The sequence below is a fragment of the Papio anubis genome, chromosome 4 (assembly GCF_008728515.1).
Source record: "Papio anubis isolate 15944 chromosome 4, Panubis1.0, whole genome shotgun sequence".
In the NCBI taxonomy this organism is placed as follows: Eukaryota; Metazoa; Chordata; class Mammalia; order Primates; family Cercopithecidae; genus Papio; species Papio anubis.
In genome coordinates, this window is record NC_044979.1 from 99,479,326 (window position 1) to 99,621,689 (window position 142,364).

The 142,364-nt window shown below is 41.8% G+C and overlaps 1 protein-coding gene and 2 long non-coding RNA genes across 4 annotated transcripts; 2 read left to right on the forward strand and 1 right to left on the reverse strand.

Annotated features, from left to right (window-relative positions):
- Positions 1-2,458: 2,458 nt before the first annotated feature.
- Positions 2,459-13,630, reverse strand: LOC108585033. The gene is made up of 4 exons (XR_001900825.3): positions 13,558-13,630; positions 8,029-8,089; positions 7,718-7,804; positions 2,459-3,976 (listed from the first exon to the last, which is right to left on the reverse strand). It is a non-coding gene; the product is annotated as an uncharacterized LOC108585033 (long non-coding RNA).
- An 11,348-nt stretch (positions 13,631-24,978) lies between these two features.
- Positions 24,979-115,146, forward strand: LOC101005808 (beta-chimaerin). Of its 2 annotated transcripts, XM_017956822.3 has the most exons (8): positions 24,979-25,649; positions 79,193-79,270; positions 95,139-95,223; positions 100,229-100,402; positions 105,537-105,614; positions 108,023-108,160; positions 110,090-110,195; positions 113,367-115,146. In XM_017956822.3, the coding sequence occupies exons 1-8, from the start codon at positions 25,464-25,466 to the stop codon at positions 113,536-113,538; spliced, it is 1,017 nt and encodes a 338-aa protein (XP_017812311.2). In that variant the 5' UTR covers positions 24,979-25,463; the 3' UTR covers positions 113,539-115,146. The 2 variants fall into 2 exon arrangements, with proteins under 2 accessions (XP_017812311.2, XP_021790918.1); XM_021935226.2 differs by lacking the exons at positions 24,979-25,649; positions 79,193-79,270 and adding an exon at positions 78,818-79,135.
- LOC116274678 lies at positions 45,016-49,450 on the forward strand. Its single transcript, XR_004183458.1, has 2 exons — positions 45,016-48,826; positions 49,156-49,450. It is a non-coding gene; the product is annotated as an uncharacterized LOC116274678 (long non-coding RNA).
- Positions 115,147-142,364: the final 27,218 nt, after the last annotated feature.

The window sequence follows — 142,364 nt, forward strand, 5'->3', positions numbered from 1 at the left end:
ATAGATTAGATTGTAGGGATGCTGGCAATGGCTCCAGCAGGGAGTTTAGCACACCTTATTGCTTCCCTTCTGTTGCACCAACTAGGGCGGAAGGCATGGGGTGCTCTGCTGGAGGTGGTAAAGATGTGATAATAAAGGGGCATCAGGACGAGGGGCAGGGCATCCCTTGCAGAGTAATTGCCAGGTATAGAGGAGAGCTGGTTCCCATTAAGTTAAGTTTATAAGTAACATAGTTATAAATCAGGCATTATCCTCTGACTTTTACAAATGAGAAGGATACTGACAATGACCTTAGTGATTTCTAGGATCAAACGACTCCATGTGATGGCCTGGGGTTAAGCCCCACCTCTGCCTCGTTCCAGGCATCTAAACTCAAGCAGGAACCGCCATCTCTTCAAGTGTCAGTTGCCTTTGCGGTAAAACAGGCATAACCGTTACACCATCTCAAAGGGTCTATATGATCATTAGGGGAAAAAAAAATCACATCAAGTGCTTAGCCCTGTGCCTGGGCTACACTAAGTATTCAAAAAACGTTAGCTGCTGTTATTATCATTCCACACTGTGCTTATTTCTAACGTGGTTGTAATCCCTCATTCTGTCATGGGCAGGTTTGGAAACCAGACCTTAAACTACAGGCTCTTCCACGACGGGAAACACTTTGTGGGCGAGAAGAGGTTTGAGTCGATTCACGATCTGGTGACAGATGGCTTGATAACATTGTACATAGAAACAAAAGCTGCCGAGTACATTTCAAAAATGACAACTAACCCCATCTACGAACACATTGGATATGCCACCCTACTCAGAGAAAAAGTATCCAGAAAGCTGAGCAAGTCTAAAAACGAACCAAGAAAAACAAACGTCACACACGAAGAACACACGGCGGTGGACAAGGTGAGCTATGTGTGATGGAAACAGCCCTTCTCGTTTTAGTCCATGCCGAGTCAACAGGCGGGTTAACTGTAGGTGCGATTTGCTGGAATGTTGGAGGAGAACCACCCTCACCCAAAGAAGTCTAGAATGTTAGTGCCAAAGGGACCTTAGAAATCTAGTTCAGGCCGGGCGCGGCGGCTCACGCCTGTAATCCCAGCACTTTGGGAGGCCGAGACGGGGAGATCACGAGGTCAGGAGATCGAGACCACCCGGCTAACACGGTGAAACCCCATCTCTACTAAAAATACAAAAAATTAGCGGGGCGCGGTGGCGGGTGCCTGTAGTCCCAGCTACTCGGGAGGCTGAGGCAGGAGAATAGCGTGAACTCGGGAGGCAGAGCTTGCAGTGAACGAGATCGCGCCACTGCACTCCAACCTGGGCGTCAGAGCGAGACTCCGTCTCAAAAATAAATAAATAAATAAAAAATCTTCTAGCCCAGGCCCCTCATTTTACAGGTGAAGCCCAGAAATGTTTGATGATTTGTTCAAATTCATACAGTCAGACCTAGGACTTCTACCAAGTCATTTGTGGGTTTATTTGGAGTTTGAAAGAAAAAAAAAACCAAAAACCTCCATTAGCGTGTTATGATGAAACACGGTTTCAGTTGCCATTTGAGGTGTCACTGGCTCCATCTGTAGTTCCACCCAGCCTGCCAAATATGTGATACTTGTATTTGCTTCTCTTAGGACTGGGTGACTGCCCATGATCCACAGGTCAGGTCTCTTGAAGGTGGTCTTACTTAGATAACAGGTTTCACTGACAGATATGGGAGCATTTCACTGACAGATATGGGAACGTGGCTATCTCTAGGAAGCTTAGAAAGACAGGCTGTCCTTTGCCCCAGACAAAGTTATTATGCCTCACTAAGGATTTAAAAAACTCCTAAGTGGGCACATAGTGCAGGCGGGGGTGGATTGTGGCAGGAGGTGGCCGGGGAGATCTGATTTTCCTCTCCAGTAAGTTACTGTGTGTTTGAAAGGCACCACCAGAGTTTGCTAGCAGATTTTTTGGGATGTGCCCCTTGAGGGACCATCTGCTTTGCCTGGTCCTATCCGTTTCCTACTGAAGGAAAGTGATAGCCAGCCACGCCAGTCAGCCCCTGCAGAGTCGGTGCTGAGCCTGGCTTCTCAGGCACACTAGGGCTGGGACAGATAGAAATAAGCCGATGAGAGGTACAGCCCTGCCACACTGCTCCTTCCAGTGGTCGCTAATCCTAGTTAAACCGGAACGGGCCTCCTGTCGTCGAGTGTCAATGGGAAGCAAAGGAGCCTCGAGCTGACGGACTTGGGACTGGCATTGGCAGAGGGGCTTCATCAGAAAGCCCTGAGAGGGAGGAAGGCAGGGTGGCACCGTGGTCCCGTTGGCGCAGACAGGGATGATCTCAGTTGATTTGCTGATTGAGCTTCAGATCCTAGGAGAACCTTCCACAGAATCACATCAATGCAGCAGCTGGGCCCATGAAAATATAATTTGCCATTTTCTTTTTATAACCCAGTGTCTCCAAAGCACCTGTTTATTATTTTCCAAATAATTGCTTTGGGAAATTGTGGGGTTTCTGATTGTTTACATGTTAACAAAAGAGAGAGAGGACTTGAGTCCCAACTTTCAGTTTGTTCCGGTCCAGACAAAAGCCATTCCTTAGTCTGTTTGCAAAATCTCTTCCAAAGTAATTTAGAATAGAAGATATGAAAGCCGACCTTCCCAGCCATGACAAATCAGAAGATGAATTGTAAAATAAAACTCTGAAGCAGTGTTTATATTTCTGAATCAGAGAGCAAAGCCACGAAAAAGGCAATCTGTTACAAACTGCAGGATGCACACTCGAACATCTCAAGGAAAAGGAGAGCAGGAGGAGTGTCTCTTCTGTATTAGGGCTGAGTTGAGATCCTGGATATTGAAAGTGATATTTCTAGATTCTTGTCCTCCCCCGAGAGGGAAGTTTGGTCAACAGAAACTGATATTTCTGGACAATATTCCTATCAGGAAACTTGTAACTCAAAATATGCCCTCTTGTGCAGATATTTTTGTATTTATTTGTCAAAAATAAATGGTGGAGGAAATTAGTAATCCAATTAATAATCACTTTGAATGAGGCACCCAGTATACATTTACCTTCCTGGGAAATGGTAAATCAAGAAGATATTGCAGGAAGACACCCACACTCCCTGAGCAGTTTGATGGACAGGTGTCAGTGGTGTGGATTTTCTTGGACACTAATGATGTGATATTTGGTTGTCCCAGGGGACACTGTGGACACTGGGCCTGGTCACTTGCTGGGGGCTACTCATTTTGTTAGTAGGTTTGTTAAGTTAGTTGGAACAAATCCATCTGTTTCTCTCTGCCCTGTGTTGACAAGTGGAATTATTAAAAGTCTCAGCCTTGCCAGAGATTCTGTTTCCCTTAAGGGCAGGTCAGTGGCCCGTTGCCATGGAGTCAGTGACTAGAAAAGAGGGACTGGAAACTTGAATGGCTTCACTGAGAAGAGTGGGTGGGGGGAGGGTACCTGTTTGCTGTGGTAAGGACACGTCTTGAAGGTTTTAATGAGTGAAACGAGCAGGTTTCCTAATATTTCTCAATTCCAGACACACCAGCATTTCAGTTTCCAAAGTACTTAAATTTCGTTTTCTCGTTTGTTTTATTGATCATTTCCAAATGAATCCAGAGAGATGATGTTACCTGTGTATCCAAGAATACTAACACAGTGTTAGTTGGCAAAAAGAGATTACCTACTCCATCAGATTTGAATGGCTTCCAGATTTCTCTCCAATCACGATTGTTAGCAGTAAACTTGATTTTAATAACTGTAGATGAGATGGAGAGGAAGGGAGGAAGCCAGAAAAAAAAAAGTTGTGATGGTTAGCCAATAGTGATCCGTCTTCCCACTGATTTTTTATTTGGCTGAATTTAAAAACATTATGATGTATGTGGGCCACCATTCCGGTGCATTTAATTAAAATGGTCACATCCAGTGTCATTTCTTCTATGAAACGCATTTCAGAACTTATTCCATAGACGGATTATCTACTGACCTTCACATACAGCACTGTAAGCAACAAAGGAATAACAGGAGATTTAACATGAGCTCAGACATTTAGTGTTAAACACATTTCATGTATGTGAACTAATTTCCCGTTTCATCCCTCAGAACCACTTTGCCAGGTCCATAGGGCAGGAATCACCCTCCCTATTTTGTTGAAAGGCTCACAGTGGCAGGGTGAGGAATCAGACCCAGGTTTCCTGATTCCAGGCTCAAAGCTTCTTAAATCAACTGAGCAGATGTGCCTCGTTCTGTGCTTACTGCCCTTAGTGCTTTGAGCGAACACCCTTGGTTTTGGCCATCCTGAGGCAAGTGATGCTAAAAGTCACTCAATATTTACATGATCTGTTTCTGAAAACAGATCATGCAAACCGAAAACTGCTATTACGAGCTATAATAACTAGTATTTTCTTATAAAGTATACCCTACAAATCCAATACATATGACAAGTGTTTTTGATAATACATTTTTATTCAATAAATATGGTTTGTCATATTAAATTGCATCTATGTTTTAGTGGGGAAAAAATCATCCATGCCCTCGATATAATAAAAGCACGTTAAGAATATGTTATACCAGTTTATTCATTTCACTATTTGTTATAGCAGCAAAAATTAGAAAATGACCTTAATGTCCATCAATTTGAGACTGCTTAAATGAATTATGGTACATCCGTGTTAAGGAATATCACATTACCCCAGGAAAAGAATGAGAACCCTCATATGGGCTGATATGGAACGGGCACCTGGAATTGTTATATAGAAAAGGGCCTGGCAGTGTGGTGTGTACCATATGGTATTATTTGAGTAAACTAGTAGAAAAAAATATTTTTATTGATTTTTATTTTAAAACTTTATTTCATTTTTTAAAGACAAGATCTCGCTTTATTGCCCAGGCTAGTCTCAAACTCGTGGGCTCAAGCGATCCTCCCATCTCAGCCTCCTAAGTAACTGGGATTACAGGTATGAGCCACCGCATCCAGCCAAAAAAAGCGTTTGTGTATATTTTTTTCGTGCAAAGTCATAAATATCCCTTGAAGGGTGCAAGAGCCAGTATCACTGGTTGCCTTTGAAGGAGGGAAGTCCTCTTGCTTTCTTAGGGCAGGCACCGAAGCTCTCTTTGGTTTCTACTTTCTTCCTGCCAAACCAAAGAGAGTTACGTTTTCTGGACTGAAGGCCTTCCAACGTTACCGGGCTGTCCTCCTTTACAGACGAACTGTTTCAGCAGAGAACCTCTCCCCTCTCCTCTCCCACTCACATTTTTGTTTGTTTGTTTGGTTGGTTTTTCCTTCTAAATTATTTTCTTCCTTTCCAGCTGCCCATCTTTATATCCAAGCTGGTCCTTTCATTGGTTATTTCACTGTTTCCACCATGTGATCTGCTACCCTGTCCCGGTATCTTTGCCTAGGAATGATTCCCTACAATGTGCTTGAACAGAGGCCATGGCCAGGCCAAGGAGTGAATGTCCAGCCCTCGCTTACCAGCAGAAGTCTTCATACAAGGTTGAGCCTGTCCTGAGTGGTTCTCCCCAGTGCCATGCTCGCATCTCACGGCTGGTGGGGACTCCGTGCTCTTCAGAGTGTTATTGTTGTTGCTGTAATTCTGGAAAAGCTCTTATTTGCTTTTTCTACACGACAGAGTTCAAATTCCTCACAGGATATTTGCAGCCTGTCTAAGCCTGGGCCCGTTGGAGAAGCATAGCCTGAGACTGGGGTTTGGTACAGATGGGGAATTTGGAAAGGCATCCCAGGGGGAGGAGGAGAAGCCGGGCAGGTAAATAGAGGAGGAGAGAGGCTGGTATATGCACGCTGTGGAGCTGGTCACCTTCTCAGGAGCCGGGTAGAACTGCTCCTAAGAGGCATTGAAGTGGAAGTGTTTATGGCATCACCTCCTGTCCCCTCTTGGTTGAGGGGTGCCTGTGAGCCGTTACATTCTCCCCAGTTCCAGGCCAGGCATGCTGGAGAGCTAGGTGGGTGCCACGGGCATCCCTGGCAGCCTGTGGAGTCCAGTGCAGCTGTCCTTTTCTACTATTGAATAGAACCTGCCACACTCAGCCTCCCGTCTCCTCCCTGCTCTGGCGTGCTGCACACCACCTTTATGAGAGTTCAGCACCCTGTGTCCAACGTCATTGTTTTCATCAGTGGTTCTCAAAGCATGACCCTCAGGAACCAGCAGCATCAACATCACTTGAGAGGCTGGTTAGAAATGCACGTTCCCAGGAGCCACTGTGAGGGGGACTCTGGGGTGGCCCCCGCCAATGTGTGTTTTAAGCCTCAGGCAGTTCTGATTCCCACCTGCATTTAAAAATCTATGGTTTCTATGTCTGTCTCTTTCCCCAGAGGTAGATCAGTGGAAGGCAGAGGCTACTTCTCAGCCTACTTCCTAATTCTAATGCCTCGCACCTCACTCGGTGAAACGAGCACTGATTGAATGAAAAATGGATGGGTAACTTTTAAAATGTAACACATTGCCCCAAGTTCACGCTAAGGATCAGTGTATCTCAAATTCACCAAGAGGGTGCCTCAGCATCTCCCGCACCTTCTCTCAGCACATGCTCCTTCCTTTACTGGGCTAAGATCTGGCCACCAACTCTTGTAGCATCAGGAGCAGCGGGAGTCTGAAGGAGCAGGGGAATCGTGGAGACCATGTCGTGCAACCCTTCTGTTTTGCAGGACAGGAAACTGAGGCACCCGGCTCAATAGCATAGAAAGTATTTCAGTGACACCGAGGAGGCTTGGATAGAAAAGGATGCTTTTTAGCAGCTATCTTAGAGTTAAGATTGTTGAGGCCTTTTTTTGGATGGGATCCACAACTGTGCCATTGTGGAGGGGGTCTTGGTCCTAGGGGTTGGAGAGGCTTGGTCACTTGATTCAGGACAGTAGATTCAAACATGATGTTGCCCATTGTGCTTCACCAAGCAGAGGTGTGTATTCATTTGCCAGAGAAAGAGCCTGAATTGTTAATGCAGAAAGCGTTGTGGAGCTGGAAAAGATCGCTTGCGTTACAGGGTCTAAAGAACCTATAGATTTTCTCTGCAGGAGGTTCTTTGGAAATAACATGTAACTGATACACCCAGTCTTTTCTCAAAAGTCAAGGGTAAATGAAGATGAGCATAACTTAGCTATTATAGTAGGTGACAGGTACCGTGATGATGCTGACCAGCCAACTTCCTGCCCTTCCACTCACAGTTATAAAATGGGGAGGGATAGGATGCAGTGAGAATGGATTTAACTTAGATTACATCCGCTCATGAAACTGGGTTTTACCAAGCACTGATTTAAGCCAGAATTCCCTAATGATTTGGGATTTATCACTCAGTCTGAGCAATTGCTGATTTGGTTGGCTTGGTGGTTCTCAAACTGGCTGAAGGTTGGACTCACTCTGGGAGCTTTTAAAAAAATACCCATGGCCAGGCTTGGTGGCTCATGCCTGTAATCCCAGCACTTTGGGTGGCCGAGGCCGGCGGATCACTTGAGGTCAGCAGTTCAAGACCAGCCTGGCCAACATGGTGAAACCCCATCTCTACTAAAAATACAAAAAAAAATTAGCCAGGCACTGTGGCACATGCCTGAATCCCAGCTACTCTGCAGGCTGAGGCAGGAGAATCACCCAAACTTAGAAGGTGGAGGTTGCAGTGAGCCCAGATCACACCACTGCACTCCAGCCTGGACGACAGAGTGAGACTATGTCTCAAAAAAAATAAATAACATTAAAAATATATATTAAAAATGCCCATGTTTGGCCCCACCTGGCTATGGAATCAAAGTCTTCACTGGTGAAAGCACCTGTCTTTTTTTGGCTCCCCAGGTGATTGTCAGATGCAGGGCTTGAGAACCTGGGTTAGATGGAAGGGGAGACAACAGAGTAAAGGTGATCAGACATTTTGGAGCATTTTCTTTCAAGGACACCTGTCCCACTTTTTCCCATGCCTCTTATATTCCTGAGGCTCTTTTATGTTGTAAATTAGACCCTAGCCTTCTTTCTCTACTTTTACACAACTCATGAAAAGTCCTCTAGGAAAACATTCTTCACACAGTTAACTCTGGTGGTTACGGTTACCTGTGCTGGTTCAGGGTTTGGCTTTGCTCCCTTTTCATGGCTCCTTTCCCGAGATTATTGCCTGAAATATAAATGATGGGAAACAATTAACTGAAGTAGGATCAAAGAATTTAATGAAGGGGCAAGGAAAAGTTAGCCTGTCTCTTAGGAGTCCGGTAGTGGTTTCTTTGGGTGGATATTAGAAAGAATCTCTTTTTACCAGTTCCTCAATATCGGTGTTTTCAAAGAGGAACAGAAGAGGAAAGTCATCCTAATACATTCAGCGTGTGGAGGGATATGATGGGCCAAACGCCAAACCCTCCTTACTTGTCCCCATCCAAAATCTCTCTAGGAAACAGCTAATTTAGAGACGCAGCCCCCGAGACAGTATTTGCTATGCAAATAGTCCCATCTTGTGGCTGAAAGGAGAGTTACATGCTGATGACACAAAGGACCAAACCTAACGTGCTGAAAATGTCCAAGAACAAATTTTTCAGCAATGAACCCACTGAGTCATCCCACTTCCCTCAAGTTTTATAGCACAGATAAGGCTGCACAATGGCTTGGGGGTGTCTTCCTGTAGCCTGTGCTCCTTCTCTGCATAAGCATGTGGGCAGCTCTGTGGGCCTAGGACTTGTAAAAATCATCCCAGGAATCTAATTCTAGTCCAGAAGTGCTCAAACTTCTCGGCCTCAGAACCCCTTTGTAAAGTTACTGAGGACCCCAAAGAGCTTCTGTTTATGTGGGTTAAATCTTGATATTTACTGTATTAGAAAGTAAAATAGAAAAATAAAAACAATTATTAATTCTTTCAACATGATAGTAATAAACAAATGGTAATAGATGTGTTAGTATGAATAACATTTTCATGAAAAATGACAGTTTTCCAAATAAAAAAGTGATGAGAATATTGGCATTGTTTTTACGTTTTTGTAACTCTCTTTAATGTCTGCCTTAAAAGAAGACAGCTGGCTTCTCACATCTGCTCCTGTATTCAACCTGGGATATATTGTTTTGTTTGAAGTATAGGAAGAAGCTCTGACCTCACACAGATGTGTAGATGGGAAAAAGAGGAAGGTTCTTATAGCCTTTTCAGGTAAATGTGGGCTTTGAAATATATACTAGGCAACAATTCAACAAGTGGTCGTTTCTTAAAGGTTAGTTGCAATGTCAATCACAGAAGGCAATTAATGTAATAAAATCAGTTTTGGCATTATGTATTCTCTGAAGGGATCTTGGGGATCCCTAAACATTGGTGGGCCACAGTTTGATGAAGAACCCAGTTTTTCAAGATGTTTATGTTTTTACATCTCCAGAGAGGTGTTTGAGAGGAATCATCCCACCACTTTTATCACCTTTGACTGCAGGAGGTAAATGACGCTGTCACCTGGGGCTGCTGTCCACCTATGGGGACTGTACAGGCTATGATGAGGAGGCATTCTTCTGGACCTGACCCACCGAGCGCCTGCCCTGAGCCCAACCTCAGAGCTCTTCCCAGTGGCTCTCACTAGGCGGTGGGGGGACAACAGGCTGAGTCTATATGAGTTTTAATTTTAGGGATCTCTCTGGGGTTGTTGAATGTTTTGAATTTTATCGAGGCTTTTTAATCATGGGACTTTCAAATAATTTATTCTGGAAGATAATTTTTATAATGTTTAAGTCAGGGTAGTCTCTTGTTTATATTTTAGTTTGGCCTAATTGTAGGAACAGTGTTGGTAGATGTAGGGTGATTACTTTTATTTTTAAGGTGAAATTGATGGGCTGTTTCTGTCTTTTTAGTAATTATATGGTGGTTTTTGGCTGTGAATAAAATATTAATGTTTGTGTATTAGTCTAGGTGGGATGATATGTTAAAAAGATAAAAGATAATATGTATTTGCGGTTCTCTTGATTAAAGGTTTTTTTTTTTTTAATTAAATAGATTTGAGGTGAGAAATTGAGAGTATATTTACTTATGTCTGTGGGTCATCTATTGGCACTTAGTTTTTTAGTTGGTAAGTGTTGAAGTAGAGACTCTTGTTTGAGGAATCTTAGCCCCTCACCTAAATTGGGTATTTTGTTGAGTATGGGATGTTGAGATTATACTTGACTTTTGACTTTTTTAATTTGTTTTTTTTTTTTTTTTAATTAGGGGAGTTTGTCTCTTTTGTATTTTTGTTTTTGAAGAAACTGGAGGGAAAAAGCTATAGGAGTTGATGAAAAAGTTGAAGGACAGAGTTATTATTTTAGACCTTTGTAAGGGGAGAAAAAGTTGAAAGTAGTGAGACAAAGTAAAAGTTGAAATTTTGATTTATAAATTTGAGAAGTTTTTAAAGAATGCCACATATAATGCTCTAGTTATTTAAAATATTATCTAAAACTTTAAAAACACAGGCTTTCCTCCTCAATTCCCTAAATCTCCTCTCTTACTCCCTAGCCACCTTAAAAATTCCCCATTTCTAGTTTTTATTAAAACAAATTTTTAAAATCTGCCTTCCTACCTTCTCACTTTAATCAAACCAAATAAACCTTTCTCTATCTCCAAACACCTGTGTATCACTATTTAACATCAACTACACACCAAGTACACAAGCCTAAATTTAGACTTCAACACAAGCCTAGGGCCTGTGTCATTGGGAAACAGTTTTGCAGGTGTGGTTCTGATATGTACGGCGAATGAGGAGCCGCCGACTGGGTCTCATTCTCTTCCCTGTACAGAGGAAATACCAAAGCTCAAAGCTACATTGAACCAGGAGGGTTGGAAGGAGGACACACAATTTTAGCAGAGCCCATTATTTTCCTTCTTTGGCCTCATACTGGGTGTCACCCACTTTCTTACCTCTCCTGGGCTTCTCCAGCTGCCATCTTTGTTTCTATTTCATCAGGATGTGGCAGTCTCCCCACTCCACCCCCACAGTGAGTAGCTGTCATTTTTGCCACCCAGAGCCACCTTAGTTTAGGAGCTTCTGGTGGAGTCACATCTGCCCACTAATCCCAGAGGTGGATTTCTGATTCAAGGCCACGCGGAAGGACCCCATGTACCTGGCTAGAGTGGTTGGTTCAAGGGTGGCCATGTGGTCAAGTCAGAGCCAGGGGAACACAACAGACTTTTACTGTGAGTTCCAGGAACCAGGCCTTTCACCCTCTTTCTGCTTGGCTCAATTAGACAAGAAGTAGAGCCTGGGCTGCTGAATCCTTCCCACCACCCCATAGAGCCTGAGAATGGAGCCTAGAAAAAGTAGAGCCTGGAGATGGGGAGAGAGAAGCTGAGTCCTGAGGCCAGATCTGAGCCTCTCGCAGAGCTGCCCTTCGGCCTGCCTCTGTCTCTGGATGTTCCAGTTCGGCTGGCAGCTCATTCCTGCCTTGCCTTTGAGCTTGGGTAAGTGGATGTTGGTGCTGCATTTAAGTTGGCAGCTGCCATCATCCCCAGAAGAACTAGAACACACCCGTCAGCTCCCCGCCACCCTCTGCTGTCCTTCATTCCCACTCACCTTACTTGTCACCATTATCGAGAAAGCTTAGCTATTCAAGTTCAGGTTCATTTTAATTTTAATCCAATAATCCACACTACCCTTCTTTAAAATGGTGGTGTTAAATCAGAAAAGGGGGACCTCTAGTGTTTACTGAAATGGGTAGGAATGTAGCATCTTGGTTACCGGGCAGACATGGGAAATAACCCAGAAGCCACTGCTGGAATACAGCTGTCATCCTTTACCTCCTGGCTCCAAAACATATATATATATGTAGACCTCTTATAGTTAAATGCATTCAGTAAGATTAAGGCACTCTGCTAAAGAGTCTTTTTTTAAATTTATTTTTATTTTTTTATTTTTTATTTTTTTATTTGAGACGGAGTCTCCCTCTGTCACCAGGCTGGAGTGCAGTGGCACGATCTTGGCTCACTGCAACCTTCACCTCCAGGGTTCAAGTGATTCTGCCTCAGCCTCCCAAGTGGCTGAGACTACAAGCTCACACCACCACACCCAGCTAATTTTTGTATTTTTAGTAGAGACGGAGTTTCACCATGTTGGCCAGAATGGTATCAATCTCTTGACCTCGTGATTCGCCCTCCTCAGCTTCCTGAAGTGCTGGGATTACAGGTGTGAGCCACTGTGCCCAGCCACTAAAGAGTCTTAATGAACTCTGGTAAACCAGATTCTTAGCAAGTTGTGATATTTCCAGGAAACTTTTTTAACAGAATAGGATGAAACATGGCCCCTTTTGCGGCATTGGATGTGGCCACGAGAGCCCTCTGTTGGAAGGGGGACCTCTCAGATCATTGGTACAACAGATGAAGAGTTGGGAACCTGCAGACTCTGAAAAAGGAAAGGTCAAACTTCCACTTGTAGTCTCTCAGAATTAAAGGCTTGGCCTATAAGAATTTGTAGGGGTGGGTGGGTGAGGTCCTGGATCAATTGTGGGAAGAGGAAGGATTTTGTTCCCTGAATCATTCCCATTGTCGTTAATGGAAATGAAAGTGTCAGGGCTACATCGGTTTGTTTTCATGGCCTCTGGACCAGGTTGCAGAACTGGCATTACTCAGTTTTCAATAAAAAAATGTCTGGCCGGGTCTTATGATGATAGTTTATAAATGTCCCTGTTGGTTTTCTCTCTCCTTATACACAATCACTTTGAAGTTTCCGCAAAGTTAATATTTCACTTTGTTCCTAAGTCCCCATTTATGAACTTAATGAAGTCCAAGTATCAGAAGAGAAAGTTAAAGTTTACACATGCAACTTTGATTGTTCTCAAGTGACTCAGTGGTTTAAAAAATTATTTAAAAAGTCAAATCACTGTCGTTTGCAAGAGACACTTTAATACCCAAGTTGAGGATAAGAAGTAAGACACAGAACTATGGGCTATGCATGTCCCAACACACCTTTAACAGAGTAAAAGCAGTTATATTTTACCACAGTACATATAAATTCCATGTAAAACAATTCATGATATAAGGGACTTTTATTATGTTTAATCCCAAATGATTTTAGGAGAGTTACAATTATTCCCCTCAGAAAGTCTAAGCATATCATTGTTTTTAATCTATCATAAACTACATTATTTCATTCTGCTTCGTGACAACCCTTAACTTTATCGATCCTCCTCTTCCAACAAAGAAACAAGAAACCCGGGGCTTAGGAAAGCCAGGCGACCTTCCCAGGGTCATAGAACTTGTGACTTGCAGGTCATTTCACGAACACCCAGTTGCTAGAAGGTGGCTTGTCTGACTTTGAACAGGCTGTACTTTCCACTGAACCACATTGACAAAGTGAGCAGATTTGCTGTGTGTCTAATTTTAAAGCTTCTAAACAAAGCGTTATATTAGGAATTATTTTCCTCTTCCCAATATCGGTACTCAGTGCCCCTGCGCTTGACTCTAATCATCTTCTGCTCTGGGCTGATTTGTTCTTATAAAGAAATAGGTGTGGCTGAGGGAATTCCTCAAGAAGAGACGTGTTCGTTACACACATGCCTGCCTCTGTGATTTCTAAGAGAACAGTCTCTGTGTGCATTTTTAGCCTTGAGCTATATGAATTTGAAAAGGATTGAGCAATACTGTAAAGCTCTGTTTACCTTTACTGTATCTCAAGGCGATGAGTCTGAAATGCGACTCTTCAGACACAAGCATGCGTCTCACTTCTTCCAATCATGATGGAGCCCGTTGGGATGAGAGGAAACTGAGGCTGATGTTACCCTCCTGAAGGTTAGGAAGTCATGCCTGACCCAGCTCTCTCTCAGCGTAGCTTTGAAACACCACTGAACTCTGGGATTGTAAAATGATATACATGGAGATTTTAATGCATTGGATTTTTTTTTCCACTCCGGTAAGTTCAGTGTAAAGTCAACCTGCTCACAAGGAAAGGAAGAAGCGCTAGCACGCATAGGGTATCGACCACATACCAGGTGCTATAGGAGTGGCTTTCAGTTGGTCACCTCCTTCCATCCTCACAACAGCTCTGAGAGTTGGGAATTGGAGCGGTGGAAGTAACTTCTTCATGACCACCAGTGGGCAGGGGAGCTGAAACCCTGCCGCCAGCTGTCCTGGCTTGAAGGAAAGCCTCTTCAAGAGCTCCTGGTCACCTGAGATTGACCAGCCTCTCGACCCCAGTGTGGCATGCAAGGCCTTTTCTGACCCTGTTCTCATCACCCTGTCACCCAACACACATGCACACATCGCTTCACCTCGGCTGGTCCCTCTCTCTAGCTGTGTCCAAGAGACTGGCAAAGCAGAGCAATTCAAGTTTTCTGAGCCCAACAGCCAGTGTAATGCCTCTCAGGCTTTACACAGCATCTTCCAGTTCTTTGCAGTGTCCCTCCCCCTCGTCTCCCCCAGGCTCCTGTCCTGACTTGGGGAACTCCTGCCGTGCTTTGTGGGCCAATCCCAGGCATGTCCTTCCCTGCAGTCTTCCCTAACCTACACAAGCCTGCCTTGGTTATACCTTCAGTTGGCTGCCTCTCTGTAGCTTAGATACAGTTCTCATTGCACTGAGCACACCCCACGGGTGGGTTCATTCATTAATTCATTCATGCTTAACTATTAATAATTAATAATAATTAAATATTCATTGAGCCCCTAATCTGTGCCAAACACAGTGCTGGCCAATTGCACTTACAACGATAAGAAAGAAGTAGACTCTTTCCCCTTGGGCTTGCTAAGGCACAGAACATGAACACGGAGCAAGAGGTCCACCTGACTGGCACTTGGGGAGTCAGACATCAAAGAATGAAGCCATAGAAGAAAGCCGATGCTGGAGATGGAGAATGTGTTAAACCGAGAGCTTCATTCTGGAGAGGCTCATGTGGGGAGTTCCCACCTTGGTTTTCTGTGCTGGTACATTTCTCTTTCTTTTTGTTCTATGCTATTTTGGGTGGAGTTTCTGTTTCCTGTAGCCAGAAGAGCCCTAATGGAGTCCTAAAAAAAACGAAAACAGAAACAAAAACAAAACAGGCCATGCCTGGCAGAGAAGGCCCTTTTAAGGAAGGGGGCAGTTGGAGCAGTTGGGCCAGCCTCGGGGCACGGTTGGTAGAGGGGAAGGCTCCAGGGAGGGAGACGGCCAAGTTGGAGAGGGGAGGCTGGAGATGGGCGGACTTGGGAAGGGCCACACAAAGTAGTCTCTAAAGCGTGGACCTTATGCCCAAATGGCTTAAGGAGCTGCCTGCAGTGTGATTTTTAGAAGGATACATTGGTGGCAGGGTAGAGGATGAGCTGGAGACAGAGACTGGGGCTCTGGGACATCAGTGCAGTAACATTGAGGCATCTGCATTTTTGCTTTCAAAACCCGTTGCTGTAGGCAAATTTTTTAAAGCCCGCCTTTTCCATTTTTAAATGATGACACTATTACCAAAGCTAATTGTTGTTTTAGACTTGTAAATTTTGAAGGCCTAAGTTAGTTAAATTGTTTTTTATAAGTTTTGCCGGGTTTGGGGAGAAGAGTGGGAGGAAGCAGAAAACCCATTATTCCAGCCGGGTGGATAAATGGGCCCCACAGAGCTGCGTTAACCTACAGGGCTTCTGTGTTCAAGACATGACCTTCTATTCTGCAAAGCCCTCTGCCATTTTCCTTAAACATACACTTGGAGTAAGTGTTTGATGAATGAATTAATGTGTTTGCATTCTTTCTTCATTCTGCCTCCTACCTGCAAAGACAGAACTGTCATATATGCCTTTCTTAGAAAAGCTGTGGACTTTAAATATTATCTGCGTTGAATTTGATCATAAAACAAAAAATACTCATTAACCTGAACTTCACAATCTTAACCTTTAGTACCTATGAAAAAGGCATCTACTAATTAAATAGTTTAAAGGGTATTGCAATGGAAATGTTATTAAGAGAGCAAAGGTTTTCTTCCAACTCAGAGTGTACACTTTCAAAGGGGGTGAAAAAGGGCCGTAGTGTTGAGGCTGCTAATCATGTTGGCTCTAGTCCAGTAGTTCTCAAATTTTAGCATACCTGAGAATCCTGTAGAAGATTTGTTAGTACACAGAATTCCAGGCCCTCTCCCATCATTTCTAGTACAGTAGGTGTGACCAGCGGCCCTGCTTCCCAGGAGATGCTGATGTTGCTGGTCCAGGAACCACAGTTTGAAACCGCTGGTCCGGGCAGTAGAGTAGCACAGTTAAGTATATAAGGCAACTGGAGAACTAAGGCTAAATGACAGTGATTAATTAGATGTAATCTGTAATCATATACATGTGTATATATGCGTGTATATGTATATTTCCAGCATTTTTATACTGACTATCCTAGAATATAAGCAAACTGCACCTTAGGCGTTTTCTAAATAGTGATTGCTTTGATGCTGTTTCCTCCCATTGTGGAACTGCTCGCTGGCCCCTGCAGGCATCTCCCCTGCAGAGGAGGTGCTGCACAGTGGTTAGAGCGTGGGCTTCAGGGCCAGTGGCTGTGTGGCCTGAGCCCTCCTAAGCCTCCTTCCCTTCCTTTGCATGCCGCGGGGTAGCATCTCACCTGCACTTTCTTCGGAACACCAGCTACCTCTGTAGTGCGTCCTCTCCTGTGCGCTCACCTGCCAGGGCCCCAGCTGCTCGGGGTCCCAGGCTGTGCCTCACTCATTTCTGTGACCTCGCAGGACTTGCCGCAGCAAATGGGCTTTTGTATTTCCAAGGCACTTCATCAATGTTTATTGAGAAAAGGAAGGAAGAAAAGAGGAAAAGGAAAAAAGAGAGAGGAATGAAGGAAGGAATTTTCCCAGGTTGCTCATTGTCTTTGTGACATTTTTCACTGTAACTTTTTTTTCCCTTTTTTTTGAGACGGAGTCTCGCTCTGTCACCCAGGCTGGAGTGCAGTGGCGCGATCTCAGCTCACAGCAAGCTCCGCCTCCCAGGTTCACGCCATTCTCCTGCCTCAGCCTCCCGAGTAGCTGGGACTACAGGGGCCCACCACCATGCCCGGCTAATTTTTTGTATTTTTAGTAGAGATGGGGTTTCACTGTGTTAGCCAAAAGTAGGGAAAGATCCATTAGGTAGAAAACCTAGAAGTCATTTAGGTTGAACCATATGCAACTGTTGATACCTGATAGTTTTTGATTTGCAAAAATAAGGCAATTTCATGTGGTTCAAACTAATATCTATTTAATATGAAGGTATATGAATCCTGGTAAGAACAACACAATTTGCAAGTTTTAGAATACAGTCCACTAGGAGTGGATACTAAGCTTGCAGTTTATATGCTCTAGAAGACCCTCTTTTTAAAAAAATAAGGCAAAAATACTAGTAAGGTATTCTAGATGGGGCCACAGAAAGGCCCCTGCCTGAGAGAACCTTGGAACTTGAGCATGTGCTTCAGAACTTCATAGTGAAGACACGTGCCAGGGGCCTGGCTTGAAGATGGCAGCTCTTAGGACAAAGCACGTGTGAGGCTGGAGAGCTGCTTCTGCAGAGTCTGTAGGAGAACAGCACACCCACTTGGCAGAAAACTCAGGTGCCAGAAATCCATACAGTCCACTGAGCCAAGTGGAGAGATGAAGGATTGCTGGAGCACCTCGCTGGTTTTGAACAGTGCTGTTTCCAAGACAAAATGAGCCTCCAGGTCGGACAGACTTCAGAGGCAGACAGTTTGTCCTTTCATGGAAGTTCTCACGTTCATATGTTTCATGCATTTTCCCTCAGATGGGATGTGTTGGAGTGGAAGTGGAGCTAACTAAGTAAATGTAAGCCATGCCAGGCGAACACCCAAGGAGGGAGCAGGAACAGAAGCTGCGGAAGCCTCTCAAGGAAGCATGGGGAGGGGGTGGGATGCCAAACATGGAGTCCTTGGCTTTTTCAGAAAAATTGCTGAGGGGTTTGCAGGAGAGTTGTGAGATCCAGAAATTACTATTTGACTGGGGAGTGGTAGGTGCCTTTATTGGGATGCTTTAAAGAAGTCCTAATTCCATAGTTAGCTGAGCCCAGCAAACACAAGCTCATATTTTGGGAGTGGATGTCCAGAAAATGAATTCTTTTTTTTTTTTTTTTTTTAATCTGGAAGCATGGCTTATCTGATTGCCCTCTGGGCTTAGCGACAGCATGCACCCCTTTGAGTGTTGTGTCCTGGGCCACAGCCTAGCTGCTACTTCCCTCAGTTTCCTTCTGTCCAGGGGCTAAGCTCACTAAGGTTCATTGGTGGAAGGTGGAAAGACCAGGACTCGTGGTCTCCTCCCTCGATTTTGGAACACCAGACCTGCCAGGATGGTGCTTTTTTCCTTGGCGTGCCTAATTTAAGTGTTTAAAATGCAAGTATTTTTAAACAAACTTGACAACCACAGGATGTGCAGATTAGCACTCTATGTATATGGTAGCTCTGCCAGTGTAGCCTCCTGCTTGGCGAAACTCAGCAACATGAATATTCATTAATAAGCCCATGAGAGGGACTCCAATGAACTGAAATTCTGGATTTTGAAGGGCCAGTCTGGATGACTTTCAGCGTACCAGTATGCAGTGGGCACAAGGTGGCAGTTCTTTTTATAAATTTTCTGAGAACTGACAACTGTTAGGCCAGTCTTGGGTGTGCCTGTATATAAAATTTCTAGCGAACTCAGAGTCGGCTTTCTGGGGTAGACACCTCAAGGCTTTGTTTAATTGTTAGTTAGATAGTTAGAAATAATCACCACCAATTTTCACTCAGCACAGTGTTCTGAATCTACTACCAGATTAAAACTCTGTCTAGAGGTATTGGGAATACTGGATATTCACATGCAAAAGAATGAATTTGGACTCTTACTTTACACCAAATACAAACACTAACATTAAATTTATTAACTACCTAAACATAAGACCTAAAATTATAAAACTCCTAGAGGAAAATATAGGGGAAAGTTTCATGACATTGGGGCTGGCAGTGATTTCTTGGACGTGACACCAAGAGCACAGGCAACAAAAGAAAATATAGACAAACAGGATAATACCAAACTTAAAGTTTTCTATGTGTCAAAGGATGCAATCAATGAAGTGAAAAGGCAACCTATGGAATGGGACAAAATATTGCAAATCATATATCTAATAAGGGCTTAATATCCATAATGTATTTTTAAAAACTCCTACAACTCAACAACAACAACAACAGAAGTAAATAACCCAATTTAAAAATGGACAAAGGACTTGACTGGACATTTGTCCAAAGATGATACCCAAATGGCCAGCAAGCATATGAAAAGATGCTCTACATCATTAATCATTAAGGAAATGCAAACGAAAACCACAGGGAAATATTATCTCACAGCAGCCGGGTGCGGTGGCTCAGGCCTGTAATCTCAGCACTTTGAGAGGCCAGGAGTTCCAGACCAGCCTGGCCAACATGGCGAAACCCCATCTCTACTAAAAATACAAAAATTATTCGGGCATGGTGACACACACCTGTAATCCCAGCTACTCGTGAGGCTGAGGCAGAAGAATCGCTTGAACCTGGGAGGCGGAGGTTGCAGTGAGCCAAGATCATGCCACTGCATTCCAGTCTGGGGTGACAGAGTAAGATTCCTTCTCAAAAAAAAAAAAATTATCTCACACCTATTAGGATAGCTACCATTAAAAAAAGAGAAAGTAACAAGTGTTGGTGTGGATGTGGAGAAATTGGAAGCCTTGTGCACTGCTGCTGAGAATGTAAAATGGTGCAGCTGCTATGGAAAACAATATGGCAGTTCTTCAAATAAACAAAAATAGAATCACCATATGATCTAACAATTCCACTTCTGGGTATATAGCCAAAAGAATTGAAAGCAGGATCTCGAAGAGAAGTTTGTATACCTATGTTCATAGCAGTATTATTCCAATAGCCAAGAGGTAGAAGCAACTCAAGTGTCTATGGATGGATGAATGAATAAAGAAAATGTGGTATAGGCATGCAGTGGAACATACTTTAGCTTTCAAAAGGAAGGAAACCCTGTCCCGTGCTGTAACTTGCATGAACTTTGAGGACATTATGCTAAGTGAAATATGTCAGTCACAAAAGGACAAATACTGTCTTAATATGAGATATGTAAAGCAGTCAAATTCACAGCAACAGAATGTGAAAGCAGAATGGTTGTTAGGGGCTGAAGGGAGAAGGAAATGGGGAATTGTGGTTCAACAAGTTTTAGTTTTGCAAGATGAAAAAGTTCTGGAGATCGGTTGTACAACAATGTGAATATGCTTAACACTACTGAACTGCACACTTAAAACACTTAAGATGATAAATTTTAGATTATATCGGGTTTTTTCTTTTCTTTTCTTTTCTTTTTTTTGAGATGGAGTTTTGTTCTTTTGCCCAGGCTGAAGTACAGTGGCATTATCTTGGCTCACTGCAACCCCCAGGTTCCAGCAATTCTTCTGCCTCAGCCTCCTGAGTAGCTAGGATTATAGGCACCCACCACCTAATTTTTGTATTTTTGGTAGAGACGGGATTTCGCCACATTGGCCAGGCTGATCTTGAACCCCTGACCTCAGGTGATCCACCCGGCTCGGACTCACAAAGTGCTAGGATTACAGGCGTGAGCCACCACACCCGGCTATATGGGTTTTTCAACCACAATTAAATTTGGAAAGAAAAACTCTAATCTAGAGAAGCAGATGGTACTAACACCTTTCCTTTATTTTTTAAATTTTGTATTATACTTTAAGTTCTAGGGTACATGTGCACAACGTGCAGGTTTGTTACATATGTATACATGTGCCATGTTGATGTGCTGCACCCAGTAACTCGTCATTTACATTAGGTATATCTGCTAATGCTAATGCTATCCCTCCCCTCTTCCCCCACCCCACGACAGGCCCTGATGTGTGATGTTCCCCTTCCTGTGACCAAGCGTTCTCATTGTTCAATTCCCACCTATGAGTGAGAACGTGCGGTGTTTGGTTTTCTGTTCTTGTGATAGTTTGCTGAGAATGATGGTTTCCAGCTTCATCCATGTCCCTACAAAGGACGTGAACTCATCCTTTTTTATGGCTGCATAGTATTCCATGGTGTATATGTGCCACATTTTCTTAATCCAGTCTGTCATTGATGGACATTTGGGTTGGTTCCAAGTCTTTGCTATTGTGAATAGTGCCGCAATAAACATACGTGTGCATATGTCTTTATAGCAGCATGATTTATAATCCTTTGGGTATATACCCAGTAATGGGATCACTGGGTCAAATGGTATTTCCAGTTCTAGATCCTTGAGGAATTGCCACACTGTCTTCCACAATGGTTGAACTAGTTTACAGTCCCACCAACAGTGTAAAAGTGTTCCTATTTCTCCACATCCTCTCCAGCACCTGTTGTTTCCTGACTTTTTAATGATGGCCATTCTAACTGGTGTGAGATGGTATCTCATTGTGGTTTTGATTTGCATTTCTCAGATGGCCAGTGATGATGAGCATTTTTTCATGTGTCTGTTGGCTGCATAAATGTCTTCTTTTGAGAAGTATCTGTTCATATCCTTGGTACCAACACCTTTCTTGTACTTTCACTGAAGGTCAACTCAAGTTCATTTCTCCTGCCCAGCACCAGAGGTTGATCTGAAGCCAGCCTGTCTGAGAGTCCACAACAGAGTCTGCCCTGCTGGGACTGTTCAGATCTTCAGCCTATCCAAGGACAGACTCCCCAGATTAAAAATTACCCCCCATTTCCTGCCTTTGGGCTGCTTTAATGCATCTCAGAAGTGTCCTCAGGGAAACAGCTCTGGAAGGAAGTAAAAGTCAGGGCAGAGCTGGTAAAAAGTTCTGTGCATAGAGGCAGGTGAGGCTACTAGCTAAAAATGATTGGGTTTCAAGTAGTCTTGCACCTGCTGCCCTAACCACACATAAGAGAAGTCACTGCTGGGACAACCAAAGCTCCTTGATGCCTGCACCTCCTCCTGCTTTATTTCTTCATCTCCAAAGGGATTCATCCAATGACTTCTTTTGGCAGGAACATTCTAGCTCAGAGAAGGCTAGCTGAAAATTAAGAATAGCTGCTTGAGGAGAAAGTGGGAGAAAGGCTCATAAACGTCTGAGATAGAATGTATGTAAATGTCCATGAAGGCAGCCACATGCCTGTGAATGTAAGTCACATGGGAAGGTGCTGGCCAATGGTTTGTGTGAAAGCACCCCCGTCCTTGCCATGGCCACATTAAAAAGCTATTTGAACACCAACCCATATGTATTGTGATCTTCTCTTTCAGAGGGGAAGATTCAAGGGACTTGAGGAAAGCAGACAGCGTTTTCTACTGAAATGCTGTCAGGCAAGCTACGCACAGAACTTCCAGACACATATTTGGTGACTGTTAACATGGAAATCACTGAATATGGGTATATTTTTATGCCACATAAGGACATAAAATTCCCCCACTATAATAGAAACATGTGTAGAGTTCTCCCTTGAAATATCTGTACTCGGTTTAAATTAGCAAGTATACATGGTCAGAATTCACGTATTTGTGTTAGTTTTCCAAGTGAGGATTTTTTTAAAATGACTTTCTCTTCAGGGTCACATGTGTTACTTTTAAGGATGATTTTAGCACTTTTTATTATAATGGATCCTTTTTAAAAGAATGATGGAAGGTTGGGCGTGGAAGCTCTTTCAGCCTGAGCTTTAAGCAGCCCTTTGAGTGGCCTGATACATATGAAATACACATAGGTGCAGCAGCGGGCACCGCCAGGTGTGCTGTCAATTACAGCCACTGGTATACTACTAATTGTTAAGGTAGTTCCAGAATCATGGTTAAAAAATGAAGTCTCTGACTCTGATGTTTCCTGCATGATCAAGGTCAAATTTTAGTCATTTTTCAGATCTAATAGATGGCCTCTCTCCCTGACTGCTCTCTGAGCAAAGTAGCCGCAGCTGAGATTTTCCTTCACAAATTAAATATATGTATATAGTCAGAGAAACCGTTGCTGATGTTTTCAAAAAAGGAGTATTTACTTAGAAAAGCAAAACAACTTAGTAAACTGCTTGCTTTACATAAATAAACTCTTTGGAATCATGTGGTATTTCCATGAGATGTCAGGGCTGATACCTGCAGTCAGATAAATTTGCATCTTACAAAGCTAACCAGGCTTCTTTTTCACAGGACTTCTCAGTGGGCTCGCATACCCCAGAAATCTCCCAAAGGGGCTAAAGGCTGAGTGGTTCCCGCTTTTGTCTGCCCATGGAAAGCTTTCAATGCTGGACGTCTCTCAAACTAATGTTCTGAAGAGCACACTTTGGGAGAAGTGAGGCAAATGCAAATGAAAAATAGAGAAAAAGCTTCCATGTTATGGGTGTGCTTCGTAATTTACACCGTTACAGCTCCTTTTTACACACTTGACTTGTTAATTCTGCTTCCTTCTTCAGGCTGCTTTTGATGTTGGTCTGTTCGTACCAAACCTTGCCTATCAAAGCGTTATATGAATTGCTGTAGAAAATATTTCAGCTGAATTAAGAACACCAAGGAAATGCTTTCAATTCCCATATTCATAGAATGTTAGCACCCGGGGTGGAGAAAAGAAGGAAATGACGGGGACATTTATTTCATGCTTATGTCCCAGCCCAGTGATGGCCAGACTTGTCTCCCCTGACAGTCAGTGGCTGCTGGAATGCACTGCCGCTGCGCCCCGCAGGACTGAGGAGCTCATTCCCCCAGCTGCTGGGCAGGCTGCGGGCAGAAGCCCCCAGCTGAAGGAAGCTGTGTTGTCCAAAGCCCACATCCAATGACTGTGTAACCTGAGGGTATAAAAGCTCAGCTTCTTTGCGGCAATTTGGGACAAGTCTGAAGGACCAGCCACACTTCAGAATGCCTTGGGGTCAGCTGGGGTTTTTGTTGAGACTGCCTTGCCACACCCACCCCTGCCCAGTCCTGCTTCCTGTGCATGCTACTGGCCTCAGAGTCTGCTTCCTAGAAAACCTGGCCAGCAACAGTTCTCCGGGAAGGACGAAATCTCAGGCTAAAACTGAAAGTGGAAAGTAGCCACTTTATTTGCCTTTTAATTCATTTTAATTTCCATCTCAAGCTTCCATTCTGCCTAATGGCAATATCATAGTCTTTGTCAATTTAGAGTAAATTCAGCCAGTGCAGGGATTCCCTCTCCCCACTTCCCCCTGGGCTTACATCTCCTTTCCATGGGACTTCAGGAATTGTCACCTCTCTCTGCCGGCATCCATTGAGACATCCCATATCCTGGCCACAGGCTGGTTTGTGGTCCGTGCCTCACTTGTAGCTGCATCCTTTTTGGCTCAAATGTCAGGTCTTACCTGGCGGCTACCTCTCAGCCCCACGTCCTTGCCACTCATAGCTGCGTGGAAAGGACCATTCTTCTGCCTCCCACTCATGGCGGGCTACCTGGGGACAACATGAGGTTGCCTAATTTGCCACTATAGAAATTGTTTGTTTATAGGGCAGAAAACCCACTGTAGTAGAGGTCCATTGTTTAGCACTGAAGTATTGTTCAAAGTAAGTGATTTACAGTTGTCTAGAATGTCCTGAAGAAGAAGTTATTTTTTGGTGTCTCTGGGTGAAATAAAGGCCGTCAGACATGTTCTTCTGCAGAAATAGGTTTTAAATTAGTTCCGTGCAACCTCCCACATTGCTTTAACATATCTTTTTTGAGTACCTTCCATTTATGGGTTTGTTCAAGATGCTGGGGACATAGAGAAATACACAGGGAACACCCTTGATCTCCCTAGTTTATATATATAGATAGGAATTTGGTCTCTGTAGAACCAGGACATCTTCAGCAGTGATTTCAGTATGAGGGCCACAAACAAGATGGCATTTGCTTTCATTTCCCCCGTTGGAGTTAGGTGACATCCCACTTTCAGTGGCCTCCCCCGAGGGAACATCAGCACTACCTTCTGCTCAGTCAATTGTCACAACCGTTGACTCTCTGAATAGTCAGCAGCTTAGACTTTCTCCATGAATTGGCAATGCACAGGCCACATCTGGCTGGCAGACATGTTTTGACTGGTTTGTACGTTGTTTTTAAAAATATTTTTAATTTTAGAGATTTTACAACATTTGGATTTCTAGTTTCTCTTTAAAAAAAAAAAAAAAAAAAAAATCTGGTAGGCCAAAGTTCACAGCCTCATATGGCAACCAGTTTTTAACCAAAGTAAGTGCTGCCTCGTCCACCCTGCTGCCTTCAGATGGGGCAGGTGCTTTGCAGTTCAGCACAGTCTGGTCAGACACCCACCCTCCCTCACCTCCTTTACCCTCTGGGCCCTGGAGGCCCGTTCCTGGAGGATTTTGTCTTTATATTGATCAAGGCTGACAGAGCTGCATCCTGGGGCCTGTGGATTCTGGCCCCACCTACTATAGTATTTACCTGACCGAGCTTCGGCTTGGTGCTTTGCACCTACATCAAGATATTTGACAAGCAGTGGATGTAGGTGACTCACACACTGTTGATTGTGATGTGGACTGTTTCACACCCTTAACAACCATCTCTATGACAGCCATTGGTGTTGACTGAGAGATCTCACTCATTCACTTTCCCTCTAGCAATGATAGGATGTAAGACCCAGCCCCTCTGCGGTTGGGTGAGGCCATATGGCACTTCAGACCAGTAAAGTATGAAAGGAGATGATGTACGTTTCCAGATGAGCGCATTGTCTGCCTGTGCAAGACGCCCAGAGCTGTCTTCTCCTCCCACTACCACAAACAGCAGCATTCAAGTTGGTGGCTGCTGCCAGCTGAGTCCCAGAGGGAGGAGACACGGAGCAGACCCCCAGCTAAGGAACAGAGGATGTGGAGCACGAGTGAGATATAGATCTTGGTAGATATAAGTAACTCAGGTTTTGGGATCTTTTGACCCTGCAGCATGCCCTAGCCTGTACTGAGTAATACAGTCCATAAAAGAGACTTCTCCAAGAGTCGTGGGAAAAATTCCTCTCAGAAACTGGTTTCCACTTATCTTATGGATCCTAAGAATCTTCTTTAGCTTCTAGGAACTTTAGACCTAACTGTAGCAGAAGTGGGATATTTGGGTAGGTGTTCTGACTTTTCCCTTGGTGTAATCTTATTTTTTCTACTTCTTATATTGTAAGAAGGCTATGTTTTTTTAAAGGAAGAGCAATACTGTATATAAAAGTTAATTATTATATTGATATAATGTACTTTCAAATACATGTATATGTCTCCCTTGAAATAAATTAATTTGTACTGATATAAAACAATTAAACCCCTGAGAATCTATTGCACATATCTTACAGGGTATGTGCATGAATGTGGTGTTTAGCTCTTGGGACTTATCAGAACTTCTTTATAAGAGTGGACTGTGGGTCGGGCGTGGTAGCTCATGCCTGTAATTCCAGCACTTTGGGAGGCCAAGGTGGATGGATCACGAGGTCAGGAGTTCAAGACCAGTCTGGCCAACATGGTGAAACCTGGTCTCTACTAAAAATACAAAAATTAGCTGGGCATGGTGAGGCATGCCTGTAATCCCAGCTACTCAGGAGGCTGAAGCAGAAGAATTGCTTGAGCCGGGGAGGTGGAGGCTGCAGTGAGCCGAGGTCCTGCCGCTGCACTCCAGCCTGGGCAACAGTGAGACTATGTCTCAAAAAAAAAAAAAAAAAAAAAAAAGAGTGGACTGCAAGAGAGGTTAATGGATTGTAGGACATTGGGATTTTTGCATCAAAAATGTTGCCTTCAGAAATATCTTACCTTTTCTATGGTTAATAATAATAAACACTTACGGACTACTAGGTTAAAGTTGCCAGTGGTAAAGTGGAAGTATTTATAAGGAAATGTGTGGTTTGAGTTTCTTTTATATATTTATTTTTGTTGGTATAGGAGAACTTGCTGGTATTTAGGGTTATTTGCCATTAGTTGCTTGAAGTAGTGACAACTGCCCCTAGATTCCTTCCATGATCTTTAACCCTAGCAAAGGCATTCTTGCTTAAGCAAATGACATGAGACATATCCAGTCTCTCTGGAGTTACCTTCACTACTAGTTTTCTATTGCTGTGTAACAAATCACCATAAACTTCACAGGTTAAAACAACACTCAGATATTCACTCAGTTCTGTAGGTCAGAAGTCCAGCAGACTCAACCAGGTTCTCCACTCAGAGTATCACAAGGCCCAGTTAGGCATGGACCAGGCAGACTCTTATCTGAGGGCTCTGGGGAGGAATGCACTTCCAATCTCATTCAAGTTATTGGCTGGATTCAGTTCCTTGAGTTTGTAGATCTGAGCTCCTTACTTCCTTGCTGGCTGTCTGCTGGGGACTGGCCTTTGCTCCCAGTGGCTCCCGTCTTTCTTCTCACATGGTCCCTCCGTCATCACGTCCATCCGCCAGTGTCAAGTCTTTTTCACACTCTGAATCTCTCTGACGTCTCCTTCTGCCCACAGCTGGAGAAAACTCTCTGCTTTTAAAGGGATTCATGATTATCCAGCTGGGTGCAGTGGCTCATGCCTATAATCCCAGCACTTTGGGAGGCCGAGGTGGGTAGATCACTTGAGGTCAGGATTGGAGACCAGCCTGGCCAACATGGGGAAGCCCTGTCTCTACTAAAAATACAAAAATTAGTTGGGTATGGTGCACATGCAATAATCCCAGTTACTTGGGAGGCTGAGGCACAAGAATCTCTTGAACCTGGGAGGCAGAGGTTGCAGTGAGCTGAAATCGTGCCACTGTACTGCTAGCCTGGGCAATAGAGTAAGACTCTGTCTTAAACTACATAAATAATGAAGGATTCATGATTATCCACCCAGATCACCTCCCTGTCTTTAGGTCGAATGATTACATCTGCAGAATTCTTTTTACCATATAACATAATCATGTAACATAATGTCATGTGGCATAATCAGGGGAGTAACCTTAGGTGGCCAAATCAGTCATAGGGAGCATCTGAAATTCTGCCTACCACATCTCCGTCCACTCTACTACCTCGATTTCATAGTCTTTGGTAACTGCGTTTCTCCCGTTTATCCCCTACTAACTCCCATCCAAACTGGTTGCAACTCATGTATTTGTTGAGCAAGCGAGCTATTAGTGCAAGTGTATATTTTTTATTCTTTTTTATTAAGATGGAGTCTCACTCTGTCACCAGGCTGGAGTGCAGTGGTGCGATCTTGGCTCACTGAAACCACAGCCTCCTGGGTTCAAGCGATTCTCCTGCCTCAGCCTCCTGAGTAACTGGGACTACAGGCACGCACCACCATGCCCAGATAATTTTTGTATTTTTAGTAGAGATAGGATTTCACCATGTTGACCAGGATGGTCTCGATCTCTTGACCTCATGATCCACCCTCCTTGGCCTCCCAAAGTACTGGGATTACAGGCGTGAATCTCCACACCCGGCCATTTTTTATTCATGTTTATGTGACATGTTTGGAATAGGTGGTGCAAGATGGTGATGAGAAATATTTGGGTAAGGTTATAGGCAGCATGACAAAGTAATTGGGAGCACTTGGGAGCACAAACTCTGGAGCTAGCTAGACTCGTTTACTAGTTGTATGACTTTGGATAATTCACTTAATCTCTCTCTGCCTCAGTCTCCTCATCTCTAAAATGGGAACTATAGTAGCAACAACTTGGCAGGATTGTAGAGAGGAGTGAATGAGTTAGTAGAGTGCTTAAACAGACCTGGCACAGGGTTACCACCACATGAGTAAGCGTTTTAATTAGAATAATGCCAGATGCTATAACACACATTCCCAAATCTTAGTGGCTTAATGCAGTCAAAGGTCATTTCCCACTTGCATCATGGTCCAGTAGGGATGTTTCTGGTTGGGTTGCATTGTTTGTGGTCATTTAGGAACCCAGACTCCTAACATCATATGGCTCTCTCTCTAAATCACTGGCTCGCAAAGTAGACCCAAGAACCCTGGGTTCCCTGGGACCATTTCAAATTCAGACCGTTTCTACAAGGCTCTCCTTTTCCAACTGTGTCTCTGCAGAAGCCTAGTTTTTGTTTTTTTTTTTTTTTTTCTTATTCTTCAACCAACACAACATAACAAGTGAAATATAGAACCAGATGTGAGAATCCAACTGTCTTCTATCAAGTTAGATAACAAAGAGATTTGCAAAAATGTGACATAATGCTACTTTTGTCATTTTTTTGTTTGAGCCAATATGGTTAATTTTTATTTAAAAACTACTTATATTAGCGTGTAGGGCCTATAAAATTTATATTTTTATGTTTCTAATGTATTAATATTCTGAAGTTTTCTTGGTAAGTATAAACAGACGCAACCCACAGAAGCAAAAGCTTTTTGGGGCCCTAAATAAAGAATATAAAAAGGTTCTGAGACCAGAGTTGGAGACACAATGATGTAAATCCTGAGAGGCTGTTCCGGTCAGCTGGAAAATGAGTCTCGCTGGGCCACGTCAGGGAGGTTTCTATGGGCCAGTTCTGGAAGTAGCACATCATTTCCACTTGCATTTTCATTGAGTGGGGACTGTAACTGGCTACTGCTCAAGAGAAAGCAGAAATGGGTGGGTCACCACCTCCCAATCTTTACCATAGTTGACTGTTTTCAAGGGTTTATTGCCTCTTGCCCTATGCATATCACAAGTATCTTGTTTAGCGTTCTCCAAGAGCAATAATATGTGGTTACATATACTCAGACCACTTCAGAAAATTCTAGAATGAGCCTAGTTTTTGCCCCAGTCGTTTGGAAGTTGGCAGACACTTATCTGAAATAGCTATGCATTTAACCAAATAAGTAAAAGAAGAGATATCAGTCTTTTTAGAATCAGGTGGTATTGTAGTAAGAGTGAAATAGTCTAAAAGCATTTCTGATCTGCTTTGAAACTAACAGTAAGAGATGGCGGGAGCTAAATTTAGAGGCTCTTTTGTTTGTGTTGTTTTTGGTTCATTTTGATATCTGATACCAATTATATACAATCTACTTTATAAGTTGAGAAATTGATGACCTTTGACAAGCAACATCACAGGTTGCCCATCTTACACTTTTTGGAACAAAGCATGAGTTACATACACACACATACGCACACCCATACTTCAAGGTTCAGTTCCCTGGAATATGTGTTCAAGGTTCAGTTCCCTGGAAAACGTGATTGAGTTTTATACTAAAGCTTTGAGAGCAGGACTTGAGTGGGTCCTAGTACAGACTTAGACAGAATTGTAAGGTAGAAATTTGATTTTTATATTCATTGTGACTAGATTAATTTTAGATGTTTACATTACATATACATTTGGAAATGTATCTAACAATATGGTGTACTTTTGTGCTATATATGGACTTTATTATATATAGGAACCCTTGTGTAATTAGCATATAACTATTTAAGCTTCATAGCTATATCTTTGCTTTCATATGCTGTTTGTGTTATAATTAATTGGCAGTATAAGACCTCTGTGAAGAATATAAGCACACTCTTCCAAGGAGAAAAGGTAAATCCACTTTAGGATGCTCCCCTTTAGGAAGTCATTTCTATTGTACTTAGAAGAAACAGGCTTTGCATAGGATATATTGCTTAATATTTTCTTAGAGTTTAAAGGTAGCAAATCTTTGTTGAATAACAGAGTCCAGCTAAAAGATTTAAACCATGCAGGGCATTTGTTGTTTCCTGAAGAGAAAGGCCAAGAGACATGGTGGTTTCAGGATGTGTTGGAGCTGATGGTTTTGTCATAGACCCAGGCTCTTTTCACTGCCCCTCTGCCAGCCCCACTACATGGCCTGCCCCCTTGATTTGGTCAACAAGTGCACAGAAAGATTGCTGTTCCATCACAGGTGTTAAAAGCTTTAGACAAATTAAATTTAACGGAGTTTAGTTGAGCAAAGAGTGATTCTAGAATCAGGCAGCCCGTAGAACCAGAATAGGTTCTGAGTGACTCGGAGCTGCCACGTGGTCAGATAACATTTATGGACAACAGAAAGAAAGTGATGCCCAGAAAATGGAAGTGAAGTGCAGAAACAGCTGGATTGGTGATAGCGGGGCTGGTTACAGCTCGGCCGTGGCCTTTTTTGAGCCTGCTTTAAACAACTGGCCACCTTTGGTTGGCTGAAGCTCAGCTACAAGAGTGGTTTACACATCAAAAAGTCTGTTTACGCATCAGAGTAGATTACCATTCAGTGTGTGTGGAGATGAGACACGTTTAGGCCAAACTTAAAATATGTATGCAGGCAGCTTTAGGCCAAGCTTAACTTAACAGAGGCATCATGTAACAATGTCCTAAGCAGAGGGTAAGAAAGGTGATAGCAAAAAAAAAAAAAAAAAAAAAAAAAGGGACTTCTCCATCCCTCCCTTTATAGGAGAAAGCCTCTTCCCAGCTGACTTTCCCTCACTGCTCTGTCCCATGCCCTCCTGTAGGCCAATCATGGACAAAGTGAACAAGGAGCCATAATTGGCTTGGACTGTCCTTAGTCAATTCCTGGGATCCTTGCATGTTGCTGCCTAAGCCTAGTCAGGGACCTGCTGGCAAGTAAGAAAGGGAGAGTAGCTAGGGGGCAGAGAATCTGCCCCCAAGCCTAACCAGTAAGCATACCTGGTATAGGGAACACCCACGACTCATAGAATATGATCAAAGTGCAACTGTCCAATTAAAATCCTTACATTTAGGGAAGTTTTGCCCCTGCTCCTCGGATAAATGCTCTGTCATGCCCCCTGACTTTTCTAGCCACTTGTAGCTAATAGAAGGCCCTACCATCACTTTCAATCTCAAAACGCAGGCGTATTTTGGCAATTCAGAATTCCTAGTCCTGAATAATACTAGAAAATCCAAACTGGATTATAGAGTTAAATCTCTCCTCCCTCAGCCACAGCTAACTTAGGGAGGGTGCCGGCTGCCTGGCAAGGGATGAGATCAGCTTCTTCCCTCATACTTCGTTCACCCTTGTTCCTTAGCTCACTGCCCATAGGGTAGGGATGCAAAGATCAGGGAGAGTTCTTCCTTGACTGATACCATCCCAAGAAGGCTTCACACTTACTGGGCATGGTGGGCACATTTGTGGGTTCTTAGGTTGTTCCACTAGACCCCTCTGACTGCAGTTCTTGCAACAGAAGAAATACATAGGTGGCGATATAGCTTCTTCTAAACTGTCTGCTAAACCGGACAGTGAAAGTGGGAGTGAATGGGGTAGGGGTAGTCATGATTTCACCAGGCCAACAGTCATGAACTGAGACCATTCAACACTTGTATTGAGCAATCAGGGAGGAGGGCCACAGGGCCACCTTAGCAATGCACAGTGGCCACCCTCCCGTCAGCCCCTGCTTTTCCAACAAAGAACTCTTTTTTCAAGTCCCTTGACCTTCCAGATGGTCCTGATTTTGAGAAATGCTGTTAGGTGGAAATGCTGTTGCTTTCCAGATAGGGCCCTCTCATCTCATCCTGCAGGCTGACAGCCTTGGGATCGCACCCTAAGATGGCTCAGGTGGTCTCAACTTCAGTTAAGTGCCCTCCATTTCTGCAGGATTTAGGGTTTAGGGACTCACAGCTGAGTTGATCAAAAGAATCTCCTTATGAATCCCTTCCTAGTGTTCAACCACCTTCCCTGTTTTTTTTCACTGCCAGTATGAGTATGGGGTCTAAGTTGTGAACCAGTTTTCTGTGGTTCCTTTGATACCCTGCCTTTCCATGGTGTGTCTCACTGTGAAATTCCATAGCTATTCCTAGGGTGAAACATTCAGTCATAACTTCCTCACCCGGAAGCATGAATGATATGTCTTGCTATAATACGGTGATGTCCCAATAGACTATTGGCATTCTTCAGGTCTCCAAGTTCCCTCAAGGGATAGCCCAAGGCTAATACCTTTTCTAGTCTAGTCTAGTATTGTTTGCTATTCTCTTCCTGCTGTCAGCTATGAACTCTACCCACTGCTCTCTCCCCATAATTTGTCTCCAAGTTTGCTGATCCGGGTAACCCAGAAAGAAATGGAGCTTTTCAAGGTTGGCCAATTAAAAGATCCTAACTCAGAAATCTACATTGTACTTGCCTACTAAGCCATAAATACAATGGGAGTGTGGGTATGGGCTGGAAGGAATCAACATCATTAGTAAATACATATGGAAAATGTGATTGATTTAGCTGTACCTGGCAGACCCGTATTTCATAGTTTTAGACTGAAGAACAGAGGACAACAGATGTGAAATCATTTTATAATGATCCCTGGATTATTTTGGACTAGCTGTGCATCACGGGTAATCCTGGTTTATCTCTCGTTGTTGTTTTGTTCATCGTTAGGGTATTTTCAGCAGCTGTCCCTGGCCTTTTGGAATATAATTATGTTTTTCTCTGGACCTATAATTTGTCTGCTGCAACCAGAAGAAAAATGTTTGTGTGGAACTAGAGCTGACAACTGGGAGGCTGTAGCTACGGCATTCCTCTGTTGGCGACAGCTCTGTAACTCCTAGTGTATAAAAAGACATTCCAGAAAATGGTTACCAAAAGGATTTCTTGTGTGGATATAGTTTTTCCATCAGAGGGATCAGCTCTTACTGGCAGGAGTGCTTTATTTAGGGCTATTTCTTTCATTCGGTGTTTAAGTCAGCCAACACTTATCATGTCCCTATAATGCAAAATGCACAGTGCTACATGCTGTGGGGGGAGATATTTTTTTTGTTACACTTTGGCAAAAAGTGATGTGTACACAAAGAAATAGAATACAAAGTCATAGTTGCTTTATGTTCTATTGTGATAAGGTCTGGAAACCCAAGAAGGGCATTTAGGGTCAAGGAAAGTCTTGTGAGTGAAATGGGATTTGAAAAATGTGTACAACTGGAAAGTACTGGGCTGAAGGGAGTTGGCAAGAACCAAGGTCACGGAGGTAGGAAGTACCAGTGTATTTTCCTTGTCTTGACCATAAGTGATTATTTATATTACAGTGACTATTTAATGGATACAGATTTTTTAGAGTGAAATGAGATATACAGGAATAAACCAGAAGGGTCGTGGACAAACCTGGTTGTAGAGTTGCCTGATCTAGAAAGAACAACAGATTTTTTTTTTTTTTTTCTTCTCAATTCTGGAGGCAGGAAGTCAGAAGTCAAGGTATTTTCTGGGCTATGCTGTCTCTGAAGGCTCTAGGGGAGGATCTTCTCTGGCCTCTTCCTAGTTTCCGGTGGTTGCCAGCAGTCCTTGACTACCTCATTTCGATCTCTGCCTCCATTGTCACATGGCATTTTCTTTGCGGGTCTCTGTGTACAAATTCCTCTTTCCCTATAAGGAATCCTGTCATTGGATTAGGGCCTATCTTAATCCAGTATGACCTCATCTTAACTTTATTACATCTGTCAAGACCCTATTTCCAAACAAGGCCATAGTCACGGGTACTGGGGTTGAATATATCTTTTGGAGGAGGTCACCACAGGTCTAAAGACATAGTCCTTTCCCTCAGAAACTTGTCATGTACAGTATTTGCAAAAGATATTAACAGGCCAGGCACAGTGGCTCATGCCTGTAATCCTAGCAATTTGGAAGGCCAAGGCAGGCAGATTGCTTGAGGACAGGAGTTTGAGACCAGCCTGGGCAACATGGCAAAACCCCATCTCTACAAAAAGTACAAAAAATTAGCCAGGCATGATGGCATTCCCCTGTAGTTCCAGCTCCTCGGGAACTGAGTTAGGAGGATAGCTTAAGCCTGGAAAGTCAAGGCTTCAGTAAGCCAAGATTGTACCACTGCACTCCAGCCTGGGCAACAGAGCGAGACCCTGTCTCAAAAAACAAAAACAAACAAAAACCAACCAGATCATAGTGAGAGAATGAAAAATAGAAGCCAGTAAACATATCCATCTGTTCATCAATTATTTTTTAAGGGCCAAATGAGAGAAACCAAAAGTGAATGGTTTAGGAGAGGAGAGTGATTTCCAAAGCGTGGGCTCTGGACCAGAGACCAACAGCTTCTCATCCCCTGGGAACTGTTGGAAATGCAAATGCTTGGGTCCCAGCTCAGACTTTCTGAGTCAGATACTGTGGGAGTCACATGTCGCTTAGTAACAGGGATACATTCTGAGAAGTGTGTCATCAGGTAATTTTGTCATCGTGCAAACACCATAGAATGTACTTACACAAACTGGGTGTAGAGCCCACTGCATACCTTGGCTTTGTGGTATGGCCTAGTGCTCCTAGGCTACAAACCTCTGCAGCATGGTACTGTACTGAATTCTGGGGGCAACTGTAACACAATAGTGAGTATTGTGTATCAAATATATCTAGACACAGACAAGGTACAGTTAAAATTATAATATCATAATCTTATGGGACCACCATGGTATATGGGGTCTGTCATTGACCAAAGTCATTATGCAGTACATGACTACATTTTACTAAGCCCTCTGGTTAACTCTGATACAGGCCATAGGTTAAGAACCACCAGTCTGAGAATTCAGACAAAGCACTTTTCTTCAAGCTGGAGTGGATAAAACTTCCAGCAGCAGCCAAATAAGTCATTAAGCTGAGAAAAAAAAATTATTCATGCCTCTCTAAGTGCTGTTGGAGGAGCCTTCTTTTTTTTATTTTTTTTTATTTTTTCATGTTTTGGATCATGAGGAGGGGTGAAAGTTGGATTCTAGGATATAATCAGCCCAGAATTTTAACTAAGGTATGGAATGAAGCAGGCTTCTCTCACTAGATTTTGCTTGCCCTAAAGATGCAACATCTGCCCTGTAAACACAAATGCAGCATGCAGCATGCATGGCAAGCCCTGGAGTGATGCTTCAAGTTGGAGACCATAGAATAATAGAGAGGCACACCCCAAACCTTTGCATTCCCTCCAGCCCTGGGAATCTCCTGAAAGGGCATATTCTGATTGGGTAGGACTGGGCTGGGGTTCAAGATTCTGCATCTCTCAGCAGCTCCCAGAGATGCTGGGCTGCTGGTCCAGAGACCACACTTTGACCATTAAGACTAGGCAGCATGTCAAGGACCCCAGTACCTATCCACATTTTTAAAAGCAGGTAAATTGGCTTTTATATACCTATGCTTATATTTGAATATTTTGTTTGAATATTGACTTTATGCTTCAATACTGATTATTTGAATATTATGCTTGAATATTGATGGGAAAAATGCTGCCAACATATAGGTGCTCAATAAGCCTTTGTTAAGGTATAGTTTTGACCTTGGAGTTTCATTACAGTCCCTGTTGTCCCCAGCATGGCTATGTGAAAGGCACCCTGACCCTGGACTAAAGAGAGGCAGCCGTGCCTTCTGATTCTTAATGGCATTTGGTCTCATGCACTTGCAAGGATTGTGCCTGGTGACACCCCCAAAAAAGTATTTGAATTCTCCAAAGAGAGACTATAGACTACACCATTTGTCCCCTAAATTATTAACCAATCATGTGAATATAAACCAACAAATTTCTAATACTTCTGATTCTCTCTTAATTGGGATGATATTTGAATAAATAACTTCCAGTGTACATTCAGTGAAATAGGTTCCTAAGTATTGGGCTCACAGCACACACATTCATGGAATTCCCAGAGTCTTAAACTTTTATATTCCAATCAATCCTAACCTTTTTTTTTAAGCTACACTTTAATATTGGGTTATTGCTTCTTATTGAAATTAATAATAATGATAACAAAATGTACTCTTTGATCTTACTGTTATATAATATGCTCACTGAATAATAAGTAGAGGATACAGATAAGCAAAAAAGATGATAATAAAGGTTTCTGAAATCCACCAGAGATACTATTTCCTGCTAATGTCTACATCTGTGTAAATATATATTTGTTGTATCCTTAAATTTTAAATTTTTCTATATTTTATTGCCATATTCTTACAAGTCATTTAAATATTACATCTTCATTGTACACAAATTAGACAATAAAGTTTTAAGAAAACATTTGTTGAGCATCTGTACCTGACCTAGTAGAGATTTCCAAGGCCATATGCTGGTGCATATCTTCCCAGCATTTAAGATATCTAAAACCATAATAGGCCAAAAACCTTAAGAATCCAAAAGCGGCTTCTTCCTGCTAAGAGGCTTAGCATAATTTCTCTCCTAGGTAGATAACTCTTTGCTTAGGGGGAAAAAATACCTATATAGATTATTTAGAAAGAAAAACCTTCCGAGCTTAGTCTTAAAAAGAAAGGAATAAAATAAAAAGCATTATATCATTTATGTTTAAGTTAAGTATACAAATATACATACATGGAGCCCAGAGGGGTCAGAGCAAGAGGCTAGAGCTTCGTTGGGGAGTCAAGGTCAATGAAAATGGCTGAAGAGCTTTAAGAACACGGGTGTCTAACATATAATTTTGAGTGGATTGCTAGATGATGCTTTAACGAAGCTGTCCCTCCTGGTCTCACCTCACCCTTATCTCTTAGTCTAGTAAAATCTGCAACATATGTAGATTTGAGAGTGGAACATATGGGAATAATGGTGATGTCTGTCTTGGATACTGGTGGGCAGAAAAGGAACAGTCAATGAAGGGGTAAGACACAGAGCAGCATGCAACGCTAGCCAAAGCAGGAAGCAGTTCCCAAGGAGGCATACCCCACACCAGCCCCCAACGCCCAGAAGTCGCTAGAGAACCATTTACATTTTTTACCTATTGAAATAAACACTATGCAGATTCAAGAGATTCATGCCATTCTACTTAAATCTTAACCGTAAAGTAACCCTAGAATCTTATTATTTGACAACTCAAAGGTGTTTTTTTTTTTTTAAGCAATTTGTTCTGAACATATAACCTTTAACAAAATCACCAAATAACCTTTAACAAAATCATTTTTAATGGCTGCGTGGCAATTCATTGGATGAATGCACTGGAACTAATTTAACTACCTCTATGGTTAGATGTTTAAGTTCATTCTTTTTTTTTTTTCCATATTAGAAACAACTCTGCAATGAACATCCTTGTGGCTAAATCTTTGCAAATGTTCAACTATTTCCTTAGATTAAATTTCAGTTGCCTATTTTACACATTTGTACTCATATTAAGATGGACAGCCAATATAACTTTACCTACTTTGTACTGTTTGGGGAACCTCTTTCCTCTGCTCTTATGCCATGAGATCATGTGATTTTTGTCCTGTGTCATTTTGTTTTCAGGAAATATCCCTTCATATTTTGTATCTCCCTTTGGAACATTCTGTTTTAGATAGCCATTACTGGCTGATTAAACAACCTTTGTTGAGAGTAATATTAGAAACAGACAGTTGTACGTTGTAGAAACAATTGTTTAGAACTATTCACAATATTATTTTGAATTCCTCTTCAAATGTTGGAGATGCACAGATACTGTTTTCCTATTATCTTAGTTTGACTGATTCACTGACTGGTCTATTACTAGAGATGCCTATTTACCTCATATCTATCAGAGGGCTAATGAATGTGACATTTGCCTCATTAACCTATTATTCATTCTACAAAACCTACTGTTTCTTGAGAGTCTGCTGCATACCAGGCCAATTAAGGAGGTTTTGCCTGTACTGGTTTTCAGTGGACAAAAAGGAGAATTCCCTAGTTGTATAGAAACTAAACAGTCTTGTGTCATGATGTTGTCATCATGAATATTTACACATATGTGAGTGCCATTGGAATAGAAAACCAGAAGCCAAACTGGACATGTAGTGACAGGGACTTAATCTTTTTCAGCCTGGTCTTCTGGGTACTTAGGATGGAACTTTGCCTGGTATATAACAGCCATTCAGTAAAATTGTTGAACTGAATTTAACTGGCTTCTTCCTGTTCCTTACTCTGCCACGTTCATTCTCACCTTAGAATGACTTTGCATGTTTGGTGTTCTCTGCCTGGGGTCTTCTTCCCCCCGAGATCTTTCCATTCTTGCTTTTTCTTGTCCTTCAGGTGTTGGCTCCAGTGTTGCCCCTCTAAGAAGGTCTTCCTCAGCTGACCATCCTCACCCAGGCCCTCTTCATCCACATCCCCCATATGACTCTCTGCTGTCTGACATCATCATCCTCAGTGATTTGCTTGCTGGTTTATGTCCTGCTTCTGCTCAGTAGATGAGTGAGGTTCCTGTGTCTCTTATTCACAGCTTTGGGCCTATGGTCCGGAATGGTTCTTGGGATATAATCAGAAATATTTCTTGATTGAATAAATGACTTAAGTATAATGTAAAACAACCACTGCGGATGTTGAATTAAAGCCACACTAACAGTAACTCACATTTGTCTAGCACCTTATAAAGTATTTCCGTGCACATTATCTCATTAGGTTCTCACAACTCTGTGGAGGGTGTTGTTATTATCTCCATTTTACAGACAGGCAAACTGAGGCTCGTGGAGGTTAATTAACTGGTTCAAGTTCCACCTAGTAAGAGAAGGAGCTGGGACTTGAACCAGGCTTGAAGTCTGACTGTAAACCACATACTAGTGACAAGAAATCATTCTGTCAGAACTATCTTTTAAAGAAACAAGACTCCTAGTACAGTATGTTTAGAAATAAAAATTTATGTACACATTGAACACAACTCCAAATTCTGAAAAACAACAAAATCTAGCCAGGTTCATCCCCTTCACTGATTATAGGATGGTAGTTTATCTGCATTAAATATGCTCTTTTGTGGCTAAAATGTAGTGTATACCTAAGACAACCTCACAAACATAACATTTATAGGATACAAAATGTTTGTGCAATTCAGTCTTTAGCCAATGGCAAAAGTAAAAGTAACAGTAATCAATGAAAATAATACAGATTAGAGGGCTTGAATGCACACTGCTTGTCGTCACTATACAACAACAATTAAAGAGTGCACAGAGGCTGGGCATGGTAGCTCACAGCTGTAATCTTAGCACTTTGGGAGGCCGAGGCGGGTGGATCACCTGAGATCAGGGGTTCGAGACCAGCCTGACCAACATGGCGAAACCCCATCTCAACTAAAAATACAAAAATTAGCCACGCATGGTGGCACATGCCTGTAATCCCAGCTACTCGGGAGGCAGGAGAATCTCTTGAACCCAGGAGGCAGAAGTTGCTGTAAGCTGAGATCATGCCACTGCACTCCAGACTGGATAACACAGTGAGACTCTGTCTCAAAAAAAAAAAAAAATGCACAGAGAGGAAAAGGAGTTTGAGAAAATGCAGTGCAAAGGACTGCTAATCTGCTTTCAAGGTGTGTGATATCCAAACCCGTCATCAAAATCAAGAAAAAACCCATACCTCTATGGCCAATTGATTTTTTGGTAGAAGTTTTTATTTTATATTTCTCCATTTTTTTGACTTGAAAGATACTAGAACTTATTTTTTTTGTTTTTTATTATTTATTGACAAATTATAGTTGTATATATTTATGAGGTACAAAGTGATGTTATGATTTTTTAATACAATGTGAAATGATTAGATCAAGCTAATTAACCTATCCATCACCTAATATTTGACATTTTCTGTGATGAGAACATTTGAGATTTACCCTCTTAGCATGGGGAGGTGATACTCAAAGGATAAAAAGCCTCAGTTAAATAGAAGAAATAAGTTTGATTTTTTTGTTGAGATCCATGTCCAGTTGATTTTTGACAAGTATGCCAAGAGCATTCAATGGGAGAAAGAATGAATAATCTCTCAATTACATAGTGCTGGGACAACTGGAGATCCTCAAACCAAAGAATTGATTTGGGCTACCTCACACCATCTACATGAACTAACTCAAAATGGATCAGCAACCTAATATTAGAGTGAAGACCTTAAAAGAAAACATTTCTTTGAAGAAAACAAATGGCAAGTTTTCATCACCTTGGATGTGCAATGAATTCTTAAATATGATGCCAAAACCATGAGCAAGAAAGAAACATAGAAAATTGAATCTGATCAAAATCAAAACTTTTGTACATCAAAGGATATTGTCAGAAAGTGAACAGAGAACCTACAGAATGGAATAAGATACTTGAAAGTCATATATCTGATAAGGCTCTTACAAGTCAACAACCAAGAGACAATCTAATGAAAAAATAGGCAAGAAACTTCAATCGATATTTTTCCAAAGAAAATATACAAATGGCCAACAAGCACATGAAAACATGTCCAACATTATTAGTCATTAGGGAAATGCAATCAAAACCGCATTGATATTACCTCACACACCCTAGGATGGCTATAATTTTTTTTTAAAAAAGGAAAATAACAAGTATTGGTGAGGATGTGGAGAAATCAGAACCTTCATACATTGCTGGTGGAAGTGTAAATTGGTACAGCCTCTGTGGAAAACAGTCTAGCAGTTCTTTTTAAAGTTAAAAGTAGAATTACCATGTAACTCATAAATTCCACATCTCGGTATAAGACAGGTACTGAAACAACACTTGTATACAAATGTTCATAACAGAACAAGCCGTGGTAGCCAAAAGATAGAAACCTGCCAAATGTCCATCAACACATGCTTGGATAAACAAACAGTGGTATATACATACAATTGAATATTGTTTGGTTATAAAAAGGAATGAAATTCTGATACATACTGCAACATGGATGAACCTTGAATTGTATACTTTAAAATGGTTCATTTGATGTTATGGGAATTTCATCTCAAATTTAAAAATCTGGAAAGAAAGGAAAGAAATGACTCAGAAGCAACAGGAAGGTATTAGTTGTAACTCCTCATCAAGTCAGATTCTTATGACTCAGATGGGTGCATCTCAGGTTACAGTGGCCTAAAAGCTATAGTGGTGTATGTGGGAGGGAGGGTAGACACGTGCCAAGCAAATAGGATTAGACTGCTCTGTGCAGGGTTGATTGAGCTCAACCTGATCTGTATGGACACCAGGGCTTTTTTTCAAAGGTGGATTGGCTCTATTTGTTGTTGCTATCTCTGCTTAGTGTTATTTGAAGGGCTCTTTCAGTTCCAGACTGTATAAATAACAACAGAATCGTCTGTTGATAACTGAACCATCCCACTCTGAGGGTTCAGAGTATATACTTCTAATTCCCACCACCCACAGCCAGGTTTCAGTGTGCACACAGCCTGACATAGTGGATTTCTGTCACTAAACCATTTCATTTTCCCACATGCAAGAGTGTCATATGCATATATTGTGTCTGTGTTCTCATGTCAATTTATACTGGGCATGTATCCACACCCATTCTCCTAACTAGTGCTAAAGTAAACAGTATTGTCACTGATACTGCATACGTACGAGGTCATTTTAAAACAGCCATTTTTTTTTTTAGCAATTAGGACCTGAAAGCTGCCTAGGTTTTTCCTTATTTATTCCATTTCTTATGATTCTCTCCACTTAATCCCCATCGCTTTCAATTTCATTGAATTTCTAACTGAAATAGAACTGAATGAGAGCAGAGGTCATCTTGCCCATTTGGATGTATAAGTTGAGAAGTACTGAAGTTGGTCAACAACCGACCACGTATATGACAGCATAGCCTAGGTACATAGTAGACTCTGCCATCTAGGTTCATGTAAGTACACTAGGTTTGTGTAAGTACATCTGATGATGTTCGCACAATGACAATCACCTAATGATACATTTCTCAGAAGGTATCTCTGTCATTAAGCAATACATGACTATATATGTGTGGGTGTGTATATATACACACGCACACACATCTATCATCATAGGTTCTACTTTCTCTGTTTACAGACAACCTCAATGTCTCAGTGCCTTACATGATAATAAAGATTTATATCACATGTTTTTCATGGGTTGGCTGCATCTCTTTTTTGTGTTATCATCATTGCAGGACCTAGGCCGAAGGAGCAGCCCTTATCTGAGACGTGCTGGCCTCAGGAAAGAGGAGAGGGTGAGAAAGATGGCAGGGGTGTGAGACAAAGGCTCTCCCTGCTCCCACTCAGTACTGGCTAATGTCCCCTCCACTCACATTTTATTGCCCAAAGCAGGTCATATGGTCAAACCTAATAAGAACTGGACAAGAACTGGTTAGAACAAGAGTTCAGGAAAAGGCAGGAAATACTTGAGAAAGTGTCTACCATTATATTATGGTTCCCACATAAGGCTTCTCCAAGTTTTGCTTTATCTGAGATACTTACCCATAGTCTTTGCTTATAGAACAACTTTCCAAGCTTCCAGTAGTTTAGAATTGTGAAAGAAATCACCATTATACATTTTATTTATGCCGATGGAAAAAGTAATACAGTCTTTGAAACTTGAGTCCCTGTAACAAACAAATAAATGGATTAACAATGTAAATATTTGAAGTCTATATATGCATACCTTTTTTATATTTCAGAATAAATTCTGTTTAACCCTTTGTAACTAACACTGGTAAATGATATTTCCCACTCATTTCAGTTATCTATGGCTGCATAACAAATTACCCCAAAATGTAGTGACTTTAAACATCAAGAAGCATTTACTGATGATTCTGCATGTTGGCCAGGGCTTTCAGAGATGGCTCATCTCTGTTTCACATGGTTTTGTCTGGGGCATTTCAGCTGGGCCGGAGAAATCATCAGTGACCTCACTCACCTACTTGGCATCTGAGCTATTGTAGCTGGAATGGCTGGAGGCTGGCTGGGCCTGCCTCCCTTCAGAGTCTCTCATCCTCAGTGCCTCATTCTCACTCTCCATGTGACTTCTCTTTCCAGCAGCAGTTCAGCTTCTCTACAAAGTGGCTCAAGGCCTCTGCAGACCTAAGCTCTGAAGTTTTATAGCATATTTTCTGCCATATCTTTTTGCCTAATGCGAATCACAGGACTGGTCCAGATTCAAAGGCAAAGGAACTAGATTCCACCTCTCAATGGGAGGAGTGGCTTGCATAACCAGAGATGGGAGGAATTTTTAGTAGCCATCTATGCAGACAACATACCACACTACTCTTGGACAGTTTGCCAACCCTCAACCTTGGACCAGATAGGATATGTGGCACCAGATCTGCCTTGTCCATTTTGGGGGTTGTTAGTTTCTAGCAGGCATTCAATGGTTTGGATACCTCTGACGACAGTTTGGGAGGATTATGAGGAAGGGGAAGAATCTTGAATAGAAGAGAAGAGAGGTTTATTCTGGATCCGAAGCCTAGATAGAGATCTGAGCAGAATGAAGAGATAGAGACATAGGCTACCCAAAACTGTCTCCCATTTTAGTCTGTTGTTCTCAGCTGGTATGTTTGGTTATTCTCCACGCTTTCTTATGGAGCAGAAAGTTAGTGTCGATTCTAGAGAAATCCCACCAGTACATGCAAGTAGACTAGTGTGGAGCCCAGACCCACAGAATAAGTAAGAGTCCCAGGTAGATTCTCATTGGGAACACTGAGAACCCCTACCTCCTAGCCAGACTTAAGGGAACAAATGCCCCAAACAGGCCTATGTCATCCCAAACTCATGTCTTCTGTTAACGGAGGGAGGCTCTGAACTCAGTTAATACATTTTCATTGCCAGACTCTGGGAAATCATGAAATGAATTCATCTGGCCACCAAAAATGTGTTGGTACATGTAGATTTTTTTATTACCATCATTTGCATAAGTTATGCAAAATCTAGCTCTGTATTATGTCCTTAAAGCATAATGGTAATCTTAATTAGCTGTAACCAATTAAGCAGTAAATGATTAGCATAATAAATCCTGTACTGTTGTGAGAGAGGTCAGTAAAACCAGTCTGCAAAAGGACTTTTTTTTTTTAAGTTAGATGTTTAACCCATTATTGTTTTTGCTGCCATTTGTAATCTCTGCTATAGTCAACCCAGGTTTGCTTTTTGTTGGGGGTTCCTGTTTTTTTGTTTCTTGCTACCAAACAGTAAATATTTATTCAGTCCTAAGGAGCTAGAGTAAATTTGATGAAATTCTATAGCATTTTCTAACAAATTAAATAAATCGATCATCAAATGGGTGAGATCAGATTCAGTTTAGTCATCATGGTAGTACCAAAGGCAAAGACATTTAGGTCTCCAAGTACAGAATTCCAAGTTTGCAAGGACCCCCAAGATTCTTGCCTTACTCTGGAGCTGGGAGTGGCTACACGTGCAGCTCTCTTGAAAGGAGACCATCTAGCTCAATGGTTTTCAGCCTTAGAGGCACATGAGCCTCATCTGGGAGCTTCTAAAAACCCTGATGCGAAGGCTATACCCCAGACCAGTTACATCGGAAACTCTGGGTAGGGAACAGAAACAATAGTAGTGTTTACCACTGCCAAGGTGATTTCAGTGTAAGGGTTGATAAAAGACTACACATTGGGTCCAGTGTACACTGCTTGGGTTATGGGTGCACCAAAATCTCAGAAATCACCACCAAAGTATTTATCCATGTAACTAAACACCACCTGTTCTCCAGAAAACTATTGAAATTAAAAAAAAAAAAAAAAAGAACAGCAAAAAAGAATCACCTTTTTATACTAATTCCTGCCTAGATAGAGCAGTAGGGACCTAAGACTGCCCTGCCTTTGGTCCCTACTATATACCTTAGATCCCTGTAGGTATCCATATCTCAAAAGTGTTTAAGAAACTGGACATCAGACAACACAATAGTGATCCCTGAGAGTCTGAAACAAATGAGGTTGGCTCTACGATTGCCCCAGCTGACTGCCCTGAGAGAATGTCCAGACAGATGCAGGGAGGGAGAACTCAAGCAGGGCCCAGGGGACTTTCTGAGTTGCTGTGAGCCCAGCAGCTAGCGTTCACATGACCAAGATAAGAGAGCTGCCCAAAGAGAGAAATGGAGAACTGGGTTACTGTTACAGGTCTGCCTGGAGTATTCAGCAGATATCAGTGCAGCAAATTCAGCTGTATTAGTGCATGCATGTAAGAAAACTAGCGAGGCTGGGAAAAGATTCCACACAAAGGATTAGAGGAAATAGTGTTGACATTTCCTCTAATCACACTGGGTCAGAAATAGTGGCTTTCTCCACCAGCTGGACTGGAATCTCTTATCATTCATGGGGCCTTGGGAGAGTACTCAGGATGCCTCCATCTCAGGAGTGGGCCACACTTAGCCCTATCTGAGCCCAGCTCCAGATCTGCCCGGCAAATCACAAAAGCAAGATACAAAAGAGTCAAACTGTTTCCAAGTAACTTGAACTGCATCCAAAAGCAAAGTTGAAGAACATTTATAGGAATACAAACATACCCAGCCCCTGGCAAGGTAAAATTCAGAATGTCAGTCAACGAATGAAAGATTACGGATGGGGGAAGAGGCCAAAAAACATCATCCATGAGGAGACTAGTCAATCCAGAACTAACAGAGATGCTACAACGAGCAGACAAGGGTGCTTAAATGGGCATTATAACTGGATTGCTTATGGTCAAAACGTTATGTTGAGACATGGACCATATAAAAAAAGATCCAAATCAAACCTTTAGAAATGAAAAGTCTAATGCCTGAGATGTAAAGTACACTGCATGTGACTCATAGCAGACTAGAAATTGCAGAAGAAAACATTAGAGAAATTAAAGACAGAAATAGAAACCATCCAGGAAGTTTTTAAAACACAAAAACACCATCAGTGAACTGTGGGACAACTTCAAACAGTCTGATATATGTCTCACTGGAGTCCCCAGACAGATGAGAGAGAAAGGGAGGACACAAAAAATACATGAAGAAATAATGGCCTGAAATTTTCTAAATTTGATGAAAACTGTAAACCCAGAGATCCAAGAATCTTAGCAAGCCCCAGGCACTAAAATCTACACCCAGCACATCATAATCACGTAGCTCAAAACCAGTGGTAGGAGGGAGGGTTTCAAAGCAGCGCAAGGACAGTTTTTGGGGAGAGGGACATGTTAATTTTCTTGAATGTGGTAGTAGTTTTCCAGGTATATAGATACATGATATGTGATATGAGTGGCAAGTGAAAACATTTCAAGTTGTACACTTAATATGTGTGCTATTTATTGTATGTCGGTCATAGCCCCAATAAAACTGATCTATTAACAAACAATAACAGCCCTGGGTGCATATTAGAATTACTGGGAGAACTTTGCAAAAAAAAAGAAATTTCCATCTTCAGAGGTTCTGGTTTAGATAGTCTGGGATGAGTCCCAAGCATCCGTATTTTTAAAAGCTTGGCAATTCGATTTGGCAAGTTTTTTTTTGCAAATCCCTGGAAGCAGGAAACTGCAGAAACCTCCCCCATTTACATGAGCTAGTGGTTAATGACCTTTATTCTGACTAAGCAGCTTTATATTTCAGGGATATGGCCCTCTGATGTACGATGTTAATTTCCAAGTTCTGAGTTTTCTGTATCTAGTCTTTTCACTTATAGGTACGCAATATCTTATTTTATTAAAGAATGGGATTTTGATACCTCTTTCCTTATTTTTGAAACTTTCTGGGTTTATTTCGAACATTATAGCTTCTGATATTCCCAGAACTTCACAACCTCATGCTCAAAGTGGGTCCACTGATTTCTTAGTCGTTGGAAATGATCTTGACCTAGTCATCTGTAGACTTCTAAACTCTACCTAAAGAAGCACACAGCAGCTTTCTCCTAGTTCTTTCTTTAGTTTTTACTTTAGGATTTATACCTCCCAGCATGTCACTTCTCTGCTTAAAGTCATTCTTCACCAGCTACCCCACCCCAAGCTTTTAGATGTGACCCAGTCTCCCTAATGCATCCCGTAAGATCCTGCCTCATAGATCACTACCCACTTCCCTTACCTCCTTCTTTCTAGCCATAATGAACTTTCATTTCTGTAATAGATCACCCTGTAACTCACCTCCAAGTCTTTGCAAGTTCTATTCCCTTTGCCTGAAATATTCTCCTGGGCTTTTTCTCACTGTTTGGCTATTTCCTTCTCATCCTTAAGGTCTCAGAGGAGTCATCACTTGTTTTGGGGAGTCGGGGAAGGCTTTGTGCCCCAGAACACACTATATCTCCCCGACCTTAGCAGTTATTGCTCTGTATTATAATTGTTAGCTTCTGTTATCCCCAACCTGACTGTAAACTCCTTGAGGACAGAAACCAGTCCTGGCATCCAGTATAGGGCATGGTCCATACTAAAGGTGTGCGGAATTGAATGCACTGTAAAAAATGGTGCTACCTCACCCCTTGTCAAACCCAGCATTTCTGATATACAAGTTACCAAGCCAGCTCGTGGACATGACTGCTCAAATTCAGCCATAGGAGCTTCATACTACAAGGGAGACTTGACAACTTTGCAGTGTTAAGTTTTTTGCCAGCAAGTTAAGCTTAGCAGAATAAACCCAGAGTGAAGTGTTTCCTTATTATTTCACACAAGGGAAAAAGCAGAACAACTTGAGAATTGCAGGAAAAACGGGAGGCTCTAAATAATTAAGGTGTGTTGGAATTAAGGTGAGTGTCTGAAAAAAAAAATAATCTATGTGTCAGGAAACCTGGTTTGAAGAGGTAATAATGGAAAGCAAATCTGAAGTTGTCCTTAAATCAATAGAAATCATTCAAATTCTTATGGTAGGAGACTAATAAGTCAGAATCTGTCCTGCAGGCCCAGAACAGGGGTAAATAGGCATTATTTTGTAAATAAAGTATTATTGGAACACAGCCACGTCCATTCGTTGAAGTATAAAATATGGGAAGGTTTGTACTACAATGGCAGAGTTGAGTGGTCCAGACAGGACAGAGATTATATGGGCTACAAATCCTAAAGTATTTACTGTTGGTACTTTACAGTGGCTGATCCTCGAACTAGGAAATGAATAAGATTATCTACATTCATTCAGAATCATTTATGGAGTTCTATAGTATGTTGAGCACAGTGCCTGGCTTATAGTAAACTCAAATAGATGTGGGCTGTGATTGACATTATAGTGGTTGGCCATTGATGAACAGACACTGGGCTCAGGTAAAGGCCCTGCTACAGAAGTCAGGGATACAGATGTTCATGGCATGTGAAATAATTTAGGTCAAGGCCAAGCCCAAAGAGCAAAGACAAACTGAGCTGGATGGTAACTTGGTGTTTACTCTGTTCTAAAGCAAACCACTCTTGGAGAATGTTTATATCACTTCCTTTTCTCTATTTCCAGAGAAAACGATCACAGGCCAAGCTCAATTTGTGGTTAGTCTTTCACTCTGAGTTCCATGAAGTGGCTTCCAGGATCTTCCCTAGGCAATGTGGTAGAGGTTTAAGAAATTCAGGGTGTGTATTTCACATCAGTTGAAGAATCTCTTGAAGGCAAACAGAAAGGTTAGTTTCTTCTGTTTGCAGTGCACACTTTTGTTTGCATGTGAGCATGAATCATCAGTCTCCTCACTAAGCATCAAGTAATCCAAGCAGAAGAAGCTCAAATTAACACTAAAGGAAGGTAGTGAGAATGAGTGTGTTTTTAAGCATTTTGTGGTAGGCAGAATAATGGCCTCCAAAGATATCAGATCGTAATCCCCAGAGCCAGTAACTGTGACCTTACCTTGGCAAAAAGGTTTATGCAGATGTGATTACATTAAGAATCTTGAGATGAAGAAAAATCTTGGATTATCTGTGTGGACTGTAAATACCAGCACCAGTCTCTTTTTAAGGGAGAGGCAGCAGGAGATTTCACAGACAGACACAGAGGAGAAGTCCGGGGGAGATGGAGCAGAGAAGGATTTGAAGATCCTGGGGTGGTGCAGCCACGAGACCGGGCATGCAAGAAGCCCACAGAAGCTGGAGGAGGCCTGGAACAGATTCTCTCCTAGCTCCAAAGGGAGCACAGCCCTCGACTGCAGCCCAAAGAAACTCATTTCAGACCTCTGGCCTCCAGACTGTACGAGAATAAGTTTGCCTTGGTTTTTTTGTTTGTTTGTTTTTTGTTTTTTTTTGAGACAGAGTCTCGCTCTTTTGCCCAGGTTGGAGTGCAGTGGCATGATCTCGGCTCACTGCAAGCTCTGCCTCCCGGGTTCACGCCATTCTCCTGCCTCAGCCTCCCGAGTAGCTGGGACTACAGGCGCCCGCCACCGTACCTGGCTAATTTTTTGTATTTTTAGTAGAGATGGGGTTTCACCATGTTAGCCAGGATGGTCTCCATCTCCTGACCTCATGATCCACCCGCCTCAGCCTCCCAAAATGCTGGGATTACAGGCGTGAGCCACCGTGCCCAGCCAGTTTGCCTTGTTTTAAGCCACCAAACTTGTAGTAATTTGTTACAGCAGCCACAGAAAACTGATACAGATGTATTCATCAGATGAATGGTAGGTACATTACTTCATTACTTTTTTTTTTTTTTTGAGATGGAGTCTCACCCTGTCGCCAGGTTGGAGTGCAATCTTGGCTCACTGCAACCTCTGCCTCCTGGGTTCAAGCAATTTTCTGCTCAGCCTCTTGAGTAGCTGGGATTACAGGTGCACACCACCATGCCCAGCTAATTTTTTTTGTTTTTAGTAGAGATAGGGTTTCACCATCTTAACCAGGCTGGCATTGAACTCCTGACCTCGTGATCTACCCACCTCAGCCTCCCAAAGTGCTGGGATTACAGGCGTGAGCCACCCGGCCTCATTACTTCTTATACCATAATAAATAAGAAAGAGAGAGAAGCAACAACGTACCCCCACCACCAGCACCTTAACTTTTGCTTGATCCACACGAGTAAGAACGGATGGTAAATAACACAAGTTACTGGACTGGGGTTGGAAGAGATTTTTGTCTATTATGATGCTGAGAACAGTGCTCAGAACATGGAACATGCTCAGAAAAGAGCAACTCAATACATAAATGATATCAAGGCAGGTCAAGTTCCGTGCGAATTGTCAGCTTATAATGGCATTAGGACCCTGGATGGATACTGTGATGAAGCGTGGTGCACAGACAGCTGTCTGTTGGAGAGCCATTTGTTACCAATCCATGGTGAAATGGGTAGAGAAGTACAGAGGTCTTCAGAAACTACTTCTTACTGCTTTCTTTTAATCCACTGATTGAAAAAAATGACATAGTTGATAAAGAGCTGTTGTAAATTCAACACTGTTTTTAAAATAAGTTTGTATTTTTATTAATCACAATATATTACCTTTTAAAATGGTCATATATGTGAAGAGAGAAATAACTTTAGGAAGCTGTATTTATTCCAAATACAGAGAATTCTCCAACCACATATAATAATCATGAGCCCCTGAGAGTCCATGACCTGGAGGTTCAAAGCTATAAGTCAATCCCACCAAGGAAACTAGGGTGTGAAGGCATTCTGTGATTAGCTCCCCATCTTACAACCTAGTTAGCATCCAAGACAGGCCCAAACCCAGGGCTTGTGTCTTCTGAATCCCATTCCAGTGCTTTTTTAGTAGCCATTGATGTGACATCTCATGGACCTCCTAGATGTGGTCTCCTAGGCAACCTGGTGCATGCCTATAGGCGTAAATCTGGCTAAAGAAGGAAGCTCATCATGACCTCCACACCACCCATGGAGGACAGCAGGGTCCTTAGGGTTCTAGGCAGGTTTCATGTGTGTGTGGCCTTGCAGGGCCTTGCACTGAGAAAGGCCACACTGGATTTAATGTCCTGCTATTGCCTTCTTGAAGTTCTTAATAATTTTCAAAAAAGAACATGCAGTTTTCCTTTGCACAGACCCCTACAAATTATATTGAGACTGTGCGAGCAAGGCAGTTTGGATCCAACTTCATTTTATTTCTAGTTTGCTTCTGCTGTCATTCTGGAGACACAGCCTTCATTATTGCACCTCAGGATTTGACAGACCATGGTCTCCTGGGTGAGGACACAGTATCCCCAGGCTGGGCCTCGAGTGAAGGAAGGGAAGGGTCTAGGGTGCAAAGGTTAAGGAGGCCCTTACTCTTGGGGGTGTGCGAAGGCAGAGCCGGCACCTGAGAGTGAGCACCCCTTAAAAATTGCAGCTCACTTGCCCCTCCCAAGTCTCGCCCTGTAGTACACCTGCAGTATGCCTGTAATATTCCTGCAGACACCTGCCGTACAGTATTCTTCTGCTTCCTTTGCCTCTGTGTGCCTCTGTGGTCACTGAATTTTCATCAGCCAGATCAGGTGGCACACAGAAACCTACCCCATTGACTTGTTCTTAGATTTTTCTAAAAGTGTTCTTTATTTGTTCAGTCTCTATTGAGGAAGAATTACATTTCCCCATTCTCTGCAAGATTCGCCATGGTTGGCTGGTGCATGCTCTACTGTGTAAGTGTAATTTGATATAAAGCTGAATTGTCAATAGCATGAAACATTTTATAGGAAGAGTGAAAGAGGAGATGGTGGTCTCATTCATTCTGTCCCAGAGAGCAAGAGCAGTGTGGCATGGTCGCAAGTGAGGAGAAATCAGAAGCTCAGTTCTCATCCCACTCCACTGCTTACTCCCTGTGGAACCTCATGCAGTGCTTGTGCTTCCTCAGCCTGAGTTTCCTTACCTATAAAAACAAAGCTGTCTCCATTTCACATGACTTTTGAGGGTCTGACAAATTTATGTTTCTTAATGTGCTTTGGAGACACTTAAAATGCTAGCTGGTGGCTGACACTGATTCTTCAGCTTTTGTAGGGGAATTGTTCTGCAAGATGAGTTCATTCTAAGTTGCCACCTGCTATCTGCCAGTGGATAAATTCCACAGCATCTCACAATATGGGTTAGGCCCTGGAATAAGCTTTATTAAGAAAAAGAAACTGACAACGTCAGGGTCAGCCAGATAAGATAGAAGGGCCTGCTGAGGCCGCTGCATTCTGCTGAATGGATTTGTGGTCCAGGGAGGAACATACTCTCCCCAGTCCCACTCCCACCCCCATAATCTCCTTTTTTGTAGGGCAAGTGGGGGAGCACTTTTGTTAGTGGGGAGATAATGAAACTACTTTGGCACCAGGCAGCCCGGATTTGAGTGTCAGCTGTTTACAGGAATTGTCCGGGAAGGCAAGCGCACAGCACCTGGGGACCTTGGGACTAAAGTTGTTACCCTGGGGGGAGGACACCACTTGTCCCATGGGAAGAGGAGCCTCTCCAGCTTTGAGAGAGAGTTAGGACTCCCCCCCTGCCCCCACCCCGTAGCATTTCAACCTGATAATTCAGGGTAAACACCTGGGTTCATTTTCAGACAATGCTGCTCGTACCAAAGAAGCATCATTAAATTCTGGATGCAGGGACCGCCCATACTATCCCCGACGTTAAAACCTAACTAGGTCATGTCAGGCTTTATTAATGGGTGGTTTGGATTTGATAGAGAGATCAAGGCCTACCCAGGCTAAATCTAAATCCATCCACTAATGAGCTATAATAAGAGGATTCCATTTTAAAGGATTCACTCGGGTCCTTGGGACTAAAACGCTGTCACAGTTGATTCCTCTAGCCAGCTTTGTACCTGCTTTTCTGCAACTGATGTGGAAATCTTGTGCATCCTAAAATGCTGCCCTTACTTATCCTTTTATCCTGAATTGTAGTCTCCCACCTTCCCTCACAGCCTGAAATCTCCACCTCATATAAATGCCTCAGGGGGTGCCAGCTCCAATGGTGGGGGCAGGGGAGGTGGACTCCACAGCAGTCGACAAATCATAATTGCATAATGTAAATTTTGCACAAAATGCTCTGAGAGCTTAAGGTGCCACAACTAATTTTATTAGGACACTTCAAAACGGAGATGACATTTGAACTGGATCATAAAGGATAAGTAGAATATTTTAGGGCAAAGAAAGGGGAGCAGGGCATGCTAGGTAGAGAACACAGTGGAGCAGAGATGTGGGACTTCAGCTGAGACAATATGTGTGAAGTGTTTAGAGCAGTGTGTGGCACATACTAGGTGCTCAATAAATGTTAGTAGTGCTAGTCATTATTGCTGTTACATATTCAGGGAATTTAAAATAGCCTGTATGGCTACAGTACCAGGAGGGAAGGTCTGGAAATAAAACTGGAGATGGAGTTTAAGATTTTTTGTGTGTGAAGGGCCTTAAATAGTATGTTAAAGGAGTTAGGTTTTGTATTTGCATCTCGTTTTAGCCAACTAATCCACAATCATGAGTGTCCCAGTGAGGATGGGCCGGGTTAGGCTGCAGTAACAACCCCCGGATGTCAGTGGCAAAGCATCAAACATTTATTTCTTTCCCATGTGACATGCCCAGTGCAGGATGACTGTGATCTTTGCCCAGTGTCCTCCTCTTTCTGTGACCCTGCTGCTTCTGCCCCAAAATGACACCTATCACTACTTCCATTTCATTAGCCAAAAAAAGCCACGTGGTCATCCTAACTTCAGATGGAACAAGGAAGTGCAGTCCTACCATGGCTGTGTGACTGTGTGCATTTGTCAAAACTCACAGAAACGCATGCTTAAAATAAGTAAATTTTACTGTGTCTAAAGTATGTGTCAACAGTTCTGACTTTAAAAAACACCTCAGTGCATTTTTTTTAACTAGACTGCTTTTAAAAAGTATTAGAATTATATTGTAAACGACCACTGAAAATATGATTTGATTTCTAAAAATCAATTTTATGGATCCTTTTAGAGGCATCGTAACCTGTGGTGTGCTGCTAATGCTGCTGACATTCAACAGCCAGGACTGTTTTCCCTTCAGGGCAGGGGTAGGCGGCTGAGGAATCCTGTTCTCCCACCATGGCTGATTCCAGGCTAGGGATGTAATGTTACTGAATTAGAAGAAATGCACACGTTTTGAGCCAATTCCAGCACACCACTGAAGATGTACTATGGGTTGACATTATAATAAGCAGCAAGGTAATGACTGTCCTCATGGTGTTCCAAGATTGCCTTGTACAATTTCCTAGTTTGCTGGTGATGCAGGATTAGTAATCATAATACGAGTGTCAATCAGATGCTACAGCTTTGAAAAATAATCCAATAGAATGATACCTTTAAAGCTAGATGAGGCCTTAGAGATCATCTAGTCACGGCACAGTTGAGGACACCCTGAAAGGTAACAGATGTGCCCAGAGTCACCCAGCTGCCACCCAGGTGGCAGAACTGGAACCAGAACCCCGGTTTCCTGACTTCCTATGTAGTGTCTTTGTGTGGCTTTCCCCACCACTGCAGGAACTGTGGGATTCCAGTTTTTGAATGGGTACCATTGTTCCTAGCCTATTTTCAGATATCCATCTTACAAGTATTATTTTTAAAAGTTCAAAACATTCAGCGAAGCCATGCCCGTGGTGAACAAGTGGCAGGCACCAGAGGTTGGGGAGGGGTGTCATGGGCTATTTGATAGCTATTGGATTCAAACAATGCATTTCTCTCCCTGGAGAGAACAGAGGATAACCTGACACCTTGTCTGAGGACTGTGGTTTACCCCCAGCCCACGTGGGAACCTGTTTCCATGGGCTCCTCTGGCTGTGTGGTGGCCCAGCCTTTCGCAGCCCCACTCCTCGGCTCACCCCACGTTAAGAACAATAACAGCAGCCACATGCTCAGAACACGACCACTAAGCATTTTCCAATCTCAGCTAAACTTCGGAGTAGCCAAGAAGAGTCCTTGGGGGAATGAGTTCATCTGCAGGTCTGCGGGTGGAGTCAAAATCAATAATAATAATAACTCTGTCATAATATTGACTGTTTGGGGGCCAAGCCAGACTTGTCCCTAAATATGTCTCAGACTTGTACGACTCTCCCTGGCTGTCTGCTTTAAATGCCTTTTTCTTCTTTCTCAATCTGACAAATGCTTGCCCTTCCTTCAAGGCTCATCTCAATGCCACTTCTTTGAAGATGTTTCTGACCGTGACCTTGTACCTCCCATCTGCTCCTCTGAATGTATTGCTTCTTTTACCCTGCCCCTGGAACACTTTGAACCTGCCTGTGCTGCAGCCTGTTTCACAGAGGATTGTGTGATTATTTGTTCAGATGTCTATCTCAAATGTTTGCTTCTTGAAGTGAGGTTTGCTCTGTGTGTTATGCGTCATTAGCTGCCTTCATGTGGCCTGGCCCAGCCCATGGTGAAGAAAGAGAGAGGGGGAGAGAGGAAGAACCATTCTGGATCAAGAGCAAACTCTCTGGGAAACTGAAGTTCCCCTGTGCCTGTTCATGCTCCATAAATGACTGTATGAGCTCCAGGGTTGTAAGTCTCAAGCTCACAGTGCATGAATGTCCCCAGGGCATATTCATTCCAAATGCAGATTCCTGCCCCTGCCACACACCCCCTGCCCACACACACACACACACGCACCACTCTTCTCACCATTCCGATGTCTAGATCTGAGGTGGGGCCCAGAAGTCTGTTTTCACCAGCACTCCGGTGATATTCTGATTCAGAGGATCTGAGGACACTTTTGAGAAGCACCAGTCTCTGACTAGGAGGCTTCCAGGGATGCAAGCATGTAGGGCACAGGGAGCGCGCAGACTTAGGCCCTGGTGGCTGCCTCCTGGGCTGGGGAGGGCACGCCGCAGCCTGCATTTTGTCTCCAGAAAGCACCAGGAGCTGGAAGATCCTGGGGACATTGCCCTTCATCTTCCCCATCTGCAGCCCAGAATCCTCAACTCACTCAGGCTGCAGTCACACAGAGGCACACTGGTATGCCTCTTTTTCCAGAATATTCTGGACAAATATTCAGCTTATGAAGGATGCACCTCCTGAATATTTTTAATGCTAGTCATTCTGAGCTGTGGAATAGACACGCAGGGAGTTAACACCGGCGATGGCCTGCAGCTCAGGAATGTGAGGCCCCCGACAAAGTGACCACAACCAGTGCCACCATCAGAGCAGGTCCTGGCTGACCTCAGGCTTCCTTCAGGCTGTCCCTTCTCTGCTGGCCTTAGCAGTGACAGCACCATGTCCTTTAGTCAAGCCACACACATCCTTGAAACTGCCACATTCTCTGCACAGAGAGTCACGTCTGTGCTCCCCGCTGAGTGATAACAGGGTCATGACCTCCTTGGAAAGGGAGACGATGTTCCTTGCATTGTCATCAGCCCCCGGGCCATCTCGGAGCTCCCAGTGCCTCTGCAAACCCCATTTGATGAATCTGAGAACGAGATTCTGGAAACGGTCTGAGTGCTGAGCAGTACCTGTCACACTCACTCACGTAACAAAGTATGTTTGTTTCCCAGAAGACAGTCATTGTATATTCCTACTCATTAAGTTACTATAATTATACCCACATGGGGTGTAATTGATTTTAATTTCACTCTGAGTTTGCTCCAGGTTACAACGGCAAGTCTCTGGCCTTGGAGAACTCTCTCCCTTTATTTAGCATTTAAATGAGTATCAGGAGGGAAACGCAAGAAGTAATTATGAGGAGAAACCGAGTGTTGAAAGGGGCAGCTTTGAAGTGCTTGGATGTCCTGACACGGCAGTGCATGCTTCCAATTCAGTGCATGGGAAGTCAGCTGAATCACTGGGGAGCAAGATGCCCTGACATTGATGAATCGTGCAGCTGTACTGGGGCCCAAACCTCTCACTCAGTGCTGGAGTGATTTTAATGCCATGCTTACCCATAACTCAGTGGCCTCTGTTTATGAATTAGCACATATTTTTAAGTTCTTACATGTTACTGTCTCCGAAATTTACAAATAAATCATAGTAATACTACAGTTTCAATTCCCCACCCTTTAAAAACAGCTTCCATGTGTTATAGTCATAAATCCCTTGTTAACTTTTTAACTCCATGCCCTTGTTATTGTATGTCACAAAAGACAGTGTTATAGTTTTTCATTCCTGCTTAATTTAAAACTTTCCCAATGGAATGCAGATACAATGAGCTGTTTTCATAGGTGTGGTTAGGGGGATGTGTTGTATAATTGAAGCCTAGGTCTCTATTTTCAGATGGGGCAGATTCTAAAACTAGTGGGATATACCGACTCTATTTGAATCTCTAAACTATGAGACAAGTTACACAACTAGATCATTGGTTTCCTAAGGGAATGAGACAGTAGCTGTTTGTATAAGGAGCATAGCTGTTCACACATACACACACACACACACACACACACCATGCATCACAAATAGATGTAGAATTCTAATGTTAGCTGCCCTACCTTTGTTCTCCAGTATTACATAATTCTCTGTTTATGTGTCTCACCCCTGCCCCCAACTTTTTACTTCCCAAGGGCAAATGTATTCCTAGTGCCTGGAGTTAATGTATGTGGAACACTTAAAGATGGAAAGTGATCCTAGCTAAGCCCTCACTTTGGAAGTGAGGAAAATGAGGGCCCAGATACATCAGATTGCTTGGCCAAGGTCACAGCAGTCAAGACACCAAGTGTGCATGTAATAAGCATATGACTATTCAATCACATAAAAATGTTATCAAACGTCCTCTATCAAGCGTCTGCGTTTCCCACATTCTCTTGGCTATGGAAAAGCGTGCTTTAGCAGAGCAGACCCACCAAAGAAGATACCACATTTGGCTTTGGCTTTTCCCTTTGCCTATCTCATCTGCAAAGTCCTTGCTGTAATGATCCCATGGTGTGATGGAATATCAGAATTCAGGAGCGTACAAATGCAATGTCCAAAAGATGAAATTCAACCGGTTAAGAACTCTGTTGCCTTGAATTTGACAGTGATCCTTTCACAGAGAAGTTTCCCTGGTTTTGAATTAAGTTACACTAAACCAGGAGGGACCAGTTCCTGGTTCCCTTTCATGTAGTTTCAGATTTTCTCAGGAATCCTTTGGTATTCTGTCCTATGCAATACACCTCACCAGGAACGCGGTGCGTCAGGGGTCAGATTCTTTTGCTCGGAAGGCTGTGAAAGGCTCGGGTTCGCACAGTTTAACTTTTTAAAATTCTCATATGTCTTTCCAAAGACTTGTAGGTTTTTTGGAAAAATTGTTATGTTTCTTCCCTCCTGTGTTTTCATCCTTACTTCTTTCTCCTTTGCCACTAATTCTCTTTGCCTCACTATTCCTCCCTGTCCTTTGTTTTCCCTGTGTCATTTGGAATTTTCCTTTTACGGTTGAAAGGCGGATGCAGCCCTGGAGGAATCAGGGTAAGGTCATGCCAGTTGGGCCTTCTCCCCAGTTCAGATGAGACTTTCTGAGCTCGCCTCCCCTGCAGGTTGTTCGTGAGATAAAACCTCCGTGGATCAGGTGGAGAGCCCACAGTTGCCTCAAGATGAAATACATCTGTTTCATTGTCCAGTGTGGGGAAGGAACAGACAATTATCTTTTGAGGTCAAGCAGCAATTCCAGGAGCTGACCCAGCCTCACAGAGCAGCCCATAGCAGCAGGCGGGGGCCTGTGTTATGACAGCCACCTTCACTGCAGGCCACGTGTGACATCAGCCTGCACCCCAGCAGGGCTCCATGTCTCCCCCTCTCCTCCCTGCATGGCAGTCTCAGGTAATCTAAGAAAGCAAGAACATGACTCCAGCAAACCCACAAGTGGTGGAGGAAGCCCGAAAAGCTTGTCTATCCTTACCATTAGAAACCAGGCAACCACAAGAAGAGGCAGAGAAGAGAAAAGAGGAGCAGGACGGGGAGGAGGCATCAAGACAATAGAATACAATAGGCATTCTCTGCCTCCCCCTCTGCCATTCAGGAAAGTCAGGCTCGGCTGCCCCTTTCCAAGGTAGCAGCCACACACTCAGTTCCGATCCTTGTGTTCTTCTAAAGCAAATTTTCCTTAGCATATGTACATTGAATCACCAGAAAAAAATATTACTGCCTGGCTTTCACCCCCAGACATTCTGATTTAATCGATCTGGGGTACCAAGTAGACATCTGGATTTTTAAAGCCCGCTGAGCAATTCTAATGTGGAATAAAGTTAGGGAACCACTGCGTTATTGGCCAGGTAATTCTTAGGGCCCATGCTGCACCAACCCCCAAATAGATCTTGCTCACAGGCTCCACTTTCAGAGGGCAAGGGCAAACCCATCATCTTTTGTAACAATAGAAATTTGAGGGCAAATTCAGACCCATCCAACATATTGAGCACCTACTACTTGCCATACCCTGGGTTAGTGCCTCCCTATGTATTATCTGGCTTAAGCCAGCAGGGAGCTTCTCAGAGGGTACCCTTCTAAAGGCAAAGCGCTGTCTTGTGACATAAATACAAACTGTCTGGTCTTTATGTTCTATGGCTTTCTAATACATAGATGCTCCTCAGACCAAGGGTGTTTTACAGGTGCCAGGAGAGGATGGTTTTAAAAGGCCAGAGATCATGAGGGTAGTGTTGGAAGAGGCAAAGGTCTGAGGGGCTCTGATTTGGCTTCAGGACCTTTCATTAGAGCCTCAGTGATTCTTAGAGTCCAGAATCTTTCCAGGTGTGGTTTCTTTGGACAGAGCCATCTCTTGGTATTGGAGGGAAGCAAATGGCTGCTAGTGGGGGGAACGGAGCCCTGTCCTTGGCTGCATATGCACAGGGAAGCAGAACAGCGGATCGGGATTCTGGAAGCCTGGTTCTGAGGCAACTCCTTTGCTACCAATTTGTTTGGGGACTTTAGACAAACCACCCCGCTTCTCTGGGCCTCAGTTTCCTCATCTGTAAGATGAGAGGGTTTCTTAGATAGATGCTTAACAGAAGTAGTAACTGGTCTTTTCTCACAATAGTGTTCCACCTCACGATAATGATTTTCTCTACTTTGTGCTGTGTAGAATAAATGGTTATCATCAATTCTGTTCTCATGTAGGGTAACTGAAGCCATTCTCCTCCGTCTATATTCCTGGCCAACATAATAAATTGCAGGGAAACCACATGTTTTGAGCAACCAATCAAGTATATATTTCTCAAGGACTTGCCCTTAGTTTACTCATTTCTCTATTCATTTAGAAACATGTATTGTATGCTACACAGCCAGGCAGTGTGCTAAAGACAGGAATACAGTGATGAGCAAGACAGATACCACCATGTAGAACTTAGGGTGAATAGAGCCAAAAGAAAGAGTGGGAGACCCAGGGGAGGGTGGAGGGGTGACTAGGAGTTAGCCAGGTGAACAAAGAAGGATGATATCAGATGAGATGGACTGTGTAGTTTAGAGTCATGATCCCAACCTACTGGGATTTTATACACATACAAAGTCAAAATTTAAGCTATATACTGAGCAGAAGACTTGTTTGTTTTCAGGCAATAATTGTTTATATTCTCAGGATATGGAGAATAGCCAAAGACTAAAAAATAGGCCTAGAGGAAAGGGCCTTCATGTTTCATGTGTGAAGCACAGTAATGATGCACAGCAAAGCTTTAGAGATGTCAGACTTCCTAGGTTGTCAACACTTCTTCTAGGCTATGAACTACCTTCAGTGAGAACAGAGGTTAGGTGTTATTTCACTTTGGATGCCCAGAGCCTAATATAGAACCTGACACATAGGAATTGTCCACTTAATGTTGCTTGATTGTCTAACTGGTTTGTTGGTTAATTGGTTGGTTGATTGGATGGATGGATGGATGGATGGATGGATGGATGGATGGATGGATGGATAGATGGATGGAAGGAAGAGATAGGATGCAAAGTGCCTAGAGCAGTGTCTCATACATATATATAATAAATTGTAACTGTATATTTCTGTTGTCCTACAACATAAAAATTACCTTTTTTGTCATATATACTGAAACATTTGTGTCTATGAATTCCCATTCATTTAACCTATTTTAATATTGTACTTGGAACAGTGTTTTTCTCATAATAGAAAAAATATAGTCATTATTTCACACACATTTTGTTTGTGCAGGAAGCCAAAATACAAATGCATTCTGCATAAAACTTATTGCCATGTATGACACTGCTGAGCATTAATTCTTTTTAAAAAACTTGATGAGTTCACATAAATCTGAACAAACATATGTGCTTGGTCCTCAAGGACATTAGCTTTTTCACTTCAGGAGTGGAAAGGGCTGCTACAGGCCATATCACCAAAACCTGCTTTGGACACTATTGCTGAATGACAAGCCGCCTCAAAGCTTAGTAGTATAAAATATCCATTGTCTTATGGTTGCATGTTCTATCTGGTCAGAAATTAGAACAGAGTACAGCAGGGATGGCTTGCTTCCGCTTCATGCTGTTTGAAGCTTCATCTGAGAAGACTCAAAGGCTTGAGGGGAGCTCAACATCTGGGGATTGGAATCATTGGGCATCTCCTTCATTCACACATCTGGCACTTGAGCTGGGAAGACTCTCGCACACTGATGTTAGCTAGACTGTCAATCAGAGTGCCTGCATGAGGCCTCTCCATGCAGCTTGTGCTTCCCCGAAACATGGCAGCCTTGGGATAGTTGAACTTTTTGCATAACAGCTCATGGCTCCAATGCAAAGATGCCAGTGGACAAGGAAGAAGCTTCATTGCCTTTTATGACCCAGCCTCAGGCATCACGTAGCATTTCCTCCATCATATTCTATTAGTAGAAATAAGTTACAAGTTTATCCAGGTTCCCAAGGAAGAGACCTACCTCCCAACTCTATCTTGAACAGAGGAATGTAAAAGAGTTTTACAGTTGTTTAGGAAACCCCACATCCCCAGTTTTTAGAAACTGAACCCTAGAATTCCAACACAAGGAAATCTCACCTTATTTCATTGCCCTTTGAGCATCATTTTCATTAATATCTATCATTTCTTTTTGTGAGGGAAGAACCAGGTCCCCAGCCTCCCATTATACCAAAATGTGCTGGCAACATTGTGGCAAGAAAAAGCTCTTCTTTTTCTGAATTTAATGCTTCTCTTGGATTATGCCAATTTTGAGAGGAACCCTTGACTACTAGCTAGGCCAGTGGCAGTGAACTTTCCTAATGGAGCAACAGAGCCCATGTAAGGAAACCAGGGCAAAGCAGTTGACCACAGAGTAACCACCTGCCACCACACAAGTATGCCCAAAGCAGTGACAGCCCCCATACTTCCACCTACCCCACAGACACTCTTTCTCCTTAGGATCTTGGCTTTTGTGCTTTTACCAGAGCACAACAGTTTTTTGGAAGTGCTCAGGGCCATGGGTAAAAGGGCAGTTTCCTGTGGACTCAGATTGTTTAAGATGTCATTTGGGGCTAAAGAACTGTTTAAAGAGGTGGTTTCTTATCCATCAGATGGCTTTAGAAAATAAGGTGGGTGGATATTAAGACTTTGGGTGAGGGCCTGGAGATCTTGGGACTTTAGACTCACTGGCACCAGGGAGTTAAAGAGGTCACAATGTGGAATGCTGGGATTCAGATGACACCCTGGGCTCTAACCAGCAAGACGTCATAGCAGCTCTGAGGGACCCATGAGAACCAGAGATGTGTCCAAGCTCTGCTGGTGTATAGATGTGGAACTGAGCGCCCAGCAGTGGTGCCTCCTGCCCTGCCTGCCTGCCTGGAACCGACATGGCTGAATTGTACCTTATGCCATCGGTGTGACCAGTAATCCTGTGCTTACCTTGACTGGCATCGCCCCCTCCACTGGCCCCGAATGACTCACCTCATCGATGAAAAAGGACACATAACAACCTTTTCCACTCCCCACAGTGTCACCCAGGACTTGTTGACAGGACCAGCACCAGTCTTCTTATGTGTGCATTGTTCAGGGAACAGCAGGACGGCTAGCTAAGCTTATTTAAAGCATAATTACTATTAATCATAATCATAGCGAACCTTTATTGAGCCCTTATTTTTGGGGGGGCACTAGAAACTATATGTATTGCCTGTTTCAATCAACACAGCAATCCTGAGGTATCAAGTATTCGTTTCCCAGACATTAGTACTGATAGGTATTCATTGGCCTTGCAAATAGTTTGGAAAATGCTGGTTGTTCTAAAACAGTGATATCCCTGTAATCTTCCAAGAAAGTGATATATGTTGACTTTTTGAAATGCATTTAATCACAGAGCAACTAATATTTTAAGGAACATGAATTTGAAATCGGACTGGGTGATATAGAAGTGCGTCTGCCTACAGGTTGTTAGGTGCAGCAAACCACCATGGCACACGTTTACCAACATAACAAACCTGCACATTCTGGACATGTATCCTGGAGCTTATTTTTAAAAAGTGGTTCTGCATAAAATATGCTTAGTGTCCTATGAGTAGTCTAAGAACCATTGGAGCTAGGTGTCTGAAGCATCAAGGTTGGATTTGGTGTGACTGCCTTTGAAAATGGCTACTCATGATACACCCAGGCTGGCCAGGTGACTCCTGAATGTAGCTGATGGTTTGTGCTTAGAAATGAGTCCTCTGCTTCATAACTCTTAAAGAAGCCTGCTGCATCACAGGAACCGGGAGCTCCATCTGCTTCCAGCACCCAGTTACATGTGCAAGATGAGGAAGCTGAGTGTGAAGGTTTTGAGCCCATGGAGACGTGCACAGGCTGCCCTGCTGTTGTTTCTCACATTCTCTAGGAGTATGGGAGGCTCTTTCCCGAGTGCAATGCCAGATGGAGCCCAGGACCAAAGCCGCCAGCCGTGTTTTCATCCCCAGGACCAATCTAAGCTACAACCTAATCCTTCATTCTGTTTGTTTTTATAAATTCACATCCTAAAACACACCCCCTTCTTGCCTTTTTTCCTTCTGATATCATCAGAATATTTCAGGACGCAGCCTACATTTACACATCTTTCATGCAACTTCATGTTTATTCTGCCAAGTGCCTCTGAAGAACTGCCATTTGTGATTAAAATCCTTCCAGCTTCTTCTTAGCTTTCTGGTGATTCTGATCAAATTAAAATGATTTTATGTTTAGGAATTGCGGCAGGTCAGAAAGGGAGTTTTTACTGTATTAAATGAAGGAAATGTAGTCTTAGCTAAACTCAGGTGTCAACACCTTCTTAAGATTATGCTTTACTTTGAAAACATCATCTGCATAATCATGAAAGTTCATTAAATTACACATGCACACACCTATATAAAATTGTGCCAGCTGTAGATCTGAGCAATATCCAACTTACAACTTAAGTTGCACTTTTCATCCTCTGAGGAATGGGCTATTACAATACACATCTCACATTGAGGAAGTGAGGCACAAAGAGGTTAAATAACTTGGCACAAGTCACCCAGTTGGGAAGGGTGGAAGCAGGAATGTTAACCTGAACAGCTTAGCTCCAGAGTCTTCCTAACAAGCAATTCTTAGCAAACAAAAAGTTGTCACCATTTTTAGAGTTTAATTGCCATTTCTATGACCACAGGTTTGATAAGAACCCTGCATTTCCAACTCAAATTGCGCATGGCCAATTACAGTGCCGACTTCTTACACAACTCTTCAGGAGACGGCTGGAAACCTTCCATTATTGATAAAAAATTTTAAATGGAGTCATGTTATTGTAAGACTGATGTAAACAAAAATTAAACTAGAAAACTTTTGGGTTATGTAAAATGGAAGCTCCTCCATCCCAAATCATTATTGAAATATTACAGGCCGAGCGCAGTGGCTCACGCCTGTGATCCCAGCACTTTGGGAGGCTAAGGTGGGCAGATCACTTGAGGTCAAGAGTTTGAGACCAGCCTGGCCAACATGCTGAAACCCCGTCTCTATTAAAAATACAAAAATTAGCCAGGTGGTGGGTGTGCACATGTAATCCCAGCCACTCAGGAGGCTGAAGCACAAGAATCGCTTGAACCCGGAGGCAGAGGTTGCAGTGAACCAAGTTTGTGCCACTGCACTCCAGCCTGGGAGACAGAGTGAAACTGTGAAAGAAAGAGAGGAAGAGAGGAAGAGAGGAAGGAGGGAGGGAGGGAGGGAGGGAAGGAAGGAGAAAAGGAAGGAAGGAAGGAAGGAAGGAAGGAAGGAAGGAAGGAAGGAAGGCAGGCAGGCAGGCTGGCCAAAGCTAAAATTATCATAGCTATACTCTACATAGTGAGATGTAATTTTCTGGGTCTAGATAAATTTATTTGGAGAAAATCTATGTTATATGAACATAATATTCATTATTCTTTTATCCCCTGGTCTTTCAAACAATAATGTATATGATTAGAGCAGCATGATACAGTATTTTTATTTTAAAACTTTTAGTTCTCTTGGCTAAAGATGAAAATTTCTTCAGAGATTTAATCTAAATCATGTTTTTACATGTCATAGTGATCTCTCTTGCATTTTGGAATGATTTTCATTTCTGTCAACAGAGGCCCTAAAATGGCATAGTTTAAGTCCCACAGAAAGTGAATCCTTCCTTAATACCTGCTAGATTAAGAATTTTCATTTCCAATAAAGTTACTTAACCACTTGTTTTGCACATCTGAGAGTTTCTGCAAATGCGTCCCAGCTGTGAGAGCTAGACCACAAAAGACTCTGATCTATTCAGTTGCTAGTTTTGTTTGAAACTTGCCTAATTTTTTCCCTGAGGGAAACATTTTCTCCTAGTTCAAATACAAAACAAAACTGGGAAAAAATATTTGGTTTTTCTATGGCAAAGTTTTTCTTTTTTTCTCATACCAATTATAAACATAATATAATTAAAGAAGTTTTAAAAGATAAAAAAAGGTAGACATTGATCTGTTTCCTTACAGTGATTTTCTATGCACTGGAATTTTAAAAATATGCCTGTAAGCATAGTATAGTTATCATTTTGTATTCTACATTTTTTATGAAGCATATTGCAGCCATGTTATTGTACACTCTTCACAAGCATCATTTTTATTGTTGCATGAGTGTCATACATACGTAGCTATTTCCTAATGTTAGAGCATGTATAATATATTCAATTTTTCGCATTAGAACTCATGTGGCTATAAACCATCTCCTTAGGATAGATTCTTAGAAATTGGGTTACTGAATCTTAAAGGATATTAATATTTTGAAACTCTTTATACACATGGCGAAATTACTTCCTAAGATGATTTTAACAAAGTACGCTGTCTGGCAATTTCCTGCCTGTGTTCGATATGCGTGTTTGTGTGTAGCGGGTAGGGTAGGGCATGTTGTTTAACTTGTGCAGTGTGGGAGAGCATGGATATGGATCAGATCTGTTGTTGCATAGGGGAAACAGCTTGTTCCTTTAGTTCAAGGGCCTGACTTTTTGTCCTGACTCTACAACTAACTGGCTTTGAGAACCTGGGCAAATCGGCAGGAGGTTTGCAGACACACGCATTAATCATAAACCTTTGCTAAGGGCTTTTTATGTTTCTTGGTACCAAAGAGATTAGAAAATGAAGTCCAGGGTTCTTAGGATATTACACTGTAGTGGGGGACAGATAAGTGGAGGCATAATCACATGAAGTTTAAGAGAATGAACTCTGGAAGTAGCTTGCTCTGGGTTCAATTCCTAGTTATTAGCTGTGCAAGCTTGCATAGTGAGAAGTCTCTTACGCTCAGCTTCCTCATATCTGAAATGAAGGTAATAATGAGTGGCATAGGAGTGTTGTGCAGATAAATGAGAAAATGGTTAACTTGCCTGGCACAACGTGAGCTCAATAATTGTTAGGTTTTTTCTCTTCTCTATTTTGTTGCTGATAGGATTCTAATAAGATTTAGAAACTACCACTACGTTTTAAGTGGTGCTTCTTCTTCACAAAAGAATATCCTGTCTTTGCAGCGTGGGTCCTGGGTTCTGAGAACTGATAACATGTCGGGGACTGGGAGGAGGTATGGGTCATTATAGGTTATTATCTCAGGGGATTTTCACCTCCAATGGGCCGCCATGGCATCTTCACAGAAGCCAAACGGACACCCCGACCACCCAAAATCTGGTTTGGTGTTGAGATTAATGATGCCATACTCCCACCGAAAGGATGTACAAAGTTTTATTGTTCACATGATGAGACTTTCTTGGGGAAGCAGGACTGACCCCCAGGCAGGTCCATACAATGGCTTGAGAGAGCTGGGCAGGAGAACTGGCTCAGCGTTCTGTGGTGGTTCGGAGGCGGAGCTGGGAAAGCGTTCTCATGCCAGCAGGGGTTGCATGGTTTGAACTTCCACCAGCACCAAGGGAGGGAGTGCACTGGCCTTGTTCTTGACTTGCAATCAGTAAGCAAACAATAAAAATGGAGTCAGACTCTTTATTATGTGGGGTGTGGTTTTATGATGGACAAGGGAAATCTCAGTAGCTTGCTTTCTTTGTTAAAAGGAGAAACAAGCCAACTCTCTGGATCCCACCTGTTCCCACTCTTTTGATGGCAGCGGTTGGCTGCCCGGTATTCCCAGCACTGGCTCTATAGTAGTCTCTGATCCAAGTGCTCTTCTCCCATGCTTAAAACACCTGCAATCAGATTCCCCCAACTGCTGCTGGAAATTGTTCATGTCAAGGTGATCACTTACTTTCATATTGCTAACCCCTGTGGTCCTTTCTCACTCCCCATCATACCTGTCCTATGAGTGTTAGCTTTCCTTATCTTTCTTTGTGACTAGTTCTTTCTCAATTTACTGACCTCTTGATGGTTGGAGGTCCCCGAACCTAGTCCTGGGGTCTCTGCTCTGCTCTATCTGCACAACTCTTTTCCTCTAAAATTCATCTACCCATAAGTAGATTTCTGGTATCTGTCTCTCCAGGAACCTCAGGCTTGTAAGTCCAACTGTCTCAATGTTCCTATACACAAAATGGAGCGGCTGGCCTTCTCTTTCACTCTCGCTTCTCCTGGAGTCTTCTTCATCTCATTTAATGGAAACTTCTTCTGTCTAGTTGCTCAGGCCCAAAACTGCACCATTACCTGGAATTCTTTCTTTCATGTGTACTTCACATCCAGCCTGTCAGCCAATCCTGTAGACTTTACCTTGAAACAGTATCCAGATTCTGGCCATTTCTTATCACCTCCATTGCTCCCACCCTCATCCAAGCCACTGTCTATCCTTTAGCTGAATTTCTGCAATAGCCTTTAACTGATGTTCCTGCATGCACTTTAGCCCCGCTACAGTCATCAACACAGCAGGCAGAGCAATGCTTTTGTAAAGTCATTCAGATGACACACAGCTCTGTTCAAGACTCTGCAGTGGCTGCTCACGTCACTCAGAGTGAAAGTGGGAGTCCCATTCTTTCCCAGAAGGCCCCAGGTCCCTTTCCTCACCTTCTAGCAGCTACCACTCTAGCTGTTCCTGGTCTCTGCTATTTCTTGAGTCTCCCATGATTGCTCCTATCTCATGGCCTTGCATGTGCTGTACCCTCTGCCTGGAATGTTCTTCCTCCAGATGTCAGCATGGCTCACCTATCACCTCCGGCCAATATTTGCCCAAATTTCCAAATGTCACTTTCTCATGAGACCTTTTCTGACCACCTTGATTTAAATTGTAACCTCCCTCTCTATCACTTCCTATCCTGTGTTCTTGCTTTGTTTTTCTTCATGGTTCCCAACACTTTTGAAAAGAATATGCAATGTACTTCTTAGTTTTGTTTGTTGTCTACTCTCTAAGAGTAGTTGTTCCCTGTTCTATCTCACTGGTCTAACACAGTGCCTGATAAATAATAGATGCTCAATACTTATTTGCTGAAATAAGGAAGAGAGGAAGGAAGGAAGCAAGGAAGGAAGGGAGGGAGGGAGAGAGGGAAGGAAGGAATGAAGGAGCTGTGTTTGCAACATATCCAGGAATAATTGTATTGCATTAAAACAGAGCCATAGGCCAAATTGCATGTGGTCATTTCAGACTGAACTGTCTTCCCCTGGAATATTTAAACTTGTTCATTAGCATGACAGCCTCTCTTCCAGAGCAGGGAGTGGCTTGAGAGGTGTCTGCATCGTCACACACACTCTGACATTCCATTTGGGAAGGGACAACACTGCCATATGCTTGTTAGAGCTAGTCTTCCCAAACACAAATACAAGGACCAATTGTAGATTTTGGAAATCCCAGCCACCACTCACACAGGAGACCAGAAATAAACTTAGATTAACTTTGGAATGTGTCAGCATATCCATGTTTCAAGACTACTGCATTCGTAAATATCCCCAAGAACTATATTGAGCAGTATCAGCTGCACAGCTGTGAGTGGCGTCAAGGACTGTTTTGTTTGGGTGATTGTTCACTGTAAAAAGCAGAGTAGGGATTGGAGATATTTTTATTTGTGAAATTTTGAAAACCTGTCTCTTAGGTATCTTGGTTATTTTTAACATGGGACAGTTCACATGGAGAAAACAACTGGTTAATTTGATTTTTTTTCCTGTAGATAAAGGTGCACCTTACTCCAACTGCTGACCAAAGAACCTGGTAAAGAAGTAGCTGGAAGCTATGTTTGGTACATTCTGTAGTGCTGCTTTGCAAATTGCCATAATTTGGACAAGAAAGTAGTGGACAAGAAAATGCTATTTGGCAAATATCTGGCCTTTTGCAGGGATTTCCCAGGCTCCCCTGAGTGAGCGGAGTTTGAGAAAGACACCCACCATCCATATTGCAGTTTGATGCCATAAGCTAGAAATTGAGTGTCTTGACTTTTGTAGGAAAACCCACATGTCCGTCATTTGGGACACTTACTTCTTTGGCCAGAAGTGGGGAGTTGAGTCATATATTAGCAAGGAAAATACAGAGAAAAGCAAATGAATATGGAATATGAGAAGAAAGTCATCTAGGACAAGAAGGAAGATGGTAGCTGGGAACTTTGTAATAGCTGCTTCTCCCTTAGGTTTTACACTATGTACTTGGATCTTAGTTTGACAAAAGTTTTAAGGAGTTTGATTTAACAAATGTTCCATTCTCTCAAGAATAACCCTACCATACTTTCTAAAGTTTAGCATTTGAGAAATTGGACTAAGACTTTTAAAGTTCGTATTTAAGGAAATGGATTACTACACTCAGATGTTAAAACATGTTGTCGTTAATATTGACTCTCAAAAACTGCATACAAAACAAAACAAAAAAGCAAATAATAACAATGACGTGTTGAAATATGCAAGACCCTTAATGCAACACAAAGTCTTCCTCTTTGAGGTGGAGTATCTTTTATTTCTACATCTAAAACGTCTGTGAGAAACATCAGAAATTAGCCACAATTTTTGACATCAGTCTCAGCAGAACAGCTGGTGGTATCATGTGGGAAGGACGGCAACGGTAGCATTGCACGATCAACCAACCCAAGAAGCATCAGGTTACTTATTTGCTGCTAAACAAGGTACTTTGGTCCATTTCAGTGTACATACAGGCCTTTCCGTTTGGGTGAACGGTGACGGTTTTGAATGAAGTGGATTGCATTCTAGGAGGGGCAGTGAGACTGTTCCTTCGGCACTTTTGTGTGTCTCTCACATCGAGAGTAGCCATCTGTCCCTGGAGAATAATCGGCGTGGCAGCTGGGCATGGTGTGCCACCAGAGACAAAGAACCTTGTCTCAGATCAGAATGCAGCAGGTTCGGAGGTCAGCAGCAGTTTTAGGACTAAGCCAGGTTAATCGTTGACACCTGATGCTTAAATGGCCTCAAATAAAACCAGGACTATACAGCTTGAACTAGCCCAATTGCAGGAAAGATGGCAGGTCCCACCCTGGTCTTTCTCATTTATTTGGCGCCATGGTAATGTGTTTGCGTTTAGTTATGTGTCTTTGTTGTCTTCCTCCTCTTTCAGGACTGAAAGCCACAAACAGAATATAACAAACAGGGCAATTCTTAGGAAGGGCAAGGATGATTCATTTGGCAGTATGTGAGAGGGTTCAAAGTACATAGGATCAAGCAGGCTGGGTTTAGTAGTGTTGAAAAAAGAAAACCACACCTTCGATTATCATTCGGCAATTGGAGCTTATTTCACTTAGCATTTCTAGTTTTTTCTCTTCCCAAAAGGAATAGAGAACCAGATCCACAATGCCATAGCAAAAAACCACAGCGGACATCACCGCACCTCCTTATCCACCAGTCCCCTCAAAATCCCCATAGAAGCTTTTCGAAACAAATGTGTATACACACACACACACACACACACACACATTAGACACAGAAATAGGTAGTAGGCATACACTTAGTATACCACCAACCAACCATTAAAAGTATTTCAGTGTGACCCACAGGACGTGAAAACAAAGGAAAGTATAGATTTCCCACACCATCCAGGGCTGTACGGATAGCTGCAGCATTTTGCTGCGTGTTCCTGGATCTGGGCAGGATATAACATTTTGTGGCTTTGGGGAAATAACGGGACACCCAGGGTCATCACCCAACACCAGTACCCCAGACATATGTGCAGGGAATGAGCCAATGGCCCAAGGGAAAAAAAAGAGCATGGTAACTCTTCATAAGAGTCGAAATCATTTCTGATGGAAGGAAAGGAAGACAGAGAGCTGCCGAAAAATGGGCATGTTTATGTTTTCTGCAACAAAACTTTCCTGAGTGTCAAGCCAATGTTGGCATCATGCTAGTCGCCAGAGAAGAGTTAATAGAACTCTTCTTTTATAGGTAGGTTAAAAATAATTTTTCGGCTTTAGATGTTTGTAAAATTTCTCTAGGAACAGAGGGGAGGAATGAGTCTTTGTGTCAGTGGGCTGTGGGCAGCCAACACCCCCAATCTGCCACACATGTGGTGCCAAGGATTTCCATGGGAAGAACCTCAGGAGACCTGATTCTGGGCCTGTTTCATAAGGCTAGCAGGCTAGTGAGGGCCCTAGATCATAATTTTAAAATCATACTAATAGGTGTGTGTATACATGCTTAGGGTAGCAGCAAGAAAGTGGTGGCAAGCGAGGCTGGAAAGGTGGCAGGGGCCAGACCCCACAAGCCCCTGCAGGGCATGGTATGGATTTTTGCCTTTGCCTTAAATAGTCTCTGGAGGTTTTAAGTGGCATCATGGGAGGTGGGTGTGGGGTGAGCATGAGCAGAAACATGATCACATTTTGTGTTTGAAACAATATTAATTCCTTTGGAGGGGATTTAGTCAACATCACTGACTGTGTTCATACTTTCATCTTTTCTAACAATCCCCTTGAACTGAAGCACTTGAGATTAGTGTGGTCACACTCAATTCTAAGAGCACATTACAAGCCCCTGGAGGATTTTTACAGCCCATCCCCCATCTCCAGAAATTTGGATTTCATTGGGTAGAGGTAGAGCTTGAGCATGGGGTGTTTGTGTATGTGTGTGTGTGTGTCTGTGTGTGTGTGTGTGTGTGTGTTCTAATTATCAGGCAAGGCTGCGGCCCACAGGTTCGGTGGAAAAATAAAATGGGGGTCCTCAAAGTGTGGTCCCGAGACCAGCAACATCATCACCTGTGTACCGATCAGAAATGCAGATTCTCCGGCCTGATCTCATACTGACTGAACCAGAAACTGTGGGGCTCAGTATGTTTTAACAAGCCCTCTGGGGGTTCTGATGCCTGCAGGTGTGAGGCAGGAGAAGCTGAAGTCTGGATCTGCTTCCAGATTTAGTTGTAGAATAGCTCTGTGATAAGAGGCAATTGTGGAACCTCTCTGGCTCTTGGTCTCTTGCCCTGTAAAAAGCGGAGGAGGGATTAGACAAGCTCAGTGGTTAAGAATTTATCATCCATGCACACTAAATCTAATAAGAGTTTTATAATATACTTTAAAAATCATTTTTATATAATGGAATAAGAACATAGTCATTGTAGGAAGCTCGAAAAAAACAGAAAAGAATATAGAAGAAAATAAATGTCAATTAAAATTTTTCCACTCAGAGGTAACTGTTGCTTATCTTCAGCAGTTTGATTGAATGTATTTTGAATGTATTTTGGTGTGTTTTCTTCTGATATTTTCTGTGTATACCTACTTACAAATCTGGGAATTATACTATAGATGACTCAGGAGCCTACTTCTCACCTAACATTATATCAGAGGCAAATCTTCTCATCATTAAATGTTCTGTTAATTGCTTTGTTAATGTCTCCATAATACCCTATTACATTTATATGCCATAAGTTATTTAACTTTTCCCCTATATTGACTGTTTAGGCTTTTTCACATTTCTTGATATTGTTTTGATGAATATCTGTATCTCTATATCTATCTGTCTGTCTATCTATCTATCTATCTATCTATCCATCTATCTATATCTTAGTCTGAAGACCTTTTCAAGAGAATCCTAGAAATAGAATAATTGGATCAATGCACATGAACTTTTCCAGGCTTTTGATCGATCTCCAACTTATCCCACAAACACCAGTGGGATATTAAAGAACCCTCCTCACCACACCCTCCTCATCATTCCTAATACTGATTTTCATTTCATGCACTGCCATGAAGCAGAGAAGGCTGCAACAGCAGGACAGTGTTTGGAATAGGAGTATAGCTCGGGCAATACCTAAGGAAGATTCAGACTCAATAAACAGAACTGTAGAGCTCTCGGCAGCACAGACACTGTGGTTGGAATACAGGGAGACATCCAGGGACTAATGATGACATTTTCAATGAGCCCTCCTTAAAATGTAGCACTGGAATTTACTTGAAGTTTGTGGAAAGCTTGTGGATTGGTGGCAAATCACCTTCTCTAGAAATTGGTACTGATAAAGCACAATGTTGTGTTCCCTAGAAGCCGAGAGGTGGTCCTGCCTGAAGCCAGGTGGAGGAGGAGCTGTTGCTTAGATGAACCTCTAAGGTCCCTTCTGGGCTTATGATGCTAGGTTATTAAAGCCAGTATAGTGAGAGGGGTATATGTCTTTCTCCTACCATTCCTTTCCTGGGCACTTTATATGTCCACAGACACCCCAAAGGGCTCCATTTTCCCAGGTCTTCCTGCCCATTGACCCACCCTTTCCTCCTTGTCTCTATCTGACAACCTCTCATTGCCTTCTCGTTACTTGATTCCTTCTTGGATCCAGGATGCTAATTGTAGAGAGAAAGAAGAACAGTGAGAGGGCTTAGAAAATAGAATCCCAACCTTTATTCATCAAAAAAAGAAGAAAAAAGGAAGTGGTGAGCTTATGTCACCATTTATTTATAGCCCCACCTACTTCCAGAAGTATCTTAAGTAGTACCTGCTTTCACAGTGGGCTCAGGGAGAACTAAAGTCTCCTCTTTAAAAACCAGTCCCGGGAACACCAGACCTGCTACTCGTTGACTGACTATAACGGGGAAGAGAGTAATTCAAGCGTTCAGCCACTGCATATTTTTTAATGTAAGTATGATGGGGATGAGAGACTGTTTAAACAATATGTAAAAGCCTAGATTTAGTGTATACCCAAAAGAATTGAAAACAAGCATTCAAACAAAACTTGTATGAGGATATTCTTAGTGGCATGGTTCACATGCCACTAAGGTTTTCACCAAAAGGTGAAAACAGTCTGAATGTCCATCAACTGATGAATGGAAATGAAGTGTGGTATATCCACACAATGGATTGTTATTCAGCAACAAAAAAGGAATGAAGTACTGATACATGCCACAACATAAATGAACCTCGAAACATGCTAAGTGAAATATCTAAAGAAAAAAGAAGCAGCCAGATATAAAAACCCATATATTGTATGATTCCCTTTATACAAAATATCCAGAATAGGCAAATTCATAGAGACAGAAAGCAGATTGGTGTTTGCCAGAGGCTGGGAGGAGAAGAGAATGAGGAGTGGAACTGATGGGTACAGGGTTTCATTTTGGGGTGATGAAATGTTCTGGAACTAGGTAGTGGTGATCGTTGCAGAACATTGTAAATGCATTAAATGCCATTGGAGTTTGCATTTTTAAATGGTTAAAAAGGTAAATTTGATATTAAGTGTAGTAGAAGGAAAGACACTTGTTCTTTAGGGCTTTGGGGAAAGATAGGCTCAGTTAGTTGTGCCTATATTCTACCACTTACCAGCTATGTGGCCAAGTCACTTAAACTCTCAGCTTCCATTTCCTCCTCTGTAAAATAAGGGTAATTATAGTAGTACCTACCTCATAGGGTTTTAAATCTTAAATGAGTGCAAATATGCAAAGTGGGCCGGGTGCCGTGGCTCACACTTGTAATCCCAGCACTTTTGGAGAACGAGGTGGGTGGATCACTTGAGGTCAGGAGTTTGAAACTAGCCTGGCCAACATGGTGAAACCCCATCTCTACTAAAAATACAAAAATTAGCCGGACACAGTGGCACGTGCCTATAGTCCCAGGTACTTGGGAGTCTGAGGCAGGAGAATCATGTGAACCTGCGAGGCAGAGGTTGCAGTGAGCCGAGATCGCGCCATTGCACTCCAGCCTAGATGACAGAGCAAGACTCCATCTCAAAAAAAAAAAAAAAAAACCAATAAAAATTAAAAAAAAAATATATATATATATATATATGCAAAGCGCTAAGTATAATACCTGGCACATAGTAAGCATGATATAAATATTAATATTTGTGTTATTAATTTAGCCCAGTATTCTCAACTAGAGACAGCGTTGCTTCCCAGGGAATATTTGGCCATGTCTGGAGACGTTTTTTATTATCATACTTGGGGGAAGGGGCTCTACTGGCATCTGGTGAATACAGGCAAAGAATGCCACTGAACACCCTGCAATGTACAGGACAACCTCCCACAACAACAGATATCTGGCCCAAAAGACCATTCGTTCCAGTGAGAATCCCTGGTTCAAACAGAGCGTGTAGGGAAATGTGCTTCGTCTCATGAATGTATATATTAAAACAGGTCAGGTAGAAATTTTCATTAGAAGAAGACAGTCAGCAAATGTATTAAATGTCCACTGTGTATAGAGAACACTGTATTCGACATTACGGAGCATATAAAACAAGGCAAGGAGCTTCCCTTGAGGAGTTGAGATAAAAAAGAGCTCTGTGCGATGGGGTCATTTCAGAGGGAAGTTTTCACCAAGAGATTACTGTAATCAGTTTTCCCTCAATGAGAGGGTGGTCTGAGGTCACCCACACTGCTCACAGCAATGCTTGCTCAAAGGCTAATACTTCTAGTCCCCTGTAAAGAAGCATCCTCAGGGAATAGTGTGTAGTTCCTTCACTTGTCTGAATGTGTCTTGTGTTTGGGTCAATTCTATTGAATCAATAGCTGAAAAAGAAATCACTGTCACAAATGGAAATAAAAATTACTTGTTATACATACAAGCACAGACATGAAAAAATATTAAATCTCATTGTATTCAACCACCCATAGACCAAAAGGGGGAGATTCTTTTGCCCACTTTCCATGTAAATAGTTATTTTGTAGCAGGACGAGCCGCAGGAGGAGTAGTGGTCTCCTTCGTTAATTTGATCGGATTCTAAAACTGGTATATTCGTGTCATTAGTCCAGTCCACATCACAGAATTTGCCCTTACACAAATAGCTCACCATCAAAAGGTCTCTCTTGCTTTGCTAGCAGTGAAGGTTGGGAAAGGACCCTTTTTGCTTCTCTCCATCTTTTTACCTGTAGACTAAGGATGGGAAGCCCTGCCAAGGTATGCCAAGCCTTCACTTAACCCCTGCCATAGCAGTTGTCCTTCAGAATCACACAGTGGGAAGAAGGGCCAAGGGGCCTGGTGAAGCTCATTAAGAGGGTAGACCCCTGGAGGGAACCTTGTCTCTGGAAGCCAAGGCAGTGGATGGGTGGTCTCAGGAGGGACTCGAGACCCCACACTATGCAGTCATCTCTGCACACCTTCTTCCACAACCCTGGCTTCCTGTATGTACCTGTGCTTTCTAGCAACTTACATTTATTCAGTGTCTACTGTGGCAGGGACTCTTATTAGACATATTTGTGGGGGAAACAAAAGTGAATTAAGCATAGAGCATGTCACAGTGAGTTCTCAGTGTGGCAGGGATAAGAGCTGTTATAGTCACTATAATACAGACAGAAAGTGACAAGTGCAATCAGAAAAATGTGGATAAAACACGATGGGATTTCAGAGGACACAGTTGGCCTACAATGGGGAGTTTGGGGAAGTCATTTTGGAAAGGGTAACATTAGAGTTAGAATGTAAATGTTGGTGAAAATGTAGATATGTTGAAAGGATGGTAGAATATTCTAAAGAACAGAGCAAGCTACCAAGGTGAGCAGTTAAGTATGTCACAGAAGAGATGTTGTAGGATTTGTGGAGGGGAGTGTAGGGAAATAGGATGAGCTGGGTACATTAGGATCAGCTTATGAAAAACCAGCAATGCCAGGACACAGTTAAGCTATGGAGAAGCATGGGTGGATTAGGAAGATTGTTGTAGAGCTATGTGTAAGGTGGACTGGAGAGATAACAAGGGTCTGAGTTACATGGGGAAAGAAAGGTAGGGAGAGGCCAGGCTCAACCAATATCTGAGATATAGCATTTGTCAGGACTGATGGCAGGATGAGGCAGCACATGAGTGTACCGAGGCAGCGGGACACAGTGTTGAAGAGCATGGGCGCTGGACACAGATGCTTTGTGTTCTAGCCCTGGTTCTGCCACTTAAACTAGGCTGCATGTCCTTAGGCAGATTGCTTTACCTCTCAGTGCCTCAATCTCTTCATCCAAAAGAATTGGGAATAAAAATCTTGCTCCTCACACCCATATGCTGCAGATTCAATGAGTTAAGTGCCTTTGAAACATTCTAACGTCCTCTGACACAGTGTAAATTATTGTGCTCAATAGCTTAACATAAAAATTGGGTGTCATTATTGAAGGTAACGAGAGGATGAAATGGGAGGATGAATTTTTGAGCCAAGTTAAAATCATGGTGACTACCAGGAATAAATAATTGCACAAGGGAAGGAGTGATCTTTGGTTACTCTTCACAAGGCTGCTAGGAGGGGCTGGAGCATGGAGCCCTTGTTTCAGTAGAGGACAGGACGGCCCATCTACGTAAAGGCCCAGTTATCTAGATCTTGTTTTCTACTTCCTAAAGCATTAATTTTACTCTCTGGCATTAGCTGCATTAATCTTCACCAGTGAGTCAGGAGTACTCCCAAGATATCAGGATTTCCCTACTTCTTTTCGTGGGGAGACCTAGGACCAAAGAATTAGGGTCATGGGAGACCATCAAACAGATGATGCTTTTAAGAGCAAGGAGGGCATTTTTATAGGCTTGGGCACTAATAGAATGAACATTGAAGATGTTTTATTGAAAAGAAAAGCAACTATGATATTTTGATTTTAGGTAAGGAATATTGTCTTGTCTGGGTGGGTTTGAGCAGAGTTTTTCCACACAGGAAGGATAGGAGAGCCCAGGGAGTGTCCTGGGGCAAGACATCCTGCCTCTTATTCTGCAACTTTGTAGAACTCAGAGCGGAAAAGCTTTGCTCTCCTCTGATACCCCATTTGGTACTCAGACTGTTCCAATTTAATGCATGCATAAGAATACAAATGAAGCTTTCAAGTGCTAAGGCAGATTTTTAATAAAGAGACATAGGCTTTACCCCTATAAGATTAAACAGTCATCAGGGTTTAAAGGTTTAATCTGTTGGAGTTCAGCCCAGGATGGGGTTCAGAGCCCCAGATGAATTGGATGCAGCCTAACACTTTGAACATCAGAGCTGGCTGGGGGGTGTGCGCGCTGGTGTGTTTGAGTGTAAAATGTGCTAATAAGTAGGGGAGACCTCTCCTTTGCAATGTGCTGCGGCAGGAGAAAGCAAGCTGCCGGCCTCTGCCTCCCTGAATCCTCAGTGGCTGACTGGATACCGCTTCTGGGGGTTGCTGTGCACATGAATGTTTGCTATTGTTCCAGGCACACGTCGGCCCGTCCTTATTCAGAAGCCGAGCCCCCTCCATCACTCAAACTGGGCCTTTGAGGTCACATGCCGGAGGCTGCTGCAGACAGGACCCAGCTGCCTCAAATCTGCCTCCTAACATTAGCTGCGGTTCGAAAATCCTGACAGCACGGGGCTTCCTGCGCTCTGCAGAGGAAACTAGAAAGATCTGGGATCCAGGCACTATGTTCTCTGAAGAACTGTGGCTGGAAAATGAGAAAAAGTGTGCTGTGGTTCGGAAGTCTAAGCAGGGCAGGAAACGCCAAGAACTGCTGGCCGTAGCCTTGGGGGTGAAGGTGGGTGTCAAAGGCGGCTTTCTTTGGCCCCCTCTCAAACTCTTTGCCTGTTCACAGATCTCCTCCCTGGTTCGAAGGGCAGCCCTCACACACAACGACAACCACTTCAACTATGAGAAGACACACAACTTTAAGGTAAGCAAGCCTCTGCATTCCTTCTTCTGTTACAAAAGGGCAGGTGGAAAGGTACAGTGTATAGTTTCCGTCGGGTTTCTGATTGTAAAGTCAAGAGACAACGAATTCCTTTGCTTCCACATTTAGCTATAAGCTTAACACCTGTGCTTTCTATCAATTCAAACTGGAGACCTCAGAAGGCAGTCTCCTCAGTGCTTATGCCTGGAAACACCTTATCTGGATGTTGACTTAGTTTTGGAGAATTGGGCCCATTGCCACTTCATGTTCCCATGTCCAGTGAAATAAACACAGAGCATGCCCAGTCTCTCTCAGTCAGAGATGTTCTGCTGGGAGCTGAGCAGTACTTTTCCACTCAGTAAAGAATATTGCTGTCTCCGAGCAAGGGAAAACAGTTGCCTGTTTCTCGTTTTGTGTTTTGTCTTTTGTTTTCAGTGATGCTAACTCCTTTCTTTTATGCGTAGACAGCTGTGAAATCAAATAATGACAGGAGATGCCATCCAGAAGCTTTTGTTTGTGCTCCGGGTACGGCTAGCAGGGGGGCACCCTTGGTCACAGCCTTTATCCTGCTCACCAGACCAAACAAAAAGATCTGGAAACCTGGTGGGGGGTTAAGTGGAATTTCCCATGTGAATTTAGAAACTGGAAAGACCGCTATCTTCGTTTCAGACTGGTACTTGTAGAAGGGGCCTGCCATCGGAAAATTATGGCCTGTTTCCTTTGCCCAAGTGTTTTCCAAGAAGGACTGGAAAGGGACGCTGATGCCAAATTGTCTAGCTTGAATTGCAGTTGAGGGGAGGAGAGACAGGTTAGAGTTAGAGGCTTCCCCCCAAAAAGTGAGCTGGCAGTTTGAAAGCTGGGGAGAGTGGAGAGGGAGGACCCAGGAAGAAAACAATATGCAGGAGAAGCAAAATGTGAATTGCCTTCTTTTAAAAAAATTCTTGTTTCCTTTAGGGTCAGTAACCCAAGTGACTCTTGGAATTAGATAACCCTTTTGTCAGAGGTGACGAGGGAAAACTGATTTTATTCTGTTGCTTTCCAATCCTTTCTAAGGACAAATATTCATCTATTAAATGTACATTGGTGTTAGTTTGGTCTGTTTCCCTGCATCTGTTTTTAGAAAGCCAGCAGCTCAGGCATTTGCATGCTATAATTGAACTGAGGAATGGAATTATACAGCCCTACATACTTAGCATTAGGGTGAAGAATTGCATTGCATAGGTCCTCTTCTATGCCAAAGCTTTTCATATTTCTCCCATCACTGAATATTGACAGGTCTAATTTGGAGCATTAAATGCCTCCCTTTTTTTTTTTTTTTTAAACTCTGTTTTCCATTTTTATCCTCATTACATTTTTTGGCCTTAAGAAAGTGTTTTTCTGATTTTTAGCAGAAATCCTTGATTTTTTTGCATCCTGTGGATACACTACTAGTGATGAGAGGATGGATCTTCATGGACTTGTAAATTCTTTTTCTTCCTCTTGAAAATTCCAATTCATTTGGCTTTAAGAAATTGGAATTATTCTGTACTATAATAATGTTTGCATGGAGTAGCTTGTCCATGTATATTCTGTGTCTGAGCTTGTGTTAAAAACACACAAATATATATAGTTGATATTTTCAAAACTAATTTCAGTCCTTTTAATGTTAGATCCCTGAATGGAAAATTAATCTTAAGACATTTTAAAACAAAAAGATAGTTAAATCTTATTTTTTAAGTAGTACCGTTGCTAACACAATATATTACTTATCACTGGAGAACAGCTCTTTTAGTATTTGCTTAAAAACTCAATAGCTATTCACTGTTGCAGCTCTTGAAAGAAGAAAAGGCACAAAATAGAGAAGTTGTTCAAGAGGAGTACACAAGCCAGACAGGAGCGTTTCTCTTCCGTGTTTTAAATAGATATCTTTGAAACTTAGCAGACCCCAAGTAGCTGTGACAGTTGATTGTGGCATTCAGTGGTACTGTTGGTGCCACTGTCCTTAAGAATGAGTGGCAGGGGAGGATGAGGCATCCTCTTTGTCCTTCCTTGCCCTTTCCACCCTCAATCTCCCCACTCCTCACCCCCAACTAACTCTAGGTGGAAACTTTACATAGTTTTTGGAAGAACATTCAAAAAGCAGGCTCAGGCTATAAATACAGTGGCAGGTTTTTAGGGACAAGCCACTGAACTGAACTAAAGGAAGAAATTTCTTATCCTATGTCCCTGCCATCTGTTTGGAATTTGTGTTTCAGACCTTAATTTTACATTGGCTTTTTACTTACATTAACTTCTAATGGGCTTTATTCTGAAGCCTTCTTGATTTGTAATTCAGGTTAATATTTAAGGCTATTATGTGCATAGCATATAGTCAGCAATCAATAAAAAGACAAATAATCACATTTTCATGCTCATCAGCCAATAGGCTTTATTAGGTGCTGCCTGCACTTTCGTCTAGAGGCCTCCTATCTGCCATTCGAATCTGCCAGTAGAGTTTGTCTTCTCACCCCATAACAAGATTGTTTGCCCCAGTCAGGACTATTACCCCAGGTAAAAAGCCCTTTCCTTTGCTCTGCCCAGGAGCTTTGTCAAGAGGAATGAATAGAAACCCCCAACATTCCCTAAGTTGGGACCTTGTGCTCCATTCTCTGAGAAAGCTCACAGTCACTGCCTTTGCTTCTCAAAGTTTGTCTAAGCAAAGCAAAATTCAGCTCTGAGAACAAAAGCTTTGGGAACCAAAGGACAGTTGCGCCTCATCGCGTGCAATAATTGTATACTTTTCAACACTGTGTGCTGATGCAATTTTTGCTCATTTAAAGCCCGGATTTCCTAGGGTTACTTGTACCTACTAGGCACTGAGAAGTGCTGGAGGAATGGTGAAATGAACACACTCCTCTCTAAAATGAAAACTGTTTGTCAAGAGAAAAACCACTCGGTTATTTAGCTCGTTTTATAACTGCATCTCTGTTTATCTCGTTGATTTAAAGAGGCACTCTGCTGTAACTGGAATAGCTCTCTTTTGAATGGTCCACTTAATAATACCTTATGGCTGAGCTCTGAAAATCTTCAGGCCAGCCAACCCCAGAGGCCCAGGAGTCGGCTTGCTCGGCTTCCTCCCCACACTTAGCACAGTGCTGAGGTAGCTTTAGCCCGCGTAGTACTCCTGGCCACACCATGTTCTTCCAAAGAGCTCAGCTGTCTCTGCCCCAGTTCCCTCATCTAAAAATGGGAGTGTTGTGAGGTATAAAGAATATATGCGAGTCACTTACCATGGTCTCTGGCACCTAGTAAGTATCCATTTGATGTTAGCATCTATTATTATCTTTTCGTGCCTCTCACTTGTATTTTTGTGTCTAGCTTTTTCTATTTTTTATTTTCTACCCTCTCTTCTTCATGCCCTTCTTTCTTTTGTCTCTTTTCTACCATCTCTTGCTTCTTCTCTCATTAATTATATGTAAGAGAAAATGAAATAAAGCCTGATAGTGGTTATTTCTTTGAATGTATTCCATCCTGTAGCCAATACTGGTTTATATCCCTCGTTTCTTTAAAAAGTAAATGGATGACTTAGGTGATTTAGATTAGATTTCACACATTTTTCTCCCAGCTTTTAAAAAGTACTTTATACTAAAGCTGTCATAACAAATGACCACAAACTTGGTGGCTTAAAACAACACAAATTTATTTGCTCATGGTTTTGAAGGCTGGGAAGTCTGAAATCAAGGTATGGGCAGGGTTGGGTCCTTCTGGAGGCTCTGAAAGAGAAACTGCCCTGCAGCTCCCTCCTAGCTTCTGGTGGTTGCTGGCAGTCCTTGGCATTCTTTGTCTTGTAGACACACCACTCCAATCTCTGCCTCCATCTTCATATAGCCTTCTCTGTGTGTCTCTGTATATCTGTCATCTTCTTATAAGGTTGCCAGCCATGGGATTTAGGGCCCATACTCATCCAGTATGATGTCGTCTTAATTATATCTTCAAAGATCCTATTTCCAAATAAGGTCATATGCACAGTGACCCAGGGTTAGGAGTGAAACACACCTTTCGGGGGATATACAATGCAACCCGTTACAGGAAGTGTAATTGACATTTTCAGAAACCTTCAATAGGAAGGATCTCCAGCATCACCCTAAAGGATGCATTGTCAGTAATGTTAAAATTTACAGTTTCATTAAAGATTTTTATGTCCATGAAAAAAGGTCTTTAGATTTAATCTAATTGCTCCTAAGTGTCAACCCCTTGGTCCAGGCACAACTGCTAATTTCCATGGCTATTGATTTTTAACATCTTTAAAGAAAAGTTTTCGTGCATTTTCTTAATGCTTCATTGCTCTGATAGAAAGTGGTGAAATTTAGTTATTCTTTGTCTCTTATCTTTACCAAGCATTTCTTCATTAAAAGAGGCACCAAAAAACTTCAAAATAGCTGGTAAGCTTCCATTTTTAATAGTAAGTTAGAAGTGTCTATTTGCTGTGGCTGGTTCCTATTCAGAGTATATGTTATACTTTATAATCAAATTTATGATGTAGCTATAAGTTCACACTAATATGTGTGATTGATTATGCAGGACTGGGCAGGTAATGTGTGAGACCCAGTATACAATGAAAATGTGAGGTTCTTGTTAAAAAAAAATTATTGAGATTTTCAGAACTGTGACAGCAGCGCATTAAACCACGCTAAGGACAGGGCTCTGTGCCACCGCACAGGTCACATGTGCCCTGAAGCTGACCCTGTGGTGATGTATAAAAAAACAGGAGTAAAAGACAAGCTTCTGTGAGCATTCAAAGAGGAGGGGGCTCCCTGGTGCTGGGGATCCTGTGTAAGAGGCAGTGTGGTTGTTCTCTCAGCCTTAACCAAGAATCCTCGTGGGGAGGTGGAAAGTTGGCTGAAGCCCAAGTAAATAAGTAGATCAGGGATGGTTATACAGGGGAAAGAAAGAGCACCCGGGCTATGCAAACAACAGGAGTGAACACTTGGAGTCAGAAATGTGCCAGGAGCGAATAGAGTGCAGGGGAGAGACCTGGGGGACAGAAAGGAGTCCATCACATTTAAATCTTCAGCTGGGATGGACCAGATGGTAGAAAGATGATGATCCCTGGGCCCTGGAGCCATCAGGGTCTCCTGAGCAGGCCCTTCCCCCACTCAGCCTGCTGCTCCTCTTCCCAGCCTCTCCAGTCTGCATGGGGATCTGCATCACTCTTTCTTACCAAATTATCTCCCACCCCCATGCGCTTCCAGGACACCCTTCCTTCTTCCTCATATGGAATATGGATGGAGAGCAGAGGCCCAGAAAGTTCTAACCCCCCTCACTGTGTGTTCCCCACTCCCTTTCCACCCCTCTTCCACCTCCTGCCCAGCCTGTACCAGCTTTCCTTTTCTCCCTAGCACTGATCACCAGCTGACCTAGTACATATTTACGTGTTTGTTTGCCTGCCTTCCCCTCACCAGAGGGAAACTCCCGATGGGAGGGGGTGGGTAGACAGGGTTCGTGGAGTGGGGATTTTTGTCTATTTTATTTACTGCAGAAACCCCAGTGTCTAGAACAGGTCCTGGCCCGCAAGCTGTTCATTCATGTTGGCAGAAAGCAGGGGACCGCATCTCCCTACAGTTGAGCTTTCGGAGCCCTCTCCTCACTCCCCGCCCTGCAGTTTGCCCTCTTGTGTGGCTTGAGTGTTGTATGCACTTGTGTTCATTGTACTAGAGTCCTTCCAGGGAGTGGGCCCTTGCCAGGGTCATCAGATGGTGCAGGAGAGATGGAGGCCCTACCAGGATGTGTCAGGCCAGCTCTCAATCCCCATTTGCCAGGGATGGTGACTGTGCAGTGCTACCCCGTGTCTGATCCATGTGGGCAGGCGGGTGAGGGGGAGGAGGGATCTGTCTCCGTTCACAACAGCTGTCCTGTGTGGTGCCTTTCAAAAGCGTCCCATCAGGACATAGGGGAAATGGTTGCCCTACTTACTCTTATTATGTCCCCCACTCTGCTGACAGACTGAGCATGCACCAGGAGCACCCCGTTCTCATGGCACACTCCATTGCGTGTGCTCTCGTAGCATGCTCCTTCTCAACATGCAGCCCCCACCCCATGCTATCCTGGAGGCCAGGACTAGAAGTTCAAGAGGCTGAGAATGTGTCCCCACGCTCCCACTAAAACACCTGTCCAGGACGTGGCAGCACCACCACCTCCCGGTTTGGATTTGTGGCTCCTTAATGATTTCGAGGCCTTTCATTCATTTTTGCATTCTTCTCAGTCTAGTGGTCATTTGCTTTGAAGAAGACTTTTTGCTTCCTGCATGCAAGCCCCTCTCTCTTCCTCTTCCCCGTTGACCTCATAAAAGTGTGTCAGCCCTTCATGTCATTCCCAGCGTTTTGGCTGCCTTGCCTTCTTGTCAAACTCCCAGGTGTCCATCACCCTTTTCTGTCCATCTGATACTACTACTGTGCCTGGAGAACAGGGACAGCTGGATATTGCACCTGCAAATTGACACAGGCAGAAATTGGCTTCAGAATGGTTGGGGGCTTGTTTTTTTTTTTTTTGTTTTTTTTTTTTGTTGTTGTTGTTGTTTTAAGTTAATAGTCAGAAAAGGCTGTTTTGCCAGAAACAAGTCTGGAAAGAAAATTCAAAAGAAAGACAAAACTCGTCACCTTAAATATAAAATGAGGGACTCAAAGTGAGACTGGAATAAATAGGTTTGGAAATATATGGCTTTATTAAAAAAAAAAAAAAAAAAAGTTGTTTCTGCTCCCAGAGTGCTATGAATCGGAGTTGTTTTTGTCTGCCTCCTACTTCAGCCTGCTCCACCATTATAATGAAGACAAACTCCTTGTTTTCAAGTAATATAACCCCTGGAAACTATCTTAAGCTAAATAGACTATTATACAGGATGGTCTCATAAAGCCTCCAGGGAATACTCAAAACTCAGGGATAGGTGGAAACAGGAACTGGGAGTATACCTGGAGCCAGTTTCTCCCTCTCTTCCTCCTTCCCTCCCTCCTTTCTTCTTTTTCTCCTTCTAACTCCCTCCCTCTTTCTCTCCCCGCTCCTTCCTTCCTTCCTTTCCCTCCCTACTTTCATTATCTCTTCCTTCCTCTGTCTCTCCTTCTCCCTTTCCTTCCTCCAGAGGCATCCAGTTGAGGCCAGGTGTGCTACTAAACGTCCAGGACAGGCCACCACAACCAAGAGTTATGCAGCCCTCAATGCCAGTAGTGCTGAGACTGAGAAACCTCACCACTGGCAATGGGGAACCACTCGAGGTTTTGGAGCAGGAAAGTGTCAAAAGGATGTGGGTGTCCACGTGCTCATAAACCTGACCAAAGTTAATTAGCATGAGAATATCTTACTTTATGCAATGGGGAGACTCCCAGAAAGCTTTGAGACAATCAAGATTTTAGAAATGCAATCCTATCTTAAACTAGGGCAGCTGCTAATGAGAAGTCCAGGGATCTGTGGTGCCGGGTTTGAGAAACTCAGCTCTCCTGCCCCAGCTGCTTGGCCAGCCTTTCAGAGGGAACTCAGAGTCTCTGTCATAGATTGATTCACCTCTGCTGTGTTTTCTTACATCTGAAAAGGGTCACTTCAAGGTTAGTACTTCATCTGGTCTTGCAAAAGGGGAGAATCCAAAGTTTAACCTAATTTTTCATAAGAGATGAATGTCACATGGTTATGGGAAATACAGTAAATTATAGGAAGAGTTCTTGGCAGAGATCTGGAAGCCTTGACTGTGCTGCTGACCTGGGTGACGCAGGATAGGCTGCCTGCCCTCCAGCCTCTCAGTTAGCCCTGGGCAAAGGCTAGACTAGACCTCCAAAACCCAGCCACATGTAGCTGGAAGGGACTTTAGCTCTGTCTTCTGTGAACATAAAGTAGCTAAACAAACAAACAAACTGCCTCTGACCCAAAAATTCCTTTTCAAAGCAAAAGAATAACATTCTGATTTTTAATATGAATAATAAAATGACAAATTGAGGCAATAAGGTTTCCATCTATACCAGTGCTTCTCAATAAAGGAAACTTCACCCCCCCCCCCCCCTAACACCGCCCCCCCAACCCCTGGGGGACATTTGTCAATGCCTGCAGATATTTGTGATTTGTCCCAGAGTGCTACTGGCATTTAGTGGGTGGAGGCCAGGGATGCTGCTGAACATCCTACAATGTACAAGGCACAACCCCACTACAAAGAATTTTCCAGCCCAAAATGTTAATCAGTAGTGCCAAGGCTAAGAAATCATGATGTATACTGGTAAGAAAAAGCAAAAATTCTCAACTGCAGTATGTCATAAACAGCACTTATTCCTTCTTACAGTTTAGATCCCAGGCTGAGCTGATATTAATACATTTGGGTGGTGTCTACATTGACCCATCAAAACATATCTGGTATAAAACCACTAGAGAATACTGCCTTCCAGATTCAGCAGATATGCGACAAATAACATCCTGTTCATTTAGAAAGAGCTGTGTTGAGGGATAGTTGCTAAATGCCTGAGATCTCTCTGGATGACTCTTCTTGCTCTTGTTTTTACAAAGTAGCCATTCCTGGGCTATTTGTCAAACATACCTTATCTCATGTAATATCATCTTTTTTGTTTGGTGTGGTTTTTGAATTCCAGGCAGACCGTGCCTAGTATAATAGTCTTGGACAGACATTCTTCCTGTCTGGAGTATTTTCTTCCTGTCTCGAATATTTTAGTTACTGCCCTAAAGTTTTCAAAATGTTCTTTCTCTAAAAAGATATTCTTGCAAATCAATAAACTTCAGAAAATGGAAAAAGCTGACCAGTGAATTTTAATATATGGTGTATTTCAATGAAAGAGTAGACATAATAAGTAGAAGCCAAATAAAATCGGCTCAGAGCATGCCCTCAGCATTTACATGTAGCCTTCTGTCTAGAGATTGTCCTTGTGGATCCAAAAGAAAATTGAACAATATATCGGTCATGAAAATAAACAATGGCCCATCACCAAAAAGAAAAGTAGGCAATGGGCCTAAAATAATGTTTAACTTTACATCCCCACTCTATTTTCATTTTGTTTCATTTCTTTGGGACTGTGTGGGGACACTGGGCGTTACCTGCTATTTGAAACGTCTATGCATTTATTTGGCTGGACAAATGAGATCAAAGGCAATAGGGATACTTGTTGGGAAAGGATGTTGGTAAATATGGACAGTGATAATAAGCATTAAAAATGCAATCCTGATGTGCTCAATTATTTTTAAATATATGGGCAAAGAAGTGAAATTTTAGAAAAATCTGTGATTAGCCTATCCTGTTTTTCCTGAAACAATAGGCCAGTTTATATTTTGTCAGTATGCATTGTGTCCATGTGCAGTAAACATGTAGCCACTCACGTAATTTCTAAATACTGCATTTTCATTTTTACCCCAAGATATACGGATATTTAACAGGTTGGTTATTTCATCCACTCAAAATGTTTCAGAGAACAACGTGATGTCATTCTTTTTTTTTTTTTTTAAACACCATTTGCCAGAAAAGAATGCCTTTCAAAACCTAAGCCCACCTTCATTGGCCTTTGGTTATGCTGTTTCCTCTTTTATAAATGTCTTCCTCAAGTCATCTGCTCCCCAGTCAACACCATCACTGCCCCACCTGCTCAATCTTTTCCAGGCTTGTGAATTCCTATCCATCCTTCAAAGCCCAGTTCAGTATCCCCATCCCCAGACTTCTAGGAAGAATGTATTATTCTCTTCATTATACTACCATAGGATCTCTTACATGTTCCGCTGTATCACCTGACGCATAATTGCCTGTTTATTCTTGTAGATAATGAGATCCTTGAGTGCAGGCAGTTCTTATTCCTCTGATCTATTTCAACTTTGTATATCCAAGGACTAGTACAGGGCCAAGTTCAAAGCAGGCAATCAGCATGTAAATATCAAACAAATGAGTGAATAATGAGTTGCTGGAAAGGTGGAAATAAGATGAAAATAGGATATAATTCATCTGTCTGACATCCTTCCCCCATTAATTTGTAATGCCACTTCTGAGAAATACCAAGTATCCATATATGTGTGATTTGGTTTCTTGTCTTTTCAATGTATGCTACTGGTACCAAATGTACCGTTCCAAACATACTGGCCTTTGACTGTCTATTTGAAATGTTATTGTATTATATTCAGAATCTGGTATGTATGGTATCAATTTTTTATATATGTTGAAGCTTAATTTGTGGTCAATTGGTATGAATATTCCAAGTGGTTTTGAAAAGTGTGTGTGTTCTTTGAATTGCTGGATATGAGATCCCTTTTGTATTCATAGAGCAACTTTAGCTATTTGATCTACTAGTTTCTGTGAAAGATGTCAAAATCATTATGATTGTGGATTTGCCAATTTCTCTTTGTAAGTCTTTCAATTTTGCTTTATATTTTTGAGACCGTATTGTCATACAAAAGCTCAAAATTATATCCTTCTGGTAAAAATAAATCTCTATTGTCTCTATCGCTAATAATGCAAATACATATATTTGCTCTGTTTTGGGTTTCTATTGGCTAGTTTGCTGGGTATGTCCGTCTTTCTTACATTTATCTCATGTTATGTTTGTGTTTCTTGAAAGGATTTTTAAAATGTTATCTAAAAATCTTTTTTGGTGATGAATTAGAGCCACTTATTCTGATTAGAGTTGTATTAGGATTTTTTTTATAATCACTGTGCTTTTCTATTGCATCTTTTTTCTCCTTCCCTGCTTTTCACTGGTTTCATTAAACCTATATTTCTTTTTCTTTTATGTATTTGTGTGTGTGAGAGAGAGAGACAATCTCAGTCTGTTGTCCAGGTTGGAGTACAGCGGCGCCATCATAGCTCATTTTAACCCCGGGCACCTGGGCTCAAGCCATCCTCCCATGTCAGTCTCCTGAGTAGCTAGGACTACAGGCATGTGCTACTATGCCCAGCTAAATTTCAAACTCTTTTTAGAGATGGGGTCTCGCTGTGTTGCCCAGGCTGGTCTCTACCTGGCCTCAAGTGATCCTCCTACCTTGATCTCCCAAAGCACTGGGATTACAGGTATGAGCTACCACACCCAGCCATATATTACTTTTGATTAATGGATTTCATCCCACCCTTTTTTAAATTATCAAAAATTTAAACGGCCGGGCGCGGTGGCTCAAGCCTGTAATCCCAGCACTTTGGGAGGCCGAGACGGGCGGATCACGAGGTCAGGAGATCGAGACCATCCTGGCTAACACGGTGAAACCCCGTCTCTACTAAAAAATAAAAAAAAATTAGCCGGGTGAGGTGGCGGGCGCCTGTAGTCCCAGCTACTCGGGAGGCTGAGGCAGGAGAATGGCGGGAACCCGGGAGGCGGAGCTTGCAGTGAGCTGAGATCCACGACCCTGCACCTCCAGCCAGGCGACAAATGAGACTCCGTCTCAAAAAAAAAAAATTCTTCTTCCACATAGTGGTAAAAATATTCTTCAGTTAATTAGTAGCTCTTCTTACATTTCCCAAATTATGAGAACTTTAGACTTCTTCATCCCCTTCAAACTTCCATGTCATTTTTTTACCCTGTGTTTAAGGCCCCTAAAATTAGTCATCTTGTTATCATTGTATGCAAATAGGGCATGATTAGATTGACCCACATTTACCAGTTTTGCACTGCTCCATGTAGCCTTCTGGAAATCCTTCCTCCTAGATTCAATTTGCTTCTCACTGAAGTATATCCTTTAGTATTTCTTTTTTTTTTTTTTTTTTTTTTTTTTTTTTGGAGGCCGGAGTCTGGCCTGTACTCCCAGGCTGGAGTGCAGTGGCCCTGTTCGGCTCACTGCAGCTCCGCTCCCGGGTTCCACGCCGTTACCGCCAGCCTCCAGCCTCCCAAATCCAGCTGAGACCTGAAGCCGCCATCACGCCCGGCCCCAGTTTTGTATTTTTCCAGTAGGGGCGGGTTTCACCATGTTAGCCAGGATGGTCTCGATCTCCTGACCTCGTGATCCACCCGCCTCGGCCTCCCAAAGTGCTGGGATTACAGGCTTGAGCCACCGCGCCCGGCCCCTTTAGTATTTCTTCAAGTGAGGATCTGTGATTGGAAACTCTTGACATTTGTCTTAAAATATCTTTACTTCACCCTTGCTCTTAGATGATAATTAGCTGGGTATAAAAGTTAGGTTGGCAATACTTTTGTCTGAGCACTTTGATGAAATTATTCAATAATCTATTCATCTCTTCCTGCTGAAGAAAAGTATATTTTTACCTATTTCTGTCCTTTCAAAGATAACCTGTTTTGGTTTTGTTGTTGTTGTTGTTTAGGATTTTGCTTTGTCTTTTGGTGTTCTGCAATTTCAGTATAATCGGCGTAGATATAGATTATTTTTATTTATCTGGTTTGAGTCTCATTTAGTGTTTTTTTAATCTGAAGATTTTGTGTCTCTTACTACAAATTCTGGAAAGATCTCAACTGTTCTTCTCCTTAAATATATATTGCTTCCACCGATACCCTAAACTCCATCATTTCTCAACTTCTGAAGATCATGACTGGTTTGCTTATCTTTTCTCTCTTCTGCATTTGCAGTCTCTCACCTATTGTATAAATTTCATCAACAAGTCAACTTGCCCCGATGTTTCCCATCTTTTAAAAAAGTCCTCCCTTGACTCCACGTCTCCCCTGAGCTATCCTATATCTCTGCTGAATATCATAGCCAGCCTTCCTGATAGAGGAGGTGCCCACATATTTCTCTACTTCCTTACCTTCTTCAGTTCAGTTGAGTCTTCTACCCTCAGCCATCCAAAGAGATTGCTCTTGCTAAGGTTGCTAATGACTTCCATGTATCTGAGTGAATATTTAAAAGTACTTATTTCATTGAACTTCTTAGCCGCATTCAACACAATTGGCCATTCGTTCCCTAAAACATTCTCCACCTCTTGGCTTCTGGAACACTTTGTTGGTTTTCTCTAAATGTTTGAACGCTGAGTGCTTGGGGATGAGCTCTCTTTTGTTTTCTGCTCCCTACCCTTAATATAGTCATGTGCTACATAACAATATTTAGGTCAATAGTGAACCACATATATCATGGTGAACCCATAAGATTATAATGGAGCTTCCCTATATAAGTGTACCATTTTTTATCCTTTATACTATATTTTTACTGTACCTTTTCTATGTTCAGATATGTTCAGATACATAAATCCTTACTGTTATGTAATAGTTGCCTACAGTATTTAGTAAAGTGACATGCTGTAGAGGTCTGTAGCCTAGGAGCAATAGGCCATACCATATAGCTTAGATGTGTAGTAGGCTCTACCATCTAGGTTTGTGCAAGTACACCCTATGATGATCCCCCCCGCAGTGATAAAACCACCCAAGGATGCTTTTCTTAGAATGTATCTCCATTATTAAGTGATGCAAGACTATACTTTTTATTCATTCACACAATTTTAAATATCATCTATTCATCAGAGATGGTGAAATGTATACCCCTGGTCTTCACTCCTCCTCTGAGCTCTCAAATTATGAGTTCCCACTTGACACTAACACTTGGATATCATAGCAGCATTTAACCCTAACTCACCTAAATTGGAATTGTTCACTTTCTCCCCAGAAGAGTGTCTTTCCCATCTCAGCAAATGGTATCATCATTTACCTAGTTCCTAAGCTAGAATCTCAGAGTCATTCTTGACTCCTCTCTCCCTCAAAGGCCCACACTTACTCTATTATCAGGTCCTGTAAATTCTGTCTTCAAAATATATCTCAAATTCATCCACTTTCCATCTCCACTGCCAGCATGCAGGTGTTAGACTCTATCATTGTTCAACTAGACTACAACATAGTTTTCATATCTATTCCACTATTAACACCCTCCCATTCATTTTCAACACAGTTGTCAGAATAATCTTTTTTAAAAATCTATGTGAAGTCCTCCAAGAACTTCCTACCATACCTAGATTAAAACCAAATCCACACTCACGAATAAAGCCTTTAAGGCCCTGTGTAACTTTTCCTATCCTACCTTCAACTTCATCCCAATTCCTCTCCCCCCAACTTTTGGTGTTCTGGCCACCCTGGCCATCTAGTTCCTTCACCACACCAAGTTCTTTTGCTCCTGCAAGGCTTCCATATATTCCTTCTGCTGGGAATGATCTCTGTCCCTTTCTTTTTCTCTATGGAAGAGAACTGGCTCTTCTTTTCCATCCGGTCACCTTCCAAAAAAGGCTTTCCTGACCATTCTGGATAAGGTTGGGCCCCGCTTGGTCTCTCTAGTAGCGGCCTCATCTTTTTTTTCTTCTGTAGCCATTTTTATACTTTTTTTCTGGAGTTGCATTTTACATATTATTTTATTATATTTAATTGATCTTCACAGCAGATTAACAATTGACTTTGCTGCCATAATTAAGAGCATTTCTAGTAAAATATTAAGAAATGTATGACTGCTGAATTTAGAAAATGTCCAACTTTAGATAGGATACTTTACTGAGGAACTCTTTTAGTACTGAGTTCAATCTCTGTAGGCCTCTAAGTGAATTACGACATTTGGCCCTGTGAGTTCTTCTGGGATGAATTATCTGCATTCCTGTTAAAAATGCTTTGTCATTTCTTAGGGTCATTCCCTAGAAAAATGTTGAGAAATTTTTGGCATCATTTTCAAAGCAGGAACTATATAATAGGCAGTTTGCATGTGATAAATGAAATACCAGAAAGACTACTATAACTTCGCTTTATTACAGAGTCGTAAGTTGCTCTTTTTAATTTATTAACTAGCTTATCTTCTTTCTCTGCTTTTACTCATCTGTTTCCTTAGAAGAGATCCAGATCCATTTTGTTTGCCTCTTTATATACACCCAATTACTAACATGTATGAATAAAGAACTCAGACAGAGACTCTTTTTTTCTTAAGAACTCGGATGAACACCTTTCTAAATTGTGACCATACTCGTCATCCTGCTTTTTTGTTAAATAAAAGCAGTTTGTAAAACAGAAACATTGTCTACATTTCTTTTATTTATTAATAGAGGTTTATGACTTTGAAAGGCCTTCTATAATGTTTTATAATATTTTAACTTTGTGAAAATTCAGGACATTTTCGTGCACAGCACATTTGTATGCCCCCAATAGACTGCCTGTAGTCATTTTAGATTGACCATGGCCACATTTGCTTCTTAAAGCTCTTTCATGCAAGTATTTTTGCTTTGTTTTGTTTTTATTTTAAATCATAATTTAATACAGGAGGACCTATGCCTCAATAATCAGAGATAAGACCATCCTTACTTTGTGATATTCAGAATATTTAACAACTGGCTGGGGGCATCAATCAATGAGACCAGCACTTTGGTCAAGCAGGAAAGATTTTCAGCTTACTTACCTGAAGGCCACACTAAGTCCTACTGAATATGGACACTTATCTCCGGGGAAAGCAATTCCATAGGCCCTACTGGTTGCCTGCATGTTTAGCCAACTCCTTTACTTTTTAAAATGCCTTTTTTTGGAAGTAGCTCAAAGACTTGGAACCTTTTAATTATCCCATAATCATGTCTTATTTATACCTGCCTGGATACTGTAGAGATGGGAAAACTTCAGTCTAAAGGATACAGTAATTGAGTTTTGCCTTCCAGAACTTGCTGAGCTAAATGCAGGTTATAGCGACCAGCTTGGGCTATCTTGGGTTTGTCTACACAGTGCCTTGTTGTGGATGGTCAGAGTCTTACTCCTTAGCTGATGGCATGGCCTGTAAACTGTTTCTCCACGCTCCTTTCTGACTCTGTCCTGGAGCATGGTGTATTGATGAAGGATTTTCGAAGATCAAAGCACATCTCTGTTTTCTCAGGATCTGTTTGCAACTGCCTTACTGGAAGGAGAAGCCCAGTGGGGGATCGCTCCTGCTGATCTTCTTTGACATATCTGAGGCTACCTGCCTTTAAATGACTGAATTTTCTGACATTTTGCTTCTTTTTGGATCACAGGTCCACACGTTCCGAGGCCCACATTGGTGTGAATATTGTGCCAATTTCATGTGGGGGCTCATCGCCCAAGGGGTCCGGTGCTCAGGTAGACACAGAACTTCCTTCTTTTCCAACGATATGAAATGCCACTGTGCTGAGCTGGAGGATGTCTCTCCAGTGCTGGGAAATGTGCTCAGATTAGCTCAAAAGTCTAGCTTTCTGCGGGGTTCAAGGCCTGTCTGTGCTTAATGGGGAAACTATTTCAAGTGTTTGCAGGAATGAAAAAGAATATCTCATGTTTATGCAAGGAAAGAAAAACAGTACATTTCCTTAAACACCTATCTGCCTCTTACAATAGGCAGTAGTCCGTAAAAGAAAAAAAAAAATCAATTCCGATGGAACTGCATAGCTAGAAAAGCCATACTTTTTCCTACCCCATCTTACTACAAAAGGTAAGACATAAAAATAGTAATAGAGGTGGTTAATATTTACCATATACCAGGCACCAGTTAATCTCTATTTATCATGTCATTAGCCTCACCAACAGACCTTGGGAGAGATGCAATTATCCTTCATTTAAAAAAAAAAAAAAAGAAGACACAGGGGCTTATTTGCCCTTGGCTGCGCAGTAAGGAATAGAATACTGATTCAGTGGGAGCCGGATTCCAGAGCTCATGCTCAGTGTCTCTTTGTCATCAGATTATCAGTGAAACCATGCACCTTGATTTGATATCACATATTTTCAAAGTAGTTGGAAAGCCTGGGTAATTTTCCACCTGGAACCGGAGGTATACACCTATTGCTAATAGCACACATCTTATTAAGGTACATCTAAAGCAATGATAAAGAGTTGCCAAATTAATGCGTAACTGGGTTTCCTAATTCATGTTGCCATGGTTTTTCTGGCAAACACCTGTGGCTGGGAGCAAGACCAACCTCCTCTGATATTGATCAGGTTTCTACCAACACCATGACTGACTTCTTCCTTGCTAGGATATGATTTTTTAAAATCTTAGCAGCATTTAGAATACAATAAGGTAATGACACTAATTAAGGTGATCTTTCCCATTTTGGCTCACAGCATGCTGTAATCCTAAATCCTCCTCTCTGCCTGGAAGGGGCTTCTAGCTTCTATTATGTAAATATACCAATCACCGGTGTTGATACCTGGATGGTTCAAGTAGTTATACCTCCCCCATTGCAGGTCTACGTTTAAGGGGGTGGTCAACATAGCTCAGAAGCAGCTTCTCCATAAATATTCAGAAACCCTGATTAACACCAAAGACTGACTTGCCAGGAGTCACAACATATCTCCCAGCTCAGCCACTGAGCAAAGGGGTGGAATATCTGAATTACTCAGTGGTCATTAATTTGGCCTGTCCGTATTGAACCTACCAAAAATATCCCTAATTGCTGGTATTATCCAATTTCAGCAAGAAATTGGTCCAAAGTCAATATTATGAGAACAAAACTCTGGGCTTCATATTAGCTGTGAACAGCAACTTTTCAACTTTCTCTGGGATAAAAGGGTTTTTGTGGGGTTTTTTCTGGTCTTGTTTTTTAAAATAAGACATTTTCTGAGGCCATATTGTTAGTATTCTCCAATGGCTACTCTTTGGCCTTATATTTCCTCTTAGCAGCAGGGAGACTGAAAACTAATCATGAAAGCTTAGGAAGAACCATCATTGCCTCTCTGCTTTCCATATATTACATCTTTTAGAGTATTTTTAGAATGCACTGGACTTTATTTGTAGCATATGGAGTTCTACTGCTTTGTAAAAGAATGGAATATTTTTACATTTGTTATAGAACATCTTAATTTTAATAAAACATCAGTATTAACCTCTACATAAACACATTGTTGCTTTAGGTCTTAAATGAAAATGGATGATTCATATTATATGTGGTACCCAGGGTGGCAATTCCAAAAGGTAGAAAGTTGAATGGTATTTACAGGCGATAGGTGGATGGGGAGTTATATTGTTAAATGGGTATAGAGTTTCAGCTTTGGAAGATGAAAAAAGTTCTGGAAACCTACAGAGAACTCAAAGAAATTTACAAGAAAAAAACAACCCCATCAAAAAGTGGGCAAAGGATAGGAACAGACACTTCTCAAAAGAAGACATTTATGCAGCCAACAGACACATGAAAAAATGCTCATCATCACTCGCCATCAGAGAAATGCAAATCAAAACCACAATGAGATACCATCTCACACCAGTTAGAATGGCTATCATTAAAAAGTCAGGAAACAACAGGTGCTGGAGAGGATGTGGAGAAATAGGAACACTTTTACACTGTTGGTGGGACTGTAAACTAGTTCAGCCATTGTGGAAGACAGTGTGGCGATTCCTCAAGGATCTAGAACTAGAAATACCATTTGACCCAGTGATCCCATTACTGGGTATATACTCAAAGGATTATAAATCATGCTGCTATAAAGACACATGCACACATGTTTATTGTGGCACTATTCACAATAGTAAAGACATGGAACCAACCCAAATGTCCATCAATGACAGACTGGATTAAGAAAATGTGGCACATATACACCATGGAATACTATGCAGCCATAAAAAAGGATGACTTCGTATCCTTTGTAGGGACATAGATGCAGCTGGAAACCATCATTCTCAGCAAACTATAGCAAGAACAGAAAACCAAGCACCGCATGTTCTCACTCATAGGTGGGAATTGAACAATGAGATCACTTGAACACAGGAAGGGGAACATCACACACCGGGGCCTGTTGTGGGGTGGTGAGGAGAGGGGAGGGATAGCATTAGGAGATATATCTAATGTAAATGACGAGTTAATGGGTGCAGCACACCAACATGGTGCATGTATACATATGTAACAAACCTGCACGCTGTGCACATGTACCCTAGAACTTAAAGTATAATAATAAAAAAAAGCCGGGCGCGGTGGCTCACGCCTGTAATCCCAGCACTTTGGGAGGCCGAGGCGGGCGGATCACAAGGTCAGGAGATCGAGACCACAGTGAAACCCCGTCTCTACTAAAAATACAAAAAATTAGCCGGGCGCGGTGGTGGGTGCCTGTAGTCCCAGCTACTCAGGAGGCTGAGGCAGGAGAATGGCGTGAACCCGGGAGGCGGAGCTTGCAGTGAGCCGAGATCGCGCCACTGCACTCCAGCCTGGGCGACAGCGCGAGACTCCGTCTCAAAAAAAAAAATAAATAAATAAATAAAAAAGAAAAAAATAAAAAAAAAAGAAAAAAGTTCTGGAGATGGCCAGTGGTAGTGCTTACATAACAGCATGAATGTACTTAATGCCACCAAATCATACACTTAAAAATGGTTAAAATGATAAATTTATCAGAATTTAAAAAAAATTAAATTAAGTTTGTAAGACATACTAAGAATTCCTAATGAAATCACTGAAGAATAGCTGGGCAGATATACTTACATTTTTTATCACCATATTTGCTATTGATTTTATTTGACCTAACACATATATAGTACTTAACTATATTTTAGACACTATGCTAAACACTTTATTAACTTTTATTTGAGCCTCATGGCTAATGCCAGGGGGTAGGTGCTATTATGATCTTCTATAAAAGAGGATTCAACAAGAAACCCAGCCAACTCTATTTAGCGCAGTTAGCCAAAATTTACATTCACTAGATAGAGGTATCAAAATATTATTGAAGTCACTTGAGCTTTGTTGAGTTTTTCATCTTGATAAAGATGAATTCGAACTTTTTTTTTTTTAACTTTGGAAGGAGGGTAGATAGAGAACTCAAGCCAGTAAAAATTACATGAAAATCACTTAGAAATTACCACTGATTTTACAAAAGTTTAGATCCTTTCAAGTTCTTAGTGTGCTTAAGTGCTATTTTATAAAGCAGATGACTACAATATTCCTTATCGTGTGTGCACGTGTGTTATTCTTTGTGCCTAGGAAAACAGTATTAAAAGACAGTTTGAGTAGACAGCACATCAGCTTTGAACAACTTCAGCATTGAATGTAGACTGTGCTTTTTTATTTTTATTTTTGGAGATGGAGTCTCCCTCTGTCGCCAGACTGGAGTGCAGTGGCACGCAATCTCAGCTTACTGCAACCTCTGCCTCCTGGGTTCAAGTGATTCTCCTGCCTCAGCCTCCTGAGTAGCTGGGATTACAGGGGTCCACCACCATGCCCAGTTAATTTTTGTATTTTTAGTAGAGACAGGGTTTCACCATGTTGGCTGGTCTCAAACTCCTTGCCTCAGGCAATCTGCCCACCTGCCTCGGCCTCCCAAAGTGCTGGGATTACAGGCATGAGCCACCGTGCCCGGCCCACTGTGCCTTTTTATCATCAGAGAAATTCCATCAGTGGATATCAACTGCTAACAGGCTTTTCATGTGTTCATTGAACTTTAAAAGCACCTTTTTCAGCTTTGGGGTTTCATATGAACTTTATAAATAATCATCACATTACATTACACGGCATTGGTATAAACTCTCCAGTACTCCTACTGGTGTATATAGTTAGGCATTATTTCCACTCACAGGTGTCAAAATAAGGCACCTAGAAAGGAAAGCGGCCTACCCAAACTGCCCAAGGAGAAAGGGATTGGAAACGATGGGGCAACCTTCCAGGAAAGGGGAGGAGGATACCAGTGGTCATGGACTCCTCAAAGCAAAGATTAGAGAGTCCTGCGGAAAGAGTAACTCTGCCTCCCACACAAGCAGCATCAAGAGCTTAAAGGAAACAGCCTGGAACAAACCCTAGGTGCCCTTTATAAGCCAGGACTGTCTGGGAATCCAAACGCAAAATCCTACTTGTGGACCCAAAGGGTTCCAGCCTGAAACAGGAAAATATATACAAAAAAACCTGATCAATTACCTAAGCTGTCTCATATGTTCTGTTCTCAAGGTCCAACGACAGAAGGCTTAATGAGAAAAATGGAATCATATACGGGTTTAGTGATTAGAGATGATACTCGTATTTATCCTGTAGACAGTATCACCTAGAAATGGGTTAGATGTTCCAGAGAAATATGTCAAACCCTTGGGTGGTGATATTTTTATTTTTGGCAACATATAATTTGGGTTGTGCTTTGACAAAAGGGCTGGGCTAAGCTAATGTGGCTTCTTTGTTTACAGACTGTGGATTGAACGTACACAAACAGTGTTCCAAGCACGTTCCCAATGACTGCCAACCTGATCTCAAGAGGATCAAGAAAGTATACTGTTGTGACCTCACAACACTTGTGAAGGCTCACAACACTCAGAGACCCATGGTGGTGGACATTTGCATTCGGGAAATTGAAGCAAGAGGTTTGGAAAATACTTCCTATTATAGTAGCATAGTGATTTTATTTTTATTGTTTGTTTTTACTATTGTCAAGGAAAGAGAATTGCTCTACTACTCTTGGGAAAATGACCTAGGCATGTGTGAGTGCACACACACTCATTCTCTCTCACAGATAGACTCAATCCAACCAGCTCTATCAATTTCCATTCTATATATAAGCCATGCATATATGCATTCAAAAAATGTTTACTGAACATTTATTACATGCTGGGCATTGAGGTAATAAAGGTCACCATTCTCACTGTCAAGAAATTCACACTTCAGCTGTGTGCAGTGGCTCACGCCTGTAATCCCAGCAGACGCTGAGGCCAGACAATCACTTGAGCCCAGGAGTTCAGGACCAGCATGGGCAACATAGTGAGACCCCATCTCTACAAGTTTTTTTTTTTTTTTAAAGTAGCCAGGTGTGGTGGTACACACCTGTAGTTCCAGCTACTCGGGAGACTGAGGCATGGAAGAAATTCATACTTTAGAGTGAGCAATCAGGGGAGCAAATAAACAAACATTGTGGATGGCTGTGTTCAAGGTACCACGGAGTCACAAAGGAAAATGTTTTAATCCTATTTAAGGACAATGGGAAAAGGTTATGGCAGAGGTGAGGCTTGAATTGGATCTTTGAAAAAAAAGGTGCTTCGGCCCGGCGCGGTGGCTCAAGCCTGTAATCCCAGCACTTTGGGAGGCCAAGACGGGCGGATCACGAGGTCAGGAGATCGAGACCATCCTGGCTAACACGGTGAAACTCCGTCTCTACTAAAAAATACAAAAAACTAGCCGGGCGTGGTGGCGGCGCCTGTAGTCCCAGCTACTCCGGAGGCTGAGGCAGGAGAATGGCGTAAACCCGGGAGGCGGAGCTTGCAGTGAGCTGAGATCCCGCCACTGCACTCCAGCCTGGGCGACAGAGCGAGACTCTGTCTCAAAAAAAAAAAAAAAGAAAAAAAGAAAAAGAAAAAAAAGGTGCTTCTATTAAATAAGAAATTGTTGAGCAACACATACATCTCCTACCATATAAAAATGTGCTCCTAATATTCATGGTTTATTTCAAAGAGGAGAGTTCAAAGATTTAAAAGATCTGTTCAATGAAAAATAAGGAAGATAGAAACATTTCAAAAGAATGTTCTATTTATTTATTTATTTATTTTTTTATTATACTTTAAGTTCTAGGGTACATATGTAACAAACCTGCACGTTGTGCACAAAAAATGTTCTTTATGTTGTACATGAGTCACTTTTCCTTTATTTGTGCTTTCTTTGGCCGCTGTTCAGTATCAGAATGTTCACTGATGTTGCTGGATGTAATTTGGGTGATTTGGCCATGTATAGAGCCTTTTTGTAAGGTTTAAACCACTTTTGCCATGTATCATATTCTGTTATACTTGGTATCCATTATTGTGTCCTAACTGGCTTAATATATTTTATACATATATATTCATTGGTCAAACTACCCCATTTTTTCCAAAGCACAACTAAAGAGGATGTCATAGCTTATTATTCCAACCCTTTTAGAGAGAGGAAATTATTCCCTTTTCTGTGGAGGGGGAAAACCATAGCTATCCTGTTCCTTGAGAACTTGCTAATTTAATCCCAGAGTGTAGAAATGCTTTCTATCTTTTCACCACTGTGGCTGACAGAGCTTAATGAGTGCTTTGGGATCTGGTGAACATATTAATCCAGTGGCTAAACTGGATAAGAGGAAAGGAGGGATTCCCTGCCTCTGGATGAGTGGTTGGGACAAGTGGCCCTGGGCCCTGCAGTTTGAGGTCAGATTATCAGCCTCTCCAGAGCCTGCAATCAGGGCTTTTCTGAAGAAGCTAGGGTCCTCCCATTGTGATCCTTAGCAGAGACAACTGATAATTCAGGCAACATTACTGACATGTCTAACATTTAAGAATAGGGGGCGCTGCACTAATTTTGCCTAGTACAAGAGCAAGATAGAGTAGCACAAATTAGGAATTGATGCCCAAAGAGTCACAGCACAGGGATTAGAGCCCCAGGTATTAGGGGCCTAAGCATGCAAGCAGAACCAGAGAATGGGCTGGGAGAAATTTGTGTGATACTCACATACCCAGCTGTGGAGCCACCACTGCCAACATTTTTCCCTGTCTTCCATTTGTAAAAAATTCCTTATTGTTCTCCAAATGTTCTTTTATGTTCATTTGTCCCTCCATGATGTGGTAGAGTGAAAAGATCAAGGACTTGAAGTTAAATTCTCAGCCCTGTCTCTTACTGGCTGTAGCACGACCTTGGGCAAGTTACTTACTGTATTTGCATATCTGTTTCTTCATCTATAATATGAGTGGAATCAACTGTACCTCATAAGGTGGTTGGCGAGGATGAAAGTGACTTGATACATAAATGGACCTAGTACAGCGTCCAGTCTACCAAACTCAATCTGTGTTAATTTTACGTTTTCTTGGAATGACCCACACCCATACCTCCACCTCCAAATCTGTCTAACTATATTACATAGCCTGTACATCTCAATGCTGTCACAGAGACCCCAAATAACAGTGCCTTTGACAAGATAGAAATCTATTTCTCTCCCCAGTAATAGTCCAGGTACCCAGGAGCAGTCCAGGAATAGTTTGTTCCCCCATGGCAGGAACCCAGGCACTGCAGCTTGTTGCTCTGTCCTGCTTGAGTACTATCCTGCGTGCATAATCGCAGCTGGCCACCACCATCTCATCTGCATTTCACTCATCAGGAAGCGGAAAAGAGCATCCTCAGTTCCTTTAAGGCCACAGAAGCCATAAATGTCACCTCTGCTCCCACATGGGCCAGAGTTTAATGGCCACTGCAATGGATATTGTTCTAAAAATCAAAGGTGCCGTTACAACAGAAGAATGGGAGAACAAATATTGGAAGGATAGCTGGCAGCTTCTGCTACTCTGGCAAACTCTAACCATCCTTTATCATTTCCTTCAAAGATTAGCTTCTTTAAAAAGCATCTCGATGTAATACAGGGTGATGCTTTGCTCAGTGAAGCATGGGCTAAAATCAGGAAAATTACCCCCATTTAATTATACTCTAAGCCATACAACTTGGCGTATTGTTTAAAGCATAGATTTTTTTTTTTTTTAACTTTAAGTTATGGAATACATGTGCAGAATGTGCAGGTTTGTTACATAGGTATACATGTGCCATGGTGATTTGCTGCACCTATCAACCCATCATCTAAGTGTTAGGTTCTGTATGCATTAGGTATTTGTCCTAATGCTCTCCTTCCCCTTGACCCCCACCCTCCAGCAGGCCCCAGTATGTGATGTTCCCCTCCCTGTGTCCACGAGTTCTCACTGTTCAACTCCCACTTATGAGTGAGAACAAAAGCATGGGTTTTTCTATGTTCCTTGAAAACCTGGATTTCTTTGAAAGTGACTCAGTGAATCTTATAACTGAATGTTTGTTTCTCCTACCCCACCAAATTTACATGTTGAAGCCCTGATCACCAGTGTGATTGTCTTTGGAGATGGAGGTCTCCAAAGAAGTAATTAAGGCTAAATGAGGTCCTAAGGGAGGGACCCTCAACAGTATGACTAATGTCCTTATGAGAAGAGACACCAAAGAGCAAACTCTCTCTCTCACTCTCCATGCACATATACCAAGGAAAGGACGTGTGAGAGAAGGTGGCCATCTATGAGCCAGAAAGAGAGCCTCACCAAAGGCCAGAACTTTGATTCATCCATCAACAGGCAGGGTTCAATGTTCACTGCTAGGGGCTCCCATAATCCACTGGGTCTGTGCCTCTGTGGCAGTGCATGTTCCAACTGGAATGAGATGTGCTCATATGCACCAACATCTTAGAACAGGATGACCCACAAGTTTCGTCTTGTGTGACAACTACAGTTGATCAGTAGTGGTCACCTGAGCAATTGGAACTGAGATGAATTCTGAGGCTAAATAGGGTTCAGTGGGAAAAAGGGCTGAGATCAAGTAAGAGCATCTGTCATGGTCACAGGAGGGATGAGGGGAAGTATTTGTGATTTACGCCATGTATTTGTTGTCTCTGATGCATACCTAATGAAGACCCTTATATACGGCAGATAATACATACTCCATAAATGTTTTCCAAATGAAAAAACAAGAGCATATGTGAGTTATCAAGGGTTTGGCAGAATATATGGCAGCAGGAGCAGAAGCTATTTGTTTGCTTATTTTTACGGTAGCTATAGTTTTGATAGCAGCTAGTTTGTGCCATACAAAGTCTGAAATCCGGTCCTTTATCCCTGCTCATACTTTTGGGAACTGACTTGTTTTTAGGACATATCTTAACAAATCAATAAGCTCCAGGAACAGAAACCAAGTCTTTTTTTTCTTAACCTAAATTTGCAGTGATCCAATTTCCAGAAGCAATAACTAAAACTTTATTTTCCTGCATCTGTTTGTATAATCAGTTGTCTAAAAGTATAACAAGTAATCATTTTTAATTAAACAGTTAACATAGTCTTATTTACAAGTAAACATGAAAGGCTGTAATAGTCTAATTTTTTTCCAATAAAATCAGAGCAATACATATTAGATATGCACATACATACACATGTGTATCTAGTACAGTGCTGCATACAATACAGCACATGGATTAAGATGATGCTAGGTACCCCACTTACCCTGCTGTGATTATTACACATTTTATGCCTGTATCAAGATACCTCATATACCCCATAAATACATATACCTACTATGTACCCACAGAAATTAATAAAAGAAAGATGATGCTAGGAAGAAAGGTTGCTTCCTACAATGATGAAATTCGTGTCCAGCAAGCTCATGAACAAAGGAAAGGAAGTAAGGGAACGGTCCATGAGAATCTTAAATATCAGTTCTCTTTGCAAAGCGGAGAAGGATGAAGACCGGATTTACACTGAGATCTCCACTGCTACATGGGCAAATGAGAACAGACTTGCCTGGAAATTGAGACAGACAAGTCCAAGTTCTGATGCAACTGTGTGTGATAAATAAGATCGCTGTCTATGTTTGCTCATTTCCTGATAGCATGTAGTGTAGATGTGAAATCAGAGTCTTTTTTTTTCAGATGTTTCAAGAAGCTAAAGTTAGTCTCTCTCTCTCTCTCTCTCTCTCTCTCTCTCTCTCTCTCTCTCTCAGGATTAAAATCGGAAGGCCTTTACAGAGTCTCTGGGTTCACTGAACACATTGAAGATGTCAAAATGGCATTTGACAGAGGTAAGCTTGTACTTTCTTGAATGCCATCTGACATCCTAACACCCTTCTCGTTTGGAACTAGATTTTAATCATAGTAGAAATGGGGTTTCAGAACTACTAAGAGTTGTTCTTCAAGAAACGGAGGAATAATGGCTTACAAATCTCATGTTTCTGCCTCACTGGGCAAAGTGTTTCCTTCACAGCCATTGACAAGTGATCACTGTCAACGGGCAGACAATCCATATGGCATCTGCATCCCCTGTCTCAGGATCCCATTCTTCTCCTTCTCTCAAAGCTCCAAAGAAGGGATCATAAGGATGGGAGGGCACCCCCAGCACTAATGTAGGGGAAGGCAGTGGACGTGTAGGAGGGAACTGCTTTTGTTCTTTATAACTGTGGTGTATATTCTCTAGAACATACTATCTCTTAAGTCAGATATCATGGCCATCCTGGGGATCCTGTTAAAAATACGGGTCACTGGGACCCAACTTGAAGACTCATTCAGAAAGCTGGATAAACCCAAGAATCTGTATTTCTAATAAGCAATCCAAGTAATTCTGGCACAGCCAGTGAAGACATGGAACCCCTACTGGATAGAGCCTACTGGATAGAGCCTCTACTTTGTAGTGTGGTATATGAAATCAGTGAGGTTGCCCTCCCTCTCTCTTTAGACTTCTCTCCAGTTCCTCCTCCCTACTCTACTGTGCACTCCAGCAATCCTGAAATACACCCTATTTGCTGCCATGAAGAAGTGCCTCGGCTCACATTGTCCTGTCTATCTGAAATGTATTCACCTCTCTGCCTAGCAAACACCTATAATCAGGGGTCAGCTCAAGCCTTTCCTCCTTGAGGAAGCCTCGCTGACTGCCCCAAGCTAACCTCAGAGCTCAACTTCCTTTTCCCACACCCCACCCCCCACATTCCCCACACTTCAGCATAGCAATCTTCCCATTTCCTTGTCATTGTTGAGTTGCATGTCTGACTGTCAATCTAACTAGAACCGTTGGTTGGCAGAGAGTATCTCTTTTCTTTGGTTCATCAGGGCTTAATGGTGCTTGGCACATGACAGCTTCTCAATAACTTTGCTAAATATGTAAATAATGAAATAAACATGGCATATCTTCTATGCTTTTACTGTTTTCTATACATCGGCAGCTTTTTTTTTATCTTCAGAACCAAATTTGCTGAGGCATTTATTCTTTTAATTCTTTATGTAAAAGATATTAAGAATTCCTATATGATTAAAACATTTTTATCCAAAAAATGTCATAGGCTATGACAGATTGGACTGGTATTTCCTAATGGTGAAACTAAAAGTCAAAAAATGTCTTGAGAATTATTGTTAGAAATGGTAAGAAATATAGGCCGGGCACGGTGGCGGATACCTAGAATCCTAGCACTTTGGGAGGTGGAAACGGAGCAGGTCAGAACTTCTGTGCTGATTCTTTGTACTGCCTACAAAGAAAGAATTCTGGACCAACAATAAATACCAGATACATTAGTATAATATATTTAAAGTGCTGAAGTGAAATAACTGTCAAAATAGGCCGGGCACAGTGGCTCACACCTCTAATCCCAGCACTTTGAGAGGCTGAGACGGGTGGATCACTTGAGGTAGGAGTTCGAGACCAGCCTGGCCAACATAGCGAAACTCCCCCCTCTACTAAAAATACAAAAATTAGCCAGGCGTGGTGGCACGTGCCTGTAATCCCAGCTACTCAGGAGGCTGAGGCACGAGAATTGCTTGAACCCGGGAGGCGGAGGTTGCAGTGAACCAAGATTGCGCCACTGCACTCCAGCCTGGGCTACAGAGTGAGACTCTGTCTCACAAAAAAAAAAAAAAAAAAAAAAAAGAATGATAAGAAATATAACATCACATATCCATGAGAAAAGGGTAAAGTTTCCCAGATTAAATTCCTAGGGGATCAGGGAGGAAGGATCAAGTTAAAAAAACAAATAAACAAACCCCTTCAGTGAACCTGAAAGAAACAATAAGAACTGAAACTATTCAACAATCATTTTGTGAATGTGACTTCCAAATCCAAGTCTAAAAAACACTGGTGGAAATGTATTAGAGCTTCTTGATGTTCTCTTGTTTCAGATTAGATTGTCATTTTATTATGAACCTTTGTGTCTATAATACAAATTATTGTGCTAAATTTCTATTTAGCAAATTACCAGGGGTGGGGACCCAAAGCACTGTTTGAAGTTTGTTTTATCACCCGTTTGCCTGCACAAACCCTCAGAGCCTACCTCCCTCTCACCAAACACCCTTCTGTTGCCTCCTACACTTCAGTGTTACTAGAACCCAAAAGAGTTAGCTGAGACTTGTCAGGGAGCATTCACCATTGGATTTTTTTTTTTCTTTCTGTACATGCCTTGGCGAAATAAGGTCCTAATTAGGACTTGGATCACTGATTGTTTTTCAGATGGTGAAAAGGCCGATATATCTGCCAATGTCTATCCAGACATAAACATCATCACTGGAGCCCTTAAACTGTATTTCAGAGACTTACCCATCCCTGTCATCACATATGATACCTACTCCAAATTTATAGATGCAGCAAGTAAGTACTTCAAATTAACTTTTTATTTTTAAGAAATTTTTAAGTACAATGCTTTTGACCTTCAGAAAATTAAAACTCAGAACTGTTTAAATTATTGCATTTGTACCTGTCTTGTCAAGTGAGGGCACAACGGTAAATAGATGACCAGGCATAGTTCAACAGCTGACTTGAACCAGTTCTAAGAACTCTGTGGACTGACGTATGTGTCAGGCAGTTCTGTCCGCATCGTTCCTTGTATGCTGGGAACCAACACAGTCAGGCCTATTCCGTGTTGAAAGCATGAATATTTCTGTCACAGAAAAAAAAAAAATCTTCAGTGAGGACTGACTAGATCATGGGGATCCAATCTTTTGTCTTCCCTGGGCCACATTGGAAGAAGAATAATTGTCTTGGGCCACACATAAAATATACTAACATTAATGATAGCTTTAATGATAATTTTAAATAATTTTTAAATAAATTATTTTAAAATCTTATAATGTTTTAAGGTTTACAAATTTGTGCTGGGCCATATTCAAAGCTGTCCTGGGCATGTGCGGCCCACAGGCTGCGGGCTGGACAAGCTTGGTCTAGATTAACTACTTTTATCTGTTAGGCAGAATTTCATTCCTAATCAGTTAAAGTCACAACCAAGTTTTGTCTATTGATGCTGTTCAAAATGAACAGAAGGCCACAGTATACTGTGTCAAGCAGTATACTAGAACATCTCACCAGTGCCTTCTAGTTTAATTCCCTCATTTACCCCATGTGGCAAATCTTATAATCCCATTTTACAGAGAAGAAAAGCAAGACTTGGAGAGCTGAGCTCATGCTTCCAGGAATGGGACATCAGGATTTGCCTTCCATCAGCCCAGGGTTGCTCATTCAGTGTTTGGCACTTGGGCCCACTGCTGTAGGAGAGAAAAGAGAGTGAAAAGGGGGCAGGTCTGGAGGAAGGGACTACACTTTGCCCAGGAAGAGGCAAAAGTGACCAAAGGGAGCTTCAAATGCTGAGACACATGACACAGAAGTCAAGCTCACTTTGAGGAAGTTTTTGCTTATTGTTGTTGTTTTTATTTAAAAAAAAAAAACCTTTAAAGGTTGAAAAGTTTAGGTATGCTGTTAAATATAGTAATGAGATGCCTGATGGGGAGACACAAAGGCAGGCTGGGATCAGTGTGAGATGCACTTTTCAGATGAGCTGAGGCCCTGACCCCGGTAAGACTATTCCCTCCTTCCGGGGCCCTAGTGGTCCTGGCAAAGAAGGTTCTAGCATCCTCTACTCCGGGAGGAATAGCAGGAGGGTTTTCTTTGAGTAGCTGCCAGTACCTATCAGAGACCCAAAAGCCAGAAGCATGTACTCTTCCTCCCATTGTTAATGTGTCCAGTCTCCACTTCCTAACCTGGGCTGTGCACCGGGGTTAAGCATGCCAACACTATAGTGAGAAGTGCCATGAGTGCAGGCTGAGTTGGGTGGCTCATTGCCAATGTCCTTGCCTTGTAAAATGTATTAGGTTGTAGAAGTCTGCCAGAGAAAGACTCATTAGACAACTTCAAGGGAATAGTACTGTATATGGTGCAGTTTAAATTAAAACTTGTGGGAGTGATATTTCTAGCAAATCTACTGTTCAGAAGAAAGCAAAGCACAGTCTGCACATATGCTCCGTGACTGTATGCATTCTGCTGGCTTACGGATTCATGGAGGGCAAGGACAATGTCCAGCCTCTGGCCACCCAGAGGACATTCAATAAGCATGTGGTGCTCAGCCTCAAACTCTTTCCTGAATGACACAGGACACCAACAAATTGATTAAGTGAAACAGTGCTTGGATTGCATCAATTTAATAGAATCGTTCCCCCATTTCTGGCTAAAACAAAAACTTCTTGTTACTTCTCTAAAAACTTGAATGCCACCCTCTGAACTAATACCCATCATGCATAAACTTCACAGAAATCTCCAATGCAGATGAGAGGCTGGAAGCCGTCCATGAAGTGCTGATGCTGCTGCCTCCTGCCCACTATGAAACCCTCCGGTACCTAATGATCCACCTCAAAAAGTAAGCTTATGCCTCATGCACAAAGCCTGCTCTGCCCCTAGAGCAATTAATGCATAAGGAAAAGTGGACGGCATTCCTCCCCAGCCCCCTGAGAGGACCGAGCCTCCAGCCCCAGCCATAACTGCTGGAGCTTCACTGTGCCAGGAGCCACGCCAGGCACTTTCAGTGTATCATGCCTATGAAAGGGGCACCATTGCGGTGGCTCACGCCTGTAATCCCAGCACTTTGGGAGGCCAAGGCGGGCAGATCACGAGGTCAGGAGATTGAGACCATCCTGGCTAACACGGTGAAACCCTGTCTCTACTAAAAATACAAAAACTTAGCCGGGCAAGGTGGCAGGCGCCTGTAGTCCCAGCTACCCAGGAGGCTGAGGCAGGAGAATGGCGTGAACCCGGGAGGCAGAGCTGGCAGTGAGCCGAGATCATGCCACTGCACTCCAGCCTGGGTGACAAGGCGAGACTCCATCTCAAAAAAAAAAAAAGTTGGGGGGGCACCATTAGGGGCCTCGTGTCACTCGTGAGATTGCTGACACTTGGGGAGGTTACATAGCTGATTTGAAGAGGTGAAGCCAGGATCCCAGGCAGACTGATGTACAGCCTTTACCTACTCTGCCGCTGTGTCTGCATCTTCATCTGACACAAGCCCTGTACTCTGTGTCCTGTTCGTCCCCCTGTTGCTTGCCCCTTTCCAGGCTCCTGAGCCTGCCTGCCTCCTGGGAGAGCACATTTCCAGCCTGATCTCTTATTTTTCTGGATGTATGAGTTCTATATCATTAAGTAACAAACTTCTCCCAAAACTTAGTGGCTTAAAACAGTAAACATTTATTATCTCATAGTTTCCAAGGGTCAGGAATCCAGGTGTGAATCAGCTGGCTGCCTCCAGTTCAAGGTCTGTAATGAGGCTGCAGTCTTATCTGAAGGCTTGATGCACCTGTAATCCCAGCTACTTGGGAGGCTGAGACAGGAGAATTGCTTGAACCCAGGAGACAAAGGCTACAGTGAGCAAAGATTGCACCACTGCACTCCATCCTGGGCAACAGAATGAGACTCTGTCTCAAGAAAAAAAAAAATTCACTCCTGAAGGCTTGATGGTGGTAGCATCCATCTCCAAGCCCACTCACATGGTTGTTGGCAGGATTCAGTTCCTTAAAGGCTGTTGGACTGAAGGCTTCACTCCCTCACCAACTGTTTGCTGCAGTCAACCCTCAGTTCCTTGCCATGTGCATTTCTCCATAGGCAGTTTAAATTAAAACTTGTGGGAGTGATATTTCTAGCAAATCTACTAGAAGCCAACTGGCTTCTCTCAGAAGAAGAAAGCAAGAACACCCAATATGAAAGACAGTCTTTTTGTAACCTAATCTCAGAAGTGACATCCTATTGCTTTTGCCATGTTTTATCTGTTAGAAGCAAATCAAGTCCAGCCCATACTTTAGGGGAAGGGATGCAGGGTGTAAATTACAGGAGGCATATCACTGAGGTCCATCTCAGAGAGTACCTGCGGCACACAGAACTGTCTGTGTGAGTGTGTGGGAGACAGAGATGGAGACATCTGGATGTTTATGGGACACTAGAACCTCTGGTGACACTACTCTCCCTAAACCTTGTCTCTCTCTCTCTCACTGCACATGTGTAATGAGGTTGATGAATTGGTGTTATAACATTGGAAGGATCAGGGCACATCTGTGTTCCTCTGTGTTTTTGAAAGACATTTGGCAGCAGCCCATTCTTTGACAAAATGAACCAAAAATTGTCTACATTGACTGGTTCACAGATCTACTTAGTAAGTGAAAAGAGGCAAACTGAGGACTGTATAAACAGTAGGTATTGAGGTTTTATTTTTCTACCTTTTAAGACATACAATATTGTTGCTCAGATTCAGGGTGACAGGTGATGGTAACATTTAGCTCAGAATATTCCCATTTTGATTAATTTGTTGAATTTAGGAGTACAAGTAATTTTTAGATAATTATGGGTGTCACATCTGGCTTTCAGTCAGCTGTAAAATATTTATTGTGATCAATATCCAGTTACAATTTGGAAGGCAAAGTACCATTACCAGAAAAAATGCTGACACCTTTCAGCTGAACCTTAAATGCCAATAATATTGTATCTTTTTCATAGTGGGTTTGCTAGCCATCTTGTTTGGTCAGCATAGTGCCTGACTTAAGAGGAAGCTGTGAGCACTTTGATGGTGACAAATGTCCTCTTTCCAACCTTGCTCTTAGCTTTGTGGCATGGACATGACACAAACTGGGTTGACCTTAAAATAATACTCAATGGCTAATCCTAATGAGTTATAAGGAAATAGAAAGGGATGGCTTTCTATGCACAACCTAAACACATTTTAATTATATTTTGCTCTTTTTTGGAGAACCCACTCCCTTTTACATCTATTAGGAACATTCTGAAACTTAAATTTGTGAAAACATAACTCTGGGAGATTGTAATTTTATTCCATGAGGAAGATATTAAACCAACTTTGCAGTTTGAATTTTATTCTTAAAGGCTCTGCAGTTCTTATCTGGATGTCAAAATGATGATTCTTAATTTCAACTGCTGTTCAACTGCTGTAGACCTCATCCTGTGGGAACTACAAATAATGTCCAACTGCCTTCCAGTTTGGCCACATTCCAGCCATTCCCCCACCCCATGATAACGGCCTGGTTCTTCCTAAATTCATGACAGCCCATTCTACACATAACCTTTCTCCTCTGGCACCAGTCCTCCCAGCAGACAGGGATCCTGCCCTTCCCTTCCCACTCTCCAGCATACAGACCAGCAGGAAGCCACAAGAGGAAAAAAAGCCTTCCGTATGAGGCCTGTGAAAGGACCATGGGCCAGCCTCAGAATCCGTTGCCCCTACAAACCAGTATTCCTTAAATGATAGTTCCATATTGACTTAATAAGGAGGACTAATTTTCTAATTTAAAAAATTGTGTTCCTGCCAGATTCACATATGTAATTCATTTCCACTGGCAAAGGCAATGTCAACAATATAAAACAAAAAATCGGTCAATTACCCTTCAAAAATACCTTTCTGCCATTCTGATTCCCAATTTTTTCTTGCAATTTCCTGAACCAGAGATGTTCTTGGGACTTACATACATAATCAATACAGAAAATCAATCCTCAAGTCTCCATAACATCTCTGTTCTGTATGTTTGTTTTGCAGGGTTACTATGAATGAAAAAGACAATTTAATGAATGCAGAAAATCTGGGGATCGTGTTTGGGCCCACTCTGATGAGGCCCCCTGAGGACAGCACCCTTACCACCCTGCATGATATGCGGTACCAAAAGCTGATTGTGCAGATTTTAATAGAAAACGAAGACGTTTTATTCTAATCCATCAGGGAAATGAGTTGAATGGCCTCAGCCCCATCCAAGTTGACAAAGCTAAAGGAATAAAAACTTTTCTTACCACTTGATTTGTTTTCCAAACAAGTGCTAGAATTTGCTGGACTGCAGAGGATCGCTGAGTGGGGTACTGTGTCTCATAGACATGCGCCACCTCCACATGAGGACGAGGGTGAAGGTGAGGGAAGCCCCCTCACCTTGGGTCTTTTGCTGTGCCTCCTATGTATGTCTGGTTTGCTGGAAGAGTGATTAATACATCTTTAATTTATTAAAAACAATGTAGACCTTTAAATTTCAGTCTTATCGGTAATAAAAGGGAACTTAATTCATAAAGGTACTTGATACAGTTATACATTTTCCACTTATAAAAAGAAGACAATTCTGTTCAATGTTAAATGAAACCTATATCATAAAACGTATTTTTATTTTAGCCACAAGAATGTTATTTTTAGCAAATAGAACTCAATGCAGTGCATTGGTTATTACCCTGTGTACCTTGTCCCTCATTTTGCTGTGACACCCTGAAAAAGCTGACCACGAATGCAGTATTATCTCGACATACCTCTGTCCTCCTCAGTGCTTTTCAATGAAATTTCACCTGCCCCTTGTGTTCCTGCTTTTGACAGTTTTTGCTCTTAAGCACTGGCATTCTTCTATTATATGGTATATATTTATAGCAATTGTAGGATGGTCTGAAATGTCCACCAATTTTCTTTTCATACAAATTTTGTGAATTCTCAAAGTATGCTTTGGAATTGGTCATAGTCTTTTTGTATCATGAGCGTGTATCCCAGAAGATACAGAATGCGGTCATTTTACCTGAAATTATTTGAGAACACTGGATGTATCTGGTCTGTGTAAAAAGTTAGCACTTTCCCTCTTTTCTTCCCGGCCAAGCCCTCTGAATTCATCTGTTAATATCAAATTGTATTTTTGCCACATTTCTGTATTGGTGAAAAGCGAATCTGCAGAATTGTCAATGTTTTTCATTTTTGTTCTAGAAACCTATTTTTTAAAGTGAGAATAAGGTTGGTTTTTACCAAATATTTGTTCCTCCTTGACAAAAGTAGCTCTGTGTGGATAATTCAATATGATTTTATTACTATAGTTCCATTCTCTTGGTTATATTTATCTTAGCATGAGCCTTTCACACCAAGATTTCTATATTTTGTAACATAGGTGAAATATTTAAAACATCAAAAACTGTAAATCTAGATTTTTAAAAAATCCAACCACAATGTCTTTTCCTTTGATTGAGATGATTTGTGTAAACTCACCAATCTTGCTTTGGAGTGAGCAGAAGAGAATGACTGTGTTACGTGGAGCATCACCGTGTGACTGTTGACCTGAACAGTCCCAAGGGCTATGCAGATGGACTCCATTGGCACACGGAGGTCAGAATGGTCTGACCTCTTCCCTGCTATTATCCCTCCTCCCAACTGTACAGCTTTGTCTGTTGTAGTTTATGTACTTCTTGATACTGTCAAAAAATTATCTGGAAATGGTTTTATTTTGTGAAGTGAACAATACTTTGTAATTTATGATAGTGTAAATGGAAGGCAAAGCATCACATGTATTAAATTCTTCTGTCTATTATTCTGGAGTATGTGCAAGAAAGTGGTTTGGAGGGGTGGGGTGGTGGATCATCAAAACATTGTTTCCAGATAGTTGTTGGCAACAGATTTTTAGTCATCACTGAAACACAATGAGAAAACAGCATCCCATTGAGTCCCCACTCCTTCTGCAAGCTTCCTTCTAGAGAGCCTGCTTCAAGATTAAGGCTCTGAAGCTCCACATTCACTTTCTATAAGCCCCACTGCGTGGATGCATCGTCATACAGAGGTGAACCGTTTAGGGCAAATCACCCTAGGCCACTTGGAGGGTAGCAGAACAAGAATTTTAAAGTCACAAAGCCCTGAGCTTGATCCCAGATCTGTCCATTTAGTACTACCTGCATATAACCGTGGGTAATTTGCGGCTCTGAAAAACTGAGGATGATATTCTGATTGTGACATCTTAAATGAAATTTATGTTCTAGGGTAATTAGTAATAGTTATTTCTCATTATTACCATTTTAGAAGGGGAAAGGATATAACATGGAAGCAGGGATGGAAGAAGCATAAGCAAAGGATTTGTCACAGGTTCAATCCAAGTCCAAATAGCACTAAAGGATATAACAGGGCTCCATAATGGGTAATGAGGTTCGCTTGACTCCTTTTCTCAAATGTGATTTCAACACTTGATCCCCTCTTCCTTTAGTCTGAAGCCAGCTCACCCACACCTGTCTTCCCCACCATCTGGCAGCCTGACATGGCTCCCCTTACCTGGCTTGAAATTCCTGCTATTGGAATAACTCTGGTAGTTAGACCATCACGAAGGCAGCACTGTTTCCAGAAACCCACTGTTAAATTGTCAACAATTAAGTTGTGGGAAGTGGAACAGGAGCAGTGTTGGTGGGAGAATGCAGTGGTAAGGATGGGAGGAGACCCCTTTTTCTTTCTTCCATTGCCATAAATGGGCATTCCCGATGACCTGATCTCCACAGCTTGGAGGGGCTGCTGCAGATGTCAAGGATAACAGCCTAGAAGGGAAGAGAGAGGAAGAGAGAAGGTTAAGGGAAGGACAGTGAAGAAAGCATCAGAAAGAAACATACCATATAGATGAAGGATTGCCTGGGCTGTCCTGGCTCCTGTGAAAACCCAACTCAGCTTATACATTCCCAAGTTTATCAATCTCGTGTATAATCAGTCTTTCATTTTAAAAATGTAACATTAACTTTAAACCAGTATTTATCAAGCATTTATTAATGAGCCAGACACTGAATATTTGGAGGCGAGGAAAAGGCTTATCGCACTGGAAGAATTAAACAATAAAGTTAGTCCGGCTAGAGAGAGGAAACTGATCATGTTAAAGGTTTTGGACTCCAAGGGGAATGGGTACTACATATTTGTCTCCAGGCCGAGAATGTAGGAGGTGCTAGCCATAAGGGCCATTTCCAAGGTCGGTGCTGTCTTTCTCTCTACCATCCTAAGCTTATTGTTATTTCCCCTTGGGTTTTGGCTCACATAGTTACAAGGAGGCTACAAAGACCACCAAGTCAATGCCTTTCTCTTCTTGTGCGTCCCATTAACAGTGAGGAAAACTTTCCTAGGAGTCCCATGTATGGTAGACAGCGACACCTGACAGCAATTACTTAAGCATACCCTGAGAATGATGCTGTGTGGCAAACACACCTGAATGTGTATTTGGACTTCCGAGGAACTGGGAGTGGCAAACCTGGAGATTACTTTCTCATCTATGAGGAACATCTGAGCCCCCACCTGGTCCGATGGATCAAGACCCTTTGAGTTCAATGAAGGTTGCCAGCTGGAGGTTGTTAGGGGAAGGGTGCTAAGTGAAAATGCTCTATAAATTGCATGCTTTTTACAAGCGGCAGTGGTTCTCCGGCCCAGCCTACCACCGCTAGAACATGTGGTCCTCCTGTCCAGCCTGCTGCCACTGGACCGCTCTGTATATAAGTTTCCCACTAACGATACTCTGTCTTGTTTACTGGGTCTGGGTCTTTGCTTTGGCCTCTTGAACCTGGTGCCATCCCTACTGAAGTTAATAGGGGTCCTGAATGACATTCCCCAACATACAATCCCTTATATTGGCCAGAACTGCATTGCATGCATGTGACTAAACCAGTCACTAGCAAGGGGAATGAGATCACCAGGATTAGTTTAGAACAGTGGTTCACAACGTGAGATCCCTTGATCAGCAACAGCATGAACTGGGACTTGTTAAAAAGGCAAATTCTCTTGCCTGACTCACTGAATCCAGGGGAAGGATTCTGCGATCTTTTTCTTTTCTTTCTTTCTTTCTTTTTTTTTTTTTTAAAACAAGTCCTTCAGGTAATTCCATTGATTGCGCAATCAGGACTTACACCTGACGTGGGGTTGAATCCAACTTACTCAAGGTGTTTGGATACCTGAAATGAACCAGGACTCATTAGCAAAGAAAGGGGCTTTGCAGCACTGTGAAGGTTGTTCAGATTCTCAGAAGTGGTAGAGAACTTTCCCCACCCATACACTCCTCCCTTCATAACCAAGATCTCCATGGGTCCCACCCCTATAACCATATTATCAACTCCATCTCTAATGTAACACTGTCTAAACTATAAGCTTCATGAGGACTGGAATCCCATCTGCTTTGCTCACCATCCTATCCAACCCTTACCCAGCACTGTGCTAGCACACAGTAGCCAACCCCAAACTTTTATAAATTAATGGCTTGTTCCTTCTACAAATACTGCACTCAAATGTCCCATTTTTATGTGGTAGTGGAGGGGAATAATTCGAGAAGCAGATTCTGAAAATGCACACTAACTCTTGTCCGTCATTTGGAGCTGTGGCTAACATCTGAACTCTTTGGTTATTGAAGCTTTCTCCTTGAACAGGGGCTTTTCCTTAGGAAACAGACCTCTTTAACTCACTCTTCAGCATGTTCTTTCTCCTTTTCCCCAGAAGGAATGATTAAGCTTCAAAATAACTCAGTTTGAAGAATCTGAGGATCTAAGTCACTAGTTCAGTTGCAGGTTACACAGATAATGGTAGATTTGGCTAGAATCTAGTGCAATGTAGACACGAGGAGGTCTGGTGCTGGGTCCAGACAGCCTCCTGTTAAATCGTAGCTCCATCTCTTTCTAATAGTGTGACTTATGGAAAGTTAGTTTACTTTTTAAGTCTCAGTTTTCTTGTCATTAAAATGAACTAATACCAGTTCCTATTTCATGGAGGCTTAAGGTACTCTGTGGACAACACTCAGCATATTTGGAGAACAAAGTAGGTAAGCAAATGCTTTTCTAAAATACACAACAGCTTGGGGAAATGTTTGAGAATGCTTAACCATTAGTATCCCTTCTTCACAGTGATAAGGCACCATCACTTATGGCTGTCTAGCAAATGAGAGAGTTTCATGAATGGTAACTATTACTACCCAATGAACTTTGGAAGTGAAGCCACACCTGTCCCATGCAGAGTGATATGGTGGAAAGAGTTGAGACGTTAACCACAGCTCCAAACGATGGACAACAGTTACTGTGCAGAAAGTACATGCTGAAGGGTGAGTTAAGGAGGCCTAGTTCCAAATGTTAATAGCCTTGATCTGTGACTGAGCCAGGTCCTGTGGCTCTAAATCCAGTGTTCTGTGGATGCATATCAAGTGTTCCTGTGGAGCACTGGATTTAGAGCCACAAGACCTCGCTCAGTCACAGATCAAGACACTGGATTTAGAGACACAAGACCTGGCTCAGTCACAGATCAAGGCCCCACTCACCAACCTCACAGGTCTATCACTGAGGCCAGATGACATGCAGCAGGTATGGAGGCTCCTTCACACACCCTCACCCCCTCGGTACAACCTGTCCCTCATCCTCTGCTCAGGCTCCTCTGCCCAAACATACAAGTCCCTGATGCATCCTCCAAGGCTGCTTCTCACCCTACTTTCTCCCTAGCCAATCACATTCACTCTGGCTTTGAATGCTATCTGTCAACAAATCCAAATTATCCTTAAGATTCAGTTTGCTACCTAATGCCCTGTAACAAATCCCTTCTGCTTAAACCAGCTAGCATGTGATCTATTGCTCATGGCCAAGGTCCCTGATGAACATGCCAATCACTCTGCCATTCAGCTCTTTAAAATCTTCACATCTGTCATACTTGCATGGCATTAAAACAATTTTAAAAATCAGAATAAAGGACTTGCCTATTTATTCTTCCTCATTCCTTGGCACTTTTTATATTCTTACTGTGTATGTTCAATCTATGCCATGTTTTATAGAAATGGTATCATACTCTATATTAACATTCTACAACTTTTTAATTCTCCCTATGTTTTTGAAATGTGTCCATGTTGACACTCACAGACCTACTTCATTCATTTTAGCTGTTCTAAAATATTTTACTAGGTAATTTATCCCTCTGCTACTAGTAGGTATTCAGTTTCCTTCTTTTCTATTGAAAACAGCATTTCCATGAATGTTTTTGTTAAAGTCTGCATGTGCCAGATTGAAATTGCTAGACTGTGAGGGATGCATATCAAGAGCTTTGCTAGATGCTCCCCAAAGTGACTGTGCCAATTTATACTCTCTCTCATCAGCAGTGTTTGAGAGTTCCTGTCTCTTTGTATCCTTATGAACACTTGGCATTACCCGACTTAAATATTTTGCTACTCTGTTGGTATAAAATGACATCTTTTGGTTTTAATTTGCATTTCTTTGCTTACCACTGAAGTTGAGCATCTTTTCTGGTTTAATGGCCACTTAATTGTCTCTTCTATGAACTGGCCATTCATAACTTTTACCATTTCTCTATTGAGTTTTTTCTCTACGTCTACTGATTTGTTGGAGTTCTTTATAAATTCCAAGCTGTTTCTTGATCAATCATGTGCATCATATATATCTTCTCCCAATATAAAAGATCAATTGTTTTTTATAGTTTATGCTTTATGTTTCTTATCCTGACCCTTAAATCATAAAGGTATTTTTTATATTTTTTGTAAAAATATTCAAATTATGCTTTTCGCATTGATGTCTGAAATTTTAGTGCAAGGTACGAATCTATTTTTTTCCATGTGAATACCAACCTATCTTAGTGCAGCTCTGTTCAATAAATTATCTTAGTGCAATTTATTGAACAGAGCTGTGCTATCCAATACTGTAACTACTAGTCACATGTAAGCTTTTGAGCACTTGAAATGTGACTTGTCCAAATCCAGATGTACTGTGTGTATAATACATGCTGGATTTCTTTCTTTCTTTTTTTTTTTTTTTGGGGGGGGGGGACAGAGTTGTGGCTCATGCCTGTAATCCCAACACTTTGGAAGGCCAAGGCAGGTGGATCACCTGAGGTCGGGAGTTCGAGACCAGCCTGACCAACATGAGAAATTCCGTCTCTACTAAAAATACAAAATTAGCTAGATGTGGTGGCATATGCCTGTAATCCCAGCTACTCAGGAGGCTGAGGCAGGAGAATCACTTGAACCCGGGAGGTGGAGGTTGTGGTGAGCCGAGATCGTGCCATTGCACTCCAGCCTGGGCAACAAGAGGAATACATGCTGAGACTTGGTACAGAATATGTCAATAATTTAATACTGATTACAAGTTTAAATAATATTCTGGATATTTGGTGTTAAAATATATTATTAAAATTTATTTCACCTGTTTCTTTTTACTTTTTGAAATGTGGCTACTGGAAAATTTTAAGTTACAAATGTGTAGAAATACAAATACATTGTATTTCTATTGCACAGCTCTAGAACAGACCATCCTTTCTCCCAGAGGGAGAGGGGTCTCCCAATTTGTCATAATGGAATTTCTTTAATTGTACAGGTCTGTTTCTGGACTCTCTTTTCTGATCTGTTAGTCATTTTATCTAGCTCTGTACCAACGCCACACTGTCTTTTAATTTGTATTACTTTATAATAAGTATTAAGATCTTACTCCCATTCTTGTTCCTCTTCTTCAAAACTGTCTTCGTTCTTATGTTTCACTCTCACATATGAATTCTAGGACCACCTAGTCTAGTCTTTCCTATCATCACATCTGAACAAAACCTACTAGGATTTTGATAAGAATGGCATTTGATTTCTATTTTTAGAAAGAATAGACATCTCCCTTCACAAATATAATACAGCTCTCCTTTAATTTGGGTATTTGTGCCCTTCAGTAAGGTTTTTATAATTTTCTACACAAAGTGTATGCCCATATTTTATAATATTTATTCCTAGATACTTTATAGTTTCTGTTGCTATTGTGAATAGATTGTTTCTCATATACTTTATAATGGGTTATTACAAATATTAGGAACACTGCTTATTTATTTAAGTCTTATCTCTCAAGCTTGCTGAACTCTATTAGTTCTAAATAATCTTCTTGGGCTTTTTGTATAATCATATTGCCTGCAAATATGGACAACTTTGTCCCTTTCCAATTCTCATACTTTTTAAATATTTTATCTTTTTAACTGACCCATACTAATTGTACATATTTATGGGGTACATAGTGATGTTTCAATACATACAAAATATAGCGATCAACAGACCCACAGCTAGTATCACACTGAATGGGGAAAAACTAAAAGCCTTTCCTCTAAGATCTGGAACACAACAAGGATGCTCACTGTCACCACTGTTATTCAACATAGTACTAGAAGTCCTAGCTAGAGCAATCAAACGAGAAGGAAATAAAGGGCATCCAAATTGAAAAGGAAGATGTCAAATTATCTTTATTTGTTGATGATATGATCTTATATTTGGAAAAACCTAAAGACTCCACAAGAAATCTATTAGAACTGATAAATCCAGTAAAGTTGACAATAGCTAATATTTGGAAGCAACCTAATTGCCCATCAACAGATGAATTGATAAAGAAAATGTGGTACATGCACACAGTGGAATATTATTCAGCCATAAAAAAGAATGAGATCCAGTCATTTGCAACAACATGGATGGAACTGAAGATCATCGTTTTAAGTAAAATAAGCCAGGGACAGAAAGACAAACCACATGTTCTCACTTTTTTGTGGGATCTAAAATTCAAATCAATGGAACTCATGGACACAGAGAGTAGAAGGATGGTTACCAGAAGCTGGGAAGGGTACTGGGGGACTGGAAGGGTAGGGATAGTTAATAGGTACCAAAAAAAGAAAGAATGAATAAGACCTGCTATTGGATAGCACAATAGCATGATTATAGTCAATAACTTAATTGTATATTTTTAAATAACTTAAAGAATGTAATTGGACTGTCTGTAACTCAAAGGATAAATACCTGAGGGGATGGATACCCCATTCTCTATGATGTGCTTATTTCACATTGCATGCCTGTATCAAAGTATCTCTTTGCTGTTGAGATATTAGGGTTTCTTATATATTTTGGATATTAATCCCCTGTTGGATGGTTTACAAATATTTTCCCCCATTTTGTAGGTTGTCTTACACTCTATTGACTGTTTCCTTTGCTGTACAGAAGCTTTTTAATGGACATAATCCCATTTGTTTTTGTTTTTGTTGCCTGTGCTTTTGATGTCTTATTCATAAAATATTTCCCAGAACAATATCCTGAATCATTTCCCCATGTTTTCTTCTAGTAGTTTTATAGTTTTGGATCTTACATTTAGGTCTTTAATCTAGTTTGAGTTAATTTTGTATATGGCAAGAGGTGGGGGATCTAGCTTCATTCATCTGTATATGGATATCCAGTTTTACCAGCACCATTTATTGGAGATACTACTCTTCCCTCAAGGAATGTTCTTGGCACCTTTGCCAAAAAATCAGTTTGCTATAGATATGTGCATTAATCTCTGGGTTCTGTATTCTGTTCTGTTGGTCTATGTGTCTTTTATGCCAGCACCATGCTATTTTGATTACTATAGCTTTGTAGTATATTTTTAAGTCCGGTAGTGTGATGCCACCAGCTTTGTTCTTTTTGTTCAGAATTACTTTAGCTATTCCCCAAATAAAAGATCTAGACTAACTGAATGGATTAAAAAACAAGACCCAAATATATGCTACCTATAAGAAATATACCTGTAAAGACACACATAGACTGAAAGTGAAGGGATGGGAAAACATATTATACACAAACAGAAACCAAAAGCGAGCAGGAGTAGCTATACTTAGACAAAATAGACTTTAAGCCAAAAGCTATTAAAAAAGCAAAAACGGACATTATATAATAATAAAGGGATCGATTCAGCAAGAAATATAACAATTGAAAGTATATATACACCCAATACTGGAGCACCCATGTATATAAAGCAAATATTATTACATCTAAAAGGAGAGAAAGACCCCAATATAATAATAGTTGGAGACTTCAACACCCCACTCTCAGCATTGGACAGATAAGCTAGGCAGAAAATTGGCAAAGAAACATCAGAATTAAACTACACCACAGAACAAATGGACCTAAGAACATTTCATCCAACAGCTGCAGAATACACATTCCTTTTATCAGCACATGAAACATTCTGTAGGACTGACCATATGTTAGGACACAAAAGAAGTCTCAATAAATTTTTAAAAGTTGAAATCATATCAAATATCTGATGACAACAGAATAAAATTAGAAATCACTAACAAGAGAAACATTTGAACCTATACAAATAAGTGAAAATTACACATGCTCCTGAGCAACCAATGGGTTAAGAAATTGGGAAGGAAATTTAAAAATGTCTTGAAACAAATAGAAATACAATATACCAAAACCTATGGTACACAGCAAAAGCAGTATTAAGAGGCAAGTTTATAGCAATAAATAACTACATCAAAAAAGTAGAAAGACTTCAAACAAATAATCTAATTACACATCTCAAGGAACTAGAAAACAAGAACAAAGCAAACCCAAAATTAGTAGAAGAACTAATAATGATCAGAGGAGAAATAAATGGCACTGAGACTAAAAAAATGCAAAAGATCAATGAAACAAAAAGTTGATTTCCTAAAAAGATAAATGAAATCAACAAACTATTAGCTAGACTAACAAAGAAAAAAGAGAGAAGACACAAATAAATGAATCAGAGATGAAAAAGGAGATGTCACAATGGATGCCACAGACATACAAAGCATCATTGCAGATGATTATGAACAACTATATACCAATAAATTTGAAAAGCTAGAAGAATTGGAAAAAATCCTAGACAATACAACCTACAAAGAGTGAACCAAGAAGAAATAGAAAACCTGAACAGACCAATAGCAAGTAATGAGATTGAATCAGTAATAAAAAGTGACTCAACAAATAAAAGCCCAGGACCACATGACTTCACTGCTGAATTCTACCAAGATGTTTAAAAAGAATAAAAAATCTTCTCAAACTGTTCCAAAAAAGTTGAAGAGGAGGGAAGTCTCCCTAACTCATTCTATAAGACCAGCATAACCATGATAACAAAACCAGACAAGGACACAGCAAAAAATTTATAGGCCAATATCCCTGGTGAGCATAGATGCAAAAATCTTCAATGAAATACTAGCAAACAGAATCCAACAACACATCAAAAAGATAATACATCATGATCAAGTGAGATTTATCCTAGGGATGCAAGGATGGTTCAACATACACAAATTAATAAATATGTTACATCACATCAACAGAAAAGACAAAAACCATATGATCATCTCAATAAACGCAGAAAAAGCATCTGATAAAATTCAACATTCCTTCACGATGAAAACTCTCAATAAAAAGGAAGTACTTCAACACAATAAAGGTCATAGATGACAGATTTATAGCTAACAACATACTCAGTGAGGCAAAGTGGAAAGCTTTTTCTCTAAGACCTGGAACAAGACAAGATGCCCACTCTCACCACTCTTATTCAATACAGTACTGGCAGTCCTACCCAGAGCCATGGGCAAGAGAAAGAAAAGGCACACGAACTGGAGTGGAGGAAGTCAAAATGTCTCTGTGGATGACATGATCTTGTACACTGAAAAACCTAAACACTCCACCAAAAATCTCTTAGATCTGATAAGTAAATTCAGTAATGTTGCAGGATACAAATTAACTTACAAAAATCAGTAGCCTTTCCATACACAAAAGACAAACTAGCTAAAAAAGAAATTAAGAAGAAAATTCCAGTTACGATAGTTACAAAAAAGTAAAATACATAGAAATAAATGTAACCAAGAAGGGAGAAGACCTCTACAAGGAAAGATACAAAACACTGATGAAATAAATCCAAGAGGATACAAACAAATGGAAATACATCTCATGCTCATGAATCAGAATAATTAATATTGTTAAAATGACCACACTGCCCAAAGCAATCTACAGAATGTATGCATTCCCTATCAGAATATCAGTGACATTCTTCAAAGAAATTTTTAAAAAATCCTAAAATTCATATGGAACCAATTCTTATAATTTTTATTTCTTCTCTTCTTAATATAGTGGCTAGGACCACTAGAGATGAAAGCAGTCATCCTTACCTTGTTTCTGACTTTAATGAGACTATAGCTAAAGTTTCACCATTAAATGTGATGTTTGTTGTAATTTCTACACTAATGATTCTCAAACTTGGTGTATATCAGAATCACTTCAAGAACTAAAAAGAACACAGATGCCAAGTTTGTTTAAAAAAGAAAGGGCCTGGACCTTTGTATTTTTACCAAGCTTCTCAGGTGATTCTGTTACCCATCAAAGAAAGTTCCCTTGTAGTTCTAAAGAAATAATCTTTTTAAAAAAGCACACATGGGTGGTGTTTTATTAAATGCTTTTTTTCTGAAACCTCTGAAGAGGATCTTTAGGTCCTATTTTCTCTTTTACCCTGTTAAGCTGGTATGTTACATAAACAGATTTCTTAATGTTAAGCCACCATTGTGCTCCCAGGAAATTTTTAACCTGGTCATATGTAATATGTTTTTTTAAATATGGTGCTTTAATATAATATCTAGTGTGTTCTTCCTTTATTTCCCTTCCTATCTTCCTTTCTTTCATTTTTTAGAATTTACATCAAGCTTCAAACGTGAAAGCGGCTTATAACTGTCTTTGAACAGCACCTATTACATTTTTTGTCTCATAAGAGGAGTCGTGTAGCTTTCTCTATTATTGTTCTTTTCTCTGAAAGAGCTTGAATAAAATTGGTAAATTAGTATTAGGTTCAGCTGGCAATGGCAGAAACCCCAAATTGCAATAAACAAAATGGAAGTTGACGTCTCGCTCGTATCAAATCCAGGTGGGTGGTGTTGGTCTGACATGGCAGCTGCATACTCATCAGAGACACAGGCTCCTTCTGTCTGCTTGTTTGTTGCCATGGAGATCTCCCACCTGTGGTTCCCTCACACAGCACTGCCTTCTCCTACAGGCTTCATGAAACTGTCTTCACAACCCTGGCTTCCAAAAAACATGACCCTTGCCCACCAACCCCAACATCTTTCTCTGCTAGAATTGCTGGACCTAGATTGGGTCCCTTTCACATCTAAGCAATCACCAGATTCCACTCGGCCCACGGTAATGAATACATCTCTACCACACCATTGGTAAAGGGCAGCTCACTCCACTGCAGCCTCTCTGCTCAACCTATTAGCCATTGGGTAGCCCTTTACCTTTAACCCTCTGGGCATGAGTCAGGTATCTCTGACTCCTTCCCTTCTCTTGCACACTATATGCAGAGCATCAGCAAAGCTTATTGGCTTTACTTCAGAATATCTTCACAAACTTACCACTTGCCCCATCTCCACTGCCACTACTCTGGTCCAAGTCACCACTGTCTCTCACTGGACATCTGTAACAGCCTCCTAACTCAGCTTCTTGCTTCTGCCCTTGCCTCTCTCCAACCCCACATCCTAACCCTAAGAGTCTATCCCAGCACAGTGAGTAGAGTAGAGGGATCCTGTTAAAAGCTATTGTAAATGTCACCGCTATGCCTAAAACCCTCCACTGGTTTCCCATCTTACTCAGAATAAAAGTCAATGTCTTTACAGTGGATGCCCCAGGCCTATGTACGTGACTTCTTTAGATCTCCATAAATTCCCCCCACCTCCTCTCAAACTATTATGGCCTTGGCTCACTGTATTTCAGACTTGGTCAGGCCCTTCTGCTGTTCCTTCAACATGCGAGGCACATTCGAGTCCTAGGGGATTTGGCCATTGCTCTTCCTTCTGCCTGGAACACTCTTTCACCATTTATCTGAGTGGCTACCTCTCTTTCCCTCTTTAGGTCTTTGGAACTAAAGCTTGGACACACAGCAACATGCATCACCCACTGCAGGCTAGAACTCACAGCGAGAGGGATCAGCAAAAACCAGGTCTCCTTCTCTGCATACCCAGTAGAGATGCATCCTAGGCAGAGGCCCAGATGGATACACCATTGGAGTTGGCTGCAGGACATGGAACTCCCCTGGGTCACTCTCCTTTTTATAAGGCAAAGATGAGAGTGGCTTTGCAGGAGAGAAATAAAAATTTTAGACCCAGGTGCCAAGTATTCCAAGCTTGGGTGCCACATGCTTAAGGAAAGTTCTATAAAATGCCAGCCTGCCAAGCACTTGGAATTCTTAGAGGCTCCTGATCCAGTGAGAAGCTGAGTCTAAGCACAGTCCCTCCCAGTATGAGAAAGAGAGCGAGCCCTGGAGTCATCACTAGACAATTCTGTTTATTCCACTGGGGGTTGTCTGTTATTTTTTTTTAATTTCTTCTTTTGAAATAATTCAAATTTGGAAAAATAGTCCAGAGTAACCTTCACCCTGCTTCCCCAGTGGTGACATTTTGCATAATTATAGTACATTATCAACACCAGGAAACTGACCAGTTCACAAGACTATAGACCTTACTCAGTTTTCACAAGGCCTTAAACCTATACCCACATGTTTTTGTGTGTGTGTGTGTGTGTGCAGTTTTATGCAATTTCATCTAATGTATAGATTTATTCATCCACCACCACAACCAAGATATAATCTGTCCAGGCATTCTGGCTCACACCTCCAATCTCAGTGTTTTAGGAGGAGGCGAAGGCAGGAGGATCACTTGAGCCCAGGAGTTAGAGACCAGCCTGGGCAACAGCAAGACCTCATCTCTAAAACAAAACGAAAAAAAGTCAGACATGGTAATGCATACCTGTAGTCCCAGCTACTCAGGGGGCTGAGGTGGGAGGATCACCTGAGTCCAGGAGTTTGATGATGCAGTGAGCTATGATTGCACCACCGCACTCTAGCCTCAATGTGGCATTATCACAGGTGAGTGGATCGCTGGGGTCATGAGCCATGATCCAAGAAGCATGGGGTCGCCAAAGGTCAGCCTTAGGGCCATGAGTGTTTCCTCATGGAGCTAACCTAAATCTCGACCAGAGATGAGTTTTCTAGGAGGGATGCTCCTAGGAAATCTGGATCTTATGCATCTAAAATCTATCACCACAACAGCACTCCTTCCTGCTCCCTCTTTGTATTCATATCCACCCACTACTGTGCTCCCCATCCCTGTCCCCTAGCAACCACTAACATCTGTTCTCCAGATCTACAACTCTGTCATTTTGAGAATGTTATATAAACAGATTCAAACACTATGAAACCTCTTGAGATTGGCTCTTTTTCACTCAGCATCATTTTCTGGAGATTCAGTCAAGCTGTGGCTTGCATCTGGAGTTTTTTTCCTTTTTTATTGGTGAGACGTACTTCCCAGGATGGCGATACTACAGTTTGTTTTGTCATCCCTTCACTGAAGGACATCTGGATTGTTTCCAGTTTGGGGATATAATGAATAAAGGGACTATGAACATTCATGTACAGGTTTGTGTGTGCATCTCTGTATCAGTCTGTTCTCATACTGCTATAAAGAAATACCTGTGATTGGGTAATTTATAAAGAAAAAAGGTTTAATTGGCTCACAGTTCCACAAGCTGTACAGAAAGCACGGCTGGGGAAGGCCTCAGGAAACTTACAATCATGGTAGAAGGCAAAGGGGAAACAGGCACGTCTTACTCAGCCAGGGGAGGAGGTGGAGAAAGGAGGAAAGGTGCTACACACTTTTAAAAAGCCAGATCTTTTCCTCCTCCATTCCAAGATATCTGAATAGGAACAGCTCTGGACTGCAGCTCCCGACTGCAGCTTCCAGCGTGATCAACACAGAAGACGGTGATTTCTGCATTTCCAACGGAGGCAACTGGTTCTCATTGGGACTGGTTGGACAGTGGGTGCAGCCCATGAAAGGCAAGCCAAAGCAGGGCGGGGCATCACCTCACCCGGGAAACGCAAGGGGTCGGGGGATTTCCCTCTCCTAGCCAAGGGAAGCTGTGACAGACTGTACCTGGAAAATTGGGACACTCCTGCCCAAATACTGCACTTTTCCAACGGTCTTAGCAAATGGCACACCAGGAGATAATATCCTGCGCCTGGCTTGGCAGTTCCCACACCCATGGAGCCTTGCTCACTGCTAGCACAGCAGTCTGAGATCAACGTGCCAGGCAGCACCCTGGCAGGGGGACGGGCATCCACCATTGCTGAGGCTTGAGGAGGTAAACAAAGCAACTGGGGAAGCTCCACCTGGGCGGAGCCCACTGCAGCTCTGCAAGGCCTGCTGCCTCTATAGACCCAACCTCTGGGGGCAGGGCATAGCTGAACAAAAGGCAGCAGGAACTTCTACAGACTTAAACGTCTCTGTCTGACAGCTCTGAAGAGAGCAGTGGTTCTCCCAGCATGGCATTTGAGCAGACCTGCAGCTGAGGGACCTGACTCTTAGAAAGAAAACTAACAAACAGAAAGGAATAGCATCAACATCAACAAAAAGGACATCTACACCAAAACCCCATCTGTAGGTCACCAGCATCAAAGACCAAAGGTAGATAAAACCACCAAGATGGGAGAAACCACAGCAGAAAAGCTGAAAATTCTAAAAACCAGAGTGCCTCTTCTCCTCCAAAGGATCTCAGCTCCTCACCAGCAATGGAACAAAGCTGGACGGAGAGTGACTTTGATGAGCTGACAGAAGTAGGCTTCAGAAGGTCGGTAATAACAAACTTCTCTGAGCTAAAGAAGGATGTTCGAACCCATTGCAAGGAAGCTAAAAACCTTGAAAAAAGATTAGACGAATGGCTACCTAGAATAAACACTGTAGAGAAGACCTTAAATGACCTGATGGAGCTGAAAACCATGGCACAAGAACTACATGACACATGCAGAAAAGCTTCAATAGCCTATTCCATCAAGTGGAAGAAAGGGTATCAGTGACTGAAGATCAAATTAATGAAATAAAGCAAGAGGAGAAGTTTAGAGCAAACAGAGTAAAAAGAAACGAACAAAGCCTCCAAGAAATATGGGACTAGGTGAAAAGACCAAATCTATGTTTGATTGGTGTACCTGAAAGTGATGGGAGAATGGAGCCAAGTTGAAAATACTCTTCAGGATATTATCCAGGAGAACTTCCCCAACCTAGCAAGGCAGGCCAACATTCAAACTCAGAAAATACAGAGAACACCACAAAGATATGCCTCGAGAAAAGCAACCTCAATACGCATAATCATCAGATTCACCAAGGTTGAAATGAAGGAAAACATGTTAAGGGTAGCCAGAAAGAAAGGTCTCATTACCCACAAAGAGAAGCCCATCAGACTAACAGCAGATCTCTCAGCAGAAATTCTACAAGCCAGAAGAGAGTGGGGGCCAATATTCAACATTCTTAAAGAAAAGAATTTTCAACCCAGAATTTCATATCCAGGCAAACTAAGTTTCATTAGTGAAGGAGAAATAAAATCCTTTACAGACAAGCAAATGCTGAGAGATATTGTCACCACTAGGCCTGCCTTACAAGAGCTCCTGAAGGAAGCACTAAACATGGAAAGTAACAATCAGTGCCAGCCACTGCAAAAACATGCCACATTGTAAAGACCATCAATGCTAGGAAGAAACTGCATCAACTAATGGGCAAAATAACCAGCTAACATCATAATGACAGGATCAAATTCACACATAACAATATTAACCTTAAATGTAAATGGATTAAATGCCCCAATTAAAAGACACACACTGGCGAACTGGATAAAGAGTCAAGACCCATCAGTGTGCTGTATTGAGGAGACACATCTCACGTGCAGAGACACACATAGGCTCAAAATAAAGGGATGGAAGGAGATCTACCAAGCAAATGGGAAGCAAAAAAGAAGCAGGAGTTGCAATCCTAGTCTTTGATAAAACAGATTTTAAACCAACAAAAATCAAAAGAGACAAAGAAGGCCATTACATAATGGTAAAGGTATCAATTCAACAAGAAGAGCTAACTATCCTAAATATATATGCATCCAATACAGGAGCACCCAGATTCATAAAGCAAGTCCTTAGAGATCTACAAAGAGACTTAGACTCCCACACAATAATAATGGGAAACTTTAACACATTGTAAATATTAGACAGATCAATGAGGTTCCAGGACTTGAACTCAGCTCTGTACCAAGTGGACCTAATAGATATTTGCAGAACTCTCCACCCCAAATCAACACAATATACATTCTTCTCAGCACCACATCGCACTTATTCCAAAATTGACCACATAGTTGGAGGTAAAGCACTCCTGAGCAAATGTAAAAGAACAGAAATCATAACCAACTGTCTCTCAGACCACAGTGCAATCAAATTAGAACTCGGGATTAAGAAACTCACTCAAAACCACACAACTACATGGAAACTGAACAACCTGCTCCTGAATGACTACTGGGTAAATAACGAAATGAAGGCAGAAATAAAGATGTTCTTTGAAACCAATGAGAACAAAGATACAACATACCAGAATCTCTGGGACACATTTAAAGCAGTGTGTAGAGGGAAATTTATAGCACTAAATGCCCACAACAGAAAGCAGGAAAGATTTAAAACTGACACCCTAACATCACAATTAAAAGAACTAGAGAAGCAAGGGCAAACAAATTTGAAAGCTAGCAGAAGGCAAGAAACTGAGATCAGAGCAGAACCAAAGGAGCTACAGACACAAAAAACCTTTCAAAAAAAATCAATGAATCCAGGAGGTGGTTTTTTGAAAAGATCAACAAAATTGATAGACCGCTAGCAAAACTAATAAAGAAGAAAAAAGAGAAGAATCAAATAGACACAATAAAAAAAATGATAAAGGGAATATCACCACTGATCCCACAGAAATACAAACTACCCTCAAAGAATACTATAAACACCTCTATGAAATAAACTAGAAAATCTAGAAGAAATGGATAAAGTCCTGGTCACATACACCCTCCAAAAACTAAACCAAGAAGAAGTTGAATCCCTGAATAGACCAATAACAGGCTCTGAAATTGAGGCAATAATTAACAGCCTACCAACCAAAAGAAGTCCAGGACCAGACGGATTCACAGCCGAATTCTACCAGAGGTACAAAGAGGAGCTGGTACCATTCCTTCTGAAACTATCCCAATCAACAGAAAAAGAGGGAATCCTCCCTAACTCATTTAATGAGGCCAGCATTGTCCTGATACCAAAGCCTGGCAGAGATACAACAAAAAAAGAGAATTTTAGACTAATATCCCTGATAAACACTGATGCAAAAATCCTCAACAAAATATTGGCAGACTGAATCCAGCAGCACATCAAAAAGCTTATCCACCACGATCAAGTTGGCTATATCCCTGGGATGCAAGGCTGGTTCAACATATGCAAATCAATAAACGTAATCCATCACATAAACAGAACCAATGACAAAAACCACATGATTATCTCAAAAGATGCAGAAAAGGCCTTCAACAAAATTAAACAGCCCTTCATGCTAAAAACTTTCAATAAACTAGGTATTGATGGAACACATCTCAAAATAATAAGAGCTATTTATGACAAACCCACAGCCAATATCATACTGAATGGGCAAAAACTGGAAGCACTCCCTTTGAAAAGTGGCACAAGACAGGGATGCCTTCTCTCACCACTCCTATTCAACATAGTGTTGGAAGTTCTGGCCAGGGCAATCAGGCAAGAGAAAGAAATAAAGGGTATTCAATTAGGAAAAGAGGAAGTCAAATTGTCCCTGTTTGCAGAAGACATGATTGTATATTTAGAAATCCCCATCGTCTCAGCCCAAAATCTCCTTAAGCTAATAAGCAACTTCAGCAAAGTCTCGGGATACAAAATCAATGTGCAAAAATCACAAGCATTCCTATACACCAATAACAGACAAACAGCCAAATCATGAGTGAACTCCCATTCACAATTGCTACAAAGAGAAAAAATACCTAGGAATCCAACTTACAAGGGATGTGAAGGACCTCTTCAAGGAGAACTACAAACCACTGCTCAACAAAATAAAAGAGGACACAAACAAATGGAAAAAACTCCATGCTCATGGATAGGAAGAATCAATCTCATGAAAATAGCCATACTGCCCAAGGTAATTTATAGATTCAATGCCATCCCCATCAAGCTACCAATGACTTTCTTCACAGAATTGGAAAAAACTAAAGTTCACGTGGAACCAAAAAAGAGCCCGCATTGCCAAGACAATCCTAAGCAACAAGAACAAAGTTGGAGGCATCACGCTACCTGACTTCAAACTATACTACAAGGCTACAGTAACCAAAACAGCATGGTACTGGTACCAAAACAGAGAGACAGACCAATGAAACAGAACAGAGGCCTCAGATATAGCACCACACATCTACAACCATCTGTTCTTTGTCAGGTTTGTCAAAAACAAGAAATGGGGAAAGGATTCCCTATTTAACAAATGGTGCTGGGAAAACTGGCTAGCCATATGTAGAAAGCTGAAACTGGATCCCTTCCTTATACCTCATACAAAAATTAATTCAAGATCAATTAAAGACTTAAATGTTAGACCTAAAAACCATAAAAACCCAGAGGAAAACCTAGGCAATACCATTCAGGACATAGGCATGGGCAAGGACTTCATGACTAAAACACCAAAAGCAATGGCAACAAAAGCCAAAATAGATAAATGGGATCTAATTAAACTAAAGAGCTTCTGCTCAGCAAAAGAAACTACCATCAGAGTAAACAGGCAACCTACAGAATAGGAGAAATTTTTGCAATCTACCCATCTGACAAAGGGCTAATTCCAGAATCTACAAAGAACTCAAACTAATTTACAAGAAAAAAAACAAACAACCCCATCAAAAAGTGGGCAAAGGATATGAACAGACACTTCTCAAAAGAAGACATTTAGGCAGCCAACAGACACATGAAAAAATGCTCATCATCACTGGCCATCAGAGAAATGCAAATCAAAACCACAATGAGATACCACCTCACACCAGTTAGAATGGCCATCATTAAAAAGTCAGGAAACAACAGATGCTGGAGAGGATGTGGAGAAATAGGAATGCTTTTTACACTGTTGGTGGGAGTGTAAACTAGTTCAAACATTGTGGAAGACAGTGTGGTGATTCCTCAAGCATCTAGAACTAGAAATACCATTTGACCCAGTGATCCCATTACTGGGTATATACCCAAAGGATTATTAATCATGCTACTATAAAGACACATGCACGTGTATGTTTATTGCAGCACTATTCACAATAGCAAAAACTCGGAACCAACCCAAATGTCCATCAATGATAGGCTGGATTAAGAAAATGTGGCACATATACACCATGGAATACTATGCAGCCACCCATAAAAAAGGATAAGTTCATGTCTTTTGCAGGGACATGGATGAAGCAGGAAATCATGATTCTCAGGAAACTATCACAAGGACAGAAAACCAAACACCGCATGTTCTCACTCATAGGTGGGAACTGAACAAGGAGAACTCTTGGACACAGGGCAGGGAACATCACACACGGGGGCCTGTCATGGGGTCGGGGGCAGGGGGAGAGATAGCATTAGAAGAAATACCTAATGTAAATGATGAGTTAATGGATGCAGTAAACCAACATGGCAGATGTATACCTAAGTAACAAACCTGCACATTGTGCACATGTACCCTAGAACTTAAAGTATATATATACATATATTTTTTAAAAAGCCAGATATTGCGATAACTCACTATCATGAGAACAGCACCAAAGGGGAAATCCACCCCCAGTCTCCAATCTCCTCCCACCAGGCCCCACTTCCAACACTAGGGATTACAATTTAACATAAGATTTTCACGGGGACACGGACACAAACCATATCAATCTCTTTAAGATCAATGCCTGCAAGTGCAGTTGCTGGGTTATATTTGCATGTTCAGTTTAAGAAATGGCCAAATTTTCCAGAGCCAGTGTGCCATTCTACCCTCCCACCAGCAAAATGTGAGTGATCAAGCCTCCGCTCACCCTCACCAGCATTCCGTGTTGACACTATTTTTTTTATTCTAGCCATTCTGATCAGAGAATATTGCTAATTCACTGTAGTTCTAATTTTCAGTTCACTACTGATTTAGTGATACAAGAACATCTTTTCATGTGCTTGTTATGTCTTTTTAGTAAAATGTCTGTTCATATCTTTTGCACATTTTATCCTTGGATTATTTATTTTTTCACTGCTGAGTTTTGAGAATTCTTTGTATATTCCAGATAGAAGGCATTTGTCAAACATGAGGTTTGCAAATACTTTCTCCTGGTCAGTAGTCTGTCTTTCCATCTTCTTAGACTCTTTTTCAGACCAAAAGTTTTTTTCTTAATTTTGATGAAGTCCAACTTAGAAATTTTTTCTTTTATGGGTCGCACTTAGTCACGTCTAAGAACTCTGCCCAGCTTTAGGTCCAGAAGAGCTATTTTATTCTCAAAGCTTTTCTGTTATACATTTTATACGTATGTCTATGATCTATTATAAATGTATAAATTAGGCCGGGCGCGGTGGCTCAAGCCTGTAATCCCAGCACTTTGGGAGGCCAAGACGGGCGGATCACGAGGTCAGGAGATCAAGACCATCTGGCTAACACAGTGAAACCCCGTCTCTACTAAAAAATACAAAAAACTAGCCGGGCGAGGTGGCAGGCGCCTGTAGTCCCAGCTGCTCGGGAGGCTGAGGCAGAAGAATGGCGTGAACCCGGGAGGCGGAGCTTGCAGTGAGCTGAGATCCGGCCACTGCACTCCAGCCTGGGCGACAGAGCGAGACTCCGTCTCAAAAAAAAAAAAAAAAAAAATGTATAAATTGATGTTATATTGTATAATGGTTACAGCAAGGTTCATTTTCTGCCTATATGTATCCAATTGTCTCAAGACCATCTGTTGAATCAACTATCCTTCCTTCAATGAAGTACTTTTGCATCTTTGTCAAAAATTAATTGGGCATATTTGTTTTGGTCTATTTCTGGGTTCTCTTTTTCTGTCCCATTGACTTAAGTGTCCATTCTTTGCTGTCTTAATTACTCTAGTTATATAGGAAGTCTTACCATCAACTAGAGTGATTCCTCCCACTTTATTCTTCTTTTTCAAAATTGTCATAGCTATTACAGTATTTTTTTTTTTTTTTTTTTGCTTATCCACATAAATTTTAGAATAAGCTTATATATATCTACAAAAAAATTGTTGGAATTGTTTTTTATTTTAAAAATCTGTTAAAAGTATATTTTAATATAGGTTTAACAGTTTAGGAAGAACTAACCACCTTACTGAGTCTTTCAATCCATGAACACAGTATGTCTCTCTATTTATTTAGATCTTCATTATTGCTTTCATCAGTGTTTTATAATTTGCAGCATAGAAGTTCTTTGCATGTTTTGCTAGATTTATACCTAGCATTTCTCTTTTTTCAGTCAGGGAGTAGAGGGAGTGATTGTATATGGTGTTGTTTTAACTTCTTTTTTCTGCATAATTGTGGATCCGCACGATTGTTGCTAGCACAAATAAATTTGAATAATTTTTGTGTGCTGATCTTGGATGGTGCAACTTTGCTGGACTCACATTTTTATGAGCATTTTTGTGAATTCTTTGGTGTTTTTAATGTAGACAGTCATGTTTATCTGCAAACAGGGGGAGTTTATTTACTCTTTTCCAATCTGTGTGTCTTTTATTTCCTTTTCTAGCCTTATTGTACTGGCTTGAACTTTCAGTATTATGTTGAATAAGAATGGTAAGACTGAACGTTCTTGAATTGTTCTCATTCTTAGGGGAATGTGCTTAGTATTTCATCATTAAGAACGTTAGCTGTAGGTTTTTCATGGATGCTGTTCTCCTTTATTCTTCATTAGCTGAGGATTTTTATTACAAATGCATATTAAAGTTTGTCAAATGCTTTTTCTGCATCAATTGAAATCATGTAATTTTTCTTCTTTAGCTCATTATTTTGGCAAATTACATTGATTTTCAAATATTGAGTCAACCTTGCTTTCCTGGAATAAACCCCACATAGTGTTTGTGTATAATTCCTTTTATATAGTTGACTTGCTAATAGTTTATTGAGACAGTTCCATGTCTAAAAAAATAGGTGTCTAGTTTTTACCTTTTTTTTTTTTTTTTTTGGCATATCCTTGTCTGGTTTTGGTATTAGGGTGGTGTTGACCAATAAATGATTTGGGAATCATTTCTTCTTCTATTTGTTGAAAGAGGTTGTATAGAATTAGTGTTAATTTTTCTTTAAATGTGCAGTAGAATTCAACAGTAAAACTGAGTCTGATTTCTTTTTGGAAGTTAATTATGGATTTCATTTCTCTAATAGCTATAGGACTATTCAGAGTATATCTTTCATATATGGTGAGTTTCAGAGTTTGTGCTTTGCAAGGAATTGGTCCATCTCATCTAAGTTACAGAATTTATGTAGGTTGAATTGTACATAGTATTCCCTTTTTTATTATCCTTTTAAGAGCCTCAGTATCTGTATACATCCTTGTTTTATTCCTGATGTTGGTAATTCCTATCTTTTTTATCTTTGCTAGTTCTATAGGTTTACAATTTTATTTATTTTTTATAATTCTGAGCTTTTCATTTAATTGCTTCTACTTTGTTTTCCATTTCATTAATTTCTACTCTAATCTTCATATTTTCTTTTTAAATCACCCTTTTGTTAAACTGTACTATCCCCCACATATACTCTAATCCCCTGCTTATTTTCCTCCACAGCACTTACTACCTAATAGGTATTTTATTTATTTTTATTTATTATCTGTACCTGCCATAATTCCCCCACAGGAAGGTAAACTCCATGAGGGCAAAGTTTTTGTCTTTTTCATTCATTGATACATCTCAGTGACTGATGCCTACAGGTGCCCAAAAAATAGTTGTTAAATGAATGAAGAAAGTAAAAACAGTGAAACATAAAAATTCTCCTATTACCAATATCTAAAAATGTTGAACAAAATATAATTTTAAAACTAATGCACAGTTAATTTCATAAGAAAGAAAGTGAATCCCAGTATCCTAGACAGAAATGAAATCCAGTATGGGAGGTGATTAAGCAGACTCTGCAGGAGCACCCATGGTGGGGCACGGGGCAGTTCTGACCCAATTCACAACTAAGAGCTTAGTTTTTAACAGGAGATGAAATTTAGGTCTGTACAAAGTATGAACATGGAACTGAAACCACTGCATAAAGCCAGGATCTTCTACAAGAACCGCCACTTAGGTAAATAAAGACCAGGAAAATGTAGCCCTTTGACAAAAAGAGTACTAATGGATTTTTTAAAAAATTCTTTCTCCATATAAAATCAAACCAAGAACTTATGCAGCTTTGAAGACCTAAATTATACAGCTCATTTTGTAGGAGCAAGCCCAAGTAGAGAAGCTAACACAAGAATTAGTCCTGGACTGATATTCTGGGTGCTGGCAGAGGAAGGATACACACTAACACAGACCACATGACTCTCCCATGGGAAAAACTTAGCCCATTGAAGATAAGCTCACAGTGAAAAAATCACAACTGATTAAAAGATCTAAAATGAGCAAGAGTAAGCTGACCAAGATGGCAGAAGGTTCCACCAATTGCACCCTCAACGCCATGGAAGGACACCAATTTAACAACTATCTACACACACACACACACACACACACATATACACACACACATACACACGCTATAAGAACCAAAAATCAGGCCAGCACTCAGAGTACCTGACTTTAACTCTGTATTGCTGAAAGAGGCACCGAAGAGGTAGGAAAAAGTCTTGACTCGCCAATACCACCCCTCCCTGGCAGCAGCGGTGTGGTGCGGAGAGCATTTCTGTGTGCTAGAAGAGGGAGAATGCAGCAACTGTGGGACATTGAACTCACTGCTGCCCCTTTATAGCAGAAAGGAAAACCTCAGCTGACGCCTGCCCACAGAGGGAGCATTTAAACCAGCACTAGCCAGAGGGTAATCGCCAATCTTAGCTGTTGGAACTTGAGTTCCCACCAATCTCATCACCACAGGCTAACAGTACTCTGGGGCTCTAAATAAATGTGAAAGGCAGTCTAGGCCACAAGGACTGCAACTTTTAGGCAAGTTCTGGTGCTGATCTGGGCCCAGAGCCAGTAGACTGGGTAGGGGGTATGAGACCTGCTGAGACAGCAGTTGGAGCAACTAATGGAGTGCTGGCATCACCCCTCCCCTAACCCCAGGCTGCACAGCTCATGGCTCCCTTACTTCCGAAATTTGAGGAAAGGAGAGTGAGGAGTGGGAAAGAGTTTATCTTAAATCTTGGATACCAGCTCAGCCACAGCAGAATAGGGCACTGGTCAAAGTCATGAGGCCTCCATTCCAGGCTCTAGCTTATGGATAACTTTTCTAGACACACCCTGGGCCAGATGGGAACATGCTGCCTTGAAAGACAGGACACAATACTGGCAGCATTCATCACCTTCCAACTGAAAAGCTCCTGGGCCCTGAACAACCAGCAGCCATACCCAGGAACTACCTCAAGGGCCTTGGGTGACACTCTGAGACTTATTGGCTTCAGGTGAGACTCAGCACATTCCCAGATGTGGTGGCTATGGGGTGAGACTCCTTCTGCTTGTCTCAAAAGCAAAGGGGACCTTGTCTTGCCACTCAGGTCCCAGTTCAGTCACAGGCATACTCTCCAGGCTCTTGGGATCCCCAGTTCCAGAACTTTGCTCTTGGATGGCATGTCTGGACCTGCTCTGGGCCAGAGGGGAGCCCACTGCCCTGAAGGGTGAGTCCCAGGCCAGGCAGCATTCACCACAAGCTGAATGAAGAGCCCTTGGACCTTAAGGGAACATCAGCGGTAGTCTGGCTGTACTCCCCATGGGCCTGTGGTGGCAGTGGCCATAGGCTAAGTCTCCTCTGTCTTTGGAAAGGGGAGGGAAGAGTTATCAGGACTGCATCTTGTGGTTTGGGTGCCAGCTCAGCCAAACTACAATAGAACACCAGGTAGACTTCTATGGTTTTTGACTGCAGTCTCTGATTCCCAGACTGCACCTCAGGACCTGTCCAGGGGCCTCGGGGAACTTGCCACCCTAAAGGGAAGGGCACAGGCCTGGCTTTGCCAACTGCAGAATGTAGAGCCCCAGGGCCTTGGGCAAACTTAGGCAATAGTCAGAAAGTAGTTACAGCAGGCCTTGGGTGAGACCCAGTGCTGTACTGACTTCAAGTCTGACCCAGCACAGTCATAGTGGTGGTGGCCACAGGGATGCTTAGGTCACTCCACCCCCAGTTTCAGGTGGCTCAGAACAGAGAGATCCATTTGTTTCGGAGAAAGTAAGGGAAGGGAACAAGAGTCTCTGCCTAGTAATCCAGATAATTCTTGCAGATCTTGTCCAAGATCATCAAGGTGGTCGGTACCTGTACAAGTCTGCAAGAGCCACAACATTACCGGGCTTGGGGTGCCCCCTAAAGAAGATGCAGTTAGATCACCACACCCAAGTCCTTTAGAATATCTGGAAAGCCTTCCCAAGAATGATGGGTACAAATAACCCATAAGGCAAAGACGGTAACAGATACCTAAATCTTCAACGCCCAGACACAGATGAACATCTATAAGCATCAAGACAGCCCAGGAAAACATGACCTCACCAAATAAACTAAATAAGGCATCAGGGACCAATCCTAGAGAAAGAGATATGTGACCTTTCAGAGAGAGAGTATTCAAAATAGCTGTGTTGAGGAAACCCAAAGAAATTTAAGATAACACAGAGAAAGAATTCAGAATTCTATTAGATAAATTTAACAAAGAGACTCAAATAATTAAAAAGAATCAAGCAGAAATTCTGCAGCTGAAAATGCAATTGGCATACTGAAGAAGGCATCAGAGTCTTTTAATAGCAGGAATGATCAAAACAGAAGAAAGAATTAATGAGCTTGACGACAGGCTATTTGAAAATACACAGTCAGAAGAGACAAAAGAAAGATTAGAAAACAATGAAGCATGCCTACAGGATCTAGAAAATAGCCTCAAAAGGGTAAATCTAACAGTTATTGGCCTCAAAGAGGATGTAGAGAAAAAGATAGGGATGGAATGTTTTCTCCAAGGAATTATAACAGATAACTTTCCAAACCTAGAGAAAGATATCAATATCCAAGTACAAGAAGGTTACAGAACACCAAGCAGATTTAACCCAAAGAAGACAACCTCAAGGCATTTAATAATCAAATTCCTAAAGATCAAGGATATAGAAAGGATCTGAAAAGTGGCAAGAGAAAAGAAACAAGTGACACACAATGGAAGTCCAATATGTCCGGCAGCAGACTTTTCAGTGAAAACCTTACAGGCCAGAACAGACTGGCATGACATATTTAAAGTGATGAAGGCAAAAAGTTTAACCCTAGAACTGTATATCTGGTATAAAACAATTATGTCTATATATATCTATATATATCCTTAAAACACGAAGGAGAAATAAAAACTTCCCTAACAAACAAAAGCTGAAGGATTTCATCAACACCAGACCTGTCCTACAAGAAATGCTAAAGCGAGTACTTCAATCATAAAGAAAAGGACATTAATGAGCAATAAGTAATTACCTGAAGGTTCCAAATCCACTGGTAATAGCAAATACACAGAAAAACACAGAACATTATAACACTAACTGCTGCATGTAAACTACTCTTTTTTTTTTTTTTTTTTTTTTTTTGAGCCGGAGTCTCGCTCTGTCGCCCAGGCTAGAGTGCAGTGGGGCGATCTCAGCTCACTGCAAGCTCCGCCTCCCGGGTTCATGCCATTCTCCTGCCTCAGCCTCCCGAGTAGCTGGGACTACAGGTGCCGCCACCTCGCCCGGCTAATTTTGTTTTTTGTATGTTTAGTAGAGGTGGGGTCTCACGTTGTTCGCCAGGCTGGTCTCAAACTCCGGACCTCAAGTGATCCACCTGCCGTTGATGAGTGCCTTCACCTGATACTTTTTTTTATTTTTTTTGAGACAGAGTCTCCCTCTGTCACCCAGGCTGGAGTGCAGTGGCGCGAACTCGGCTCACTGCAAGCTCCACCTCCCGGGTTCATGCCATTCTCCTGCCTCAGCCTCCCGAGTAGCTGGGACTACAGGCGCCC

What these genes read in the sequence shown, in the direction of transcription:
- LOC101005808 (XM_017956822.3), top strand. Translation starts at nt 25,464, where the DNA reads ATGAAAGGAGATGATGTACGTTTCCAGATGAGCGCATTGTCTGCCTGT. An exon ending in CAAAATGGCATTTGACAGAG is followed by an intron (nt 105,615 to 108,022) that starts GTAAGCTTGTAC and finishes ATTGTTTTTCAG; the next exon opens with ATGGTGAAAAGGCCGATATA. An exon ending in CTAATGATCCACCTCAAAAA is followed by an intron (nt 110,196 to 113,366) that starts GTAAGCTTATGC and finishes TTTGTTTTGCAG; the next exon opens with GGTTACTATGAATGAAAAAG.